The 143,320-nt window shown below is 45.9% G+C and overlaps 7 protein-coding genes across 8 annotated transcripts; 2 read left to right on the top strand and 5 right to left on the bottom strand.

Moving 5' to 3' along the window:
- The first annotated feature begins 9,641 nt into the window (after positions 1 to 9,641).
- Positions 9,642 to 24,571, top strand: serinc3 (serine incorporator 3). Its single transcript, XM_080495094.1, has 10 exons — positions 9,642 to 9,717; positions 14,781 to 14,942; positions 15,813 to 16,006; positions 16,926 to 17,005; positions 17,077 to 17,214; positions 17,302 to 17,471; positions 17,846 to 17,936; positions 18,414 to 18,615; positions 20,309 to 20,536; positions 23,547 to 24,571. Exons 1-10 carry the CDS (start codon positions 9,679 to 9,681, stop codon positions 23,680 to 23,682), a joined length of 1,440 nt encoding a protein of 479 aa, XP_080351220.1. The 5' UTR covers positions 9,642 to 9,678; the 3' UTR covers positions 23,683 to 24,571.
- Positions 24,572 to 35,655: 11,084 nt separating this feature from the next.
- tp53rk (TP53 regulating kinase) lies at positions 35,656 to 37,501 on the bottom strand. Its single transcript, XM_080494618.1, has 2 exons — positions 37,275 to 37,501; positions 35,656 to 36,143 (listed from the first exon to the last, which is right to left on the bottom strand). Exons 1-2 carry the CDS (start codon positions 37,495 to 37,497, stop codon positions 35,686 to 35,688), a joined length of 681 nt encoding a protein of 226 aa, XP_080350744.1. The 5' UTR covers positions 37,498 to 37,501; the 3' UTR covers positions 35,656 to 35,685.
- A 1,168-nt stretch (positions 37,502 to 38,669) lies between these two features.
- On the top strand, positions 38,670 to 46,434 carry slc2a10 (solute carrier family 2 member 10). 2 transcript variants are annotated; one of them, XM_080494701.1, is made up of 6 exons: positions 38,670 to 38,989; positions 41,276 to 41,331; positions 42,505 to 43,737; positions 44,437 to 44,559; positions 45,193 to 45,328; positions 45,401 to 46,434. In XM_080494701.1, the coding sequence occupies exons 2-6, from the start codon at positions 41,328 to 41,330 to the stop codon at positions 45,495 to 45,497; spliced, it is 1,593 nt and encodes a 530-aa protein (XP_080350827.1). In that variant the 5' UTR covers positions 38,670 to 38,989; positions 41,276 to 41,327; the 3' UTR covers positions 45,498 to 46,434. The 2 variants fall into 2 exon arrangements, with proteins under 2 accessions (XP_080350827.1, XP_080350828.1); XM_080494702.1 differs by having other exon boundaries at positions 38,961 to 39,061.
- Positions 46,435 to 49,443: 3,009 nt separating this feature from the next.
- On the bottom strand, positions 49,444 to 61,513 carry csnk2a4 (casein kinase 2, alpha 4 polypeptide). The gene is made up of 13 exons (XM_080495878.1): positions 61,210 to 61,513; positions 58,062 to 58,353; positions 57,856 to 57,967; positions 57,669 to 57,770; positions 54,063 to 54,113; positions 53,734 to 53,793; positions 52,490 to 52,573; positions 52,266 to 52,376; positions 52,058 to 52,159; positions 51,443 to 51,543; positions 51,221 to 51,369; positions 51,045 to 51,134; positions 49,444 to 50,788 (listed from the first exon to the last, which is right to left on the bottom strand). The coding sequence occupies exons 2-13, from the start codon at positions 58,160 to 58,162 to the stop codon at positions 50,670 to 50,672; spliced, it is 1,182 nt and encodes a 393-aa protein (XP_080352004.1). The 5' UTR covers positions 58,163 to 58,353; positions 61,210 to 61,513; the 3' UTR covers positions 49,444 to 50,669.
- Positions 61,514 to 99,437: 37,924 nt separating this feature from the next.
- Positions 99,438 to 101,716, bottom strand: LOC308128838 (transcription factor 15-like). The gene is made up of 2 exons (XM_080494518.1): positions 101,179 to 101,716; positions 99,438 to 100,134 (listed from the first exon to the last, which is right to left on the bottom strand). The coding sequence occupies exons 1-2, from the start codon at positions 101,638 to 101,640 to the stop codon at positions 100,069 to 100,071; spliced, it is 528 nt and encodes a 175-aa protein (XP_080350644.1). The 5' UTR covers positions 101,641 to 101,716; the 3' UTR covers positions 99,438 to 100,068.
- A 13,944-nt stretch (positions 101,717 to 115,660) lies between these two features.
- LOC308129686 (transcriptional repressor scratch 1-like) lies at positions 115,661 to 119,180 on the bottom strand (the record flags this gene model as incomplete). Its single annotated transcript, XM_080495708.1, has 2 exons — positions 115,661 to 116,466; positions 119,024 to 119,180. The coding sequence occupies 2 exons, from the start codon at positions 119,178 to 119,180 to the stop codon at positions 115,661 to 115,663; spliced, it is 963 nt and encodes a 320-aa protein (XP_080351834.1).
- Positions 119,181 to 131,232: 12,052 nt separating this feature from the next.
- ube2v1 (ubiquitin-conjugating enzyme E2 variant 1) lies at positions 131,233 to 140,495 on the bottom strand. Its single transcript, XM_080495712.1, has 4 exons — positions 140,391 to 140,495; positions 138,470 to 138,618; positions 132,497 to 132,622; positions 131,233 to 132,343 (listed from the first exon to the last, which is right to left on the bottom strand). Exons 1-4 carry the CDS (start codon positions 140,410 to 140,412, stop codon positions 132,197 to 132,199), a joined length of 444 nt encoding a protein of 147 aa, XP_080351838.1. The 5' UTR covers positions 140,413 to 140,495; the 3' UTR covers positions 131,233 to 132,196.
- Between the last annotated feature and the right edge of the window lie 2,825 nt (positions 140,496 to 143,320).

The following is a 143,320-nucleotide window of genomic DNA, read 5'->3' on the forward strand; positions in this document are numbered from 1 at the left end:
ATAAATCAACCCAGTAATTAGTCTGAACCTTTAACCTGACGGAACAGGTCATGTTCTGGAAGAGATCTAGCGGTGCAAAAGCTCCGCCTCCTGACCAATCAGATTTCTTGGGAAATGACCTGCCCATTCTTAGAAGATCCTGATTGGTGCAGGTATTATTAAAGGTGTGCTTTGGAGAATTTTTTTTTTTTTTTATAAATTATTATTCTAACATAAAGCCTCAAAACAACAACAAAATGTAAAGTAGAGGAAGGTCAGAGAGGAAGCTCTGAGTGAAACCTCTATGCTCTAATAAAGTGAGATGGAGTGGTCACAGTGAGATATACACACACACACACACACACACACACACACACACACACACACACACACATATATATATATATATATATATATATCTCCGATAAATCAATATCGTATATCTCTATATCTCTATATTTCCTCCCAGCAACTGTGGAGATTTTAGTTTGTATGATGGGTTTCATTTCTCCATAAGAAGAATTGTCTGCATCCCAATTACATTAGCTGCTCTGCAATTGGTCAGATGATGCAACTTAGAAGCACTGATGACCTTTATTGTAGAGGTCTGCAGGGTCCCATGATGACGCAAACCCTTTTCTTTGGAAGTTATTGACACAGAGCATTGACTCAACTGTATTCCAGTCAGCACATGAAACGTTCAGCTTCATGCAGAAGAAAAAGGTTCTGGTTTTCCTTGTGACTGTTGGAAGAAGCTGTTTCTAGGTTCAATCAGTCACACTGTCAGGGGTGTTTTATAGATCGTCTGGACTTGTCTGGTCCTGGTCTCTGAGGGGAGGTGGTGGTTCCCCCATTATACTATTGTATTGTTCTCTGAACATCAGGAGAAGCACCACAGGAGGAGAGCGGCAGCGGTGTCTGCTGGACCGTCTTCACCTGAAGGGAGACGAGCCCATCCCGTGCAGCATAGAGTATGAATTCCTTTGTGCTCCTCGAGTTGGTGTCCTGGTTGTTCTCAGAACATGTTGTGAGAGCTGAATATCTGGGGGGAAAAAACCAAACAAACAAACATTGGAATGACTGCATGTATTTTCTGATTCTCAAAGTCATGAAAATAAAAAAGATAAAGAAAGAGTGAGATCTACAGATATAACCGTGTTTCAAACAAATGCTCATTATTGGTCTTTTGGTGGACTGCCCACCTGGCTGGTGGCTCTGAGCAGGACCACGCAGGTGTTAAAGTGAACACGTGAAAACTGTGGCGCACAAGGAGAAAAGATGAGCGGCCGTCTGCTTCCAGTGGTTCCATGGAAGTGCTGGATGCTGGAGAGGCATCCTGCCCCTCCCAGTCCATTGAAACAGCATCACGAAGCAGGAAGCCCGGGCCGAGGCTCACGGACCGGCATCGACTAATGGAAGGTGAGGTCTGTGTTCCTGGGCAGCAGCCTGCCGGAGTGGTCTGAGCTGACAGGAACTGGCTGGCCGGCACAATGAGAACATAATTTCTCAGCCCAGTGTCGTCCTGGAACAATGAGCAGTCAGTGGAAGCAGAACCAGAATGAGTTAAGAGCCACTTCTTGAGCCTGTGTTGAGAAATTCTGTCCTTGCCGGTCTGCAGGGTCCTGTGATGACGCAAACCCTTTTCTTTGGAAGTTGTGAAATACTTTGTCCTTTTAAGGCACCAGTTCATAATGATGTTTTTATTCTGGTCTTGTGCCAGCCAGGTTGTTCTGGGTCTCTCTGACTTTTGACTAAATTCTGGTGAATTGTCTGTCATTGTGATGGAAAAACACTGCTGTGTTGCTCAGACAAGTGAGTGGTCAGACACACAGAGGGTCACAATCACCCCGGCTGACGATCTAAAATAAAAAAAAATTAAAAATCACAGATGTCACAGATTCTGTTTTTCTCTCTCGCGTCGTCCAAATGTTCTCGACATGAAACATCGTTCATCTCAGCACGTTGTCACCGAACACACACACACACACACACACACACACACACACACACACACACACACACACACACACACACACACACACACACACACACACACACACACACACACACACACACACACACACGCAGGATGCATTTCACTTGTATAAGGTTCACATCTAAACGTCAACATTCTATATTGGAAACAGATTTTACATGTTTCCTGAATCCTAATCTGTCGATCATCTGTGTGTTTTGGGTATAATATCGATCTGCTCGTCCCTCTGAACTCTTCCAGCACTGGGAAGCTGGTGTGTTGTCGTCATGTGGTGGAGCTTCACAGCAGCTTCACCTTCAGCGGGGTCAGACTGAGGGTGATGGGCGGGGCACAACTGAATCAGATGTAATCTCATTTTCTATCCTCGGATCTCAATAATGATCATCGTAGAGCATTTCCAGCCAGCTTCTGATCCGTACTGTGGAAAGGAAACACTTCAAACCACAAAGGACGACAAAGAAAGAATAAGGAAGAAAGCAGACTTTATGGACCCTAGTGGAAAATGTATTTCTCTGCATTTAACCAATCCTGTTCATAGTTAAACTGAAGTGTACATTATGGGAGCAGCTGGGGTTAAAGGTCAAAGGTCCTTCTCAGGAACTAACAGATTTAACTTTGAGGATATCTGTGTTGGTAAATCTGAAAGAAATGTCCCTCTGTTGCAAAAAGAACTCAAGTTCAAAATATTTATGAAGAAAAATTACTTAGTTCAAATAAATTCAGCCAACAAGGTTATTTTCACTAACTGATTTTTACTGGCTGCCCTTTACTATTTCTGCTGCTGCTGCCGTGCTTTCTCTGTGTGCGTCTGAATAGTCCCTCCTACCTCCTAATAGTCCCTCCTACCTCCTAATAGTCCCTCCTACCTCCCAATAGTCCCTCCTACCTCCTAATAGTCCCTCCTACCTCCCAATAGTCCCTCCTACCTCCTAATAGTCCGTCCTACCTCCTATTAGCCCCTCCTACCTCCTAATAGCCCCTCCTACCTCCTAATAGTCCCTCCTACCTCCTAATAGCCCCTCCTACCTCCTAATAGCCCCTCCTACCTCCTAATAGCCCCTCCTACCTCCTAATAGTCCCTCCTACCTCCTAATAACCCCTCCTACCTCCTAATAGTCCCTCCTACCTCCTAATAGTCCCTCCTACCTCCCAATAGTCCCTCCTACCTCCTAATAGTCCCTCCTACCTCATAATAGCCCCTCCTACCTCCTACTAGTCCCTCCTACCTCCTAATAGTCCCTCCTACCTCCTAATAGTCCTTCCTACCTCCTATTAGTCCCTCCTATCTCCTAATAGTCCCTCCTACCTCCTAATAGTCCCTCCTACCTCCTAGTAGTCCCTCTACCTCCTATTAGTCCCTCCTATCTCCTAATAGTCCCTCCTACCTCCTAATAGTCCCTCCTATCTCCTAATAGACCCTCCTACCTCCTAATAGTCCCTCCTATCTCCTAATAGTCCCTCCTACCTCCTAATAGTCCCTCCTACCTCCTAGTAGTCCCTCTACCTCCTATTAGTCCCTCCTATCTCCTAATAGTCCCTCCTACCTCCTAATAGTCCCTCCTATCTCCTAATAGTCCCTCCTACCTCCTAATAGTCCCTCCTACCTCCTAATAGCCCCTGCTACCTCCTAATAGTCCCTCTGTCTCCCAATAGTCCCTCTACCTCCTATTAGTCCCTCCTATCTCCTAATAGTCCCTCCTACCTCCTAATAGTCCCTCCTACCTCCTAATAGTCCCTCCTACCTCCTAATAGTCCCTCTGTCTCCCAATAGTCCCTCTACCTCCTATTAGTCCCTCCTATCTCCTAATAGTCCCTCCTACCTCCTAATAGTCCCTCCTATCTCCTAATAGACCCTCCTACCTCCTAATAGTCCCTCATATCTCCTAATAGTCCCTCCTACCTCCTAATAGTCCCTCCTACCTCCTAATAGCCCCTGCTACCTCCTAATAGTCCCTCCTACCTCCTAATTGTCCCTCCTATCTCCTTTCCTACCTACATCATCTTTAAACCACAGAAGTGTTTAAGTGGCGGCCATGATAAGGAGCGTGGGATTCTCACTAAGCTAAGGAAAGGTGGCTAAATGCTTCCTTTAGAGCCTCCTTTAGCCTAGGAAACACTGATGTTTCCTTTAGAGCCTCCCTTAGCCTAGGAAACACTGATGCTTCCTTTAGAACCTCCTTTAGCCTAGGAAACACTGATGCTTCCTTTACCAAAGGTAGGCTAAAGGCTCATGCTGCCCCACAATTCCTTGTAGAAACAACATTTAAAGGGCCGGTTCATCCAGATGTTCAGGGAAACTCAGGATGAGTGAAAAGCAGCAGATCATGTCAGTTACCAAAGAAATAATCTGCTGGAACAACTTGAAACACTCTAGAAACCAAACTAGGAATGTGATGCAGATGTTGTAACACAAACACTAACGTTTTAGTGCAGCCTATTTTCACTTTGATTGGTTCTTCATCCACCTGGCAGCGGTTCACCTCCTCCATAAAGATCATCCTGCACTCACTGCCAGATCATCTGTTTACCTGACGTGACCTTGTGCAGCTCCTCAGCTCTGAGGTCTCACTGTGAGTGTGACTCTCCTTTTTGCTACGAGCCACAAACACATAACGACTCTTTGCTCAGCGGCTCCTCTCTCTGAGGAATGACACTGAACTGTAACTGACAAACATGTGAAAGCAGGAAAATGAGATAAAGACCTTAAACACACACACACACACACACACACACACACACACACACACACACACACACACACACACACACACACACACACACACACACACACACACACGACTTCCTTCACACTCCTCCAGAACAAAGCGTGGAGATGTTGTGTACTTTGGTTTCTGGTCTTCACACATTCAGCAGCGTGTCGTTGCTCCTCGTCGTTTTCAGACCGACATGCAGAAACACAGACGAGAGTTCAGACATTCGTCAGGTAAACAGTGGAGACGCTCAGTGGAAGACCACAGTCTGTCACGTCACACAAGCTTAGAAGTAGATAAATGTAAAAGTTAAAACATGTTTCCTTGATAAAACTTTTATATATATATATTGGTCAGAGGTCCTTTAAGAGCAGAGTGAAAGAAAATGCACAAATGACTCTTATTATATGAGGACACAGACAAAGAGGATCCCCCATTGATAAGAGGTTTATCAGACTACAGTATATCCTCATTTGGAATCAAATAATTATTGAGATGCTAATTGTCTTCCTCGAGATGGCTGAGCCTGCTGCGTGGTATTTAGCTAATTTAATTAACTGAACCTCGTGCAACCATGATGAGATCCACATTTGTGCTGCTAATATGCTCAGTTACTTTATTTTCTCAGCTTTTGTTTTCTGTTTAGGATGATTTCTGTCACTTTGGATCGACTAGAAAATACTAAACACATATTTTCGGTAAGACGCTACAAGAAAGGAAGGTGATCTCTGAGCTGCAGACTGTGAAGGCCTGTCCTGAAGCAGCTGGACCTCAGGGCCACGAGGCAGCGGCACCGTTCAGGACAGACCGGAGGAAGCTTCTTGCTTTTGCAAGACAAATTGCATAAATGTAGATTATTTCTGTGGGTTTGTGGAGCGTGGAGTTTTAATCAGAGAGACTGAACAGCGGGATCACGGAAGCTTTTCACTGCAGCAAACACTGAGGATCACTTTATGGTCTTTATCACATCAAGCGATAACACCAACGGACTTTACACACAAGAAGTGTGACAATCTTTTCAAAACTAGGAAATACGAACTCGCAAATATTCATCGTGATGCCACTTTGTAGGAAGAATGACTTGCGCTGGCTCAATTGTTCTGCAAAGCATGATAAAGTTAATAAAGTTGATCTCATTCTACAAGGTAGACGATAAGAAGGGGGGGGTTTAAAGGGTTAACTTTGAGGGTGAGGTTCAATTGCCTGAGTGATTGAAGTGTCTGTAAAACAGCTTCCGTCTCACTCTTGTATTGAATCAAGAGACAGCAAATGTCCCAGCAGAAGAGTGTTTGTCACACGAGCCACCTGGGCTTTCTGGGCCTCTCAGGCAGAAAGTGATTTCCTCCGGCTCCCCATGTGCAGTTTCACTCGTATGATGAGTGAACGTGACGGATGCCCTTGATCTGAAACCAACGTGAGCACAAAGCGAGATGTGAGCTGTTGGTTGAGGGGTGATTTGCATACTCAGCAGAAAACCTTGTGTCTCTTCTTTTAGCGATTTCAATGAGGTTGGTGTGGTTTTGGTGTTCAGCCTGAACACTTTCTACAGGCTCAGGAAGTGACGTCAGCAAGTTAACTGGAAAGTCTCAACTGGATCATTCAGAGTCACGACAAATCCAAGACAATAATTTAGACGAGACGAGACGAGACACGGTGAGACAAGACATAAAAACGACTCTCATCTGGACAGTCTGGATCCTGATAGTTTCTGTTTGGTTATTTTGTTTCACACACACACACACACGCACACACACACACACGCACACACACACGCACACGCACACGCGCGCACACACACACACACACACACACTTTGCAATACTTATGGAAAAGTGTGGGGGAAACGATACTCATAGTAGTACTCATATTTACAATGTGCATTGACATTAAAATTCTCACAGTAAATTTCATTGAAATGTCGACCAAACTGCAGTTTCACTGTCATAAATAATGAAATTACGGTCGAACTCTCCAGCCAAACACAGTTTCCTCTCATATCAGACCCTCGTGACACAATTCAGAACTAATGTGTCCAAGAAACGGAGAAGATTCACTTTTGATGTTCAGAGGCTGTTGTCTGATGTGTGGCTCTGGATCTTCTCCTGGTTCACACCAGCTGGTTCTTTCAGAGATTCCACATTTCACATCAGCTCTGAAAGGCGAGAGCCTCACAGCGCCTCCTGCAGGCACAAAGAAGGAACTCCCTCCAGAGCCTGGACTAGAATCGGGTCTACTGAGATAAATCATCAGTCAGATTTCAGTTTAGTTGTCAGCCAGAGGCCTCGAGACCTGTGCGACTAATGAATAGTCTGGAGAGAAACACTGCAGGGTTGCTGTCTTTTAACTTTTGTGCAAGTTTTATGCTTAAGTTTGAGCTTGGGTCCTGCTGATTATTTAAATGTTCTCTTATTGTGATTAAATTGCAGGAATCAAACCTCAAAGCCTAAAATGTCGTTAGTCTGACCATGTTTACTGGTGAAAAGAATAAAGTTGTGAGAAATATGCAAAGAACCTGAAGAAACAGTATCAGATTAGTGAGTTCATCTGGTAACTTTTGCACCTCATTGGTTTCTTCTGAACAATAAACTGAATAAACAGTTTAAATTTCTTCTAATTGATGACAAAAGTTTTATTTTGATCATGGATCAGAGAACAGAGAATTTTGTTCCTGCTCTCTGGCTATATTTCTTTTTGATAGAATGTAAATGCAAAGAATTCCATTATTATTATTATTATTATTATTAGTAGTAGTAGTAGTAGTAGTAGTAGTAGTAGTAGTATTGTCGTTGTTGTTGTTGTTGCTGTTATTATTACTGTTGTTGTTGTCTGAGTGCCTGTATTAGTTTGCGAACATTAAACATGTTTGTTCTTTTCAACTTAAATAAGTATGTGGAAGAAGAAACAAATACCATATTGGAGGTTATTTATTTGCTCATTTATGTATGTATGTATGTATGTATGTATGTATGTATGTATGTATGTATTTATAGTGCTGTCAATCGAATAAAAAATATGTATAATTCTTTGCGGAATTTTTTTTAAATTAATTGCGTTTAATCACATTGTTTTTCTACTGAAGACTGAACCTTGTAATTGATATTTGTTGAGGGAAAAGCACGGAATTAATGTCGACTCAACACACAGAAACTATATTTAAATTTAAAGACTATTTTTATGATGTTCTTTTAGCTTTTGGTGAAACTGTTTCTCTCCAAGATCAGCAAAATAATAAAAACATAAATTAATTAATTAATAAAGATCTAACATAAGTCTGGGTTTAGTTAGAGTGCAGGTGCAACAGTGTGACAATTTGAATATTTGTAGAAACAAAGTTGTGAAATTATTACATGAACAAAGTGGCAATAATATACTGTAACACACACACACACACACACACACACACACACACACACACACACACACACACACACACACACACACACAGTATAGAGGAGAGCCATGGAAAGATAGACAGATGAGAAATATTTAATATTTTACCTGAAAGTCTTTCTTCCAGCTTTACCAGTTTGCCGGCTCCTGGTCAGCCAACATGGCAACCTGCTGTAGGGGAATCCAAGATGGCCGACAATATGTCTGCTTCCTTATGATCGCCGCCTTTCTGTTTTGCCATTTTGATACGAATCACCACCACAGTGACGCCACTGTCGGTGGGAAGCAGTAGTACATGATCTGCAACGCAACCGTGCTCCTCCAGAATTGAAACCCCGCAAGTGCCGTAGCAAAATGGCGGCGTACGGGCGCCGACATACTTGTTTGTGGGCGCGGACATAATTGCTCACGGTCAGCACCATACTACTCTCAAAACTGAAACCTCGCCAGTGAGGTATCAAATCATAGTGGCTTACGGGCGCCAACATACTTGTTTGTGTTCGCTGCCATACGTGTATGTGGTCGCCGCCACATTTAAAAGGCCAAATGATGCGCTGTGGTGGTGATTCATATCAAAATGGCAAAAAAAAATAAAAAAGGCAATCATAAGGAAGCAGACATATTGTCGGCCATCTTGGATTCCCCAATGACATCTCTCGCTAAATTCAGCTTTTCAAAGCTGATGACGTTCCCTTTCTCAATCAGGTAACTTTTCAAGTGAAACTTTTTGCCTTAATCTTATTATTAGGGTGTTGCTGCTCTGTGGTCACAGTGCTGCCTCCAGAGCACATGATGCTCAGGTAAGAGAGCAAAAAAAACAAATAAACCCGCAAGTAAACAAAACTACGTTAATTACCTAATTTCTTTTTTTTTTTTTAACGAATTAAACGTTCCAGATCAATTAATTAAATTAACGCGTTATTTTTGACAGCACTATTGATTCTACTTTCTCTGTGAATTATCATTGTTCTTCATTTCTACATTTAATACAATTTCTATGAAAAAATGAAAGACGACAAACTTCAGCTATTGAGGTCATGTGACTTCCGGTATAGAGTGGAGGTATGGCGGCGCCCTTCGTCTGCAGTTCTGTGATCTGCAGGCCAGGAGCCACTTGTGGCTCTTTAGCTCCTCTGTAGTGGCTCCATGAAGCTTTCACTAAATCATATGTGAATTAACATTTAAGTTATTTTTTTAATCTTATTTTCACACCAGGGTCATTTTCTAAAGGGCTCCTATCTCTTGGCCTAAAAAATATTTTAAAAAGGTGCAAGTGAAATGGGGAAAATTTGCTAAAACGTCCAAAACTGCTTAAAAATGGTCAACGCAGAGTGAAATTTCTAATATGAAGTGCAAAAACTGGTCAAATGTTTACTATCACGAATGTTATTGAAACTTAGTAAATACAACATAAGATGTATGAAAATGAACGTTGAGGGACTGCAGGTCACAGCGGGTCCAGCCGCCAGGGGTCGCTGTGGAGCCGGGGCAGCGGTGTGCAGGGGGCTGGAGGTGGAGCCCTCCGGGCCTCAGTCTTTCACTGCAGAAGCACCGGGGAGGCTCGGAGGAGACGGAGGACCTGCTGACAGACCGACCGGGGCCATGGGGGCTGTGCTGGGGGGCTTCTCCCTGGCTGGTTTGGTGAGTCTGAGAGTGTATTGTTGTTATTTACATACCACAATATTTATTGTTCTCATTTAATTTCATTAGAATGATAACAATAGAAACCTTTACATTTATTTATTTTTTTGTTATCCCTGTCCTGTCATTATTTATGTTTGAACCACGTTTATTAACATCTAGTCGTTGTTTATGCAGAACTTTGCACGTCTTTCTTTTCTTCTGCCGCAGTTCATTCATGTACACTGACACATGCATAGACTTTGAGAATACTTTATATTTTTCACAAATGTTTCCTGTAAGGTCCTGTTATTCCTCGTGTAAACTCTGCTTTATTCGACACGACGGTATTTGTTGTGTGTGTGTTTGTAACATGTGACTGGCTTCATAACGCTTCAGAACCGGGCAGCAGAGGGTTAAACACGACACACTGGGTCATCTGCTTACACGTGATTAATTGGATTACCGCAGCTTTGTTGTCTCGTTGTGAAGACCAAAACAAGCTTCATGTCCAGTATTAGACCTGTACACACACACACACACACACACACACACACACACACACACACACACACACACACACACACACACCACTTCAAATACATAAATGATTCGCATAAACGACTTAAAACTTTAACTATTAATCAAAATGTGTCTCCTACTTGTGGATAAACTGAATCCAACTCAGTTCTGTTCATGAAGCAACAACTAAAACATCGCAAAGAACGTTTAGAATGAAAAACACAATAATGTGATGTGAGCAAACAGGTGACAAAATGCTCCTTTTCTTGACAAAATCCACTTATGTAACCAAAGAACATCTCTCTATAACCAAAAACACAAATTCATATTGGAATTCTTCTCCCAGGTTGCCAAACATGATTTATTATGTTTAAAATATTGTCTTTTCAATAATCTTCCTGCTCCTTTTGAACATACAAATGTGAGCAAGTGGGATGTGATGTTTCATTGGGGGGTTTTTTTTGTTGTTGTTTTTGGTTTTACCAATTTACATTTAAACGTCTCTCTTTTCCTTTATTTTTATTTGTATGTTCGAAATAACGTTTCATTCATCAACGATAGTAAAACAACTCAAAAGTCTCTGGAAAGAAGTAACCATAGAAACACAACGGCGGCTCTCTTCTCAGGTGTTTTTGGACAATTAACAAAAGGAATGATATTGTGAACAAAGTGCAGTTATGTTTCTCTACGTGGCGACTGGAGTGACGAGATCAGTGCCAGTGTGTCAGCGAGCGGATTAGACCTTAGGTTGTGATGTGTTGTTGCCATCATAATCCTGCAGCTCCGGTTGGTGGTGCAATCACCAGGTGGCAGGTTCCATTCTCTTATCTGTCCCCGTGTTGAAGTGCCTTTGAGCAAGACGCCGAATCCCAAACGGCTCCCAGTGGATGGACCGAGCGCCTCGCATGGCGGCCGTTGGTGTGTGAATGTGTGTGTGTTAATGGGTGAATGTGAAGTTATAAGAACGTTCAGTCACTCGATCACACAACAACAACAACATCAACATCAACGCCACTGGTGAAGTGTGATATGAGCAGAAGAGCGTCTTTCCGACGGTAGAACCAGACGATGAGATCATGTGACTGCCCCGTCCCTCTCAGAGAGCCTCCGGGGGAAATGACGACGGCGTCTTTGTTCACGTCACACTGAGTTTCTCTCCCCGAGGTTCAGGTCGGGTCGAGGCCCCGCTGATCTGGCGCACGCTGCCATGGCCTGGTCAGGAGCACTAAGCCGACCTCGTCTGGCTGGCAGCCGCTTTAACTTGCCGACAGTCTTGTGAGCTTCCTTATCTCTTGACCTGCGTTCAGAGAGGAGAGGAGCTGCTGTGAACGGAGGCGCTCGTCCCGGTCGGTTCACGGCGTCGGGCTGCTTCACTGTGGTTCGCAATAAATGACTCATGCACACTGTGACCTGCAAAGTGGCGCTCACCACAAGGTTTTTACCCAGCTTCTATTAATACGGGGGATTTTGACAAAACAAGAGACACGTGAGGCAAACATTTTGAAGTTGTAATTATCAACATTAACAAACAAACCGACAGTTTTCCCACCATGACATTGTTCAAGTCAAACTTTTATCTTTTGTGGAATTTTTCACAAATGGAGAAAAGTAGAACACATCAGCTGCAAGACGTTCTTTAACATCCAGGGCAGGAAATCCAAAACTATAAGAATTAGTGCACTGGTTGGGCCAGTTGGTTGGCCATGTCTCCTGGCGGGACCATGTTTAAAAAGCAAGGGGCCTGAGATTGAGCCTTGGGGCGCGCTGTAAGGGAAATAACACATACGTGCAGATTTGCACGTCTGCACAGAGACCTTATGAAATCCTGCACAGTGGAAAAGCACTGAGGGCTGCCGCTTCATGCTTATATAAGATGTTTTGATAAGATGTTTTGTTCCTTATATAATTGGCTCCATGAGTAGTTTCGGCGAAGAACAGGGAGGCGCCGGTTTCGGAACATGTTTGCGAAGCCGACGATGGCTCCTCTTTGAACGGGAGGTTAGCTGTCCCGCTCCTGCGCGTCTGGAGACCTGGCCAGTCTCCAGTGATGCACGGGCGGTGCAGCTGCTCCTCCCTATAAAGATAGATGTAAGGGGGAGAATAGTTAGAGTCTTCCATCGGAGCCGTACACTCGCGTGGACCAGCACAGCATTTCTCATGCCCGATCTGTGGTAGTGATGATCAAATTTGAACGAATCGTTCAAAACCCGCGAGTCACTTTACTGAACGGTGACTCACGAGTTTTCACGTTCATTAACTCGTTCACTGAGTCATTTTTGCTACAGCCTCCTTGTAGCTGGGCCGCTAAGCACAGCAGCTTCCGGCTCCTGACATTCACATGAGGCTTTCAGCACATTCGAGTCAGCTTGTCGGTGTAGTTCAGCACGAATGACCGACTCACCTCCCCTGAATCGTTCAGCTCACATGCCCGAGTCAGCTCGCTCCAATCGTTCAGCTCACATGACCGACTCCCCTCGAAACTCGAAAGAGTCGTTCACTGAATCGGTCAGTAGCACTTCCGCTGTGTCGTTCACCTCATGAGCGGTGAGTCCTCCCCCCCTCCCTCACCTGAAAATCTCCGAGTGACGGCGGAGAAAAAAATAATACATTGTTTGTTTCACAAAGCTTGTAGAGATAAATACATGAATAATACATGGATAAATACACAGTAAACAATGTTAAAATACCACTGTAGCGTGTATTGTGTTACATTTAATATTGTCCCCTATAATTAGTTCTGCCCTATGAACGTCACATTATTTATTATTAGATTATTTATTAGATACTAGTAAAAAAAGAAAATCAGAATGTTGGAAGAAAAAAAAACTATAAAAACATATGTATACATTAATATATACTGTATATCTGCCATTCTGGATGCCAGGTATTTATTCAGTTTAATAATTTATCTAATTTATTTTCTGATTCAACTAAACCTCAAAAACAACACACATAATCTAGAATAAGGAGACCAGGATCACTAAAAACTAATGTGTACTTATTGTTTATTTTCCTCAGAAGTGTTTCATCATTTTACTATGAATACATGATTCTCCCCCTGGTTCATGTCGCAGTTCAGCTGAGCCTCCAGGTCCTGGAGCGGGTGGAAATAGTGCGCATGCGCAACTGAATCAAATGACTCAAATGACTCAAATGACCGATTCACTTGGGTGAACGACTCAAAAACCCGTGAGTCCGTTCGAGGAGTCGGGTTTCTCATCACTAATCTGTGGGCTCTCCAGATCAGCGTCACGGGCAGGCCCGCCCCTCCCTACACGCAGAACACGCGCTGTGCGTAGGGCCCCGCGATCCATGGGGGGCCCCATTTTGCGCAAGTGAATTGAATTTCCCTCGGGATCATTAAAGTATCATCATAATCTGTAAATGCGCAAAGGATGCGCGTGCATTTTGCCGAGAGGCGGCGTAGAACACCGCCACCAAGTCAGCCCGAGGCAGGAGAGAGAGAATAAAAAAAGAGACGAAAGCGCGAAGCATCACCATCTGACCAATCAGCGGTCAGATGGGCCGGCAGGCAGTTGTTTACAGGTGGAGAGTAGAGAGAGAGATGGCTTCCAAACGTCAATACAATAATAATAGTAATAATAATAATTAGTATTATTATTATGTTATTGGAAGGGGGCCCCCAAAATAAAATCCTGCTTAGGGCCCCCACTTGGCCAGGGGCGGCCCTGGTCACGGGTGAGGGAAGCGATTGATCTATCATTGCTGTGTGATGTATTGCTGTTCACTGATTGGTGGGGAATAAAAGACGCATTTATTCTAGCCAAGAAGTGTTTGTGTTTTGATTGTGCGCCTACTGAAAGCGATCCTGTATAAATATTCCACAAAACACACGCCGCAGAGTGGGTCGTCACTTCCCACAGTCGTCAGCGAACTGCGACAGGCGAAAAAACTCATGATAAACAAATATAGAATGTAGATAATAGTCTGAAAGTAGATCTGCTCATTGCACCTATGCTTTCATTATTTCAGCTCCATTAATGGAGAACCAGACTGTGTCCAAGTCCGTCTACCATGAGAACCTATGGGAATTACGGCATCTAATTTAATGCTAAAAACTAATTCTGTCTCTGTAGATTTGACCAAAAGTCATGCATTAGATATGTGTTACTTTGAATTAAACATGGAGAACACAGGAATTTGTCACGGAGAAGATGCCACGGAGAGGAAACACTGAACAGAGCTCGGTATTGAAGCCTGCCTGGGAAAAAGTCAGGCTGTCCTTGGGTCTTCATCCAAATATAATTAGTTATTCGGTTCCTCATCACATGATAAGGAGCGACTTTTGTTTGCGTGCGGCTGCTCCATTTCCTGTCAAGGCCGACGTCTCTTCTGTGCCACGAGCAAACCAAACACTCACACAATGATACCATGAAGCCCGGCCCATGAAAAGCCTGATTATGTGAGCATGAAGGTGAAAACAGCCTTAACAACCACCCCCACTCCCACACACACACACACACACACACGCTAGTTAATTCACTCCTAGCTGGTTGACTTGTGCTTGACCTGACCGACATGTCATGTCCTCTGTCCTGAAGTTGCCGTGCCTGTGCAGCAGCGCCACCTGCCTGATGTGCAGCTGCTGTCCCCACAGCAGGAACTCCACAGTGACCCGGATGGTCTACGCCTGCGTCCTGCTGCTGGGCACCATCGTGGCCTGCGTCATGCTGTCGCCCGGCGTGGATCAGCAGCTCAAACGGGTGAGACGCTGGGATCTGCAGAGGGATGATGACTTCCTTCACTTTATTCCTCGTCTGCTCTGATTTGTGGCTATTTCACACTTTATCTTTATATCTGTCTACGGTACTTATATAGAAATCCATGCAATTTAAAGACATGTAAAGCTAGAAAAGGTTGGAATATGTGTGTTTTTCAGCTCATCGTGTGTAAATTGCACATCTGTGCCTTTATGACTTCAAAGTATTTAGAAAAAACCTTTGTATCGTAGTATTCCAACCAAAAGTTACCACCAATTCTCACACTTAATGATCCAATTTATTTATTCCATTTCTCAGCAGCATATTTCACACAAAAACACTTTCTTAATAACTTCAGACTTTGCTCTCAGGTGATCATTATCAATAATGAATAACATAACTGCTCCTTCAAATGTTTACTCTTTGTTTAGTGCAAGGAAATACAAGCACACTATGAAAATCTACTCACATATTATTATTATTATTTTTTATTTCATTTAGTTTATATATGTGTTTATTTAGACGGGACAGTGCATATTAATGAACAAGCCAGGTTACTGGAAATATGCCAGATTTGGCACAAGACTCCTCTATTGTCCCACATAAATCCATATAAGTTTGCAAACATATAAAAAACAATACAGTAAAACAAAGATGATCAAATTGATTATTATAAGTGCATGACTATCCTAATGATCACACGTTTGGTTGTTAGTCAGTCATATCTTGGACTGTTTTATAAAACTGACAAAGTTCTCTGGGGTAACTGGAGATTCTTGTAAAATAGGCAGTGAAATGAAAAAAGACATTTGCTGTCATATTTTCTCTTTAAATGACTGGACTTGTCTTCAACCGTGTGACTCTGTGCTGCAGATCCCAGGTTTCTGTGAAGATGGCGCCGACTCCATGGTCCCTGAGCTGCAGGCTGACCTGAACTGCGACATGTTCGTGGGCTACAAAGCCGTGTACCGCGTGTGCTTCGCCATGAGCGTGTGGTTCCTGGGGTTCTCCGTCCTGATGATTAACATCAAGGACAGCAGAAATTGTCGAGCGGCCATCCACAACGGGTAAGGAGCCCGCGTCGGGGCCTCCGTCCTGACGGGTTCCTCTGTGATCTGAATTACCGAATGACCTTTGACCTGCACTGACGCTCACATCTTCAGACTCTGAATATCACTTCCATGAACAAACATCTGTCCTCCCCTGAACAGGCAAGGCAGGGGTGTGAGTGAGGGAGTGAGGGAGGGAAGTCAGTTGTGTTGAAAGAGTTGTTCGGCCGGTTCGCTCTCTGCTCCTTGAGCTGCTCGGTGATGACCTTCACCTCCTTCACCGTCCCACACCTCCTTCATGCCGAGTCTGAGCTCCTTATGAAGCTCCGGCTGATCAGTGAAAGCAGCGTTCAGTTCAAGTGTCCAAAGTGCAGCTGCCTCCGTGTCCTCGCTGTGGGACCCCTGCAGCACATGGCAGTCTGTGGGCTCAAAGCAGTCAGGTGACCACTTCCTGCATCTGCGTGTGGATGTGGGTTCTGCGTGCGGTGGGGCTGCAGCAGGACCAGGCTGGTTAATGGTTGGGTTTCCCCCGGCGTTGCAGCTCACATACCGGGAGAAAGCAGGGCGCGTGTTGAGAATTAATAGACATTAACACTATCGCCTCAGCGTGCTGTGTGTGTAACCTAGCAACCATCACACGCTACGTCTGCGTCGTCAACGATGAGAACAATTGCGTGTCCAAATCCACGGGCAAGTAAAAGTCAGGCCCAAGAGTTCCTCCAGCACATATAGATGTTAATGTGTACCTGCCCGGGGCGGCGGCGCACCACTTCCTGTTCACGTAGAGAGCGAGTCCTCCTCCTTTCTGCTTCCTGCAGACTCTCGCGTCTCCATCAGCTCGAACTGTGTCGCTTAAGTTTGGCTGTATTACAATCCATATAGGATAGGAGGCTAAAATGCATTAAAAAAAAAAATGTATGCTTGTCTTTGTTTTCAGGTTCTGGTTCTTTAAGATCGCCGCCCTGCTGGCAGTGACGGCCGGTGCCTTTTACATTCCTGACAGGCCTTTCACCTACGGTAAGCCGCTCAGACAGGAAGCGATCGTTGCGGTGCGGGAGGTGACCGCCGCTGTCTCCCTGTGCTCACAGTGTGGTTTGTGATGGGATCTGGCGGAGCCTTCTTCTTCATCGTGATCCAGCTGGTGCTGCTGGTGGACTTTGTCCACTCCTGGAACGAGTCCTGGGTGGACAAGATGGAGAAGGGCAACTCCAGAGGCTGGTACGCCGGTGAGTGACTATTATTACTGTTGCTGTGGGTCGGGGCCACCCAACAAAACACTTCAACTGAAAGGAGCCTCGTCTGCCTGTCCTCAGCTTTGCTGGCCGTCACGTCCCTCAACTACATCCTGTCCTTCACCGCCGTCGTTCTGTTCTTCATCTTCTACACCAAACCCGACGGCTGCTTCATCAACAAGTTCTTCATCAGCTTCAACACGCTGTTCTGCATCGCCACCTCGGTCGTGTCTGTGCTGCCGAGGGTCCAGGTACGCAGCCGCCGCACGCCGTTATCCAGGGGGGACAGAACCAAGACATCTGGAGCACAGCCGGGGAGGGTGATGTGTGACGTAAAGGGTGTAAACTTTCTCCTCCGAACTGACTGAGAAATTCTCCTCGTTTCACAAAGAACAACTGTGTTTACACACAGTTTAACCCACAATCCATACTATTTAGAATCATTCAAAACCAAGCTCCAATTATCAACTGAATCCTCTCTGGATATCGGTACAGATGTATGACGGAACAGAATATATCATTCTGTTGTGTTTCAGTCTCCCTTCTTCCTTCCACATAACAGACCTGTGACAGATCTGAGGCTGCAGGAGTGGTTTATTTCTGAAATGTTGGTGTGTCTCTGCAGGACTCCCAGCCTCGGTCGGGCCTCCTGCAGTCGTCCTTCATCACCCTGTACACCATGTTTCTGACCTGGTCGGCCATGAGCAACGAGCCCGGTGAGCCAACGTCGCCTCAGTCGCCCCCATTAGACCCACAAAAGGTTTTCAATGCTGGGAAAAAGTGTATTAATGTAGTCACAACAGTTCAAGACGCTTTACAAGAAATCAGAAACAACAGATGGAACCAACATATAGAAACAGTCCAGAAAGTGTCAGGGTCGACTCCACATGCAGAGAGACAGAGAACGACGCCTTCATCTCCTCCTCTGCTTGTTCAAACTCCCTGGAACGATCAGGTGGTGCCGGGTCAGTCCGCTGTGTTCACAGTGTTCTGTGTGAAGCCTTTTCCCACCAGGAAGCACAAACTACCATGGTTAATGGGTTTCTTTTGCAGAGAAAGGATCACGGATGATTCGTAAGGGTTGAAGTGGTGACTTCAAGCTGAATTCATGGCTCTCCTCACATGCATTTCATGGATTTTCTCGCAAAAGCCCCGGAGAGGAGTCGGTCTGTGAGCGTTTGTTCTCCCCACAGATGAAACCTGCAACCCCAGTCTGCTGAGCATCATCCAGAACATGGCGGTGCCCACGCTGGCCCCGCTGGAGGTGGAGAACCAGACCGCCGTGGTGATCGTCATGACGGACACGCCCGTCCCCACGTCTCCGTACCTGCAGTGGTGGGACGCCCAGAGCATCACCGGCCTCATCATATTCATCTTGTGCATCCTCTACTCCAGGTGAACCGCAGCGGACCGTCACTGCACACTGAAACTCAATTCTAAGGCCAAATGGTGAGCGTGTAATGACTGATGTTTTCACCGTCTCACTGGAGTGAGCTCAGAGTCGCAGAGGTTGAGGGAGGAGCTCAGATTTGACTGTGGTCAGGATACCGTGTTGGAACGACTATCACATCATGACTGCTGTCAGCAAGGACTCAGGGGTTCACTTTCTGTAGGGACGGCCACCGTTCACATTTGAACCGATACGGTACCTGGGAATCAATATCAGTACTCAACTGTTACAATTCTCTGTACTTCTGTGTGTGTTTATGTTGTTAATGAATGTTAATTTGTTTGATAATAGAATCTTAGAATTTTTTCAATTTAACATATTTTCTTCTTAATATATAAACTTTAACAATTATATCCAAACAACATGCTTGTATTGTAACATTGCAGTTGCTTCACACATTCCTGCAACACGAAAAGCCTTAACTACAACTACAAAGTGTTTTTTTTCTTAATAATACCCAAATTAAAACTCAATCCACGTCTTCCTATCACTTTCTTCACTGGAATCATTGTGTGACGAGGCTGCATGGAGGCAAATATAAGTTTAAAACAAATGAGAATCTCTTCAGCCTTGAGAAAAGTCTAGTGCTTCACCAGGAGCTTCCTCATTGTCAGGTTCAGGCTATAGACGTTTATTAAATCTGCAAGAAAGAACAAGACAACAAGGGTAAGTTTGTTTTCACTCGCAAGGAGAATGGATAGGGAGTGCTTCAGCCACAACCTCCAACCCATTCCGAAGACTCTCATCCAGTTCCTCTCTTTTTATGAGGGGTTCGAAGGTGGGGAGTGGAAGAAAGGTAAAAGGAAAGCACTGTAGTGGAAAATCACTAGACAAGCACAAGTCGGAACATTCAGTATGTGTGTGGCAGTTTCGACAGCACGTTGGTCTCCTGTTTATCAGTCTCGGTCAGCGTGTTCCTGCAAGAATTCAAAATACAAGATTAGACAGCAAGGGAGCCGTGCTTATTGCACGGCGACTGAAACACTTCAAATGATTTGGCATGAATGTGGATTAAGCATAAATGTGATAACTTATGTACAATTATTCCAACACTCATATTAGAAGTATTCCGGCCGCAGTGAGCAGAATCTGCATCACACTTTAAAAGTGGAGCCTCTCCAGCATTTTCTCTCCGCCATGCTCTGTTGTCTGAACAGTTACGCTCGTGTTCCGGCGATGCTACGTTCAAGTCCGGCTCGGAAAATCGCCTCCTCTTTCAACTCTCACAGCAACAAGGATGCGTTTTGTATTTTTGAACGGACTTTTTATTGCACAGTATTTTACCCTTTTTACAATTTTATGTGGCATTGATTGACTGATTGTTTTTTTTTTTTTGGGGGGGGGGGGTTTTCTTTATCATGAAATGTCTTTTAAACGTTGACACGTTGAGCTCCTTGCACATTTTTGTCCAATGTGGTTTCCATACTACAAATGGCTAATAAACGGAATCTGAATCGGAGGTACCGAAACCCGGTACCATTTGATTTTACGTGAAACGGTACTGGGTAGTACCGTCGGAATCCGGTCGGTACCTATAAAAGTAGAGAATTTGGTACCACCCTGCCTGCCTTACAGTGTGTTTACTGTGTTTAGTGGAAGTTGACTCTGTGTTTCCTCTCCCCTCGTCTTCCTCCCCAGCATCCGTTCGTCCAGCACCAGCCAGGTGAACAAGCTGACCATGGCGTCCAAAGACTCGGCCATCCTGGCAGAGGCGGGCAGCGGCTCGACGCCGTCGGAGACGGGGACGGGCCCCCAGCGGGTGGAGGACAACGAGCGGGACATGGTCCAGTACAGCTACTCCTTCTTCCACTTCATGCTCTTCCTGGCTTCACTCTACATCATGATGACTCTCACCAACTGGTACAGGTGAGCAGGCGCTGAGTCGGCAAAATTCCTGAATGAACCCTTCAAACTGATCTGAGTCTGAATAGTTCACATGTAAAAAGTAAAAAGTTTCAGAATGAGAATAAATTCCCACTGGATGTCTTTTAAAACTCAGATGTTAGTGTCGCACAGGAAATGTGCTCTCATCATGAAAAATAGATGTTTAGTAGTTCTTAATACCTTCTATTTACAAAAGCCCCATCTCCACCGCACACAAGTGCCGGGGCGGAGCGGAGCGGTACGGAACAGTTCGGAAGCACAACCCCGACCGAAATTTTGGGTCGTGTCTCCACTGCAGAGAGGAGCGTGAAAAGTGGGCGGGGCTTATGAGCTTCGCAGAAATGTGACATTATAACAGAAAAGAACGTCGTCAGATGTAGATCTTATGAATCCTCTGTTGTTGTTTAAATTCTCCACTTTGCACTTTAATTTTATTTAATTTTTTGCAGCGGAAAAAAAAAAAGTTACTTTTTGCAGCAGTCATTTTTTGCAGTGGAGAGCTGCAGCCGCAACTTCCGTGTTTGTTGTGAGAGAGCCAGTCGCTCGGCCACTTGCCGGCGACTTGCCCCGCACTCGAGCGCTCGGGTGCGGGGCAAGTGGCCGGAGCGTTCCCCCCAGTTGGCTGAGGCACAGACACGGGAGTCTGAGGAGGTTCTCCACTCCGGCGCCTCCGTGTTCCGGCAGCACAGCGCCGGAACACGGAGGCGCCGAGCTCCAAGCTCCTTTTCATCGCTTCCGCGGTCCGTCCCCGCGATAAAGCACCACTGACCGCGGCTGAACAGAACGCTGACCGCCTCTGGGAAGCGGAGCTGCCGGAGCCGGTCAGCACCGGAGACGAAAGCTCCAGACTCCGGTGTCCCGGACGCGCATCAGCGCCACGGCCAGCGCTATGCTGCAAACAGAAAACTCCAACGCGATGCAAAGTCCCTCCCCCCGGTCTCCCCCTGCCTCAAGTCGCTCTTTCACAACAAACACTAAAGTTGAGCAGCAAAGAAAAGAAAATGAAAATAAATACAACCAGTGCGCAGCTGACCACACTGACAGCAGAGGCTTCATCCAGCCAGCACATTAACATATTGAGGGCGTGTCGTAAATCACTGACCAATCAGCAGACAGCAGCTCAACCTCAGACCCGTTCCATGGTCCCCGGCACCCCAACGGAAGGGGAGCGGAAAAGCGGTCGCCTTTGGAGCGGTCTGGAGCGGTTTAGACTGCATTACATGTCGTGACACGTGAACCGGAGCGGTTTAGACCCGTCTAGGCTGGTACTTTTTGTGCGGTGGAGACGGGGCTTAATTTAGCTCTTTTTTTTTTAAATGCAGTCACCAGTGTCTGTGGTCATGTGGGACTTTATTATTTAACTCCTGACGTTCAGAGGACAATGCTAAAATGATCACTTGATCGACAGAACTAAAGGTATTAATCATTTATTAGGACCATATTTGGTAACTTTCTAACGTCTTCACGTGTCTTTCAAACAGACAATAACAGGTTAAAACCAGCCTGAATACACCATTAAAAAGTTGTCGTAAAAAAATGAGATATGTGTAGCTTGGGTATTTTTTTTTAAATAACAAATTTTATTAAAATGGAAGCATTTCTGCTTTTGAATTCTTATAACCACACAAACAGAAATATCTGTTACTTGATTTAAAATATGGATAGCAGTTAAATATAATAATTAAACATGTGCACAGCTGTGGAGGCTTTTCACCTCTATTGAGAAGCTCCTGAAGAATAAGAGTGCTTCGGTCTGGGTTGTCGAATATGACCTTTTATTGTGAAGGAGCAAAGACACAGTACAGCAAACTCCAAAGTGTGTCCTGAGAGTAAAGTCAGTGTATCAGGCAGATACACAAATATGTCCAGGGGATATGTGTACGTTCAGTTGAGAGACGTCGGTGTGGAGGACAAACACAAAGTCAAAGATCTCTAGTGACTGGAATGTGTTTGTCCCATGAATTTTCCACTAAAGTCTTCAATTGAGTCATATCAGCAAGCTTTATGATTTAAAACTGGTTTTATTATATAGTGACTAGTGACTAATTATCCTCAAGGATCATTTTTCCAAATTACATATATAGTTATTATAAAAAGTCGAGATAGACCAAACCAATGATGTGTATTGGCGTCAAAATTTTCAATTATGCAAACTCCAACACTTAACTTTGTTTAAATACCTTTAAGCATATGTTTATTGAACAGATTTTACAATTTACTATAGATGCTATAGTTTTTTGTTTTTTTTTAAACATTAAAAGACAATAAAATCATTGTTTTTAAATTCTAACAAGTGCAGAGAGCTCCCAGGCTCAGCAGCTTCTCTCCTCAAGTGAATGGACATTTTTAATAAATAAAAATAGCTTCCTGAAGTTTTATAAAGTAAAATAATATGTGGAATAAATGTAAATAAACAGAGTTTTACTATTTCCCTATCAATATTGTGGAGGTAGGAACTGTGACCGTTTTCCAATTCTTAGAACGCCAGCGCGTACTCGCATACGTGATGAGTAACTACTTGCAGGGCATCCTTGGGTAATTTGTCTTCCCAGAGGTCCGCTGTCGATTCACTGTCGATAAAGTTGGCGGAGTCAGAATACATCCAGGTATTCCATTTGGAACTCCCACCTCCCACACCTGTCCTTTACCTGTGTAACCAGCACCTTGAATCACTGAAACCCATGTGGAACCTCAGTAAATTACTCCCCCCAGTGGTCAGAAGATAATATTACACAAGACTAAATAAACCTTAAAGTGAGACGAAATGGCTCCAACAAATATTACCAGCAATCTTGTTTGAAGTAATTAAACCATTAAAAACACTGAATAGCCGACAGCATCTTCCCTTTAACGGCCAGCGGTTGTCACAGTGACAGGAGCGAGAAAACAAGCACTGATCAGAGCTTCAGTGTCTGAGCTGTTGTATATGTTGTATCACCACGTTGGTGATAAACAGGATGTCCACCCCCCCCCCCCCCCCCACCCCCCGCAGCCCCGATGCAGACTACACCATCACCAGCAAGTGGCCGACGGTGTGGGTGAAGATCTCCTCCAGCTGGCTGTGCCTGGCTCTGTACGGCTGGACGCTCGTCGCTCCCATGCTCCTCACCAACCGAGACTTCAGCTGAGCCGCCGCCCTCAACCTTCACACCGCCGCCACATTGCCTCCATCTCTCTGTGAGGACAGACTGGTGTTTTATACCTCCAGGACTTTGTGCCATGAGAGACGTTTCACAGCAACAATTCATATCCTACACTGAGAAACAAATAGAAGAATAAGAAGTTCAATAAATTCAGTCTAAATTCTCTTAGACAATCTCATATTAGTGTTTTTTTTATAAACTTTTTATTGGTAATAGTGAGAATTGCACTTTCCTTTGCACCTTTACAATCTGAATTCTCAGGAAATGATAGTTACTAGAATGTGGAGGTTTGACGGAGTCGTTCTCCGATGCCTTATTTGTATATGAGCTTTAACCCATTTGAAGAGTGTGTTGTAAGACTGACCTGGAGTCAGTCGACGTTTGTGCCAAATGTTTCTGGATCCAGCTATTTAGAGTGAAGAAGCATTTAACATGTCGCCTTGTCAGATGGTGAGAGATTCAGACACCAGATAGTTTGATGCTGAAACAGTGAGGATGATGTTATCACCTGAGCGATCCCTTCATCATTTATCATGGTTGTACTTGTTGAGGATTATCGTCGACACAAAAACAGGTTATTTTGTAGGAGTCATTGAAAAGTTTAATGCTGAGACTGAAATCTGGATTTTAACCCTGAACCTTGCAAGCTTAAAGCTGCTATAACCTAGTTAGTCAGTTTGTGCTGATCAGACGCTTCTGTAGCTTCACTTTAGCTGTTTACACACAACTTTATTTGCTTTTACTTCAATATGTTAACAGACCGAAAAAGAGAAGACTCTGGCCACCGTTACACTTGTTACCTGCACATTATCCATGTTTTGGTCAATCTCTAGGCTTTTTGATGAACTTTATGGACAATGAGACTGTCGTGATGTTTGATATCCAACATGTACTAAAAAGAAATAAAGTGACTCACTTCCTGGTGTGAGTCTCGGTCGGGGTCTTTCTGTGTGTGTGTGTGTGTGTGTGTGTGCGTGCGTGTGTGTGTGTGTGTGTGTGTGTGTGTAGCCAGTATTAAAGTCCTTGAGTCCACAGTGACGACACAATAATTCTGATGTGATAGAAAAGCTTCAAACAAAGAAAGTCCACATGTGGAGGATCCAGATGTGAATCTCACAGATTTGCTGAAAAAGATCTCAGAGGTCCGTTTGGAGGAAACTGTTTTTTCTTTTGAAGAACAATGGAGTATTTATTCCTCCTGCACGTTGTGCAGCTGTGCTCAGAAGCTACTGGAAGTGTCACCAGAGGGCATTGAACTGACACTCATAGCAGGGTCTTTGTGTTTAGGCCTTGTGTAAGCAGGTATTACCTGGGTGTTGCTTTCCTTTGGCCAAATGTCCCCTTGAATCAACAAGAGACCAACCGTAACTTATCGACCTTTGTACCTGGTTGGATTACAGTTGATCAAATGATGTTATTTGATGTGTCTCATGAAGAATCAATAATCAATATTTTAATTGTCAATACTAGAAAAGTCCCTGAACAAGTGAGGAGTGACCTCAGGGCTGTGCAGGTGACACCCAAGTGTGTTTTTCTACCCACAGCTGTCTACTGGACGGTGCAACATGAAGAAATACAGGCTCAGTCCAGGGTTGTGTTCAGGGTGTGAGAACCACAGACCACACAATTCTAAACTCCTCTCACAATGAAAAGTGATTATGGACCTTGTTTGCTAAGTGTTCACTTGAACTATTTCACCATGACATAGTGAAAATTGTACAATAACACAAAGTACAAATCAAATAAAAGCTGCACGTAGCCTTGAGGACCTCGCCTCCTGGCCCTTCAGGGTCAGCTCAGTCATGGACTCTGGTCCATTTAAATATTGTTCCAATATAACCACAAGCCTAACCCTAATTTTTCTGGTTTCCAGAGATAAGGATCAACTCTAGTGGGCCTGGACGGTTTTTAGATAAAGCAGAGCAAGCCACTTTCAGCTGGGATTGGTCCTGTGACCCTGATCCTAGGGTCCCCCCCCCCCCCCCCCCCCCCCCCCCCATTAGGCCGTCCCCTAAATATCAGCTCAATTAAACACACCTTGTTAGCATGCTAGGCTAGTACATGTTGTCTACCTGAAAAATCACACAGGTTACTCCCCAGGTGTCCCTGACCTAGAATCTGGTCTTATATCACATGCTAATCTGCTAAGCTAACTAGCCTAGCATTAGCAATTAAAAGCATTAGCATTAAACTAGCCGACTAACCTGTAATTTAGCTAATCCCTAACACACACACACACACACACACACACACACACACACACACACACACACACACACACACACACACACACACACACACACACACACACACACACACACACACCTGTTTTCCACACAGGTCTCACCAACAAGCCCTCCAACTCAAATGACCACATTGGTCATTTTTTCGAGCTCCAAAATATGACCTCTCAGGACGAAGGGTGCCAGAGAAAACTAATGGCTGAAAAAACAGCAGTATTCATAATAATATAATATATAAAACTTGTACTTGACAAGTATATATATAAAGTTTGTTATAGCATGTCTAATATGGGACCATTGAAGGGTTTTCTTGCACTGTTTTACCAGTGCTGCCCAGTCAAGGTGAAATTAGGTGGAACGTGGCCCCTGAACTAAATCGTGTTTAACTGCCCCGGTCCCGGCCTCCACTGGCCTAACGCCTAACGCTCACTTCAACATACTTCATGTGGGATATTAATAAATCAAGCCCAAAGGCACTACAGTATATTTCATAGTGACTTTCTTATTTCAGTTATGGTGGACCTGCAGATACATTTTGAAAAGTGAATAAATTGATATCTGGATAATCCTTCATTCCGCCTGGCAGCGCCGAGTCCAGCATCCATCAGAAATATGTCAATAAATGAAGAAGCAAAGGAGACGGGCCGTCGGCCAGATTCCAACATGACTGTTGGACAAACTAATGTGCTTGTCTCGGACCATGAAATAACCTTGACGTTCCAATCCACAGGAAAGCTTTGCCTTCATAAAGACCAGCAAGCAGACAGCAGCTCTTCAGGCTTCATAAGAGAAGAAGAGGGAGATGATTATCAGTATTTTTTTTTTCAATTTACATGTGTCATTACGTTAAAACCAAATTAATCTAAAATAAATGTTTTATTGTCATTGGAAGACAAAATTGTACTTGGATTGAGAGAATTAAAGGTAAAATATGTATTACTATTGCAAAAGGTAGAGTAAAGTCTCATTATCATGAAAGTAGTGTAGTGAATGTACATGCAAGCAGACACACGACCTTACAGTACTTGAGAGATCAAATTAGTCTGATATTGGAATACAGTTTCTTTGAGAGCGTTTCCTCCGGTGGCCTTCGTCACGTGGAGCCAAATGAAGGCTACATTTAGATGAGCTTCAGACGTGGCGGCGGCCTTGTCCACCTGGAACGATGCATTCGGCCTTGGATCGCAGACTCCGGCCAAGGCGGTCTCTGAGTGTGTGTGTCTGTGTGTGTGTGTGTGTGTGTGTGTGTGTGTGTGTGTGTGTGTGTGTGTCGGTGTGTGTGTGTGTGGTGTGTGTGTGTGCGCACCAGCAAAGTTTGATTCCTCCACTTAAAAAGCAGTCTAATGACGTATTGGAGTTTGCCCCTTTAAGGGGCACAAAAAGAAGTTGCAGCATTTTAGCGGATAACAATACGGATGAATCTCATTGAACTAATAACGGTGTCATAATTCATCGAGGACGACTCCGTATCGTCATGCACGGCATAGCAGAGGTGTGCAAATATTGAAATAGTTGAAAGAAAAAACAACAACTTCTACATCATATAAAAGACCATTAAGTGCTGCCATCAGGTGACGTTTCTGAAGAAATGGAAATACACTGGAAACAAAGTGTGTTTTAAAAACTGACATTCCTGAGAAGAAGAAAGATTGTGGACAAACTGAAGGCTTAATGGACTTAATGTAGGGTATCTGATAGTCCCTCGTCTCTCCTTTCCTAGCCACCTTTCCTTAACCCCCTGGAGGATGTCACGGGGTTAAGGAAAGGTGTTTGGACACTTCCTAAAGGAGTTAGGAAAGGCAATCATGTTTGTAAATTGTAAAATCAAAAAACAAAGAAGAAGAAAAAAGAGAGATGTGAAATACCACGGCCTTTTGGGCACCGTCCCTAATAAATCTTGTCTCTCTGTATTCGTCTACATCCTTTTCTCTACACGCTATCCCTTATGGAGAGGGAGATTTGATATTTTCACACAGATTTTGGCCTTTAACCTCTCTGCCAGGGACAATAAAAGTATATCCTAACTTACTCAGGATGGTGTGTCGTGACGTCCACTCATCTCTCCTTTACTCTCATTCTTTCCTTTCATTTTTTTAGGTTTTTTTTTAGGTTTTTTTTTATCGTAAAATATTAAAATAAATATGCAATTACTTACTGACAGTGTGTCCCTAAAGGAAGTACTAGCTCTTGTTTTCTTTCCACTTAAAGCACAGGTCTCAGGTCACTTATGTGGTCTTAACTGGAGTTCATGGCTGATATATTTTGACTTTGAAAAGCACAGATTCAATTTAGTTGATTTGACGGTTCTTGCAGAGAAATACAGAGGAGGATCAGGAGCTGCACTGCCTCCATGCATGCAAAAAAGAGAAGAATGAGGACATTGATGCAAATTGAACCTTTAAACATGTAATGCAAGAGTGACTCAGAGAGACGTGAGTTCATAGTATTCCCTTTTTAATTACTGCAAACACTTTTCTTTCTTATTCCTATCAAGCCAAGCTTATTTGATCGTTATTATTATTTCTCTCACTTTGTTTCAAAGACATTTACAAGAAATTCAGTTGTAAAAAAAAAAAGCGTGTTTCAGTTTGACCATCGACTACAAAACTCATGTCAGGAAAACACAGGCGTCCCTGTAGTGTCATTACAGTGCTCACTGGCGCCCCCCAGAGGAGTCCACCACACTCTTCAGGCCCTCGCTTGTACTCCCGACAATATGTGCAATGAAGACTTTTATAAATGATGTAACATGTGAGGTTACAGGACTATGAAGCTGTCAAGTAAAAAAAAAAAAAAAAAGTAACCCCCCCAAGTAATTATTAAGGCTGTTGTGTTTGTTGTGGTGGAAGAGCCTCTATTCTCACATGATTTCACAAACAGCCCTGCTTAAATCTTTAGTTTCCAAACAGGATCAGGCGACATGTCGTAGACACACGCCTACCAATGCTTCAGAATATATCTGCTCAACATTTCTGACCAGATATACACCCTGTGGACGAGAGTCGTTCCTAAACCACACAAGCTGCTGGTTGGTGGGAATCTGCATGAAAACCGTGAAACACGGGTCTGAGCTCAGAACTGATGACAGTGTGAGCAGGGCGACACTCCTCAGGTGATCGTATCAGCTAAAGTGTTCAGGGACAGTGTGACTTCAGTGCAGCACATTGAGAGTAGCCTCAGGAGACCCTCAACTATTTTCATACAAGTTAAATGAAGCTGGAACACAAAGCTGAAGAAAGTGAGGGAGAAGCACAGCAGTGGATGTCAGTGACTCAGTAGGTGGTGTGAGGCGTTCAGCTCAGGTGTGTGTGTGTGTGTGTGGGGGGGGGGGGGGGGGGGGGGGGGTGGTGGCAGGGTGAAGACCCTCTCCTCAGGCTCCCTCTGGGCGCTGTGCACCACCTGACAGCTGAACCTGGACCCCCCGTCCTGCTGGCCGGGGGTCACTTTGAGGAAGCTGAACATGGAGTAGAGGCCGTTGACGTTCAGGCTGGGGGGGGTGTTGAAGACGCCGGAGACGACCGCCTCTCCGTCTTTGGTCCACGTCACCGACACGTCCTGGGGACAGAAGTCTTTGATGCACAGGTGCAGCGTGCACTCCTGGTGCAGCAGAGGACACGGGGGGTCGCTGTCGACGAACATCACCTGAGGAGGAGTTCCTGTTGGAACCAACGTGTCGTCCTGTCAGACCACTGGGAGGTTCCACTGCTACAGTCACATGCCACTGACTCATTTTGACACAAGGACGCAGTGATAAATCAAGTCAAGTCCTGGTCAAACACACACTGTCAGTCTTCATTCAGTTGATGGGTGCCACATATAGCGTATCCATCCAGGTCGTGGTGCTTGGGAACGGAGAAGTGTAATTTTGGGATGAAATAAGTTTATCCTTTGACCCAATCTGGACGTACACAACATGTTAAGCTTCGCTCTCTTTCTCTGTTTATTTGCTGGAATAAATTCCATTGATTTGCTTGCAATTGAATCATATTGTTCAGAAGTGCATAAGGGCAGGCTGCGGTCCAATATGTCCACGTCGTTGTGTCTGCATCAGTTTGTGTGTGTGGAGGGTGGCAGGGTGGGAGGCTACCTTGCGTGTTGATGTGATACAGGACGTCCTTGTAGCCCGGGGTGGAGAAGCTGCAGTGGTAGACGCGGCAGGTGTACTCGGCACGCTCGTCCTCCCGGGCCATGAGCAGCTGGATCTTACTCCACACGCTGTACAGCCGGCTGTGGTCGGAGAAAGGCCCGAAGTGTGTGACGGTGCGGATCTCCTCGCCGTCGTTCCTGGACCACTCCAGGTGGATGTCGGAGGGGTAGAAGTTCTCCACCCTGCAGCAGAGGACCAGCAGCCTCTCCACCTTCGGGATCTGAGGGATGCTGGTGATCTGGAGGAAGGACGGCTTCACTGGACGTGAGGAGGAGACGGGGAGGAATTGACAGTTCATACAGGAGGTGAAGATAAAGAACCTCCACTGAAAATACAACATTTCACACGCTTTCAGATGAAGTGTGTCTTAGTAGCACGAACAAGTTTACAACCAGAGGAAAATGAGGATGAAAGAAGAAAAGAGGGGTAAAGGCTACCTGACAATCATTACATCTAACAAAACAGAGTGTTGGTGCTTCTAAAAAGAAATGCAAAGCAGGAATGATTGTTGCACTTTAACTGTAATGATTTGCAAGAATCTGTGCCGATGATTTAAAGGGGCCATATTATTTTAACACTTTACTATTTTAACACTTCCACATGTCGTTGGTCCAGAAACCTTGTATTTAAAGTTTCCAGCTCCTCCCTGATTCTCCTCCATTAGAATATTGCATCCTAGGAGCTACATTCAGAATCTGCTGTGTCTGTGTGAGCTGGACTGGCTCCGCCCACACATGTCCATCTATGGGAAGAGGAGGTAGTACTTCCTCTCGTGGTGCCATGTGCCAGAGCAGAGCTGCCTGATTGTGGGAGGAGTCAAAGGGGGAGGAGCCTACCTTGATTGTGATTGGCTAAACCCCCTGATGACACTATATAGGGTTTGATTTCTGATTGGCTGGTTGGAGCAAAGCACTTTTTAAAACCTGGAACAAGCCAGGGAGAGAGAGGACACACTGTTTCCACTTCTGGGGCGTCGTTTTTTTTTTTTTTTTTTAATGCAACACAATTTTTTATTGATTGGTTCAAGAACAATGGGGTTTGTCATTCTGGTTACTTTCTCTGTGCGGTTGCTTCCAGGCCGATGGCGGTACTGACCTTTGACCCTGACGGTGGTCTCTCTGCTGAAGCTGCCGCCCCTGTAGAGCACCTCACACTGGAACCTGCTCAGGTCTTCAGCCAGTGGCAGACACACGCTCAGCACGGCGGCGTGATGTCTGCCGTCGGACAGCAGGCCGGCCTGGTGGCTCACGTCCTGCCTCAGCAGCGGGGAAACACTGTCGGCCTGCGGCGGCGAGCCGCCACTGGTTCTGAACCATCTCACTTTCAGCCTCCGTACAGACGCTCCCTGAATGGTGCATCTCAGCTCCGTCGGGACGTCGGCGTATACGATGTCTGGTTGGCTGATCTGAGAAACGCTCACGGCAGCTGCAAAGGGTTTTCAGATCAGTCTGATAATATCACACTTCATTTAGATGACTCAGGTAACCCTGTGTCCTCCCTCAGCTGCAGCAGGGACAGCAGAAAGTCTGAGGCTGTTTCTGCGGGTTTCTTCCCGTTAAAACAGAGTTTGTCCTTCTGTCTATAATCTAGATCTATAAATGGACGTCTCAGACGTGTGTTGTTCCTCATCAGTCGGAGTACAGATTCTTTGGTCCTCACTATTCAACCAGTCACGATACTGCAACTGAATAACCTGATACCACCATTGGTGCAGTGGTTGGCCCTGCAGGCTCACAACATGAATACAAAGGACTGAATCCAGGGTGTGCTTGTTCTCCCTGAGCCTTGAGATCTCTCTCTAAACTGTCCAGCTGTAACGTTAACTCTGGTTTACTCACAGTCCAAATTTGCGACGATGTGTAGTGTAGATGTTAAAAGGGAGATACAATCATCTTAAATTATTAATAAATGTACGTTTTATTCACAATTATTGCCAAAGGTTAAGAATAGTGTCACGGGGTGCTGGAGGCAATCCCAGCTAAATATGGCTGAGGGCAGGTACACCTGGACAGGTGAGGGCAGGTACACCTGGACAGGTGAGGGCAGGTACACCTGGACAGGTGAGGGCAGGTACACCTGGACAGGTGAGGGCAGGTACACCTGGACAGGTGAGGGCAGGTACACCTGGACAGGTGAGGGCAGGTACACCTGGACAGGTGAGGTCAGGTTCGCCTGGACAGGTGAGGGCAGGTTCACCTGGACAGGTGAGGGCAGGTTCACCTGGACAGGTGAGGGCAGGTTCACCTGGACAGGTGAGGGCAGGTACATCTCCAGTCCATTACAGAACAAATACCCTCCCAGAATCACAATCACAGCTCAGGGAAAGTGAGATTCACCAGTTAACGTCACAGACGTGTGTTTGGACTGTGGGAGAACCTGGAGAAAGTCAGGGAGAACATGCAAACCCCACACAGAAAGAGCTGGTCAGTATTTGAACCCATGAACTTGTGGTTGTGAGGGGAGAGAGCTAACCACTGCTGCCCTGCAGAAGGTTCTACCAACGACTGAAACGGACCTCAAACAATGAATTTTCTGTCCAGCAGCTGCAGCGGCCTGCATTGGTATGTTGTTTGTCTTCCCTGGGAATTAATTACATCCTCATGATGTGACTATAATATTTCCATAAACACATTGTTCAAACCTTTTTACAGTAAATGTCTGCTGACGCTGATACACACCTCTGCAAACCTGCCAGTAGAGGAGGAAGACGAGTCCCATCAGGAAGGTGACGAGCAGCAAACTGACAACAGAGACAAGCACCAGAGTGCCGGCGCCGTAGGCTGGATGTGACAGAGCTGCAGGGGAAACACACCACAAGTCAGCGTCCACCTGGAGCCCATGTGGATCCAGTTAGACCCAACCAGGATCCATCTGATTCTACCTGGACCCATCCTGAACCCAGCCTGGATCCACCTGATCATATCCTGGATCAACAGAGATCCACCTGGACCCATCCTGGATGTATCTGGATCCATCATGGATCCACATGGTCCCATCCTGGAGCCACCTGGAGCCAAAGTGGATCCTACCTGGATCCAGTTAGACCCAACCAGGATCCTACCATGATCTACCTGGATCCAACCTTGATCAACCAGATTCCAACTTGGATCCAGGTGGACCCAGGTAAGATCCAGGTGGATCCAGGTAAGATCCAGGTGGACCCAGGTAAGATCCAGGTAAGATCCAGGTGGACCCAGGTGAGATCCAGGTGGACCCAGGTGAGATCCAGGTGGACCCAGGTGAGAGTAATGTGTGAGCCCACCTCGGACTGTGAGTGTCACAGACTTGTTGTACAGCTGGTTGTAGCTCTGGTGCTCCACCTGGCAGGTGACGAGGATCCCCCCGTGTGTCACGGTGGAGGAGTGCAGCGTGATGCCACTGCGGATGCTGAAGGTCCCGTCAGGATTGCTGCTAGCTAACTCTGTGCACACGCGGGCCAACTGGCTGAAAGCGCCGTGCGGCGCGTGGGAGCCGCTGGCGAGGCGCCACATGACGTCCACCTTCTCGGGGTAGTACCCTGTGACGTCACACTGGATGGTCTTCTCCTCCCCCTCCGTCACCTCCACTTTCTCTGGGAGAGACACTGAAGGCCGAGCTGCAGGCGGAGCCACAAACATCCTTTAGTGACTCAGTAAACATCCACAACAAGAGGAGCTCCACTAAAATAACATGGATTAAACAACATTAACATTAGACCACATTCAAAGATATATTCAGTATTCTTTAACACCATATGGAGCACTTCCTCAAGTACAGTGGAAAACTAATTAACACGAGACTTTTAAATGCTATTATGAGCCATTTATATACAGTGGTGGTTGGTATAAGAAAGAAAAGAGAAAAGAAAAGGATAGGAAAGGAAAGGAAACGAAATAAAACAAACTACAATAAATCTAAATGAAACGAAATCAAATCAAATAAAACAAAACAAAACACAATAAATCGAAATGAAACTAAACTAGATTAAATTAAATTAAAAATAAAATGACAAAAATCATACATTTCAAGATTTACAAAATACAAATTTCTCTCAATTAGATATTTTCTTAGTGGAGGTAAGGAGGTAATGTTTCATTAACAAGAAATGTTGTTAGACATTATCCTTGTCACGTATTTGTTGTAATACTGATTAAAAAAAAACCAACAAGCCAAAAAAACCACTGCACAAGCCAAGAGCATTAAAATGACATTAATTGAAATAAAACCCCGATGAAGATGCTGCATGTCTCCTGCTGATATGAGATGACATGCTATAGTGGAAACACTGGAAAGTATTTGGCACACACGATTTAAAATCTTATTTGGAGACATGATAGATGAAGTTTGCAATTCCTCCACTTTACTGTATAATCTCAAATCTCGATTTCAAAATCTCATTTCAAGATTTCTAATCAAGTAAAATGTTCTACGGACAACTTCACAGCCTAAAAGCAATTTTATTCTCAACTTTTATACACCTTTATTTGGGCGAGCCGTTTTTGCAGTGCAGACGCGTTGGTAAAAAATACTTCCTAATCCTGTTTCTACATCTGGTCGCGGTAACCTTTCAACGTACCCAGCACCTCCAGGGCCGTGGCCTCGGTGTGGACCACCGGGGTGATGACCCTACAGGTGTACAGGCCCTCGCTCGCCACCGTCACGTTGCGCAGCAGCAGGGACGCGTCGCCCCGGAGCAGCCGCCCGCCGTCCACCGCGGCGTCTCCCCTCCCCTCGCGGGCCCGCCCGTCCTCGAACGTGTACACCACGCTCTTCCCTCCACGCCGGTCCACCACGTTCCACTGCACGGTCAGCGCGCCGGGCTTCAGCGGCTCGGGCCCCCGGTAGAACAGGCAGCCCAGCGTCGCCCGGGAGCCCAGCCGGGCGCTGAGCCGGCCCGTGGGCTCCGACCAGGAGCCTGGAGGCGAGGCGGAAGGAGCAGAGGTCAGGCGGAGGTGGAGGGGGGGGGGGGGGGGGTCACCATCGGGAAACCCATGGACCCGCCCGACACTCACCTCCGCAGTGCAGGGCGGCGAGCAGGCCCGGGATCAAGACTTTCACAAGGTCGCCCATGGAGCCTCAATGGTCATGGTGTCCGAACGCGGCCCCGGGGGCGAGACGTGTGAAAGGTTTCAAACCGATTTCCCCCCCTCCCTGGAGTGTGAGCGCGTGACGGCGAGGCGGTAACGGGTAAACACTCACCTGTGTTCTAACCGCCGCGGCTCCTCCTGGACTTTCAACCCGCAAAGTCCGCCCTCCTGACGGAAACCACACGAGCCTTCAGCTTTTACAACCGAGGTTAACAGTCTGCTGGAACACACACACACACACACACACACGCAAACACACACGCAAGTGTGTGTGTGTGTGTGCTCTCTTCCAGCAAAACTGCCCACCACAGTATGAAAAGTGCAGGAGTTTCTCACACTGCCGAGACTCTGTGTTTTATTCTGACGCGATGAGCAGAAATCACAAAAAGTGTAATGACGGCAGCGTGATACATGAAACTGTAACGGCTGCTTCAAGAAAGCACAGGAAGCCTCGTCACTTTATTAGAAAATCTTTATTGTTTTACATATGAACCATCTTTGACCTCCCCCCCCAACAAATGTCCTTCCTGAATCATCCCACCATGGACCTCTTCCTCCCTCTGAGCCGAACCTCGTCCAGCTTGGCGATCACGGCGGGGGCCTTCCCGGACGCGGCGGCGTAGCTCTTCAGCAGCGCGCGGAACAGCGCCTCCGTGTTGGGGTGGGTGCTGAGGAAGGCCTTCTCCAGCACGTACAGGTCCACGCCCTTGTCCTCCGCCAGGGCCGAGATGTAGCTCAGGCCGAAGTCGATGAGGACCAGGTCCGTGCCGCCGGCTCTCAGCAGCATGTTGGAGGTGGTCAGGTCTCCGTGGATCACGTCCTCGTCGTGCATCTTGGCCAGGGTGCGGCCCACGCGCCCCGCCAGCTGGTCCAGCGCTGCGTCCGGACGGGAGGCGATGTAGTCGCGCACCGTCGAGGCGCCGACGATCTCCTCCAGGAAGATGCAGTGGGACGTGTGGTCCACGAAGTAGACCACCGGAGCAGGTATGCCTGAGGAGGACAGGCTGACCTCAGTCTCTGCTGAAATCAAGGCCTGGAAATCCACACACTCATATTTATGGGTTTATATGATAGCTTGACGGAGTGTCCTCTTGTTTTGATTTGGGGTTTTTTCTATTGGGGAAATACGGATGAACAGAATAAAACTGAAATATAGAATTATCTCCCAATGTTGAGCTTCGTGTGATTGAACAACCCAATATTAAGGTACAGAACAAATCAAACTGGAAAACATTACAGTAGGAAACGAGGCTCCATCAGTCCACGCCCACTAACTGTATGTATAAATATGTAAATATATATACAGCGCTGGGATATACAGATGAACTGATGCTACATGTCATCACACAGCAGAGAATGTGAGGGAAGAACTATTTTCCTCCGTCACCCCCGCTGTGAAAAACAAACACAAACAATAAAAACAACACTCACAGAAAGAGAAAGAGTGTCGTACATGTCAAAACACTGATATCAAACATGGAGCTGCCCAGTGGAAGGTAATATAAGAACAGTGATGGAATACAGCCATTGTGACGTCATCACACTTGGCTTTGCGGGTTTATTTTAGCCAGTTTTGCCAGAGAAGTGAACTTGATGTAGAACTTTGCATTAGATGATGCTGAATTTTACACATAAGACGCCATTGTTTACTCTTCCAGTCTGCTTTAATCTTTTTTAGTTTTAGATTAAGCTTCTTGAATTAAGAGGGATTTAGTTGTGGTATATTATCGAGATCAGGGGTTAATTACATGTGAGGAAAGTTGGGGACTTGGTACGGAAAAGAGTGTTGAATTTGAAAGTAATGGACTATTGAGAAGAGACGTTGAAGTACATGACGCAGTCTGTCGACAGCACCAGTCCCTATATTACTTGTTTTTGTATCTGCAGTCCAGTAATAACGACAAAGATCTAGGAAGGATAAACTCTGTAGTTTGTGTCTCTGCAGTGGCCCAGTTAAATTAAACAATAGATTCATCAATCATTTATAAAATATATAAATGTTTGGGTAGGTAAACATGTCTACACTGGAACAACCCAAGACATTTGGGAGGATATTTTATGTCATTAATTACAGACATGAGGCATGTCGATTTGAAGTGTCGCGTGCGTGTGTGTGTGTACCAGCCCTCCGGCAGCGCAGTATGGACCGGACCTCCTGCACGGTGCGTCGCTGGCTCAGCTTCTCGTCCAGCAGCGGGTGTCGGTACCGCTTCGGGAACCTCTGCTTCACGATGGCCGGCTTCCCCACGAACTGTGTCCGGTACACGCGAGCCTCCGCGCCCTGTTTCAGTAACTCAGCGCCCGCGAGGAGCGGAGCCGCCGCCATGACACCGTCCTGCGCCATGTTTACATCCGCCTGCAAAGAGGACTTCCGTGTTCTGTGTCGTGTAGAGCTCCCCCTGGTGGCCACAGCCCGCCCTGCAGACAACAGCTCCTCCTGAAGGCCACAGCTCCACCTAGTGGCCAAACCGCAGAGTCACAGGCCGACACATGAAGCGTTCAGTGGTTTGAATGGAAAACAAACAGTCCTTACAGGATAATCCATATTCTGTCTTTTATTTGGCCCCTTGGTTGTTCAACTGAGATTATTCAATGAAACCAGTATTTTTTTACCTCGTGTTTTAGTTTTTTGTTCAGAAAACTTCTCAACTCTTACAGTAATTTTGATATTTTTGGTCTTGATGATTTCTTTTAACAACACGTGTGTAAACTGTCTGACTGGGTTCATTTAATTTATGATGACAATGACTAATGGCGGCTGTCCTACAGCGGGCCGCGCGCCAAAGTCACTGACTGTAGTCAGTTCTTGCTTCTACTGTTTCTATGGGCTGAAGCAATGGTGATTATTAACACTGTTACTTACATCTCTACTCATTTACCCATTCAAAAGATTACATTTTTGCTGAAATGCTGCAGGACGGGTTAAACTTGCTATATTATTGTTATTTTTGGGGAAAAGGGGGGAAAAAAGCACACAATCATCCAGAAATGTGTTAAAAGTTTTGCAACCATGTACAGGTTAGTTAATGGTTTATACATGTTTATAGAAGCCGAAGCACATAGAGTTCACGGCTCATTGTTAGTCTGTTGGCATGAATATATTGGACATTATTACAGTTTATTAATTTATTTAGCAACTTTATTCTGTTTCTGTGTGGATGAGGGGGGGGGGGGGGGGGGGGGGGCTCTATTGACCAGCCACCACTGCCCTCCAGTCTCGAGAAAACCAACATGTGATTGTTGGTGTTGATATATTGTCAACATGCGTCATCATCCCACATATTAATATGTTGGGAGATGATGATGGTCGTCACAGGACCGCTTCTGAGCCGCGGGCTCTTTGTCGACCCCTGCTGTCCGAGCAGGGGATTGAAGGAATGAAGGAATGAAGGAGTAAGAGAGGGAGAGGGAGAGGGAGAGAGGGAGAGAGGGAGTCCTCCTGTAACTCGACACGGCGCCACGTCGCAGAACTTCCTGCAGGATGTAAAGTTTAGTTTCCCGGCTGCTCGTCCAGGATCAGGCTCACTGACACTCAACCAGGTCTCCTGCTGCTGTTTTCCACGGAACCTTCAGAGATGACATTAGTTCCACTTTTATTTTTAATTCCTCTGTAGGGAAATCCTGAGCTGCCGATGCCTTTGTGCTTTTGCACTCCTAAACCTTTTTTTTAATTCTTGCTCTCTTTTGTTACTTTCCTTTTTTAATCACGTGCACGTCTTCACTCCCCTGCACTGCTCGGTTGTTTTCCAGTTTGACGTGAAGGTGAACTGAGCAGCAGGATCGTGGTTAAACTGCAGAGCAGGAATGTACAGAACAACGTGGAAACATGAGTGCAGGTCAGTCAAGTCTTGTACATGATGCACAGTGATGTCATGGAGAATCCGCAGCCCTCTGAACACGTACAACAGGTTGGGACCATGTTTTCAACAGTGAAGTGTAAATTATTCCTTTGTTTACAACCTCGAACATGAGCTGGGGGAGTTGTTCATCCCTCCTGCAAAAACACAGTGGAATGGGAAAAATGATATATATATATATATATATATATATATACACACACAGTGGCTTGCAAAAGTATTCATACCCCTTGAAGTTTTCCACATTTTGTCACATTACACGCCACAAACATAAATATATTTTATTGAAATTTTATGTGAAAAACCAACACAAAGTGTCACACAATTGTGAAGTACAAAGAAAATTATACATGACTTTACATTTTTTTCACAAATAAAACACTGAAAAGTGCAGCGGGCATGTGTATTCCGCCCACCTGAGTCAACACTTTGTGGAACCGCCTTTTGCTGCAATTACAGCTGCAAGTCTTTTGGGGTCTGTCTCTACCAGCTTTGCACATCTAGAGACTGAGAGTTTTTCCCATTCTTCTTTGCAAAACAGCTCAAGCTCAGTCAAATTAGATGGAGAGCGTTTGTGAACAGCGGTTTTCAGATCTTGCCACAGATTCTCGATGGGATTTAGGTCGGGACTTTGACTGGGCCATTCTAACACATGAATGTGTTTTGTTTTAAACCATTCAATTGTAGCCCTGGCTTTATGTTTAGGATGGCGGTCCTGCTGGATGGTGAACCTCCGCCCCAGTCTTTTGCAGACTCCAACAGGTTTTCTTCCAAGATTGTCCTGTATTAGGCTCCATCCATCCTCCCATCAACTCTGACCAACTTCCCTGTCCCTGCTGAAGAGAAGCACCCAGAGCATGATGGTTCCACCACCATGTTGGACAGTGGGGACGGTGTGTTCAGGGTGATGTGCAGTGTTAGGTTTCCGCCACACATAACATTTTGCATTTAGGCCAAAAAGTTCAATTTTGGTCTCATCTGACCAGAGCACCTTCTTCCACATGTTTGCTGTGCCCCCCCCCCCCATGGTTTCTGGCAAACTGCCAACGGGACTTCTTATGGCTTTCTTTTAACAATGGCTTTCTTCTTGCCACTCTTCCATAAAGGCCAGATTTGTGGAGTGCAGCCCAATAGTTGTCCTGTGGACAGATTCCCCCACCTGAGCTGTGGATCTCTGCAGTTGGTCCAGAGTCACCATGGGCCTCTTGGCTGCATCTCTGGTCAGTGCTCTCCTTGTTCGTCCTGGAACTTTAGCTGGACGGCCGTGTCTTGGTAGGTTTGCAGTCATACTCTTTCCATTTCTGGATAATGGATTGAACAGTGCTCCGTGAGATGTTCAAAGCTTGGGAAATCTTTTTATAGCCTAACGCTGCTTTAAACTTCTCCACAACTTTATCTCTGACCTGTCTGGTGTGCTCCTTGGACTTCATGGTCCTGTTTGCTCCCCAATATTCTCTTAACAAACCTCTGAGGCGTCACAGAACAGCTGGATTTGTACTGAGATTACATTACACACAGGTGGACTCTATTTAGTCATTAGGTCAACATTCAGTCATTCAGCAGTCATCAGGAAACTTCTGAAGGTAATTGGTTGCAATCAGAGAAAAGGGGGCTGGATACTTTTGCACGCTGCACTTTTCAGTGTTTTATTTGTGAAAAAAAATGTAAAGTCATGTATAATTGTCTTTGTACTTCACAATTGTGTGACACTTTGTGTTGGTCTTTCACATAAAATAAAATTCCAATAAAATATATTTATGTTTGTGGCGTGTAATGTGACAAAATGTGGAAAAGTTCAAGGAGTATGAATACTTTTGCAAGCCACTGTATACATATATATATATATATATATATATATATGTTATTCAAACCGATTTCTCAGGTTTCAGGATTTCTGCAGCATGTCATGTACTTTCACAATGTGTCTCCTCCAGGAATCTATGGAGTCAAAACGACAGTTAAAAACTCAGCTTGTTGTATAAAGACGTGGTTTTCACGACCCGCTCGCAGTAAAACAGAGGAAAACATCAGCTGTTGTGTGTCGCCAGGTTTCCTCTGCTCAGACTCCCCACCGCTCCGTCACCCCCAGCTGCTTGACATTATCATCAGCCGCACATTTATTCCTTCCCCATCTCAAGTGGACGTCCTAATGAAATCAGGGCCGTCAACAAGAGGGTTGTCATGGCGACCGCGCTGCATCAGACTCGTCTTTTTGTGAAGCAGGTTATCGCTGTAACTCTTGTTTCTGTGCTCGTCTGGCCGCAGGTGCATCCAAACCAGGACCTGACTGCTGTGCTCACGTAGCGCGACACAAGCCATGGGTACGTTTTTAACTCTGACTTTCAGGTTGTTTCCACTTTGAAGCCAACTCGTGTAGATATTTCACCTAGAAGTCACTCACTTTTAGTTTGACGTGAGGAGACGGGCCTCTCTGTGAAGCTCTGCAGGATGGTACATGTTGCGTCTCACCATTGAAGCTGCAGCTTCGGTTCTGAATCTACATTTAAAACCTGAGAAGTCATGAAGGTACATGTCTCGTGTGCCTATAGAGCCTGTGTCCACTGCAACTTTACATGAGTCTTTCCACATAAAGACCAAAACAATGACGATCTGCACGTTGTGATTTAAAACGCCGGCCTCGCTTTGCATTCGGTCATTGAAGGTTTGCACATCAAAGTAGATGTGAAGAGCAGCTGCAGAGAGAGGACAGTGCTCAGGATACTGGTTCAGACAGAAATACTGATGAAACGTGAGGACGTGCAGGCTGAACAGCCCTGGGCTGCTCCTGAACAAAGCTCAACAAACTGCATTGTGTGTATTCCAGGTCTCCACATAAACATGCAAGCAAAACGCTTTCAACCAGCGTTTTATACAACTAAACGGTGCAATGTGTAATAAATGTTGACTTCATGATGTATTATGTATTTGCTGCATATTATGACAAAATATGGATGTTCCACTTTTTGTTTAGAAAATGTCATAATTTGTTGCATTATGGGATAAATGTTGCCCTTTAACTGTAGACATGTTTAATAATGAAAAACATTAAGATTCAGTTGGAGCAGAATTATATGTCTTTGTTTCGCTCATGTCCTGCCAACATAGTGACGGTAGAATGAAGGGATTTTACGTCAGGTTGAACTTCTTAGATCTGCTGCCGTTGTGGCTGGCAGGTTTTTAAAGTTACAAGCCAACCAGTATTTCCAGCAGCCTTTTCTTTTTCTCTTGAAGAACTGAGACCAGGTTGTAACTGTCACTGCGTGCATTTAATCAATGAACCCGCATCATTTGTAGTAACTATGGCAACAGGAAACAACTTACTAGAAAATGTGGCACATTTGATTACAAAATGCAGCGTTATTACATAATGAACTGAACATGTCTTCCATTATTACATAATGCGGCGCTGCGGACCTTCCCGCCTAAAAAGTGCAGAACCAGGAGAAGTGGTGTTTCAGGACCAGTGCCAGGTTTTCTCTGTGTTTCCCTCCCAGGCTGCTCCGTGGTGCTGTTGGCCGGCGTGGCGTCGGCGCTGGGCGGCCTGGTCTTCGGCTACGAGCTGGGAATCATCTCCGGCGCTCTGCTGCAGCTGAAGCGGGAGTTCAACCTCTCGTGCGTGCAGCAGGAGGCGCTGGTCAGCTCCTTGTTGATGGGGGCGCTGCTGGCCTCCCTGGTTGGCGGCGGCCTGATCGACCGTCACGGACGCAGGAACTGCATCCTCCTCAGCAACGTCCTGGTCCTGGGCGGCAGCGGCGTCCTGCTCCTCGCCTCCTACCCGGCCCTCCTGGTGGGCAGGGCCACGGTGGGCTTTGCCGTCTGCGTCTCCTCCATGTCCTGCTGCATCTACGTGTCGGAGGTGGTGGCGTCGGAGCACAGAGGCCGCCTGGTGACGCTGTACGAGGCCGGAATCACCGTGGGGATCCTGGCCGCCTACGCCGTCAACTACGTCCTGTCTGACCGCGCCGGAGGGTGGAAGTGGATGTTTGGATTCGCCGTGGCTCCGGCGCTGCTGCAGCTGGTCTCCGTCTGGTTTCTGCCCCCCGGCACCGAGGAGTCCCCCGGCCGACGGGAGCCGACGGGCGCCGTGGAAACCCAAGGACCGGGCGACTCCGCCGAGGTTCCGTTCAGCGTTCTGGATCTGTGTCGGAGTCGAGACAACATGAGGAGTCGGACCGCTATCGGCCTGGGACTGGTTCTCTTCCAGCAGTTCACCGGCCAGCCCAACATCCTCTTCTACGCCTCCACCATCTTCCACTCGGTGGGGTTCCACAGCGACGCCTCGGCAGTGCTGGCCTCGGTGGGCTTGGGTTTGGTCAAGGTGGTGGCGACGCTGGCGTCCATGTTGTTCTCGGACCGAGTGGGCCGGAGGCCCCTGCTCATCGGCGGCTGCTCCGCCATGGCCGTGTGTCTGGTGGCCATCGGGCTGCTCAGCGGGAACTCTCTGACCGGCAGCCTGAGGCCTTGCGGCTCTCAGACTTTCGGCGTGAACCAAAGTGTCACGCCTCACTTACCCGCCAGCAATATGACCGCTTTCACTTCTCCTCCTGATGACGAGCCGCCGCCTTTTAGAAACGCCTCCCAGGGTGAAGACGGGGCGCTGGGTGAAGCCCGGCGGGGTTCGCTGGGCGGAGCCGGACAGTCTTCTCCACGCAGCACTTTGAGGAACTGGATCATTCTCGCCAGCATGATGGCCGTCGTCAGCGCCTTCGCCGTTGGATTCGGACCAAGTTTGTACAAACGAATGATTTTAGAAGATGAGCTAGAGATTCTGTCACTTTTGCCACGGTGCAACAAGTTACAACTCATCTGGAGCCACAAAACGCATTTTAGCACCGATATTTAGAAGAAGAGAATTGCTTTTAAACGAGTGTGCAAAGCTCAGGCTTGTTTCATGGACCTGAGCCGAGTGAAGACATTTCGTTATTCAGCCTTTTGCAGTTCTTTCACCTGTTTTTCTAACATTACTTGTTTTTCTATATAAAATGTGGCAAATAACTCAACATCCATTTGGAGCGTCAGGAATCAGAATTAAGATTAATTGACTAAATAAAACAATTTTCCTCTATTTATTGTATTAATCCTGGTTAACTTACCAAGAGGAGACATTGGAAGCTCAACAGGACACAGGTTAGGATGTAACACACGGTTTTAGATCACGAGCTACTGAACTATTTATGACTGAAGTGTCACATCTATGGTTTCAAACTGTAAGGTGAGGTTTGTCTGAAGGCTTTCCTGCTGTGCAAAAGACTAAACCTCCCCAGCTGGCACACCTTTGGTGTTGTAGCCTCGTTTAAAGCTGCAATAGATGCATCATCACGTATTTGGCGTCGTCTCACACTGATAACGTGCTTGAACTTCTACAACCGTCCTGTCGGCCCAATATCAAAGTCAGTGTGACGCTTGGGCGTTCTGTGTGATTTCAGTGACGTGGCTCCTCCTCAGTGAGATCTTCCCGGCGGCGGTCCGAGGAAGGGCGTTCGCCTTCACAAACTGCTTCAACTGGGGCGCTCACCTGCTGGTCACCTTCACCTTTTTAAACGTCATTGGTGAGTTTCAACCCTCTCCGCTCCTGCGTTGTGGAGAAGGAGTCCAGAGGAGCCGCAGACACGGCAGGACGAGGCTCCCCGAGGACAAGCAGCCCATTTCAGTCGCGCAATAATTCCTACGGTGTGTTTCAGGGTCAGAAGTGGAGGCCACCATCAGGGTAGAGGTACACTCGGTAGAGCGCAGACCTTCGCCAACGCCACCTTGCAATGTGGAGGTTAAATGACGTTCTGGTGGTTCTTAGTCTTTTGTCCCCTCGGTGAGGTGTCCTTCACGGGACATTGTTAGGGACATTATTCACTAGCTTTTTTTGTGAATTACTTGGAAACGGTGAGCCGCTAATATACTCAACGGTCCTGAGGATTTCATGCTATTCAGGCTAATAGCTTTTGCGAAAAGTTGGTAAAATATATACCAATACAGAAATACATGCAAAAACATAACCTTCCCCCCAACTTCCCTTGGCGAAGATAACAATAATAAACAGCAGGGCCAATAACCAGAAGTGATGTTGGTTCAGCTGCTTTTATTAGAGCTGAAACGTACGATGCAATCATGTACAAGCGTGTGGGCCGTGTTTCATTTTCCTGTCCTCCTCATTGTGTGTATTCCTGTGCACGTTGTGTGTTGGTCAGATGCGATCGGTCTGGCGGGGGTGTTTCTTGTGTACGGGCTCACGGCGGTGGCAGCCACACTCTTCTTCTACTTCCTGCTGCCGGAGACCAAGGGGAAGAGTCTGGAGAGCATCGACCGGGAGCTGCGTCTGAACAGGTGCAGCCTGCACTGGACCAATCATGTCTCTGTGGGCTCACACCTGAGACCCCTGTGTGTGTGTGTGTGCAGGTTTTACCACAGCAGGAAGTGCTGGAGCTTCTGTCGCGATGACAACACTCCCCCACAGTACCAGAGGGTTCAGTACAGAGAGAGCCTCTCAGAGTGAACGTCCTCAACGGGAGTGGACACGAGACACGACCTGGGCGGCGGCTCATCCGGGGTCCGAGCTACTGAAGGTCTACGTTTATAAAACCCGTGCAGACGCATAGTGAGGCTGTTCCACTGACAGGAGGCACCGAAGACTGACACACATCACTGAATCATGAACACTGAATACTGGGCTCCAGAGATCAATGCAGTGTGATTTAACCAAAGGTGTTCATGATGGTGTTTTTACTGAGTCTTAAAACGAGGCGTAGTCTGCTCAGCGAAGTGATGGTCGTTGGTCAAACATATCCACCCAATCAGATTAGCTCCCTCCTGCCCAGTAATTTGATTGACAGTATGTGAAAGGTTTCTCTTCACCCCAACAGAAAGTCTGTCTTAATAAATGACGTCACATGGATCAACATTTGATGCTTTCCTTGCATAGACAGATGTTTCCAAAGTATTTATTTCATTCATGTTAATAAACAGTGAATTGTATAGTCTTTGATAAGGAAGTGAGAAATGACAGCTCTCTGATGGTGAGATCTTTACAGGAAAGTGAAGAATAAAGGAACAACTGTGTGAACAATTTAATCTTCTTTTTAATGGTTTACGAAGGGTTAAACTGTGTATGTCAGTGTTCTGCTCTGCTGAAGCAGTGACCTGTTTGATGTGTGGAGTTAAATGAACACCTGTTTTGGAGGATCCAACCAAACCGACACACACATTTCTGTTCCGTCCTGTGGATCCTCTGTGGTGCTGAAGGTCTCCGGTCTGATCTACAGGGAAGTTCCGTCTGGGTGTTTGGACGCTTCACACAATCTGTCCGTGTCTGCGGTGCCGTGGCTGCATTCTCAGAGCACTTTGCTAATTAACTCCTTGGTGGTTAAAAAAATGTCGAATTACAGCTTAGACCTTGAATAAGAGACATTGCTTGTACACTTTGTCCCAATAAAGTGTGTTGGTGCAACATAAAAGTACCTTGAACCTCCCACTACTGTAATAAGGCGGCCGGTGGATCCACACGCTGCACAAGGTGTCTTTATTTTACACTGACCGCCTGCCGTAAAAAATGTCTGTACGCCACTGAATAGTCTGGTTTTGTCCCATGTTTGTATGAGACTGACAGCATGTTACCAAGGGAAGTAGTGGCACTGATTATTTTCCAGTTAAAGCACTGTTTTTAGCAATATATCACAACCTTCTAATCACTCAAACGTAATGACTGAGCTTTCAACATAAACTCACTTTTTAAACCTGCCATTAGCTCAGTTGGTTAGACTGTGGTGCTAATGACGCTAATGTCATCCAGCAAATATTTAAAGTAAAGTGATGGGACTTGTTAAAGCGCGAGAATCATAGTTATTGAAGTGCAAGGCTTTATCGACGGCTTCCCTTTTCTTTAGATTCACGTGTCAATAATGGGCACAGTGACACGTTAGACCTATGAATCGATCCTGGTCTTTATTATTGAGGTGCTTTTAGAAAAATGAATGTGTTTTGGGGCTGGTTTACTTTGAAATGACAGTTAGTCTGAGTTTAGGGAAAACAACAGGTGTCTTTTCAAACAGCAACACATCAATACATCTTTCCAAGCATTTTAGAATGTTTTGATAGAAACCTCAAAAAAAAAGAAGTGCAAAGTAAGCTGCTTGTTTCAGTCATTAATGAATATGAGCATATCTAAACTTTTATAAACATGAACAAACCTGAAACATTTTCAAGATTCTGAACACATTTCTGTTTGTGTGAATTTAAAAATATCAGTGATGGAGAAAGTTGAACCTGCAGCTTTTCAGCCAAATGTCTCCTTTCAAATGGTGAATTAGAGGTGACAAGTTAATAAGCAGAGACTCAGCGCCCTCTATTGACCAGCGCCACTGGTGGTGAGAATAAAACTGAACCCATCAGACACACCAGCTCACTTTATCAAACACAAAATGGACCTTTAAACCACATTTCCACTGATCAAGAGAAGAAATCGTGAATTTTTAAGATTTCAAAGCTTTATTTGAGCTTTGAAACACTTTTAAAACCTTGTGTTCTGTCGTCTCTCAGTCGCAGGTCTCTCTCTCTCTCTCTCTCTCTCTCTCTCTCTCTCTCTCTCTCTCTATCTGCTCTCTCTCTCTGCTGCCTCTCAAAACTCTTTCAGTCATTGCTCTTGCTCCTCTTTCTCGCTCTGTTCTTTCAACTGCTGCCTTGCTCTGTCCACTCTCTCTCGCTGCCCTTTCTCTCTACTCTCTCTGCTCTCCACCGTCTCTCTCTCTGCTCTCTCTCTTTCCACTCTCTCTCTCTCTATGTATTTGCTCTCTCTCCCTCTGCTCTATCCCCCTCTCCTCTCTCTTCTTCTGCTCTCTCTCTCTCAACCATCAGTGGGGGTTTTGCTCTGGGTGAAGTGGGCAGAAAACCATCCAGGTCCTCCACTGGATGAAACCCTCAGTGTTTTGTATTATTGCAGTAATTCACTCGCCCTCCCTCCATCTCTCTCTCCCTCCAGTCCAATACATCGCCCCGCCACGGAAGCAATGTTTAAAACTTGTTTTTTCTTTAAAAAAGGAGAAAAAACCCACAATCCCACAGTGAAATTCTTGCCCTGTTACAATGTGGACACTTATAGACAAGTGTTTGTACTGTATATGTACAAACATTTGTTTTCTTTTAAAATATGGTGGGTGCAGCTCATGTTAATTTTTTTTAAATAGTGCACACTGTACTGCCTGTAGTCCATATTGACGTCATCATCGACAACCTCAACATTTTTTCACAATCACACACTAAAGTCACACCTAATTGAAATATTAGTCAATGAAGATTTTTTAAAAACTGCCTAAAAATTGTAATTGTTTTCAGTAAACTTCACCACATTCTTTTTCTACATGACCCCAAGGTTCCTCTGGGTCAACTGACAAATAGACTCACTGCAGCTTTTTTCCACTATTACACGCTTAAATTATACCCAATACATGTAATGCTTGTAGTGAATGAATAATATGAACTTATTCAGGATGGTGACATCCACTCCTCTATCGCTCCCTTATTTACTACCTTTATTGTTTTGGGGGCGGAATTGTTAAAAGTCTGCCAATATTTAAATAAATATGCAATTACTTACATGTACTTGTTTTTGTTTTTTAATGAAGAGAACAGCCTTGAAACAGTCCTGTGGTCGACTGTACTTTAAATGTGAACGAAAGCTGCGATTTTGCTGGGACCTTGAAACTCAACAAGAAACCTCTCGAGTCACATCATTTGGCCTCATAGTGGGAGGTGTTTTTTTTTGAAGATTATCTGGTGTGCAACATTTTAATAAGAGAAATACAACTTTCCTTGAGTGAAAGAACCAATTTGTCAAACGTTAAAAACTAGAGCTACACTCGGTAGAGCGCAGGCCTTCGCCAACGCCACATTTGCTTGTGGAATGGAGTTGGTATTGTTAACATGATGGCCAACTCTGTCAGGGAGCCTTATCACTGTGTGAAAGGCTGAGCAGGTAGCGTCTCCATGGCAACAGATGCTGATCTCCACGAGGAGCCTCTCATCCGTTTCTATGGGAATTTTTTACAGGTTTTTTTTTTAGGATTTATTCTTAAAACGGTTTGCCCTGAGTGTCCCAAAAATCTAATCGATTAGTCCTTGGATGACAAATCATCCTTGAAAATTGTATGCAATTCAGGTGGTAATGGTATAATAGTTTTAGTGAAAAGTTTGGAAAATACAAACCAATAGCTATATAAATACAGACAAAAACAACCTTCTTGGGCAGCACTCGTGGCAAAGGTGACAAAATGTCAATGTTGACGGTGCAAACTGAACCAAGCATGAAGCAAAGAGTTATTTTCTCCTCTGAATTTGCCCCAATTGCAACACGGTGAATAAGCCAGTGTTTTCCTGAACAGCTGCTTTTCTTCTCCTTGGTGCCACGAAGTCGCTGTGAAAGTGTGAGTGCGAGAGAAATCAGTCACATGTGCCCCATAAATAAAACACGCGTTTATTTACACAAATATCCTCAAATACTAGTCTTCTACAGGACATAAAAATATATACAGTGATGTAGGGACTCAAACTGCTCCGTTCTCAGGTCAATGTATACACGTGGGGGTTTATTTGCATTTTCAGGTTTTTGAACTGAAAAGAGATGCGCTATGTACAGCAGGGCCTAAAGTCTGGCACTAAAACACTCCTAGTGCTACTGAGCGTCAGCCGCTTCCCTCCGTGTGTCGGTGGATGACTTGTCGAAAGCTTACTTGTGTTCACGAGGCTTCAGGGGGAAGCACTAACAGTCACCTGCAGATGGTGATCGGATGGAGTCGACACGTCGTCGGCCTGCGTTACAGCATCTCTCGGGAGGAACTCGCTAAATTGAACTGGGTTTGGTCAGTCTCTCCGTCCATCCTACTGAGTAAACTTTGGTTATGTCTTGAAGTCGGTCAAGAAAAGCCACTTGAAGTAAATCAAGGAAGTGGAAAGCAGCACGTTTGAGAAACCATTTCTTTGAGAACCTGAATAAACCTTACCTGGCTTCTTAAAGAGATCAGAGCACAACACTGGAGCTGATCACACCTTCACCCGGCACTCCTCAACATTTCCATTAGCGAGCGAGAGGGGGAGGGGAGGGGGGGGGGGGTAGACAGGGTGACAGGCAGGGGTCCCGTATAAAAGAAATCTGGCGATCTGGTTTGGTCAGAAAGGCAAGGCAGCACCAAACATGGGAGGCGAGAGAAGAGTGGTCCTCTCTTCAGGTCTGCAGGAGGAAAACTCTACAGGATGTGCTCCTTTTGGTCCTGCTGGCCAACTCTCTCCCTCTTCCACCTCCTGCCTGTGCTAGTGACCACAACCTTCTCAATCCAAACTAAAACACACAAGGGAGGGCTTGCTGAGACGCCCGCGGTGACACACACACACACACACACACACACACACACCACACACACACCCATATGTATTCATTGCTGCTTGTACAGTGAATGAAATCAATACCTGTATACTTCATTTACACAGAACATTCATTTCCTATGTCAGGTTAAATACGTTCATTCCGTGTGGAAAAGGGAGGGTGGGGGTGGGGGGTGGGGCAGCCTCGGATGTGGCGAGGGCTGGCTGAGTGGCAGCCGTCTCGTTCCACTCCCCCCCCCCCCCCCATCCCGACTGGTGGCCGTGGCTGGACAGAGGAGGGTGAGGGTGGGTGGGGGTGTCACTGCGGGGCTCCAGCAGCAGTGGGCACCGGGGGGCTCAGGGCGTTGGTGGCAGCAGACAGGACCGGGGAGCCGGTGAGGGGGCCCAGGGCAGTGGAGGCTGACAAGGCAGAGATACCTGGATGGGGGGGGGGGGGGGGGGGGGGGGGGGCAGCAACACATCAGAACAGAGCCTGACAACAACACCCGCAGCTCAAACCCGACGCTCTAATTATGAATCTTCACCTTCGGTAATGAACAGCTGGAACGACGACGACAACCCCCCCTCCCAGTTTCAAATAAGTGGATATGATGGAGACTTTTTAATCACGTTAGAAATGAGAGTAAAGAGTTGTGGTGAGTATGTTTGGAGGAGCGGTGCAGTGTGTTCTCACCAGTGATCATGCTGGCTGTGCTGACAGCCGGGTTCCCACCGGGCAGGCTGGCCGGTCCCGACACACGAGACTGATCCTTCACGATGGGGACTGTGGGCAGAACAACACCGAGTCACCTCCTGCCTGCAGGGTGCCGCACCTCTCCACAGAGTGACGGGGGGGGGGGGGGGGCTTACAGAAGTAGGGGTGGTCCATGGCCTCCCGGGCGGTCAGCCGGGCCTGGTGGTCGTAGCGCAGCAGCTTGTCCAGGAAGTCCAGGGCCTCCGGACTGACCAGGTGCTGGTTCTCACTGTGGACGAAGCGCTCCCACCGCTTCCGGGAGTGCCTGCAGACACCACAGCGTTATTCCCCGCCGCCCCACGGAGCCCTCCATCACTGGCTGACGGAGCGGCCCTCACCTTCCCAGGATGTCATTGAAGCGAGGCTCCAGTTCGATGTTGTATTTGTCGATGTAGTCGTAGAGGTCTTCAGTCCCCAGAACCTTGGCTATTCTCACCAACTGCAGCAGAGAAACAGGTCCATCAGTGACGCTGAGACGGAGCGGCGCTTCTCCGAGCAGCCGACGACCAACTGGTCTAATTATCTGAGCACGCTTCAGCGGAGACACACTTCCTTATATGAAGATCAATGATTGTGCTCATCTTTGAACAAGCTAACCAGCGTAGCATCTGATCCCCATAACAAAAATGTAGTGACGACTGGAAGAAAACATATACCATGTAAACTTCATGTTTAACCCCTTGAGGACCATTCTTTCTACGGTGTGTTGTTGCCAACACAGTGTTCAAGAGGCTTTCATACTTTTCACTATTTGTTAGTTTTAATCACACACTCCATACACACGCCACCAGAAAATAGACGATCTTCGCTTTAATCTCATACACGTCACAACTAATCTTCACTCAGAATTAATGACTTCCAGAAAGTCTCTTTCTCCATATTTCAGCTTCAACACCCCCAGAAGGATGGAAACAATTAAAGTTGCTCAGTCTGGACACCGGCGCTGGGTTTACCTGGTCGTAGTTGTCGTGACCATGGAAGAAAGGCTCCTTTCTGAAGATCATACTGGCCAACATGCAGCCCAGACTCCACATATCCAGACTGTAGTCGTACATCTGAAACACGACAGGGACGGCGGATTGGGAGCCGGGAAGAGAAGCTCGGCGCCAAAAGCCTCAGGCTGAACAGAAAGACACTCCATGGGAGGAACCAGAGGGTTACCTGATAGTCCACCAGGAGCTCGGGTCCTTTGAAGTAGCGCGAGGCCACTCGGACGTTGTACTCCTGCCCCGGGTGGTAAAACTCAGCCAGGCCCCAGTCGATAAGGCGCAACTGCAGGCGGTGCAGAGAGCAGAAAGGATTGGTGTACGCAGGTCATGAGGAGCAGAACGAAAAGACACACAACAGCAAATCAGATCTGGAAGGAAGAACAATGAACTGCTCACCTTGCGGTGCTCGTGGTCGATCATGACGTTGTGTGGCTTCACGTCTCTGTGCATGATCCCCATGCTGTGGCAGTAATCCAGGGCCTGGGGTGAAGAGCACAGCTGGATTATCACCGCGTGTCTTCTCAGGAACAGACGACAAACCTCACTGTGGGAGTGATCCATTCACTAAATACTGAAGGCTTCATTTCTACCTCCTTTAAACTGTTAATGCTTCGCCAACAACACATTAACCCCTTAAATCCAAAAGATTTAATCCCAGGAGAAACCACTTCATTTACTCCTCCAGCATTTAAAGCACAACAACAATAATAAAACACAAAGTGATGACAAACAAAATGATGTTCGATATTGAAAACTTTGTGTAAGAAGAACAAAATGGCAGTTTGCATTTCCACCAAATGTTCAGTCAGCGGAGGGAAGGGGACGTCGACGAGAACACATTATTCACGCTCGCTTTCAGATTGAATGGAATACTGAGACGTTAACACAAAGCCTGACTTGTGTTGATGCACGTTTGATGGCAGAAGGGAGCCGGAGAGCTCAAGTGGACCTGTGCTCTGAACCGCTTGCCAAGTTTCATAACACCATAAAGTTTCATAACGGTCCACAAGGAGCCGGCAGTAAAGCCGCTGTTCCACCGCAGTATGTGGTGGAGTGGGAGGTTCCAGTACGGCAAAGTGCACCCAGGACCAACTCTGTCTCTGGTCCCTCCACAGGAAGTAGGGTAGAAATGTAGGCGGGGTTGTGAACGACTGAGACGCTCCAGTGAAGAACACAAGTGGACTCAGGTTAAACTTTGTCACTGAACAGCAGCGTCCAGCTCCTGCTGAATCTCCTGTTCCTGAGAGGAGCGACGCAACGTCACGGTCTTTTAACAACGTACACCTCGTTAACAGACCACGATGTTGTGTTGCATCTCAATAAACCCAGTTAACAAATCAACCAGTGAGCCAAGCGGTGCATGTAAACAACAACAGGAGGGTTAGGACCGATGAAATAATTAAATATTGCAGGCAAGTCAAGAGTGACGACCGTCACTACCAATGAGCAGACGGCGGCGGCGTGGCTCCTCCTCACAGACCCGTTCCCCCGTGCTGGGTACCTCAACGGAGGGCTAGCGGAACACCGTACCCGGTGGTCGCGGGTTCTTTCCGTACCATCCACAACTTTAACTTTCAGACCACGTGAAAACCCGTCCTGCTCCGCGACAAAGTGCAATGGAACTGCGCCTTAAGACTCACCTTGAGGATCTCGTACATGTAGAAACGGATGTCGTAGTCGGTGAGGGTCTGGTACAGTTGCTGGAGACCAAAAGACAAAGACGTTATGTTTTCTGTAGTAGCATGCGGGAGTGAACCGACAGTGCATACTGAGCGGTGAGCTGTGCCAGCGAGTGAGGATAGAACCAGAAGATGGTGGACGTTCTGGCACCGAAGACGTAGCACTGGACTTTGATATCCCTCCATCACATACACACACATGTATGGGTAAACAACGAGTATGCCAAGAAAGGAGGTTTGCGTCATCGGTCTCAACAAGACCGTCGAGAGTGGAAGAGCACGAGTCCTACCTTAAAGTCCGTGTTGTTCACGTGTTCAAACACCAAGGCAGGAGTCCGGGACTGGAAAACAGAGGTGGAACATTTAATGTGCTGCAGTCACAATTCAGGACGGCGAGGCTGAGAAGCTGAGGGGTCTCTGCAGAGTGAAGCTGCCGGGAGGAAGACTGAGCAGTGCTGATCATCCACATCACACCCAACTCTACACATTTCTACGGATGCTCACATTTCTAATAGACAAAGAGGCACAGAACAAGGTTTTCAGCGAGCCAAGAGACTCCCACCAACTCCTGCCCTCAGAATCTGTCAGTGCCTTCGACACTCACTGACTGCCAAGCACGGCCGCCATCTTGGATGAGGACCGACTTCAAATCCAACTTCAAGTGCATTCACTAATACAGAAGGAGGTCTTCATGCATTTAAAATAATATGAACGCAATGAATTGACAACACATTTTCACCAAAAAGGCAGACATGGAGTCACAATCCAGGAAGATTTGTTAAATCACAAAGTACCACTAAGAGGAATTGAATGCATTTGCCGAGTTTTATTAAAAATAATATTGTGATGTCTCATCAAAGGTTTATGACTGATGGACAACGTGAAACCACTTCCGTGGCCCTCACAGGCAGCATGGACCATGCTGAAGACACCCTGCCATCGTTCTGTCAAATCTCCAGAGTGAGTCTTTTCCCTGGCGGTGTCGTCACTCCCATGGAGGGTGTCCCGCCCACACTCGGCCCGTCACACCAACGACTGGCCCTTTACAGCTTTCACAACATGATGTGCAATGATGCTTCTTACCACATTTATTAGTGCTGCACTCGTCTCGCACTGAGGTAACAAATGTGACGGTTGCATAAGAAAATAGTTTCAAAAAGGCATTGCATGCCGACATGTCGCCAAACAACATCGTGCAGTTAGGAAATGGCTGAAAGAGGTCAAATGGTTCAAAATGATTGCACTGCCAGAATATAGAAACAGTTCAAACTGTTCCAATATCAGCAGTTCTCAATTGAAGTTTTTAAATTCCAGTAATATTTGGGTGAAACACCTTTGTTTTGAAAAATAAACTTACACGAAAAGTTTTTGTGTGTGTGTTAAGGGGAAAGTCTGAAAGTGGCTGATTGGTTTGGAACGGTTGCAAACTTTGAGTATCGATAGAAAAGAAATTCAATACTTTCTGCAAAGACCGGACAACCCTCGTTATGGGACGACAGAAAACACAGGAGGAGGTTCTAGAAACATCCTTTGAACAGTTTCCCTGGTTGGCGAATGAATGAATAAAATGATTTGTCTGATATTTGTGCTGGTGGACTCTGCAGGGGGCAGCAGGGCAGGAGGATCCATTCACCAACAGTCACACTGTGGTTTCCACAAATACAGTGAACTGTGTTCTGGAGGGATTCTCGGTTTCTATCTATGCCTCAATCCTTTGAATGCATCTATATTATTAACAAACAGCATGTTGCCAATTCAGATTAGTGCTTTGGGGCCAACAAACTAACAATACCACAATGTTCAAATAAATGTAGAGATTACGCTTACAAAACCAGAGCTTCACAAAACAGTACATCTTCTCAATCTTAAAGGTTTGGCCTGTTTCCATCAATTATTTCATGTAAAAAAATCACAGACATTGGAGTTATCTCAAGACGAGCTAGGTATTGATGCCTATAACCACCACCGTGTCCACATAGTGTTTTCTTCAGGGTGACGGTGTCTTTGATCAAATAAACGTATGTGGCTGATTACAGACACAGGGAAGCCTCAGTTTATTTTTCACACAACGACAAATCTAGAGGAAAAAGGTCAAATCTTTTCAGAAAGCTCTCCTGATCCTTGCTGCTGGAGGGCACACGTCATCACATCCAGGAGACGACTTGAGGATTCACCACCGGATGCAGTTACTGACCTCACAGTGTCCTCTCTGGTCGGACAAATCAAATGCCTCACCGCAGTGATTCCAAGCACCGACATGAAAAAAACTGGTACGTGGACACGGGGGCCTACAACTAATTAAACTCACTGACTAACGTACTTACAGATACAAACATCCCAAGACCAAGTGACATGGACAAGCTGGCACAGCTGGTCGGCTCGTCACGCTAGTGATACAGAACCCAAACATACAGTTTATGTTCATATGAAAAGCCGACGGGATCATCAGGAAAATACCAGACACAGACTAGAGTTGGACGATCTCAACCAGACACCCTGGAGGATCTCCAAGACCCAACGTCCTCTTGGGCAGCAAACCTCTGGCCGCCACACGAATAGCAGCTGCTGCAAGTTGCACGACGTTGCAGTGAAGTACACAGTGACACCACGTAGATAAATAAAACACCTGCTCCATCTGAGGCTTGCTCAATTACAAGCAATCTGCCGGTAATCTAATTATATTCTACAATTCTTCTCATTTTAACTAGGAGTGGCATGTGGGGGGCTTTAAAATCAAACAGGAATTGTGATATTTGTTTACATACATGGTGTCTCTACGCCTCAAATGAGGTTTGTTGCTGCGTTTTCTTTTGCGATCCACAACTGGAAGCAGTTGGATGCAATTTCTCCGTGCGCTGCCATCATTTCACCCAGAAGAAATTCAAAAAGTCTGAAGGATGAATTCTTGAACATTTGGTTTAAATGTTCTTTGAACACGAACAAACTAAATTTCCTGTCAGCTTCAGCCTCTCTAAGCTTTAGCAGGCCCCATTAGCAACACAACACAGTAGGAAGTTACTGTTCGCATCAGGTGCTACGAAAGCCAGCATCAGCTTTGTTTTTAGGGAAGCACCGATCCAGTGTTTAACTTCTGATCCAATCCCAATACCCGAATTTGGAGATCTGCCGACACCGATATCATTCGGATATCAGAGCTTGGTTTGCTTTAATATTATTGTTGTCATTATTGTTGATTGTACATGAGGCAGTAATAAACTCCTCTCTACAGGCAAGTCTGAAAAGTACACATTTTTGCATGTATTCTCTCAAAAGGCAACTTGAGGTTAGTGTGAGGAAGAAAAGGAAATGGTACACACTATTTTCGTTCAATTCATAGCCAGGATTCTGCTACGCTAGCCTGCAAACTGTGGGATGGATTTCCTGACTCATTACCTCACGTCTCATTGAGACCCGCCTTCCTTCAGGAAATCCAGTCCACATTTAGCAGCCAGCGAGCAGAGCAGCCGGCGGGGAAACACTTGAGGAGTCGTTTCATCAGAGTAACTCACAGCCGTGGCTTCGTGGATCAAAAATCTCCGCAGGTTGGTTCAGAATCCATAAATCACATTGGGATTGGAACCAGATACCGATACTGGATCAGATTAGCCCCACCCAGATTTGTTTTAGTTCTTCTTGCTGCTGTTTCAGTGTGGCGGTGGCAACATGCTCACTGAGCCACAGTCTGATGCACATATTTCTACTTAGTCATTGACAATGTCAGGGAATTAATAGCACTACTCAATATTCAAAACTCTGATATTATGAAGTATTTCTGTGAACCTGCAGCCACATGTCTTGATTGTCTAATTGCCAATGAGTACAAGTCTAATACAAACACGTGAAATATTGTCGCCGACATCCTCACAAGCCACCACGAGTGAAAACTCAATACTTACTACGGGGTCTTTGACGATATCGATGAGGGAAATTATGTTGGGACCGCCGCGCAAGTTTTCCAAAATCTTGATCTCTCGTTTGATCTTCTTTTTCTTCACCGGCTGAGTTAAAACAATGACGGAGTTTGAGGCAAGAAGGAACTGAATACTATAAACAGTCCGATATTGTGCCTTTGAGTAGATTTACCTTGAGTATCTTCACGACCACCTTCTCGTTGTTGGTGATGTTGATCGCTTCAAAGACCTCGCTGTACTTGCCACGTCCCAGTTTACGCACCAACTGAAAGTCATCCTGATTTCTGGCAGAAAAATGGCCAAGGAGTAGGATTTTAGGAGCAGATTTCACAGCGAACATGTTGAAACTGTTGTGTGATGTCCAGCAGTGTGGTTTACCCCCATTCCACCACGTGGGACTCGTAGTCCCAGTACTCTCTGGGCCGGTGAGTGTTGACCTCGGTGTACACTCGGGCCCGGCTCGGCACGGGTCCTGACATGTCCGACAGCTTGGCAGAGATGGTGGAGAGGGCTCAGTGCAGCAGAGGACTGTTCCAACGCCGGGACGACAGGTGGGAGGGAGGGAGGGAGGAAGGGAGGAGGTGGGGGGCAGATCCAAACAGGGACAGGGGTTCGGGGGAGGCTTTGCCTGAGGGCGGGGGGAGGGGCCACCGGGGGCACAGCGGGACAGCTGACGAAGAAGACAGAAGAGGAAATGAGTGAGAAGAAGTGAAGTCCGGTGGACTGAGTGATCCTGCAGACGAGAGCCGCACCATATTAGTCAAACACATAACAATGCTGAGAAGAACGAGGCGCTTTGATCTGGGATGAACAAATACTGAGGTCATGTTTACGCCACAACGTTACAAGTGACAGCGCCTCGTGTGCTTCACAAAGTTTTCCTGTTTACATGCCAGACACTAAAAACAATGAAATTCGTAAGCCACAAGGCGGCATCGGTGGTGGTTTGTGTAATGAAACCATTGACTGTCAAAGAAGAGTTCCACCTTGGGAGCCACTCTGAAAAAGTCATGGTTGCAGTGGCTCCGACATAAATGGCCTCTCGAAATGTGACACATTTTGGGGGGGATTCACTTGTTTACCTGTAAAGAAGCCCTTAGGATTCATTCATCCAAGGAACAGTTCTTCCTCTTGGTACAACCAATTTCAATCAGTTGCAACGGTTTCTTTAATTGTGCTTTTTTAAAATCACGTGACTGCAGTCTGCACCTGATTTTTGTGCTTCTGATTTCTGGTCTCTGAAATTAGAAGCACAACAGTGATCTGGTATCCGTAAGACTTTACCTGATTGGCAGATAAGTGGGCATGTGGAACATGAACCCACTGAAATGTTCAGTTTATTGCCATTCGGTGTTTGGGGATCTGCATGGTACAGGTCCAAGCAAGTTCCCCATTTAGCTCTGCGGATAAAAAGCGGATTGTTGATGCACAATGATGATAATGATCCATGCCATGATAATCTCACCTCACAATAGAGGAGGGGATTTCAATACACGAGCTTTTTAAAAACAACAAATCCTAACAAGTATGCGAAACCAACAGCTTAACATCTCGGTTTCAAGAAACAGCCCGCCGACAATGGAAATGAAACACAGCCACCCGTCATCCTTATGGCTTCCTTCAGACCGTTGGTTCTATTCAGGCTGTGTGATCAGTCTTACTCTACGGTTTGGTGAAGATGAGTGGTTGGGGCTTTTCATTGTGTGGAACCAAATTCAGCTGGTTGTGAGTAAAGGCAGGTTGCCAGTCCATCATAAGGCAAACACAGTCACTCACATACATTTACATGGAGTGAAGTCAGACTACCAGGAGGGAAGCACAAAGAGAGCATGCAAACTCCACCTGCCCCCCCCCCCCCCCCCTCCAGCCCAAAATCAACACGGGGATATCTCTGTTCCAACCACGACTCCACCATAGTACACGTGTCAACTCTGTTCATGGTTAACTTTATGCAGTAATAATGTCTCTGCATTCCTTTGAAGAGTATATGAAAGATCTGCCCCGTGCTTTGTCATTATGTTATCCCCAATCATTTAGTTATTCATCTAATATCCTCTCTAATCCAGTGTGAATGAAAACTCCTTACGAGAATGACACTGACCAGAGGGAGCCAAATAGCATTCCTATTTAATGAGCATGAGCAGTAAATAATTCTCTTGGGTCCAGTCAGGTTCAGTGCACAAAAAAAAACAGAAGGTCAAAGGAGAAAGAGTTGTGCAATGTGAAGACACATTGACCAAGAGAGAAGCCCCAGATTAACTTTCGACCTGTAAATGACAACCATCTCTAGCAAATTCAGCTGAGATCTCTTATTTCACATAATTATGTGCCCAAATCACATGAGTTAAGAGAAATTGGTTGATTGATTTACTTATTGGTCTCTGGGGAAAAATTAAAACATCACAGCAGCAAGGTGCAAATACTATAACAGGACAAAAGCTCATGAGAAACTACAGCTAAGTCATAAATATATCTTAAAAACAAACAATGCACAATGCAGATAAAGAACGAACACATCACATATATAACCATACACATATAGAAATGGTCTGTGCATATTTTGCAGTGCAGGAGGCTGGAATTTCATACACCTTCATTTAGACTCTTGGAGCTCATAAAGCACTTTTAACATTCTGGAGACTTTCTCTAGATAAAACTCACAAATGTGAACTGGACAACGTCGGGTTGTTGGTTGCCCCACACAAGTTTACAACACGTTTAAGGGGAAACACGAGACAGTGGCCAAGTGTGTGAGCTAAAAGAACCCAGGTTCAAATCTGGACTTGTTGGCTTTTGATCGTGGAGTCTGCATGTTCCTTACTGTGTTGCTGGGCTGGGAGAAAATGGGCCTCTACAAATAAATTCCCTCATATATCCCCTTCATACTTCTTCAGTACTCGTGGGTCCTGCAGGTACACTGTTGGCAAACCAACTGCACTTGGCTGGTATTGATTACTGGCTGGCAGCTCAGTTATCAGCTCGTTATCGTGACCCGACATGACTGAATCAAGCTGGAGGTGATCAGCAGAGGGACTTTATCTCCACGGACACGGCGGCTTCAACTCCCAGCCTTTCGGAACCAGAACAACCTGCAATGTCGGAGGCTCAGTCTCTGGAATCCTGCGACACTGGCGGAGCCTTTAGCGTCACTGGACTGACAACAGTGACCGACCGTGGTCTGTGCTCCAGCGGTGTGGACACCTCACAGTGACTGACCGTGGTCTGTGCTCCAGCGGTGTGGACACCTCACAGTGACCGACCGTGGTCTGTGCTCCAGCGGTGTGGACACCTCACAGTGACTGACCGTGGTCTGTGCTCCAGCGGTGTGGACACCACACAGTGACCGACCGTGGTCTGTGCTCCAGCGGTGAGGACACCTCACCACTTCTCTGGAGCTGCAGGGACTTCAGTGAGCCCAGTAATCAAACAGGACCGTTTCCTAGGAGATGCTCGCAGGCTAACGTTAGCTCTGCTGACAGGAGGAGCATGTGGAGCCTCACGAGGAGGAAGAGGAGCGGATATTTACCCCCTTCGTCAGTACGACGCCCGGAATGCTTCTTCCCGGTGAGCAGACCGTTCAGGCCGCCGGTCTTCGCCTCCCTCCACCGGAGCCTCTCTTGGCGGCGTCAGGCCGGTCCTCGCCTCCCTCCACCCGAGCCTCTCTGGGCGTCTTCAGGCCGGTCCTGGCCTCCCTCCTCCTCGGTAGGAAGCAGACTGTCCTCGCCTCCCTCCGCGGCCGGCGGGGTTCGGATCAGGTCGCGTCAGTTGTGGTTAGTTAGCGTTAGTTAGTCGCACCTCGGAGGGAAATTTCTGCTGTCTCAGAGACAATATGGCCGCCACTGCCGCCTACGTCCCGGACACCGCCACGGGAGCCGCCGAGGGACAAACCTCTGTGACGATGCGGGACAAGAACGCGAAGTGACATGACCTGCGGGGCTCGAGTTTCCAAAGTGCAGGAGAAGGAGCCCAACTCGCTCAGAGATGGACTCTTAACGATGTCTTAATTAAAAAACAAAAACAGAAACAGTCCCCTTGTGCTACTTCCGGGTTTTTAAATGTATAATCTGGTCGGTTTAAAATATAAGTAGCCCGTAACAGCTGTCACACTGGTACCACCAAGGCTTACTATATTATTTTAAAATGGTTCCATCACATTAATTCTTAAATTCCTTTGTCCCACGTGACTGGACTCTAATTCTTCTGGCTGGAGGAGAGAGGATGAGGAGGAGCGAGGATGAAGAGTCTTTCTGTACTTCATCTGGTTGGAGAGAGGACAAGGAGAGCTGTTGTTTTTTTTAATTATTATTTCAATGGTTAATTTTACTTTACTATGCTCTATGTGTTATCGAGGGCACTATTTTTAACAAACAATGAACAAACTATTTTCATTATTTCACTGAGCGGCTGAAACTGGATCAAACTGGCCTGAGGAAAGACAAAAACCCTCATAGATAGGATAAGGAACACAGTCCCAACTCAAGAAGTATCACTAACAAATATGTATTTATTTCATTTAGTTATGTGAACTCTTACATCCGGACTCCATACAGCCTGTGGACCAGCAGCAACATGCTTGGTGTCAAATTTAGAACGTAATTTTTTAAATGGCATTGAATGCTATTACTAAGGTGTCCTGTTGTAGAGAGGAGATCATACAGAACACTGAAACACAGACATGCCCAGCAGGCGGCAAAGACCATCTCAGATAAATGGCAAAATAGCATTGCAAGTGCCAGAGAGGGTGAGTTTGTGAAAACACATGGAAAGCTGTGTGCACGAGTCTGCAAACGGATAGTAAATAGGACTTCAGGTCATACTTATTTTTCACGAGTTATTTCATGTGGTTCATATTAAGTTTTGTAAAAAAAGAAAAATAATTTTGTTCAAATGTTTTTTTATTTTATTCAATTTCATCCCTTTTTATTCATTATATTCACAGAAAGATCTCATGTTATCTTTTCCACATGATGGCGTCGCCACATTCAGACTCATGCTGTCTGGTCAGTGTCCTCAACGCATCAAGCTAACGTCCCTCTCTGATGGTGAAAATAAATAGATTTGATATGAATAAATGACTCAAATAGAGGTGATTTTCTAGGTTTTACCACCTTTTAATTAAAGGTGTTTGTTACATCAGTGTTACCATAGGTACCTTGAAAAGGTAATCTGATCACTGATCACTAGTTACTTCTTTAAAAAATTACTTCGATAGTTCACTGATTACTTGTCTTTAAAAGGAACTAAGTTAGAATACGTGTAACTTTTTAGTTACTTTCAGCCTAATAAATAAATAGTGCAACAACAGACTACAACTGAATCTCAGGGTAAATAAATACCAGTAACAGTAAAAATGTGATAATAAAACCACGAGTCAGCTACAAATACAACAAAGAATGAAGGCCAAAGGTTAAATATGTATCAGCAGGTGCAGGAGTCGGAGATCAGCTGAGTTTTCAATGTCAATCTGGATCCAGTACCAAACTCTCTCCATAACCTCAATTAAAGTGTTGTTTTTCTTGTACTTTTGTCTTTATAATCTCATTTTGCTCTTTTCCTCCTCATTTCTCTGATTCTGAAACACACCATTCCATATAAGGTATTTTTTCCTCCTCCGGGACTCAGATTTCTTCGCTGTAAGACTCCGATCTGTTTGATCATTTTGTTTTCAGGAGGCTTTACTCTCCATCCAAACACTTCATGACAAACGTGAGCAGTAAGGCGGAAAAACTCATCTGAACACGAGATGTAACTCATCGTGTTATTCTCTCCTCCACACATGAAAAAATATAACGCAATCTACTTCAACCTTTTTAGCGTGAGCATCCAGTTTACCATGTTTTACTGTAGATAAGCGTTGCTGACGCCGTTACAAGTCTCTCTTCTCTTTCACATCCCGACGACTTCCACACTCTTTGGCTTTTGTTCATTTCAATCTTGTCAAGCAGTTGGAACATGAATTCACTCTCATCCTCAGAGGCTCCAGCATCACAGAAAACACTTCAGCGCCTCGAGAATGTCTTTCAACAAGAAAACACTTTAATTTGAACAGTTTCCACGCTTTGGTTTTCTACACACCTCCTCTTTCCAGTGTTCCCCGTATCTACATATCCAGATAGATTGATCTAGATACGTAGATATAAATATATTTATTATGAATTCGATATGTTTTGACATGCACATAGAATTAATGTATCTATATCTGTATATATTCATTGATCCAGCTATCTGTAGGTAAATCTCACAGGAAAACATTCTCACCAGTTCTCAGGGCTGATCTGGGGCCAGCACTACGACCCCAGATAAGCATATCCAGGATATCACAATGTTTCCTTGAGAAACTTATCCAGTGCATGTCTGGTTGACTTATCCAGACACACACGACTCTGATCAGCACTGACATGAAGCAGGTTACCAACTCTACTTCAACCCAGAGTTTCCCTCCAGGATCAGTGTTCACGTGCAAGGGGCGGAGCTTGCAGCGTGTGACCAATCACCGAGGGAGAAACCCTGCAGAGCAGCTGACTTTACCATAGAGGAGCAGTGATTCTCTGAGATTGTGAACAATTCAAACACGTCCAGCAGCTCAGAGCAACACTGCTTCTGCAGCCGAAGCCTGACTTGTTAATGCTGAGTTGGTGAGATTAGAACACTTTAATTCATGGGACAATATAAACTTACGGCACTGTGGTCACTCAGTTTCACTTGATTCCAGCAGAACGTTTCAGGATGAACTTCCTCACTGCTCTTCTTTTAGTCAGATTTCACATCCAGTTGTTTTGAGGCTGAGTTTCCTCCGTGTGAGTGTGTTTCATGTTGGAATATTAGTTCATCGCCGTGACGACAGGAGGAGTTCTGCTTCCATAACTTCCTGTTTCAACATCATTATTAAGCTTAATGTTCCAGATCAACCCTCGTGGAGCGAAACAGACTTGGAACAAGTCCAGAACCAGAACATCCATAGTTCAGTGACCAGGATGTATTTGATTATGTCAAAAAGATTGTTCTAGATACTTTCTCCTCTTCTCTCCGCTGCAGCTCAGCGCTGAACCCGACCACCAACCACCACCATTTAAGAACGGGCAGGTCATTGCACAAATTAAAAAGTTATATTTCAAATGTCATGTGTGGGGCTTTGGACAAATCGGCTGTTGTAAAAGTTTATTTTCCCACAAGTTTTGTCTTTGAAAAGCCAGTCAATGTCCCAAGTTGTAAAAGTTTTCTAAATATCTTGTGGAGAAACATGTAACAGGTGGTTTATACTTTTAAAACTATCATGCATCCACAGAATATATGTACTCATTCTATTACTTTGTGCACCTGTTACACATGCACACCTTCTATTTAAGTGTTATGCTGACCTCTAGTGGTAACATGTGGAAACACATTCCAGTGAAGCCACACGGAAATTAGAGGGATTTCCTCAGGCGTTTTCTTTACTTTGAATCAAAACCTCCTTCATGCGCATCAAACTGTGTTTATTGTTTAATTACTGTTTTTATGCTTCTTTGTGATCCTTTTGGGAAATTATACACTTAAAGTTTGGTCAATGCTTTTGATTAATCAAAAATTCAATGTTTCACTCCTTTACCCTATAAAACAAAAAGTATATGATGCATTTTTTTAAACACCGGTCCATGTTACAGATTCAAACTGTTTATTTTTCACTTTTATTCATCTCAAACTGGGCCTTTGAATCTTTGAATTGTTGGTTTTTGCAGCAGAATAACCATTTTTACTTGTTTTCAGATTGTAAATATGTGCAGTTTCCATGTTCTCCATGTCCATGTGTTTTATTTTCCCCTTTATTCCTCCCAGTCTAAAATCATGCAAACAGGGTTGATCAGTGATTCTGAAATTGCTGAAATTCATCTTTTCTGCTCATCTTCAGTTGTAAAGGAATATTATTTACATTAAAACATTATATGTTGGACCCCAACCTGACAAGCTCTAAGCTTCCATTTTTCTTACGATTTTGCAAGTTCTTTGCACACATCAAAATCATGTGTTGTATATGTGACATGGCGGGAAATGAAATGAAATGTAAAGTATTCAGTGTGATTTATGTGACATAAATAAAAAAACACAAAGAGTTTCAGTCCAGAAAAACAAAAAGTGTTTAAACTGTGCAGATGGACAGTCAGGAATACAACCAGGTTCAGACCAAGTCTCGTTTAAAGGCTCATCTAAATGTTGTTAACAGGAATTACAACACAAGGACGAGTAAACAGCTTGAGTTCATGTTAAAACAAAAAAAAACCATAAAAACTAAGCAGGTCGTCATGTTTGCTCCTTTTGACACGACGGGTGGAAAGTAAGTCTGATAAGTCACAACAACAATAAATATCATTTTTTTTAAAGTCTCCCATTGAAGTAAAAATAGGAGTTTAGGATGTTCATCACTCTTTGGTTGTATTGATCCCAAACGAGACGTTAGGAAGGTAAAGAAGGTCCAGAATCCAAAGAAGTGATGCTGAAGGGGAAGAAATAAAAATGAAACCTGGATGATCGGATAATGAGGAAGTCGGATTCTCCAGAAAATCAATGTAAAAGCACAAAGGAGTCCACCTCACAAAACCGCATCACTTCTAATGGATTGAGGGAAGAGCTTCAGCAGAAATATCCAATTGAAGCATAAATATGCTTATTATAAGTTCAGACGCTAAATTTAATCATATGTAATATACAGTATAATCTTATGTATATTTCTGAATAGAAAGCCACAATTGACAGGAAACAGTTTGGTTTGTAAATATCATGTTAGCGTTCAACTAGCAGAAAAGGCTTCAGGTGACTCCAAACTGAACCACAGAGAAAAATCCACACTAAGAACAACCTGAGAACTTTTTGTCAAATCCAGTCATTTCCCATCAAGGTCATGTCAATTTGAACTGTTTAAATACTGGAATGGAGAGACGTTCAGCAGTTTGACTCTACTCTCTCATGTCTACGACAGATGTCTCTACGTCTTCTGGCATCTGGTGTTTTGTTGGAAGCTGCTCTCCCAGACTCGGAGCCTCGGGCCAAGACGCTCCGCCGGCCGAGGCTCCGGGTCCCGGGCGTCTCAATCCAAGTAATAGGTCTGCACAAAGATGTGGTCTGGGCCCCGGTAGACGGGGGACGAGTTGTAAATGAGGGCCACGTCCTCCTCCTCGGGACTGGAGAAGCGGTGCTGGCTCTTCATGGTGCAGGAGGGAAATGGTGAGATGGAGCTTCAATGTTTCTTTGACCAGCGTTTAAGAGTTGAGCGTGCCAAAAACAACATGGATACCATGGAGAATTTAAAAGAGGGCTGTGAAACATGAGACCTTTGGGCCAAAACCGGCCTGAAAGAGGCTCCAATACAGACTAAATGCAAAGAAAACTGATTTTATTTTTGAACCCTATCAGGTCGACCGTCATTGTGCGAACATCTTATTCTTCATTCTGTAGCAACAAGAATCCTCCTCGCTGAAACATCATTCCCCCAACGCCTGGAAGGTCGGATTTTAAGCTTTTTAACAGTTTTAATTGGCCAAGTAAAACCAGAGTTAAAAAAGATAAAGGTCACATGTTGGGCTGGGTTTGGTTGGAGCTGTTAATCTAAAAAAATTTGATATTCTAAATATTCCTTAAAAATCATAGAAACACTAAAGATACCGACTGAACCTCTTAAAATGTAATGTGGAATATAAAAAAATGTGACACAGAAATACATTTGCATGACTTTTAAAGTCACAAAAATCATCATTACTAAAGACTTTGATATGAGGCATTTGCATAATTTTTGTTGTTTTTAATACAAAATTTATTTAAAAAAACCAATAAAAAACATACAGATTTTGAAAAAATGCAAATGCGCAACGCCCTACCCGCTCCCGAGACGGAACGCCTACTAAAACGTGTGCGAGAGACGTGACGAGCCCAGTTCTCCTCGTGCACGCTCTGTTGACAAGTCACAAGTCGGCATTAGGAAATGTTAGCAGACCTGTGGTCACCGTAATAACTACTGACGATGCAAATTACAAAACAAACTAATCAACCCTGGAAAGTTACAATATAGACGTAGATCACTTTTACTGGAAGTGATTTGAAATGGATTTCTCCAAATAGAATGCCAAACTTTCCCTGTGGAGTAGAAACTTGGCGACTGAAGCATCAGTGGGAAGCCCAACCTGGGCTTTCAGCGCCATGGTGTGAAAGAATCTCCCAAAAACACTCTGGTCTTGTTTCTCTCTTCCGAATCCTTTCTCTTCTTCTCATACACTTCGAAGACACTTGTTCTCTTGCGACCCTCTGCCATTTTCAAACTATCCGGTGAGAACTGCGAGCTAGCGGAAGCGTAGCTCACCATATACACCTGAAAGCGCGCATGCGCAGAAAGTGAAAACTAATAGATCCACGCTACCTGGGGACGAGCACGTACGACGGCCTTACGTAATATATCACCAGAATGATTGACAATTGGGAGGACCAATAGTCTTGATGATCCACCCGGAAAAAGAACATCCTCCTGTACACCTTTAACTAAAAAAATGCAAGCTTTACACTGAGTAGAGTTTTTTTCTTAACCACTTACAAGCCGACTTAAACATATATGTTCGACAGCACAGTAAACATCGAGTGTAATGACATTAATTTACATTGAAAGTTGTACTTTTCATTGTCACTGGTGGTAAAAAAACGAATTCCAAAAATTTAACCAGTAGTGTTTTAAACACCGTTAAAATGGCTGCCGGAATGTAGCCTGAGCGCCGTGGTCGAAGCCAGTTATTTCTCGGCCATAGCCTGCTTTGAACGTCACGGGCACATCTACAAACAAGGTTGCTGATATTGGCTGCTGTTCAGGCTTCTGTGTGCTAACCATGGTGCTATCCTGACTTTAATTGTTATGTTATGTGGACCACTGCGGCAGAGGTTACAGAGGACTTCGGTAATTAATTATTTCATGATAACACACACAGTCGGCTCTACAACTGTTAATAGCGTCCGAAGTTATTTCTCATTTTAGTGTCTGCCTACTTGCTGTGCTTGTGTGAGGAGAGAGTGGAGCGCTCTAATGCCACCTCCTCTTAGCCGCGTTCTTTAACTGTTTTAGTTAACCTACAATTATAAGACGGGGGAAGAACGCAGATAGGAGGTGCGGGCATTAGAGCACAATACATCGGACCGGTGTTGTATTTATTTGTCTCTTTGTCTCCGTGTTGTATTTATTCCTGGCTAGCCGCGGACATGTGGGCGCACGCACGCACAAGCATGACTAGGTGGACTTGGACCATAACGTTATTCAGCGGTTTTCAATAGCTCCCAATAGATTTAAAGTATAATACATAGAACAGGGGTCGGCAACCCGCGGCTCTTTGGTCCCTCCACTGCGGCTCCTTGAGCCTCCGTCCCACTGCAGTTCATCCTGGAGGGACGTAAGGAGGCAAGGCCACCCAGAGCGCAGTCCCTCTACAAAGAGTGGTAAAATGTAGGCGGGTTGTGAACGACGCAGCGATGTAACGTCATTACAACAATAATGGCATGAAGATCGTAGAATCGCGGCTGCAGGTCATGACAGCCGGAGCCGCAGCTCCACGGCTCAACTGGTATCTGAAGCTGGGAGCTTCCTGTACCTTTCAGAGTAAAAGCGCTGCGCTGCGGAGCGCCGACAATTCCGGGAGGTTCGTCGCAGACTTGTTGAGAGTGACTGTAAATTATAGTGAATTACACAACAACTACAGGACATTAAAGACACACCATCACACTCATGGTTCTAACAATCCAGATCTCCCACATTTATCTCCCATTTTAATAATGCGTAGCAATAAAGGAGCCGATAGCTGCAATGCATTGTGGGAGTTTCTGTTTGTCGTGTTTTAAATGTAATTATTGGGGGTTATGTTAGGTTTGTAGTGTCGGTAATAATTGTGTTGTGTTGTGTTTCTGTTGCTTAGTTCATGTAGTTTAGTTTATTAGTTGTAAGTTGGCAACCAGTAGTGAAGAAGGTTTTGTGTGTAGTGTCGTCCTGGCATGGTCTTCCTGCAGGAGTTTCAACATAAAATGCGTGCTGGGCTTTGGGTGTTGTGTTTAGTGAGAAACGGGACCAAATGGCTCTTTGAGCATTAACGGTTGCCGACCCCGACCGGTGCACTGTAAACTGCCCCTTTGAATAGAAATGAATTATTTTTGTTAAGAATTTCCCTGGCTTTTGGAGAAAAATGAGAAAAAGATATCAGCTTAACTGTCTTCTACACTCAACTTTTAAACTTATAATGGAAATATGTGTACTGTTGTATGTAAATAGGAAATGGTTATTTAACTACCAAGTCATATATCTGTCCTAATTCTCTTTTTTTTCTCCCCTTCTGTTTCCAGCATTACATGCTGAAAATACAAATGTTGGTTTTTTTATTCTGTAAATTGCTTTGATGAATATATAAAATGCTTATTAAAGTTTTTAATTAATTAATTTATTTGTTCATGTTATTTCATGCCATTTCACTATATATATATATATATATATATATATATATATATATATATATATAATAATAATTTGTCATTCATACATGAACAAAGGGGAACAGAGAGAAGATTAATCTTGCGTTATCTGTTCCTATTTGCGCTTTTCAACAAAATCAAATCAATTCGATTCCCCATCGTCCCCCCCCCAGGTCACAAAACATAACAACAACAGCCTCCTTTTTCTTACAGTTCAACAGTTACAGTCAATTTTTTTTTTCAATTCTTTTCATAGTCTCTCAAAATTTTCTGTTTGTACATTTTCTTAAATTTGTAAACATTTAAACAACATTTAAATTCCACACTTAAAGAGTTCCACAGTTTTACTCCATACACCGATGGGCATTTATGTTTCAACGATGTCCATGCAAACATGTTCTGAAAATGATGTTTTCTCCTCTGGCAAACGGTTTGTGCAACAAAATTACTTTGAACATCATTTGGCAATTTTTTTTGTTTTGCTTTCCACATAATAATCAACATTTTTAAGTCGACAAGGTCCTTTACTTTAAGAAGTTTATTTCCAATAAATAAAGGATTGGTGTGTTCTCTATAACCTTTCTTATGATGATTCTAATTGCTCTTTTTTGTAACAGGACTAAGGGCTTAGTGGTCCTGGTAGAAGTATGACCCCAGACTTCAGCACAATAACTGAAATATGGGAGAATCATTGAGGAATAAAGCAGATTCAACAGGCTACAATCAAACAAATCTCTAACTTTATATAAAATGCCGATACTTTTGCTGATTTTTCTTTTTACATAATCAATTTGAGCTTTCCAATTTAATTTTTCGTCTACAACACCTAGAAACTTAACTTCCTTGACTCTTTTTATGCTAACTCCATCAATTGCGAGTTTCACATTATCAATTTTGCTGTGATTACTGAAAATCATGTAGTTTGTTTTGTCCCAATTTAAGGACAACTTATTTTCGATAAACCAATTTCTCACTTTTAGCATTTCTTCTTCAATTATTTCCGAAAGTTCCAACAAATTACTTCCCGATTGAAATATACTGGTGTCATCAGCAAACAACAAAAAATTTAACCTGTTTGTTGAGTCACAAATGTCATTAATAAACAAAACGAAAAGCAATGGCCCTAAAACAGACCCTTGCGGAACTCCACATATGACCTCTCTACATTTAGAATTTAGTCCATTGAAATGTACATACTGCTTACGGTTTGTGATATAACTTTGAAGCCACTGGTGTGATATTCCCCTAATTCCATAGTTGGATACTTTTGACATTAGTAACTCATGATTTATGGTGTCAAATACTTTGCGTAGGTCAATAAACACACCGACGGTGTGCTCTTTTCTTTCAATTGCAGTTGTTATATTTTCTACTAATGTAGAAAGTGCTCAGCTTGTGGATCTTTGTGAACGGAATCCGTACTGTTTTTCAGTGATTAATTTATGTTTATCTAAAAAGTTTGTTAATTTTTGAGCAAACCATTTCTCAAGGACTTTAGAAAACTGTGAGAGCAGCGACACTGGTCTGTAATTGTTAAATGTGTACTTGTGCCCATCTTTGAACAGGGGAATTACTTTAGCAAGTTTCATATGTTCAGGGAAAACACCAGTCTGTATGGAAAGATTGCAAATGAAAGTCAGTGGTTTAACAATGCAATCAATAGTTCTTTTAATAATTGTCATATCAAGCCCATCACTGTCTATGGAGGTTTTATTTTTACATTTGTTTACAATAGATAGGATGTCATATTCACTAATATCTCCAACAAACAGGGACTGCATGATTCTGTTCCCCATTTTGTATGTTTTGTTTCCATTAGTTGCATTCATAGAGTTCGCAATACTGGCTCCAATATTTGTAAAAACAGATTAAATTCATTGGCAATATTTTTGCTGTTGTTATGCACAACATCCTTCTCAATGAAATGATCTGGTATGTTTTTTTGTTTTGAGTTTGGTCTTATTACTTTATTCAATACATTCCATGTTGCTTTCATGTTTCCATGATTATCTCTCAGTTTTCTATTATAATAGTCCTTCTCTGCATTTCTTATAATGGTCGTTAATTTATTTTTATATGTTTTGTATTTGATCTCACTATCTGAGGTCCGTTTTTTTAAATAGTTTTTATACAGTTTGTTTTTCTTTTGGCATGCTCTTATTATTCCTTTAGTAAACCAAGGTTTGTCACTTTTAGAGATTTTTTTTAGAAAGCTTCATTGGGCACCATTTGTTATAAAGTGACAAATACGTGTTTAAAAAAGATCCATAAGCCTCATTCACATCAGACAAAGTCAAATATCTTTCCTAATTCTGTTTTCTTTATTTTTCCAGGTCTACGTGTTTTGAATGCAAACGTAAATGTGGTGGATTTGTAAGTGTTGTACCTATTTCTCAGAGAACCGTAGAAGACTAATTGAACATTATAGAGCCATGGACATTTTGGAAGAAACTGTCCATTGCCCTGTATCTACAGTGACTGTCATCTAGTTTTCCGATCACAACAATCTCTGTAAAACCACTTGAGACAACATGGAGTTTCACAGCATGGACCTATTGGACATTTAACCTTTAAAATTAACTGTCAGTTATGCGATTTCAATGATCCAGTGACTATAAAACAGTATTTCTCTCATCTTGGGAAACATCTTAAAAGCAAAGAGACTGTCACCTGCCCCTTAAATCATTGTTCTTTCAAATCAAGTGTTTACTCTACCTTTACTTCACACAAAAGTCGTTTTCATAACAACGTCACACTGCAAGACTTGAAATCTGAGCTTGTTATTCAAACAAATGTAAATCAGGAGCACCTGGTTGATCAAGTGCAGTCAGATATCAGTGATGCTGAATTTTCTGTGGGTGAGAATATAACCGAGCAGGAGCTTAACACTACAGTTCAGGCAAGACTTGCATCTTTATTTCTGCGATTGCAAACAGTTTTGCATGTCTCAAAGACAGCGGTTCAGCAAATAGTTACAGAATTGAGGGATATTGGTGTTTTAGTTGGTGAGCTAAACAAAAACACTCTTGATAAAGCATTGAGGCAGCATGGTTGTACCATTGATGAAAACACTTTTAATATAGTTAAAGATACTTTGTGCCAGGCTAATAATTTTAGCTGTCTTTCTGAAGGTGGGTCTTTGGGAACTGACAAAAGAAGGTTATCATTTTTCAAAGAGAACTTCAGTGTTATTAACCCAATTGAATTTGTTTTAGATTTGTCATCAAAACAAACATTTGTTTATGTGTCAATCGTGGGTGTTCTTCAAGTATTGTTTAATAGGGGTGATGTACTTAACAGAGTTTTAGAAGAAAGCCAGAAATCACAATCTGGCCATTATACATCATTTTCTGATGCATCATACTGTAAAGAAAACCCACTTATTTCTGGTGAAAATCTGAGTATTTCTCTGGGCTTGTATATTGATGATTTCGAAGTTTGTAATCCTTTAGGGACATCAAGAAAAAAACAAATTGTCTGCCATCTATTGGATAATTGCTCATTTACCTGTAAAAGACAGATCATCATTATCTACTATATATCTGGCTGCCCTATGCAAAAGTCAAGATGTTAAAACATTTGGTTACAGTCCAATTGTTCAACCATTACTAAGAGACCTAAAATTGCTTGAAAATCAAGGAATTTACATCAACAGATTGGGAACTAGTGTCAGAGGCACAGTACTATACATTTCATCAGATAATTTGGGGGCACATTCTTTTGCTGGCTTTCAAGAATCATTTAATGTGGACAAGTTTTGCAAATTTTGCCTTGCAAGTCGTAAAGATATTCAAACTTGTTCTGTAAGAAGTGGTGCATTTGTATTGAGAACAAGAGAGTCGCATAACCTAGACCTCTCTGAGCTTAAAGAAAATGTGACTTTGAAAAGTGTGAATGGGGTAAAAGGGGACTGTGTTCTAAATGAGCTACAGTACTTTCATTGCATCACAGGGTTTCCACCTGACTTTTTGCACAATCTGTTGGAAGGCATTGTACCTTTTGAGCTGTGTTTGTGTTTGAAAAAATTAATTGATAAGAAATATTTCACTTTAGATAATTTCAATACTTGCATACAGCACTTCCCTTATAAGTTCTCAGACAAAACCAATTGCCCTCAGAAAATTCCAGTAAATTTTCATTTGGTTGGGACAATAGGAGGGAATGGCCATGAGAATTGGACTCTGTTAAGGTTGTTGCCATTAATTATTGGTGATGTTGTTCCTGAAAATAACGCTTGGTCTGGGATTCTCGAACTGAAAGACATTGTTGAAATCTTGGTATCGTCCACTATCACAGAAGAAAGCCTCTCTTACTTGGAAGCAAAGATCTTTGAACATAGGACACTTTTAATAGAAGTGTTTCCTGATGTAAAACTCAAACCCAAACATCATTTCCTTGAACATTATCCCTGTCTATTTCCATGCTTTGGACCTGTGGTTGACTTCTGGACATTTCGCTTTGAAGCTAAACATAGCTTTTTCAAGAAAGCTGTCCGTGATCTAAATAACTTCAAGAACATTGTTTTATCCTTGGCCAACAGACACCAACTTATGTTGTCATACTTGTTTGACATGCCGTGCCTGTTCAAGCCAGCAGTGGAAGTGGAAAGAGCAACATACCGTTCACTTGAAAATCTGTCAACCTCAGTCAGACAAGCTATTCAGCACAAATTCAGTCATCTGACCAGTGCATCACTTGCAACAACAGCCTTTATACATGGGACACAATATGTAAAGGGAATGTACGTATCATTTGGAAGCACAAGTGGACTTCCTGACTTCTGTCAAATTCTGTACATTGTGGTAGTGGACAATAAGGCATTCTTTATTCTTCAACCTTTCTCTGCCTGGTACCTGGACCACTTCAGATGTTTTGAAGTTTGCAGCGCTGATGATCTCCAACTGGTTGTGGTTGAACCTGCAAGATCTGAACCACTACGCCCCTCTGTCAGCCTGCACCGTGCAAGGAAGACACCTGATTTCTCCCAAGGCATCCCGACTGCACTGAGGTGATCATTTTGCTGATTGTCATGTGAATACTTATAATTGTGCACTAACCCTGACCCTTGTTGTTGTTTTGTCAGTGAATATCTACTCATGATCTACTACATGTCCTTACTTTGTGAGCAATAGTAAAATCCAATGGTAATACATAGCCTAGGTTCTGTAAACTGGAATGTAAACAAAGGCGCCACCATCGTTAGCAACATGCCACCTTACAGAGTCTAGGCTCTGTATTCCCACTGCATTTTTTTGCAGCACACAGAGTAAGGACAGGTAGCAGATCGTGAGGAGAAATTCACTGATTATGATAAGCATTCTACCCTAAGCTTTACTGCCAAAATATACAACATTTGAAAATCAATTTTCAGGTATTTCATAGGGTTTAATTTAAGGCATTCAATTTAAGAAATTTGGTGGAGGAAATGATTTTAGGATTGATATCTAAATGAAATGCATTAAAATAACAAGTATTTGGCAAATATGTGTGCATAATATAATTGGTAACAAAATAATATATGCAGGGCTGTAAAAATCCTCAACAGTACAGATTTGTTATTTTGATGACGTGTGTCGGTACAGTTGTAACTTGTTAATGTTTTTTTTATATGTGAAGAGTTCATCTTCAGTAAAAAAAAAAGAAAAAAGTTGGCCTACAATAAAACTGTTGGTCTGTGACTGCCAAAATCTCGAGTGTAAATGCTCGTCATTTACTCTTTTGAAAAAAAAATCCTTAGACGTAAATGAAATGAATGTACGCAGATAATATGTAGTGAGCAATGTATTTACAGGTTAGAAAGAGAAATCATATCCACTTAGAAATGTAAGTAGCTATTAACAGAGTATTTAAGATATTGTTAAGTGCAAATAACTAGTATATCAGTTAAATTACCTTATACATTTATGTAAACTTGATTAAGGTTTATATTCAATAAGTTCATGAATGTAAGTACAACTCACTAGTATTGCAGTTAAATCAACTTATAAATGTATTTCATCTTGATTGGGGGTTGTTTTCAATCAGTTCATAAATGTAAGTACATCTCACTAGTTTTGTAGTTACATCAACAAGAAAATCTATGTTACTTATGATGCTATTTAAGTTTAATCAACTATTGAATTTAAGTAGTTTTGACTCAAGGTAAAGTTATGTCAACTAAAGGTTTCAAGTAATATGGACTGAAGATGGAGTTGAGTCAACTAGTAATATCTATTTAGGTTAACTTATTGTCTTAGTTGTCTTGACACAAAATTTCAAGGCAGCATGGACACACATTTTTTTAAGTTGAAACAACAAGTTCGGTTTTACACTGCAGCGGGGAGCAGATCAGTCCCGGTGTGGCTGAAGTGTGAGAGTGGTGTGGTCATGACTGGGTGGATGCAGCCGAAGTTGTCAATAAAGAAACAGCAAAGAGGCACCGCTGCGGTCGCCGGCGGGTTTTGAGTGATTTTTCGCTCAGCGCCTCTCCTCCGGGGTCGTTTTTTCCGCTAAAAACAGAAAATACGATTAATCACTCAGTTGATTAAAACAAACTAAATCTTTTTAGCAGTTTTCTTGACGTCTTGTGAACATTTATGAGTTTTAGGTGAGGAGAGAGTTCCTACATAGTTGCAGGCGCTCGACCAGCCCGGGTGCCTCTCGCTGTGGAGCTGCGCCTCCAGTTGGGCGAAGTTGAATTAGCTCTGCTGCTCTTCCTTTGACATTGACTTCCACTGTGGAGACACGACAACACGTCGTCAGCACACACAACGACAAGCCAGCTTCTAAACACCAGTAATGAATTTGTATCTCCAACATGCAGGAGCCGACAACTCACCCTCTTTCCAACCTCGGCATTGACGGCCGCACTGCCCTTCAAGCCAAGCTCCGCACCAACTGTTGCCCTCTGCTCTCTGAGGTAGAGCATGAAGGCGTTGGGCGGCTTCTTGATGTGCGGCTCGTCATTGCCTACGTTGGAGCGCTTTCGTTTCCTGCAGGGGCCAAAAACAAATGTTCAGAGCAGCATTCAGGAAGACTTCAGACACAAATGGACGTGTAATAGGATGTGTGGTGTTCCACTCCAACATGTGATTCACATTCAGGCCTCACTGACACTTCATAAACGGAGGTTTTGTCGCTGTGCAGTGACTCAGAGCTTGAAGTAAAGCTCTGGTTAATAAACTGAGTGTAATGATGTTCATGGAGGTACAAACAGCCAGAAGTGTATTTAGAGCCAGAAGTGGACAGTGGGACTCACCTGGAGCTGGAGGGGACGGGAGGACGAGGAGCAGCAGGGGGGGCGGGACTCAAGCCCTGTACGAGAAATGTTACTTTTCACACTCTCTTAGTTAAAACTTGAATGTATTTGGAGTTCTTCAGTATTTTCAAACTAAAAAGTTTCTCATCAGTTTAACTGTGTCCAACTAGCTAAACATCTCACAGATCTGGAGCCAATAAACTGACGGTAACTTAAAGAATACAGAATGACTTTAAAACAACAGAATGTGTAACATACTCAGCCAGAGGATCTGACGCTCTCTCCACCGGGTCCGGGGAGAAATCCTCCTCCGATATCTCCGCCAACATTGTGAAAAAATCCACTCCAGAGATGGAAAAAGCGTTGAATATTAGAATGAGGCTCACAGTCACTTTAAAGCCAAACATGTTAGAAGAATAATGATATAAACACTGGCACTAATAGTTCTTAACATCAGAAACGACTGGATTTATTTAATGAACATCAACCACAGTTCAATAGTTGCAGCAACAACCAATACTTCACACTCGGCCATACTGCAGCACAGAACCTTCAAAGAAGACTTCCACCATATTTAAACACAGATAACAAAGGAGACTAAACGCATATATGTGTGTGATGCATAAATGTGTGTAATAACAATAATAATAGTGAAAAAGTATCAACAAAGTACCAGTAATAGTGATAAAATAGAACTAAAATGTCAGGTGTTTATTTCCGTTGTCAAGGAGACGGCCTCCAGGTCATCAGGTTAGCTTTAGCAGCTAGCTGTCAGGTCTTGATGGATTTGTAGTCCTCAAACAAATGATTGTTATTCCATAGCCAAGTGACCAATTTGAAGGATTTCTGAACTTACAGCATCAGTTTTACAGTGTGAAATGTTACTTTTCATGCTCTCTTAGTTAAAACTTGGATGTACTTGGCATCAGACTTTAACCATCCAAACCTCTCAGAGATATGGACAATAAACTTAAAGAAGCAACTTAAAGAATCCAGCATGATGTAAAAACAACAGAATGTGTAATCACATACTCGGTCTGTGTTTCTCCTGTCTCCGGAGGAGGCTCAACCAGGACTGGTGGGGGGTTTTGTCCCTGAAGAGCCTCCCAGTCCGTCCTGAACATTCGGACCATTCGGGAGAAGGAAAAAGCATTGCATATTGTTTGTACGAGTGTGTTTGATAGACAGCTATGATACATTTATATATATAGGTATAATTCAATAACAACACAATCTCGTAGCAACATTAGCAACGTTAGCAACATTATCATTAAGTGACAGGAGTTGATCAGACTTACTTTGATTATTGATGCCTCCGGTGTTTTTGTAAATTCTCAAGGAGTGGCTCACTGTTCACTGCTGCTCAGGTGAAAGCTGGTGACCGACTGAAGTCGAGTGTCAATTGAGGTCTAACTGTCCGTCAAATGCCAACGGCTATTGGCGGCTTTCTATTGGCTGCCACTTAAGCTACGTCACCGCTGATTGGTTACTACTGGAGCCACCCCTGATTGGCTGTGACTTCCAACTTATTTCAGGAAAAATCAAACTTTGAATTTCTTAATATTTCTACCATTTTAATGTTAGGGTTAGGGTTAGTAGATGTAACCAATTTTTTAAAATGTAAAATTTTCCCAAGCTTGTAGATGTATATGTATATATTGATATTTATGCTTAATAAATAATTAATTAGTAAATATAACATATTAGTGGATATATTGATATTTATGTTTAATAAACAATTAGTTAGATTTCAATCATGTCATCGTTGACATTCTGTTATTGCATTTTAGCTTTTTAAACTGCATAAAAGTAATTTTGTCAAATGTGTTTGTGCTGAAACAAAGCAATTTTGTGCAAAGGGGCTATAAAATGCTATTCTGTGTTAGTCCATCATATTTTAAATTCCAAGGAGGTTTAAAGCCTCCTAAGGCATTTAGGACGACTGGTGTAGACGTCAACTCTTCATAGGTTTACGCACAGATACTCTTGTTGACCCAGAATCTGTATTTTCCAAAGTGAATCATCCCCCTCAAAATAACCCAAAGTGGAGTGTAGTATTTCCTTTACATTTCCAGCTGCATTTGGTTTATAATAAAAAACTCTTCTCCATGATTTAATTCAATGAACCTTGCAAAATTCACCACAAACGATCCAGCGCGTTCATCAAAACAATACATCTCATATATTATTCTATGTGACCATATATCTAGAATTTTATTCAGTCAAGATCATAATCAAATGACCAACATAGCGGCCCGGACACAAACTGTTCATGTTCCTCTTTTTGTTTACATACTTGGTTTACTTGAACTGACAGTTAGTCTGAGTTGAGGGAAAACAACAGGCATATTTTCAAACAACACATCAAGACATCTTTCCAAGCATTTTGGAATGTTTTGATAGAAACCTCAAAAAAAGAAGTGCAAAATAAGCTGCTTGTTTCAGTCATTAACGAATATGAGCATATCTAAACTTTTATAAACATGAACAAACCTGAAACATTTTCAAGATTCTGAACACATTTCTGTTTGTGTGAATTTAAAAAATATCAGTGATGGAGAAAGTTGAACCTGCAGCTTTTCAGCCAAATGTCTCCTTTCAAATGGTGAATTAGAGGTGACAAGTTAATAAGCAGAGACTCAGCGCCCTCTATTGACCAGCGCCACTGGTGGTGAGAATAAAACTGAACCCATCAGAAACACCAGCTCACTTTATCAAACACAAAATGGACCTTTAAACCACATTTCCACTGATCAAGAGAAGAAATCGTGAATTTTTAAGACATTAAAACTTTATTTAAGCTTTCCAATTTACAATTTTTCAAGTGGTATTAAAGAGCTCGATCTTCTCTCATTCGCTGGTCTCTCAGCTCTCACTCTCTCCTCTCTCTCCCTCTGTTCTCTCAGTCTTTCTCTACTGGAGAAGAGCTGCTGACGAGTCTTTTCCAGGCTCTCCTCCTCCTCCAGCCTGGTTGTGGACGTCTTTCAGTGTTCTGGTCCTGGTCAGTCCTGCCGGAGACCCAGTTGTTCGGAGAAAAACAATGATTTTGATGAGTGTGAATCAACGAGATGTGTCGTTTTCTGCAGTTTAAATTAGATACCAAAGCACATTCAGCTCATGTTGGTCAGACTTCAGGGGCTTCCAGGTGTTGGACAGCACAGATGTTTCTATTGAAATCATACATTTGTGTTCTAAAGACTGAAAATGTTCCCAGATTTTCAATATTTGTCAATATTTCTAACTGTAATATCCTTCAGAGACTGAGGGAACAAAGAAAACGGACATGGAGCATCGTGGACAAGGCTCGTCGTATGTCCTTCAAGTGGTGGTGAGTAGGTCTGTAGTGCTTCATATTGAAACTGTTTGTTGGTGCCAGTTTGACTAACCTTTATAACTCTTGATGCAGCCTGCTGAGCTCTCATTGGTTGAACCAGTTAAAGTGGGTGTCAAAGTGATGTGGTCGCTCTCCGTGGTGCTGAACTGACGTCACTTGGTCTTGTTTTATTATTAGAGGCCATGTCGCCTCATGTGTTTGTTGTTCTCTTGGTTTCTTATACTTCATGTCCGTTTGATGGACTTCAACATGACATAGTTGCTCTTTGTGCTGCTGAAGCTTGTAAGATGTGTAAGTACAACACGTGTATGTTGTAAAATGACGTTATGATGATGCCTTATTATTTGGGTTTAAAGGACAAGGTCATGACTGCTTTATTTCCTTCTGTGTCTCCAAGGTTCCTGAAGGAACAAGTCTTGAAGACTCCCAGGCTGAACTGCTTGACCGAAGGTGCTTTCTTGATGGAACCACCAAAATGCTCCATGTTGATCCTAATCAAAGAATAAAGGCCCCAGAGATCCTCAGTCATCCTCTTCTAACCCAGCTGGAAAACTTTGACAGCCAGTAAGTGTCTCTCTCTGATGTTTGGTGCTTCATCAGCCTGTAAATGAAAATGTTTCCCTCAATGACTGATTGTCTGACAGCCCACCAGAGTCCATCAGTCTCATGAGAAACTGCCCCTCCTGCAGCGCCGATGAGACCTGCTCCTCCACGACCGTGGGACAGACCAAGATTATTTTTGTTTAGAATATTTTATTTTTGGGGTTTAATTCAACAAAATAAACATGAAAACACAAACAAACAGCTCCAGACCCCTCCCCCAAAACCCACCCACCCACAACGTGAGAGAAAGAGAGGACAAAAGTAACAGTAATGATAATAATAAAATGTATAAATATATAAAAGTGGTCGAGAGGAGACAGAGACAAACAATAAGCACTGACAGCAGAGGACCTACAACTAGGGATGCTCGATATTGGCTTTTCTACCGATATCCGATATTGTCCAACTCTTAATTTCCGATACCGATATCACCGATACCGATATATGCTGGCTTTTTACATCAAAACTGTTAGGTAACAACAACATAGAATATCTCCTACTGTGGAATTAACACATTATGCCTAATTTTATTGTGATGCCCCACTGGATGCATATGTGAATCAAACATGGCTTTCCAAATGTACACACTGAGAAAAATAAGAGTGTTCAGCACTGGTACCAAATTAACCTAAATTATGGAAAAAAGTGCCATATTTATTTAGTGTTAGAGAGAAACCTCAACAACAAACTCAACAACACCACAGACAATATTAAAAAAAGGAAGAGGCATATCTTCAGTCCATTAGTTGTAAACAGTCAATGAATGAATAACTGGACATAACTTGTCAAATAATAGACTCAAACTGGGCTCAATCTCTTTTAAGAGTAACAAAATAGTGCAAATATAAACAAGAAAGGCACAGAAATGCTCACAAAATTAAAACAGCCCTCCTTTAAAGTGCAACAAAAACAAAGACTGAAGTTGACTCGTCCATATAACTGGTCTATTTCTTTTCCCATGTCCTCGTGTGTAAGAGGGAGATTTCCCTGTATGAATACAAGCATCTCAGCATCTCAGCAATGTCTGTGATTTCTCTTCTCATGAATGATGTGGGCAACAGTGCTGAACACTGGTTCACTGTCAACACTGGTGCAGGGTGCAGTCAGGTACTGGTACCAGTGCTGAACAGTGGTTCACTGTCAACACTGGTGCAGGGTTCAGTCAGGTACTGGTACCAGTGCCGAACACTGGTTCACTGTCAACACTGGTGCAGGGTGCAGTCAGGTACTGGTACCAGTGCTGAACACTGGTTCACTGTCAACACTGGTGCAGGGTGCAGTCAGGTACTGGCCCAGCAGGGAAGAGGGCCTGGTTGAGCCTCCAGTCCTCCACGGACATTTCATTCACCGGGCTTCTCCTTCTTAGCCACGAGTCTAGCATGTTGTATTTGTTTTTGTTAAACGTCATCAAGCGCGCGCCCATAAACGTCCCATGCTGCGTTCAAGGAGACTCGGAAATTCCAATATCGGTTGTAAAAATCCGATACCGATATTTCCAAATATTACATTTTTAAGTCAATATCGGCCGATAATATCGGCCCTCCGATATTATCGGACATCCCTACCTACAACCCATCCATCATACAAGTGGACATTATGACCATATGCAACAAATAAGGCTGCTGATCTCTATGAAAGTATCCTAGTCTTTCCTGAGTGTATATGTCATTTTGTCAAGTGGAACACAGCTATTCATTTCTGAGACAAGACTTCCAGGTGACGGCTATGACTTCCTGGCGACACACAAGGCCAGTGAGAGAAATTTCTTCTGAGCCCTTCTTCGTCGTGTATCAATATTTGAAGTGTCTCCTAATAAGTAGGTTTGAGGATCTAATGGGAGATGATCTCCTAGAAGTCTTGTCATGGTGTCAGAAACATCCTGCCAGAATGTCTTCAGTGTTGTTCTGAACCAGGCGCAGTGCAGGAAAGAGCCTCTTCTACACCACATCTAAAACACAAGTTGGGCATCAGGATTGTATTTATGCAATTGTTGTAGCATAAGATAGGTTTGATGGAGAAAGTTGTTATTGGTTATCCTGAATCTGGAGTTAAAAGTGGCAGTTGGACTTTTTCGACACAATGCAGACCGTAGCTCTGTAGCGAGGGTCACGCCCAAGTCGGACTCCCATTTCTCCCTTGATTTATGAAAACCTGGTTTTGAAGCATCGTCCATCAAGAGAGAAAACATTATTGAGAGAAGACGAGGTGCGTTACCCTCATGGAGCAGTCTTTCTGGATTGTGAAGCTTGGGTAAACTCGTTTCAGATCCCAAAGCAGATTTAAGAAATGATCTTAACTGGAGGTAACAAAAACAGTTCCTGCTACAGATCAGACTTCCTCCTGAGGTCTTCAAAAGAAAAATCATTTTTCTTCTTTTTTTTTCATAATTAAAACGTCATTCTGAAATCTGTGTCTGGAATCAATTAGTGACTTAATCAACTTTATCCAGAAGACGACTGGTTATATGTTCATGCTACATTTTGATGATATGACTCAAGACGGGGTTCTCAGTTCTTCTGCAGATAATTGTAGGAGTCCACTTATAGATAAAGTCTGATGACTGGTCGCTCAGCTTCTGTTTGCAGTATCTGCTCAGTGTTACAAGGCAGATCCACTGATCCTTTGTGACATCATCAGATGCTTTTTATTTAAAAAAACAAACATTTGCAGGCACACCTCATCAGTCTATCTTTTCCCCTGCTGAGGCATTCTGTAAAAGTATTAAAATCAAGAAAGTTGTATAAGTTGTATGTAAGGGGATGGTGGTAAGACTTTTAAAAGATGTGTTACGACCCATTGTTTAGCTAGCTGTGTTAGCATAGTGGTTTGGAATAAGCAGGGGAAACATGCAGCACATCTTGCCTGAGAAATTACAATTTAATCTAATGTAAAACGTATAGTTTGATGTGCAATAGCATAAGTACTAAACAAAATATAGTCTTGGTCAAAAAAAAATTACTTTCATACCTCAAAATTAGTTTTTTCTGTGTAGAATCTGCATGCAGCCGTTTCCTACCTTGACCATCACCATGTGGGATCGGAGAGGAAGTGGGTCAACTCTGATGTCATCAAATAACTCCTATCTTATCCCTGATTGGTGGAAGTGATGGTGTAGCAACTCTCCCCATGTTACTACCACACCCAGTCTCCCCTAAATATAAAACAAGCAATATCAACTCTATCATTTCTTTATTTTACATGTAGCTCATTGGTAAATCATCTCAATTGCAGTTGTTTATTGCATGAGACTTTCCCAGAGACTGACTTTGTTCCCGTGTTCATACAGTTCACTATATTTACGTTATAGCTGAAAATCCTAACAAAAGCAGCTGGAACAGAGCAGACGGTCAGTGTTGCTCCCGACACTGCAGCTTTACACATCAAATAAACCGGGAGGAAAAAAAGGAGAATTGAAGCCAGGTTCATCTCACACATTTAATGTCTTCAAATATCAGACTTATAGATCCACATAATAATAAACAACCAGGCTGCAGTGGTATAGATGTTTCTATAGTGAAACATTACTACTACAATCAGTGTCATTTCAGATCAAGTGTGGAAAAACTGATTCCCGTCTTCGGCAGCACACACTGACTGTCTGTCGCTGTTCTGTTCCAGCTGCTTTTATGAGGATTTACAGCTTTAACGTACAAATATACTGAACTGTATGAACACAATAAGTACTAAAGTGAGTCTCTGAGAGAGTCTCGTGCAAAAAAACCAAACTGCAATTGAGATGATTTACTGATAAAAGACGCTCGTCCACTGCTGGACAACCTCCTCGTCACCCTCCGCCTCCAACTCTCCACTGACGGGAGGAAACTGTCTGTTGTATTGTGGCAGAAATGCTCCTTGTCAACCACCCAGCAGGAACTTCTACATTCAGAAAGGTTTGTACCCCCCCTCCTTTTATTTTTACTGACTCTTCCCGTCACCGTAGCAACCTCTGAGCTCATTCTCCAAGTTAAAAGTTATTAAAAATCACGGTCCTTCCTTTCCAAAGCCTCGCCTACTGAGTGTCTGTGTGCTTAGAAGTCATTGAACAGCTTTTATTTGGTTGTACATGAGTAAACAAATCATTATTAAAGCTCTGTGCTGTATGTGGTTGCCTTTAATTTAGTCACATTCACTTTGCATGGATTGCATTGACACACACACACACACACACACACACACACACACACACACACACACACACACACACACACACACAGCTGGATATGCATCTGGAGGAAAACAGCTAAGATATGACTTCTTATCATACAAAATGTTCTTTGAATTAAAAAAAAATGCTTTTGCCATTCAGTGGAGCAGTTTTCGGTTCATGGTGAGACAGAGGGGATGTTTTTCCCTTCCTTATCAGACAAGTAACTGTTTAGTCTTTTGAGCAATTCAACTGTTTTGCCGTTTGTTTCTCTTCGTGCTTCACAGCTGGAGCAGCTGGAACCCAGACTGGAGTGTCGGGTGAGTTACTGGCAGGATTAAACTCAAAATACCATTCAGGTCCTCTATCAAAACAAGAAGTCATAAATCATTGACCACGGTCAGACAAGTCAAGATGTGTATTTATTTATCTTGACATTTTGCAGAATAACATCAGGTGGGAAGTTTCACAACTTTCCTTTTCCGTGGGGTAAAGCACTGATCCTAATGTAGGGTTTAATTTCTCTTCAGGTAAAAATACATTTTACAGCATTTTATTGTAGCGTACATCATCAAGAAAACCATATAACTCTTGTGAACAACTTGTCATCGCCTCTCTGAGCTGCCTGGAGAAGGATGGATGTGTGTTAGTAGCTGGAAACACAGATTTCTCTTCCACAGACCAGCCTGCAGCCAGGAAGCTGCTATCAGAGAGTGCTGTGTCTGCACTGGTCGGAGCCTTGGTTAAACGAGAATCGGGCTTCCAGATGTGACTGAGGTGTTGTGTTTGGAGTGAGACACACTCACTCCTGTCCAATGGCGAGCACACGGGTGGAGTAGGTCGCCAAGGGCGGCGGGTTTCTGTCAGCCAGACAATTCATGGTGCTCTCTGGGGGCCCTGATTGAGGATATCCTCCAAACAATCACCGTGGCTGTTGAAACTAGTTCAGAAGTTTTCAGACATACAGTATGTTCTTCCGCCCATCCATCTCCACGCCACCGAGCCTCGAACACACAGTCTTTCCTTTTACCGCCCCACAGATCGTCCCCCTGTCTTGTTGAAATACCGCGGTGCAAGTCTTCCTCATGACGGAGTGTCCACTGTGATCCTGCGGTTCACGACAGGCTCCCTGGTCTGTCTGGGTTTGTGTGGATCACCGTGACGCGGGACACTAAAACCTTTGCCAAACAGGTTATGTGTAATTATGTTGTTACAGTATCAAGGGTCAAGAGGAAGTCAACAGCACACTTTAATTATCTGTCAGGAAAAAGTGCACAGGAGCGTATTTGTCTTTGGAAAGTCCTCGACATTGTTTAGATCCCCCCCCCCAAAATAAAAAAAAAACAAAACAACTATCACATGTAAACAAGTACAAATGTGAAATAGAGCTTTTAAATGACTGGTTTCATGGAAATGATGGACAAGGAGTTGCCGTAGAAGTCCGCCTCTTTCCCTCTTTAGCGCTGCTCCAGCGTGTACATTGTTGTACTATTTTGACAGCGGCAGAAATCAGGTCACAAATGATTGACCTCTGACCTCCACGTACAGTACCACCGCCCTGCGAGTGAGGAGCGGGAGCCAAGCCCAGAGCAATCAGACCCAGTGGACAGATAGCGTCTCAGGTCGGTTCCACCACTTCCTCCCACCGTCCCCAGAGTGTGTCCACACAATCAGAACACACCCACTGCTCTGCTACACTGACGTGACCCGGCCGGAGCAAAGTCTTCCATGCAGCAGGAAGGTGTCCTCACACCATCTTTAGTCTTATGAAATGTTGTTGTTCACAGCAGCAGAGGAATCAAGCAGCAGCATGTTTGAGGAGGCAGCTTTGTGGTGTGGGAAAGTGAGATACCTCAGTGCAGACGTGGCACCACTTAACTTCTTTACAATATCACACAAGGTTAAAATTGTAAAACAAAATGCTTTGTGGGGTAGGAGCAATCAGACGTCTGCTTTCTAGTTCACTTAACCTATAGCCATTGAGGGAACTCATGTTAAATTAGCGGCTTCATTTCAGACAGAGTTACATAATCTCCTATCATTTGGTCCTTTAGTAGAAACGATGACATTTTGTGAGCCTACAACAAAGATTAAAGCTGGTTTTCCCTGCTTTAGTGCAAAGGGACTTCACCGGGGAACACAGTAGGATTTCAACACTGTTAAAGTAAGAACTAGTATCTGTTACGTAACGTCACCAAGTGACGCCTCACAATGCTGTTCAGAGGAAAATGTGTCTGCCAAAGTTTCTCTGTTTCACTTTCTGAAGAAACACAACAAGCCAACAAATCATCTTCAGTACTTGGATCATGTGACCACGTGGCAAAGCATCGTGGGATTGCTCCTCTGACTGAAAGGGAGGATGTTGAACCTCATCACTTCACTCAGTCCTCATGAGACAGTCTGACCTCTCAGTGTTTAATCACTCAGACAGAGAAAAGTTCATCCAAACAGAGTCTCGCCATGAGAGACACCAAGTGTCACGCCCAAAGTGAAAGAAACAAACAAAACAAAGCAGAAAAACAGACCAATGATGTTTGGCTGTGCAGAGCTCATGTCAGCCATGGGGGGCCTCTGGCCCCTACTATCGTCAGACCACAACACTGGAAACGTCTGGAGCCACAGGTAGAGAAAGAGCTTCATCCACATGAGCCCAAAACATGTAACTCCTTATTATGCAACCATCATATCTGATAGAACACATTACATTATGTTTACATGATGAGTTCATAATCTGATACCAACAGAACTCCCAAAATGACTGGATGTGCATGTAAGCAAGCAAATTGATTGATGATCTCAGTTAATAACCATTTTTTCTCATTGATTTCCCCCCAGGAGCTTCTGCGGAAATTTAGGAGCCTGCTGAACAAGCTCACTCCCGAAAAGTCCGCCTCTCTCATGGCGCAGGTGACCGCTCTGCCATCACCAGCCCGGGGAGGATGGAAGGAGTGGTGGAGCTGGTGCAACACAAGGCCGTCGCCGAGCCCAGCTTCACCACCACCTATGCCCGGATGTGCGCCAGCCTTGCTGCTGTAAGTAGGATTTATTCTTTTTTGACTCAGATGAAATGTATATGTCCCAGTTGGTCTGCTCACTTTCTTTGTCCTGTATGAAAGACAAAATACAGTTTTAGACCTTGTAAGAAACGTGTTAAACTGCCAGGATGAAGTGAATTAATCCATAATGAAAGCCCTGATTGTGTGAATGTGATGCTTTAACCAACCAATGTGAAGAATCCTCTCAGACAAACTTTTGTCTTAAGAGTAATAAAAAAAAAAAAAAGAAGCTGGACGACTGAAACAGTTGTCTAAATGTCGAAATGCTTTGTTCCCGCCTGCAGAGAGCAGCACTCTAAACACCAGTGTGGTGGGCTCTTCTATATTAAATGCTATTAGCGGTCTGCTTCTTCTCCTAACCTCCACCTCTGTCTGTGGTTCACAGATTACCGTCCCAACAAACGATGGTAGCGGCAGTGTGGTGAGGTTCCGCTCATTGATCCTGAGACGCTGCAGGGAGCTGTTTCAGGGGAAACGCTGTGACCCTGCTGCATCGGTATGCATCCATTAAACTTTGGATTTTTAGTACAACTCTTGCAAAGATATGTCTGAATAAGTTACCAAGGCTAATATCAATATTTAATTAATATTAATTTTCGTTTGTCTTGTTTTCTTCAGTCCAGCGAGCCTGAGGCGGCTCAGGCCAAGGCCAGGAGACGAGCGCTGGGGAACATGGTTTTCATTGGAGAACTCTTCAAAGTTCAATTCCTGGGTGAGGCAGTTGTGATCGGCTGCATAGACCAGCTCCTCAAAGACGCCACAGAGGAGTCTCTTGAAGGTCTATGCAGGCTGATCGCAACTGCCGGTCAGCACATCTCCGAGAAAGCCAAGGTGAGACTGAAAAAGTTGATTTATGGATTCAGCACGGTTTGCAGACACATTAATGACCATTGACATTTGTTGTTATGAAACTAAACTAAACTAGTCTCAACTGGACAAGGCATTTGAAGGGATAAAGAACATCATTAATGATAAAAGTTCCTCCTCCAGAATCCGGTTCCTGCTCCAGGACGTCCTCGACCTGAGAAAGGTGAATGTTTGTTTACATGTTTGCTGTCTGAAATCCTGCAAAGCTCGTGCTTTACGCTACATTGATTGATTTTCTCGTTTTGATTGTCCATCTACTTGAAGTCTAAGTCGTGTTTAATTCATTATGAAATAAAGTGTGATTGGAATCAATGCAATGTCAAACACAAAGAAACCCAAACTGTGTTTTTGTGATATTACAGTTAGAAATATTGACAAATATTGAAAAGCTGGGAACATTTTCAGTCTTTAGAACACAAATGTATGATTTCAATAGAAACATCTGTGCTGTCCAACACCTGGAAGCCCCTGAAGTCTGACCAACATGAGCTGAATGTGCTTTGGTATCTAATTTAAACTGCAGAAAACAACACATCTCATTGATTCACACTCATCAAAATCATTGTTTTTCTCAGAACAACTGGGTCTCCAGCAGGACTGACCAGGACCAGAACACTGAAAGACGTCCACAACCAGGCTGGAGGAGGAGGAGAGCAGCTCTTCTCCTGTAGAGAAAGACTGAGAGAACAGAGGGAGAGAGAGGAGAGGAGAGAGAGAGATAGAGAGAGAGGAGAGGGAGAGAGAGAGGAGAGGGAGAGAGAGGAGAGGAGAGGAGAGGGAGAGAGGAGAGGAGAGAGAGAGAGGGAGAGAGAGGAGAGGAGAGGGAGAGAGAGGAGAGAGAGAGGAGAAGAGGGAGGAGAGGGAGAGAGAACAGAGGGAGGAGAGCCTGGAAAAGACTCATCAGCAGCTCTTCTCCTGTAGAGAAAGACTGAGAGAACAGAGGGAGAGGAGAGGGAGAGAGAGGAGAGAGAGTGGAGCGAGAGAGAGTGGAGAGAGAGAGAGAACAGAGAGAGTGCAGAGAGAGCGGAGAGAGAGAGAGAACAGAGAGAGTGCAGAGAGAGAGAGAGTAGAGAGAGAGAGCGAGAGCAGAGAGAGAGAGTGGAGAGAGAGAGCAGAGAGAGAGAGGGCAGCACTAGATGGAGCTGACAGAGCGAGAGCAGAAGTGAGAAGAACAGAAAGAGAGAAGGGAGCTTGAAGCAGAGCTCTAATGGAGAGCGTGGTGAGAGGCAGCCGGGACAGAGGGCTGAAGGACCGGCAAGCCAGAGAACAACCAGACCAGCCATTCACAGAACACACAGCTTTTCCAGAGCGCTTTAAAAATGTTGCCTGAAGGCTTCAAATAAAGCTCTGATGTCTTAAAAATTCCCGATTTCTTCTCTTGATCAGTGGAAATGTGGTTTGAAAGGTACATTTTGTGTTTGATAAAGTGAGCTGGTGTTTCTGATGGGACCTTCTCGTCCAGCGTCCAGGGCTCGTTCTAAAATGCTTTGAAAGATATTTTGATGTGTTGTTTGAAAATATACCTGATGTAGCGTTTGTTTTCCCTAATCTCAGACTAACGGTCAAGTAAACCAGAAAACATAAATCTTTCTAAAAGCATCTTTGGAGTCACTAGACTGTCCTGTTGAGTTTGCGCCCTGGGCAGGGGTGTCTCCAGACCCCCTGGGGGCCCCAGGCCAGGACTATGGGTTCTCCCGGCCCCACACTGATGAGGAATGAAGTCCAGGATGGCAGATATAAAACAATGTATGAAGAAACTTCACCATATCTAACTACACTGTAATGCACATTTTGGTACTTCATGAGGAAAACCACTTTTTTTTTTTAAAAGAGTACTAAAGTTTAGTAACCTGCACAAAATCACGAGACAAACTTTGGGTTGATGCGTTTATGAGAAGTCAGAAGATGTGACTATAAAGGGCCACAAGCAGCCGCCTCCCCTCATTTCACCTCCTTTCTTCTGACTCTCCTTTTGCCTCCTCCATACATATTTTCAGTCATTTCTCCCCTCTTCCGATTCTCCCTTTCTCACTGGTGCTTCCTCACTTCATCACCACCATCATCATCGGTCCAATTCAGTTGAGTGTACAGAAAGTCTGTGCAGCAGGTGGTCAGAGTAAAATAAAGGCACCTTGTGCAGCGTGTGGATCCACTGGTTGCTTTATTAGAGTAGTGGGAGATAAAACAAACAAAACCCACAAGTACATGTTGTAAGTAATTTCATATTTATTTAAATATTGGCAGACTTTTAATAATTCCAGCCCCAAAACAATGAAAGGAAAGAAAAATACAGCAATAGTGTGTGATTGTTAAAACCAGTGCTGCAGTGAATCCAGTGGACAGGATCATGGTGCAGTTTGCTGGAAACAACTTGATTTGAGTTTTTAGGAAACGTTCTAAATGATTTAAGTGTGGAATTGTGAAAAATGTTAATGTTGTTGATGATCACGTCAATATGGACCACAGACAGTACAGTCTACACTATTTATTAAAAAAATGAACATGAGCTGCACCCACCATATTTAAAAAGAAAACAAGATATTTGTACATGTGTCCACATTGTAACAGGGCGAGAATTTCACTGTGGGATTGTGGGTTTTTTCTCCTTTTTTAAAGAAAAAACAAGTTTTAAACACTGCTTCCACTGCACACACACACACACACACACACACACACACACAGATCGTGTTGCTCCCTGCTCCACCCCTCGTTGGAAAACGATGATCCACATGGGAAGCTGTCGGTCCAAGTCGTTGTTCCATGAAAAGGCCAACAGGTCAGGACCAGAGGAGACCCAGTACAGACTGGAACAGAGCCAGGTCAGGACCAGGGGAGACCCAGTACAGACTGGAACAGAGCCAGGTCAGGACCAGAGGAGGCCCAGTACAGACTGGAACAGAGCCAGGTCAGGACCAGAGGAGACCCAGTACAGACTGGAACAGAGCCAGGTCAGGACCAGAGGAGACCCAGTACAGACTGGAACAGAGCCAGGTCAGGACCAGAGTAGACCCAGTACAGACTGGAACAGAGCCAGGTCAGGACCAGAGGAGACCCAGTACAGACTGGAACAGAGCCAGGTCAGGACCAGAGGAGACCCAGTACAGACTGGAACAGAGCCAGGTCAGGACCAGAGGAGGCCCAGTACAGACTGGAACAGAGCCAGGTCAGGACCAGGGGAGGCCCAGTACAGACTGGAACAGAGCCAGGTCAGGACCAGAGGAGACCCAGTACAGACTGGAACAGAGCCAGGTCAGGACCAGAGGAGGCCCAGTACAGACTGGAACAGAGCCAGGTCAGGACCAGGGGAGACCCAGTACAGACTGGAACAGAGCCAGGTCAGGACCAGGGGAGACCCAGTACAGACTGGAACAGAGCCAGGTCAGGACCAGGGGAGGCCCAGTACAGACTGGAACAGAGCCAGGTCAGGACCAGAGGAGACCCAGTACAGACTGGAACAGAGCCAGGTCAGGACCAGAGGAGACCCAGTACAGACTGGAACAGAGCCAGGTCAGGACCAGGGGAGACCCAGTACAGACTGGAACAGAGCCAGGTCAGGACCAGAGGAGACCCAGTACAGACTGGAACAGAGCCAGGTCAGGACCAGAGGAGGCCCAGTACAGACTGGAACAGAGCCAGGTCAGGACCAGGGGAGACCCAGTACAGACTGGAACAGAGCCAGGTCAGGACCAGAGGAGGCCCAGTACAGACTGGAACAGAGCCAGGTCAGGACCAGAGGAGACCCAGTACAGACTGGAACAGAGCCAGGTCAGGACCAGAGGAGACCCAGTACAGACTGGAACAGAGCCAGGTCAGGACCAGAGTAGACCCAGTACAGACTGGAACAGAGCCAGGTCAGGACCAGAGGAGACCCAGTACAGACTGGAACAGAGCCAGGTCAGGACCAGAGGAGGCCCAGTACAGACTGGAACAGAGCCAGGTCAGGACCAGGGGAGACCCAGTACAGACTGGAACAGAGCCAGGTCAGGACCAGGGGAGACCCAGTACAGACTGGAACAGAGCCAGGTCAGGACCAGGGGAGGCCCAGTACAGACTGGAACAGAGCCAGGTCAGGACCAGAGGAGACCCAGTACAGACTGGAACAGAGCCAGGTCAGGACCAGAGGAGACCCAGTACAGACTGGAACAGAGCCAGGTCAGGACCAGAGGAGGCCCAGTACAGACTGGAACAGAGCCAGGTCAGGACCAGAGGAGGCCCAGTACAGGCTGGAACAGAGCCAGGTCAGGACCAGAGGAGACCCAGTACAGACTGGAACAGAGCCAGGTCAGGACCAGAGGAGACCCAGTACAGACTGGAACAGAGCCAGGTCAGGACCAGGGGAGACCCAGTACAGACTGGAACAGAGCCAGGTCAGGACCAGAGGAGACCCAGTACAGACTGGAACAGAGCCAGGTCAGGACCAGAGGAGACCCAGTACAGACTGGAACAGAGCCAGGTCAGGACCAGAGGAGGCCCAGTACAGACTGGAACAGAGCCAGGTCAGGACCAGGGGAGACCCAGTACAGACTGGAACAGAGCCAGGTCAGGACCAGGGGAGGCCCAGTACAGACTGGAACAGAGCCAGGTCAGGACCAGAGGAGGCCCAGTACAGACTGGAACAGAGCCAGGTCAGGACCAGGGGAGGCCCAGTACAGACTGGAACAGAGTCAGGTCAGGACCAGAGGAGGCCCAGTACAGACTGGAACAGAGCCAGGTCAGGACCAGGGGAGACCCAGTACAGGCTGGAACAGAGCCAGGTCAGGACCAGGGGAGACCCAGTACAGACTGGAACAGAGCCAGGTCAGGACCAGAGGAGACCCAGTACAGACTGGAACAGAGCCAGGTCAGGACCAGAGGAGGCCCAGTACAGACTGGAACAGAGCCAGGTCAGGACCAGAGGAGACCCAGTACAGGCTGGAACAGAGCCAGGTCAGGACCAGAGGAGACCCAGTACAGACTGGAACAGAGCCAGGTCAGGACCAGAGGAGACCCAGTACAGGCTGGAACAGAGCCAGGTCAGGACCAGAGGAGACCCAGTACAGGCTGGAACAGAGCCAGGTCAGGACCAGAGGAGACCCAGTACAGACTGGAACAGAGCCAGGTCAGGACCAGAGGAGGCCCAGTACAGACTGGAACAGAGCCAGGTCAGGACCAGGGGAGACCCAGTACAGACTGGAACAGAGCCAGGTCAGGACCAGGGGAGACCCAGTACAGACTGGAACAGAGCCAGGTCAGGACCAGGGGAGGCCCAGTACAGACTGGAACAGAGCCAGGTCAGGACCAGAGGAGACCCAGTACAGACTGGAACAGAGCCAGGTCAGGACCAGAGGAGACCCAGTACAGACTGGAACAGAGCCAGGTCAGGACCAGGGGAGACCCAGTACAGACTGGAACAGAGCCAGGTCAGGACCAGAGGAGACCCAGTACAGACTGGAACAGAGCCAGGTCAGGACCAGAGGAGGCCCAGTACAGACTGGAACAGAGCCAGGTCAGGACCAGGGGAGACCCAGTACAGACTGGAACAGAGCCAGGTCAGGACCAGAGGAGGCCCAGTACAGACTGGAACAGAGCCAGGTCAGGACCAGAGGAGACCCAGTACAGACTGGAACAGAGCCAGGTCAGGACCAGAGGAGACCCAGTACAGACTGGAACAGAGCCAGGTCAGGACCAGAGTAGACCCAGTACAGACTGGAACAGAGCCAGGTCAGGACCAGAGGAGACCCAGTACAGACTGGAACAGAGCCAGGTCAGGACCAGAGGAGGCCCAGTACAGACTGGAACAGAGCCAGGTCAGGACCAGGGGAGACCCAGTACAGACTGGAACAGAGCCAGGTCAGGACCAGGGGAGACCCAGTACAGACTGGAACAGAGCCAGGTCAGGACCAGGGGAGGCCCAGTACAGACTGGAACAGAGCCAGGTCAGGACCAGAGGAGACCCAGTACAGACTGGAACAGAGCCAGGTCAGGACCAGAGGAGACCCAGTACAGACTGGAACAGAGCCAGGTCAGGACCAGAGGAGGCCCAGTACAGACTGGAACAGAGCCAGGTCAGGACCAGAGGAGGCCCAGTACAGGCTGGAACAGAGCCAGGTCAGGACCAGAGGAGACCCAGTACAGACTGGAACAGAGCCAGGTCAGGACCAGAGGAGACCCAGTACAGACTGGAACAGAGCCAGGTCAGGACCAGGGGAGACCCAGTACAGACTGGAACAGAGCCAGGTCAGGACCAGAGGAGACCCAGTACAGACTGGAACAGAGCCAGGTCAGGACCAGAGGAGACCCAGTACAGACTGGAACAGAGCCAGGTCAGGACCAGAGGAGGCCCAGTACAGACTGGAACAGAGCCAGGTCAGGACCAGGGGAGACCCAGTACAGACTGGAACAGAGCCAGGTCAGGACCAGGGGAGGCCCAGTACAGACTGGAACAGAGCCAGGTCAGGACCAGAGGAGGCCCAGTACAGACTGGAACAGAGCCAGGTCAGGACCAGGGGAGGCCCAGTACAGACTGGAACAGAGTCAGGTCAGGACCAGAGGAGGCCCAGTACAGACTGGAACAGAGCCAGGTCAGGACCAGGGGAGACCCAGTACAGGCTGGAACAGAGCCAGGTCAGGACCAGGGGAGACCCAGTACAGACTGGAACAGAGCCAGGTCAGGACCAGAGGAGACCCAGTACAGACTGGAACAGAGCCAGGTCAGGACCAGAGGAGGCCCAGTACAGACTGGAACAGAGCCAGGTCAGGACCAGAGGAGACCCAGTACAGGCTGGAACAGAGCCAGGTCAGGACCAGAGGAGACCCAGTACAGACTGGAACAGAGCCAGGTCAGGACCAGAGGAGACCCAGTACAGGCTGGAACAGAGCCAGGTCAGGACCAGAGGAGACCCAGTACAGGCTGGAACAGAGCCAGGTCAGGACCAGAGGAGACCCAGTACAGGCTGGAACAGAGCCAGGTCAGGACCCCTTTGCCATTGACCTTGACCTTAGATCTTGACCTTGACCTTTAAATAAATAAATAAATTCTGCATATCAAATAGGAATGTATTGTAAATGTGTATCACGTTTGTACGCTGCGCTATTGCAGTTTTACATTTTCACAGTTTGTCATCTTTTTTCCCACAATTTGCCGAGCTGTCATTTCTAAAAGCCGCCAAGTTGAAAAGGTCATCATGACACCTGAGACTGTTGGCTTTCAGAACATACGTGGTGGCCTTTGCCCACCCAGCTGGTACCATGCTGGCCTCTGGCCCTCTGGCGTTGCTGTATTTCACCACACATATCGTAATGTTTCATTCATCCCATGGCTTCTCCGCCAGGTGATTCATGACCACAGATATTCTACGAGGAGGTGAATTCACAGTGAAGCTCATCACTGCCTCTGACTCACAGTGGTTTTTTTCCCACCCAGGAATTAAAATAAGCCTCAGCTGAGCTCTTGACGGCCATCTGGGCTCCCATTGAAGTCCACTGGCACCGACCCAGGGCCCCGGGCCCCACGGGGAGGGCCTCGGCCCGGTCCGGCACTCGCGCCTTTTCCTTCCTGTTCCTTCCTGTGACATGGTCCTGCCCGGCCATGGGCGGGCGGTCAGAGGGGCCTCTGGGAGCCGTTGAACGGGGGCCCCTAGAGCTGCAGGAGAAACTCTCACAGCAGCTTCTAATTGGGCTTCAGCACTGACAGGTGGAGAGAACAAGCTTCCACTTCCATTTGGATCGGCCCCCAAGGACCGCCGGGGCAGTAAGTTTCTTCCAGAGGTGGGGAGGCTCCAGCTTGAGATCAGGTGTGATTTGAAGGATCCAGTTCAATGAATAAATCAAACTCTGTCTGAAAGAATGTGAACAGAATAAATGAGAATTTGCCTCGGCGTGAACACAGTGTGAATGGAAGAACCACTCACCCCTGGCAGTTTTGCATAATCTTATTTAATTGTTCATTTTCAGTCCTGCTAAAGGTTTGGAAGTGTTTTGCTCCTGGTGACTGAATCAAACCACATTTGACAAGTTTCATGAGTGGAAATCTGGAAGGAAGCTGATGGTGTTTCACCCAATGATGATGATGATGAGTCACTTTACTTTACAAGTTAAAGATGCCAGCCTGCTTCAGGTTTGATAGATATATTCTGTCTTTATTGTTGTTCAATCTGAAACCTTTTATAAATCCTGCTGCGCTTTATTTCAACCAGCTGTGCTGCATTGCTGATTCTTCAGCTACTTTCACAAATTGTTACGTCTACTAATCCTAATAGAACTGCTTTTGTGGGAGAACCTTTGTTTATTGGTATTTTTCAGACTCTGCAGCTTCATGCCGCGGGCCCTGTTTAAAAAGGACTCGTGTGCAGTTGTGCATATCCACTGCTTTAATTCCTCAGCAGCTGTATTATCGGCACACAGGGTGCGAACTGATATTAGCTGTGACTGATCAACACCACATGTGGATCCCCACTGCACAGATTTACTACCAGAGCACAAATGTCCCAAAAAAAAAGAATCAACCCTCACATTTCTGTATTTCCCTGGAATCCCAAGCACACACGGCTCCGGAGGACGTTTTGGACCATAAAAACCAGAAGATCCCGCAGAATCAAGTAGAGCAAATAAACTGCTTTTTTTTGGTTTTGTTTTTCTTTCCCCAGCAGGAGATTCTGAAGCAAAGTCAGACCAAACTCTGAAGGTCTTCCTCTGCTGGCTTGGCTCCAGTAATGTGCTTCACTCCCTGATGAGTAATCATCAGTCACCACAATAGATCCAACAGCACTCGTTGGTGTTTTTCCTGTTTTGCTTTGACTTTTTTTTTTTTTCCCAGAGCGAGCTGACACTGATCCATGCCTTCCTCACTGGCTCAGCACCCTGCCGGAGCCACGCCGCTGGACACCGCCGCTCACAAAACCACCCATTACTTCCCCTTTGTCACATTTCTGAGCTCAGTCGCAATCGAACAGTGAAACTCCAGTCGGATCCACAGGCAGGTTTCCAGTGACACGGAGAAAGCAGCAGGAACAGGGACACAGTCTGAATCACCACAGTGTGTTTCCTTATGGAAAAATACATTTAATTTACAAGTAGATTAAAACATGTACAAATGGTGTAAAACATACACGCTCAGAGATCTTCATGACTGAAAGCTGTGGGTTTTTTTCCACTTTCCACCAAATGAAATTCACAATCAGCCGCGGAACAGCTTCAACCTTCACAATGAGAACGCAGTCGTGTGTTATTTCTAACATTTTAACATTGTCAACTGTTTGAACTCTTTTCACGTTGAAGAACTTTTAGATGTCATAAGTTTCATGTTGTATTTTATATCTGATGCCGTTTAACAGTTATACTATTACTGGTTTTAGTTATGCTTGTCATTCATTACATTGATCAAAGAAATGTAGTCGTTGACTTCTCTCCCATTATGAAATATACAGGGAAACTTGTTACTTGACTTATTGTTTTTCTTCAGTCATTTAAAATAAATGTAGTCTGGGTTTCCTTTCAGAGAGGTGAGATTGTAAAGCAGCCGGCTCACTCAGATTTTAAACAAGAATTGACTGAATTTTCTAAATACAGTTGCAGATTGTTCCTTTTGGGGTGTGAGATCGGAGTCCCTTCACACCAGGGGTGTCAAACATGCGGCCCAGGGCCAGAACCGGCCCACCAGACGATCTAATCCGGTCCGCCATGTGACTTTTGAAGTGGGAAGTATTAAAAATGAAAACTGACAGAGGCTGATCTAAAAACACTCGATTGGCAAAAAATGACATTTCAAAACCTCCCTTGGTCAGAATTTGACCCTCAGCATATTAATGCACCTGTGGAGGTCACATGACGCAACGCCTTTCACAATAAAACAATGAGTCCAACTTGTGTGAAATGATACTTTAGACACGTAAACTCAAAACAATTTCCAGATGATGACAAATTGTTTTAATCCCGAATACGACATCCAGATACAGGTGACTGAGGGTTTTTTTTTGTAAATATAATAATATCTGATTTCAGAATAGACTAGCAAATTCTTGCAGTTATAAAAGAATCAAAAGAAGGAAAGACTTTGCATTTGTCCATATCTGCAGTTTAATATGTTACGTTTGACTTGTTGGGCCTCCAGAGGTCAGATCAGGTTGATGTGGCCCCTGCTTTACACTGACTGTGCAAGAATGTAAATCCATTTGTAATTCAACATTGTATTGACTGACATATTAGGTTTTGGACTCATGCCTCACACACAATACCAGCTCGTTCTCTCCTGCCACACATGGTGAAGCAGCAGCATGAACACCAGAGCAATCACAGCCCGTCTCCAAGAAAATCTGCTCTGCTCTGTTATTTCACTGATCCCGTTCACCAGAGTACCGATGCAGAAATGCATGCGATGAAGCGTCAGACACATCGCAGGCCACATAAGGAGTCTCGCTGCGGTGCAGAACGTGCCAGCTTGGTGACGTTGCACCACCTTCCAGCGGTTTTGCTGCAACGCCAAACTTTGAATCAGAGGAGAGCCTGCGGGAACGACGATGGCAGACCGTTGCGACTGACTTCCAGAAAGGTTGATTGTCTGGGCCACACTGAGTGAAGTGAGGAAAACCCCCGACAGGCTCAGGACAGCTCTGTTGAGACGGTTCGGCCTCCGAGACTCTTGAAGCCCGGAGGAGCGGCTGCTCCACAGTGAGGGATAAATCCATCCTACTCCCCGTCAGGACCTCTCACCGCCGGCTGATTTGTCTCACGCTGCTCCCGTGCATCTTCACGCAGTCTCTTCTGTCCTTGACCTGTGGACAGAGAAGCAAACTGGCATCAGCACAGTGTACGTGAGGAAAAGACCTGCACTCATCAACACAACCTCTCAGCCAGCGTGGGACAGTGGGCCACATTCTTTAGTAAAATAAACCTGCCATTCATCCATTTCCTATGTTCTAGTTGTCGCAGAAGGGATTCCCCTGACCCCATAGCATAGCCTGTTGCCCCCCCCCCCCCCATGTAAAAGTTCAGTACCATTACATAACACACTCCAATGAATGAAAGCCATGTTTTCCTTTAAAGGATATGATCATGCACCAAATGATAGGGCTCCTGAAAATAAACCCAATCCCAAGAGATTGGAGTTTGATTATTATATTATATAATATCATTTCACTGGGTCACAGATGGTATCAGGTCAAACACAGCGGTCGCAACACAACATTACACAATACAGTCCAACAGATTCAGAAGCCCCAGCTATTTAGCCTCATCCACACTAACCCAAATCAACATTAGCCCTAAAATTGCATCCATCCGTCTTTCTTCAGCATGCACACTTGATCCAGATGTCTGGTTGTGAAGGCTGAAGCTTATCACAACACCAGATTTATTTGGGTCCTTATGATGATGTGAGCATATAAACAGATTCAGGTCTCAACAAAAACCATAGATTACTGGGAACTATGATAAGAAATAAACAATTAAAAATAATTTAAACTACTTTGTGTGTAGTTTTGTCAATTATTGGTCGTTCTATCACCAGCAGTGTGCCGTTTAATATACTAGATTACACTTTAGAAGCTGAGGTGAGCTTGGTGAAGACAGTTTGGTGACGTGTGTGTGTGAGAGAGAGAGAGAGAGAGAGAGAGAGAGAGAGAGAGAGAGAGAGAGAGAGAGAGAGAGAGAGAGAGAGAGAGAGAGAGAGAGAGAGAGAGAGAGAGAGAGAGAGAGAGAGAGAGAGAGAAGCATTGTCGCTTGGAGGAGTGATGGAGCAGTGACGGAGATGGGGTGGAGGAGTGACGGAGTCCAACTCAGTGTGCAGACTGAAGGCCAGGTCCGGTTGAGGCTCTCACCGCTCTGCGCTGGTTGCTCAGACAGAATGTGCAGATGGCCCGGGGCGGTTTGCCCCCTCCAGCCCCCGTCACCTCCTTGTAGACCGCCGTCAGACACGGCTGGCCGTCCTCTCGTCCGTCCCCGACCACGAGCACGTTGGCCAAGTGCGAGATGTAGCTGGACGCCAGGCGCAGCGTCTCGATCTTGGAGAGCTTTCTGTCCACCGGCTCGGTGGGGATGAGCGTCCGCAGAGCCGTGAAGGCCGTGTTCACGTTCTGGGTCCGGTGTCTCTCCCGGGCGTTCGCGGCGTTCCGCTGCCGGACCACCACGCCGCCGCCGGAGACCCCGCAGCAGCCGTAGCCCTGGTCGGTGCTGCCGTCGCTCCCGCTGCGGTCCCCCTCCTCGTCGTCCGACACCAAGGTCAGATCCGCAGGGTAGGAGAAGAGATGCGTGGACACCGGCCGGAGCATGGCGAACGCCATCACGGAGGGAAAGCGCCTTTACGCACACGGAGCAACCGGAGCCGTGCGTAAAAGTGAGGACGGTATGCGCGCACCGCTCCCCACTGTGTCCCTCACTGAGGACGGGCCAGTGGGAGATCGCTCACCCAGACTCTTATAAAGGGAGGGGGGAGTGGAGCAGATACTGAGACTCCCACTTTTCTGGGGCTGGGAGAGGGCAGGGGACAACCCAGACCTTTTACACAGCCTTTTGGAATATGTCATGTCAAAAGCTCTTCAGGACAAGCTGGAAAAGATATGAAATGAAACGTCATGATTCACACATACGTTGTCTATCATAGATTTAAATATGCTTTTATTACTTATTTACTGTGTGCATATTGGACTGACACGAAACCTCCTGAATCTATTGATCAGTCTGTCTTCCTGCTTCACTTCAACACATTTTAAGTAGCAGACATACTGTCAGGATGTGTTTTCTTAAGTTGACTCCCAGCAGATCCCTGGTCTTCAGCTGGACTGATTAACATTGGAAGGTTCTGTTTTCCCACATAAGTTGTCTCAGAATGTAATCTGATCTACAGCTGAGCTGCAAGTATCCACAAACACAATGTGCTTAAATTCCTCTCACAAAACCAGTTCATAAACATACGTCTACTGAAGTACAGAGATGAATATTTACCTGAAAATTGAAGCTGATGACTCCATAAGAGCCAGTTAGTGAGTTTGCAAAGAGGACTGAGCTGGATGTTAAGCTATTATTGATCCATTTCTTGTTGAGATAGTTTGTTGAACACTATTCATCAAAACCTATGACACTGGCTATTTCCTCATACCTCATGTGGGTAAATTGACATCACAATGATGTTGGTTAAATACTTGGAGGACTACAGAATCTGAATGTGAATTGTTTTGAAGAACAAGCAGCAGCAGCACATGTGAACTCGGCATATCCACAGACACAGAGTGATGTATGGTGGAGGCACCATCATGCTTTAGGGCTGCCTTGATGGCTCGGGAGCTGAGCTGTGACAGAAGTGTTTTCACACGTATGGTATTGGAGACGTCTTCAGGTGGACGTCAGCTGATGCACCGGGAAAATCCGCCTGAATATGGTAGTAAAACATCCATTCATCTTTTAAACCCCGAATCCTGTGTAGAAACTTATAAATTCAGAGATTCCTTTTGTTTCTTTTCTAAATTCAGACCTTCCAATGAATCCAGAATGGGACTGAAATGCACAAGTCCGTCTCTGAAAAAGCTGCGTTGAATACAACGCATATTGATCTTTATGTGCACAAACAATCAGTGCCTGTTGTGCTTCACATGTAACAAAACACCACGTTAAGCTATTAGCTTCACAAATGTGAAATACTCTATGTGTACTTAATGTATGTACTCAGAATAACTGTCTAAACCCAAAAGCGGTATAAAACCAGAATGAAGAATACAAAAGTACAGGAAATATTCTGTAAATCAAGATGTTTCAGTTCAAAAGTCTTTCAAATGGTCTTTAGCTGATTTAGCGAAGTCTTGTAAAGAGATGGTGTACAGGTCATTTCTCTTCAGTGATATGTAGTGTAGGTGTCAGACGGGGGCGAGGTTCTCTGTACTGCCCTGTGTACTCTACCCTTCATACCACACCTCGTATTATCTTCTGCAGCAGCCTGAGCTTCAGGACCTCGTCACACAGAACCACCAGCCCATGATCAGCGGCGAGTCAATGTTTCTCTGTGTGACTGAGGTGCTTGATCTGGTGGGTGTGACAGCGGCTCTGCAGTCGCCCTGCTTCAGTTTCTCTAATGGGTTAAGTGCTGTGGGTAAATAAACACTCAGCAGATGCTGGAGGTGATCAAGCCTGAACTTTTCCCTCTGGAAACGAGGCAAATGGCTTCCAGATTGGCCGGTGCTGTTGGGGAGGAGGAGGAGGAGGAGGAGGAGAAGGAGGGGGGAGGAGGAGAAGGAGGGGGAGGAGGGGTGTCTAACGCTGGAAAGAGGAGAGGGTGTCATCAAAGGGTCTGTGCTTTTCCAAACACAACCCCTCAACGCATCAAACCTGGGCACCGGCGACCCCTGCCCTCCTGCCGCTCAGCTGCACCAACAAGAGTGCGACCGGCTATTAAAGCGGGACACAGTTTGACCACAGCGACCCGGGGCTACCCCCCACTGTCGAACCCTTCACCTCCCGCAGCAACCTGAAGGAATGCCATTAAAGGCCTGCTGAGGTGATTAAAGTCTTAATGAAGTGTGTGGTGGGCGGGGCCAGTGTCCCCGCAGACGTGAAACAGAAACCCTGTCGTCCAGTTCCAGGAGGTTTGGAATTTGATTCAAGTGTCATTTCAACTATGCAGACAATAATCCATACTCCAAGAGACTGACGAAACTTTGATTTTCGCTGTTTGTCTGAAGGTAGAAGGTGGTGCCAGTGTCTGACAACAGCTTCCACACTACATTTTCACTGTCCACACATCTATTCTGAAACATGGGAAGTCTCTCTGCCAGTGTGGGAGTTAATGGACAACAAGAATGCAGGAGTGGCGGTTAGGATTTATTATTTACAACACCATCATCTGCATATGTGGAGAACATTTCTTCATACAGGTACTGAGTGGACCTGTGCCAAGAAGGATAGAGGAAGCGAGCTGACAGATTTATACTGTTGTGTGGATGGATCACTAAAACATCAACTATTGTCCTGACAGGCAAACTAGTGTCGGCCTGTGTAACTTCTTTAAATGAAAATATTTCCATGTAATTGTGGTCAGAGCCTGAGTAGAACTGGGAGAGACCTTATTACTAGAATATAGAATAGAATAGAACTTCATTTATGTAGCACCTTTCACAGACCTGAGTCACAAGGTGATTAATATCACTAAAAACATTATAAATAAATAAATACATTTACAAATTAAAATAAAAAAGAATTATGTATATTATTGTTGTTATTATTATATATAATAATAACAACAACAATAATAATAATAATAATAAAAATGATGATGATGATGATGATGATGATGATGATGATGATGATGATGATGATAATAATAATTTACTTTTTGGTACTGCACAAATATCTACATTTTGTAACGATCTAAACATGCTCAAACTCAAAATGTACACACGTCAGAACTGGTGAACTATCTTATAGTTTATGGTCAAATGGGTTTGACCTTTGTCCAAGAAATTAGGTGGACACATGCAGCATATTGAGCTGCACAAAAATGTTCCATTTGGCGTTAACTGTGAAATTCTCGTGCTGAACTCCTACAGGGGAGGTCCAGGAGACGTCAAATTTGACCGGTACATACAACAGTCCTTCTCGATGAAAATGGTGTCAAAATGTATTTTCAAATCAGCCCAGAGCACTGAGGGCCAAGTCTCCAGCTGGAGAACCGGTGTGAAAAGACGTCACTGACCCAGACCAACCTGGAGAGTCTGGCCAAGGTAGGATATCAAGGTCGGCACCCAGCTTCATCCCTTTGTTTGAGTTTAAGTCCAACATTTCACACAACCTCAGCTCTGTTCATTTTGTCTGGATAAGTCCTGTTTGAAACGCCAAGCTGCAGATGAAAGTTTGTGGTTTTAAAATTCCTTCAAACGTTCATTCCAGGAAGGAAAGAAGCTGAAGGAAGGAGCAGAGTGGAGGAGGAGGTCAGAGCTTCAACGGGCCGTGGGAGCAGAGGAGCCGAGCCGACTGGACACCAAGGTCCTCCAGGACAAGACCCTCAGGCGGAGCTCCACCACGAGCCTGCGAGCCATTCACAGCCCAGTTCCACCTCGGCTGAGCTGGATAGAGGAGAACAAGGTTGCTGCCTGAATGACATATAATGCTTATGATATTCAAGATGCAAAGATTCAAAACACTTTATTGTCATTGTCATAAATACAACAAAATTCTGTTAGAGCATCACAACCCAACACACCATGTTGTAGGAATATATTGTGAAAAAAAACCTGTCAACATTTCTCATGAAAATTAGTTTTCTATCATTGTGAACTGTGTTGTTCCTGCTTAAAATCAGTTAAATCAGTAAATTCTACATAATGAGCAACTGAACGACATAAGTCATCCAACAATCTAACCAGAATCTCCTGGAGTTCCATCAGCAAGATAAATGAGCCTGCTGTTGGTTTGAGAAGGTGTCTGTGGAGGTGAAGACTCTTCAGTCTCTAACAGACGTTGGAAGAGCCCCGACAGTCAAAGCAGCTTATTAATATAAACCAGTTTACACTAGTGATTTCTAGACGAGCTTGGGACAGACGTGTTCTGGACACACTGAATGAGTTAGTTGTGGGACAGGTTAGTTCTCACACTCCGACCACTGACAGCATGCAGGCTTTTATTCTGGCTTCTTCACAACAAAGTCTACATGAAAGCAGACTGTGAAGGATTCCACACTATCAACATGCATTAACTCTCCGACTATCACTACAAACGTATCAGATGGCCCTCGTTTGCATGATTTGCATCATCTTTCTCCCTAAATCTTCACCAAAGAAAACGTCTTCTCTTGACATGCAGGAGCGAGGAGACGATTAATGCTGCAGTGTCTCCCGGGAGAGGATCTGCTGGGAAACGTCGCAGTCAGATAACTTGACTCATCGGAAACAGCTGCAGCGGACTCGGAACAGCCAGCGTCAGCCTGCTGCGGACGGCCGTCACTCCTCATTTATGTCTCCGTGTGTGCGATGGAAGGCAAAAATGAACCGGAGTGACAGGAGGGGCTGGGCTCAGTCCCACTTTCTTTACGCTGCGAGGACGGGAGAGGAAATCATTTCTGCTCAACTCAGAAGAAGGTCACATAAAAAACTGTACTGGAATCCCCTAAATCTTCATTCACGGAAGTTCAAATAGATTCACAACTTATTTAGAGAGAGTCTAAACAGTGAATATGTTTATGTTTGGAGCCTCCACATCTGTGTGCAACATGCATCTGTGGGATGAGCAGCAGAGGGACTATGAGGGCTGCAGCCCCCCCCCCCCTCCCCCCCCCCCTGCATGCGGGTCACCAGCCTGCTCACTCTGTCAGGAAGCAGCCAACACTCTGGAACAAACAGGGTTTTCTTGACAAATTCCAGATTCAGACCCTCAGAAAACAGGTGATATCAGGTGGTACAGAGAGGTCAGACTGTGTCGTTTACATGAAGACTGAATGAAGGGATCAGGTTGGACATCCTCCCTTTCAGTCAGAGGATCAATCCCATGATGCTTTGTGACGTGATCACACGATCCAGCTGGAGCAGGAAGTATCGGAGATGATTTGTTGGCTGCTTGCGTTTCTTTCTGTCTGAATGGGAGCAGCTGAACCAGATCTGGAAGACGTTTTGCCCCTTGTTATGTCATCAGTTCATGCTGCTCATGAATCACCGAAAAAGAGTTTAAATACCTGAACATTTATTGTTAAATCATTATTATTATTCAACTATCGTTATACGATTAGTCAGCACATCTCATGCATGGAAACGCAACAGTTCCCCGCTAATACCGCAGCGACCGAACCTTTTCTGTGAGTCCACGGTGAGACGCCACCTCCTGCTCTCATGTTCCCTCTCTTTTTCCTCCTGATCGTCTTTCACGGCCTCTGACATCCTGACAATGTGAGACAGGTGGTGCAGTGAGTCAGTGAGAGTTCAACAAATGGCCACTGTGACCAACATAAAAGTCCACACATCTCCATCCAGAGAGGCCACACTCTCCTTCCTCTGGGGACGACAAGCTGGAGCTTCCAAACAAGAAATGGCACTTTTATAGACCCCCCCACCCCCTCCCCCCATGTCTCACTTTGAACTTCTAATTTCCATTTTACAATCGTGCAATGTGAAGTGTACACGTGTATCTTAAACCAGATCCTCCGTCAGGTCAGTGTGTCAATAGATCATCCCTTCAAACAGAGGTTGGCAACTTTTAATACTGACAGAGACCCTTTAACACTTTCCACTAAATCAAACTGATCCGCAGCCCCGGAACATGTTTAAAAGAAGACAACACAGCCCACATAGCTGTACATGCAGTTTTGCTGTTATTTACAATTCAACAAGCTTCAAAAATAAAATGTAGGATAGTGTTATCAGTTTAGCTACTAAACATTTGTTCTTGACTCTTTTGTACATTTCCACTTTTTATTTTTTACACGTTTTAGTTACTGTATAGTTCCCAACAGAAGAGCACCGCCTAATAGAAGAGCATCCCCCCTTTTCCAATGACGTGGAGCACACAAAGAAAGACCAAACCTCACTAATTGGGGGTCTGCCCCCAAAAAAACGTTTAAAAAAAAACACCTAAAGAGGTGCGTTCTAATGTATTCTGTACTAAATACTAGTTTGTGACGTGATAAATTGTGGGACCAGTTGATATTGGAGGAACCAAACACCAAAGATGTTACAGATGAAACATAAAAGCACATAACTGACACAATATAAAGTTTTATACAATATATATGCATATATACACATGTACATGATATATGCAAAGATGTATAGAAAATTAATACTACGACGTAATTAAAGTGTCACTGCAGGGGCCACAGACAGACCAGTTTCAACCTGAGTGTGCCAGACCAGTAAAATATTGCTATAATAACCTTGAAATTTACACGAGAAAGTTTTTTCTTTGTTGTGTTGCACAGTGTACGTGACGAAACTGTCAATAATTCTATAATGCAAAATCCAACAGTTAGTACTGAAAATGATTACAATCTCAACATAAAGTGCATTTTAATGAAACATCCTGGTGCAAAATACAGTGAAACATAAAAAAAAAATCCCTATAAATCCAATATAAGTAAATATATTAGTAGTCAGTTTTGGCCTACTGGTCTTATGTTGGACTCCCTGGTGTACAGCGCAACACAGCGTTGCATTAAAATGTTCATCCATCCATCCATCCATCTTCCTCCAGTTCTTCTGAGAGGACCCCCAGCCACTCCCAGGCCCAGCAAGAGATAGAATCTCTCCAGTGAGACCTGGGCCGACCTCGGGGCCTCCTCCCAGTCAGACGTGCCTGGTAGGCCTCTAAAGGGAGGCCACTAGGTGGCGTCCTGATCAGATCTTAACCACTTCAACTGGCTCCTCAATGTGGGGGAGCAGCAGCCCCACTTTGTCTCTCCCTGATGGCTGAGCTCCTCACCCTGTCATGAAGAGTGACGCCCGCCAAAACTCATTTCGGCCGCTTGTATCCACAATGTCATTCTTTCAGTCATGACCCAAAGTTCGTGACCACAGGTGAGGGTGGAGATGTAGACCGACCGGTAAACAGAGAGCTTTGCTTTGTAGCTCAGTTCCTTTTCACCATAACGGTCCCGTACCGTGACCACATTACTGCAGCTGCCCGTTCGATCCTCACGATCCCTCCTCCCATCACTCCTGAATAAGACCCCAAGATACTTAAACTCCTCCACCTAGGGAACCCCCCCCCCCCCCCCCCCCCCCCCCCAGCCCCCCTGGAGAGGGCATGTAATCCCCCACAGCCAGGTCGGAATCCTCCTTGTTCCTCTTGTATCTGAGGTTCGACTATCGGTCAGAGTTACCTTTCCTGTTCCCCCGCATAGACTTTACCAGGGAGGCTGGGAAGTATGACGCCCCGATAATAGGCACACACTCTCTGGTCCCCCTTTTTGAAGCTGGTGACCACCACCCCGGTCTGCCAGTACTGTACCTGAGGTCCGTGTGATACTGTAGAGCAGTGATTTTCAACCTTTTTGAGCCAAGGCACACTTTTTTCTTTGGAAAAAAGTGCCCTGCAGCGACCAACTCCGTGATGCTACAATACTCTTCACCACTAGATGGCAGCACAGAACGTTGCCGGTAAAAATGGGGTTTTACACCTTTGTCACTACGCAAGAACGTGGTACGAAAGCAGGTTAAAGCCTTGAAAAAAGAACTGAATTTCTCTATTGGGGGCAAAAAATTGTGTGGTCCGTACCGGGCTCAAACCTGCGACCTTGGGTTTATTAGCACTGCGTCCTAACCCACTGAGCTTTTTTTGTCTAGTTTGGTTTGGTTTGTTGGATGTTGGTGTGCAACCATGAGTGAGAATTGTGTTGTGTGGAGTGTGATCCTTTTAGGAAGTTCCGGTTAAGTGTTTTCATATCAAAATAAAAGCCACTGATGTTCAGCTGGCAGAATAGAATTTCGACTCAGAGCAATTCTTCCGCGGTGCTCGCCACAGTATTTATACACGATTACTCTGCACACTGCTCTCACAGTTTACAGTGGTTGTGAGAGTAAATAGTTTTATAGAAAAAATTTGAAATTGGATAATTTCCCACAGCACACCTGACTAGATCTCGCGGAGGCAGTGGTTGAAAAACACCACTGTAGAGGACGTCCCTCGTCCACTAATGGGGCCACCAAGGAGCTTTTTCTAACCACCTTGGTGACCTCCACCAGGGAGATGGAGGCCACACCAGAAGCCTCAGGCCCCACCTCTTGTAAGGAAGGCATGTCCCCCTGGTTCAGGAGGTCCTCAAAGTGTTCCTTCCACCTCCGGAGGATATCCTCATTGGAGGTCAGAGGATGTCCAGTCTTGCTAAGCACAGCTTGAGATAGACCCCACCGACCCCCCCTGAGCCTCCGGGTGGTGCCCCAGAACCTCTTTGAGGCCAACAGAACGTCCCTCTTCATGGCCTCACCGAACCCCTCCCATGCTGCAGCTTTTGCTTCTACAACCAGTCCAGCTGCAGGCCTCTTATACACCATTACTCTAAAATGTGTTAACAGTTGAATTCTCCCGGTGCACGACGATTTGTCTGCAACTCTGCACATATTCGAGATGGCTTTTTAAAAGGCGTACACTATTTTTTTGGGTTGTCTTTTTCAAGAATGGACCATCCAAATGACGGCTGGATGGCTCGCTGCCTAAAACTATGCATGTTCCCAAAAGACGCGCTCCGACTTTTGCCCTCGTGCACTGAGTCTATTAGAACCATGTGGAATTTGAGCTTTTTCAGCCATGTTTGCTATTCAAGGCATTTTAGTTTTAGTGTTACTCTTTTATCAGTGTTTCCATTTTATGTGTTTATATCTTCATCATACACACCAGAAGTCTATGTTCACATCTCAAGGCTCCCAAAGTCAAGCGGCAGGATGTCAGTAAAACTCTCTATTTTCCTCTGAGACTTTTCTAAATCTGGATTTAATCCTGGTTAACAAGAGGAAACCCAACATTTCGCACCAGAAGTCAAAGGCAGCAAACTCAGGTGACTAAGATTTTACTGGATCAACGATTCAACCTTCTTTAAAAAAAAAAAAAAAAAATTTATACATTAAATCTCCTTCAACTGGGAGATCAGAGTCATGAAAGATAGTCTGGTGTGTGAATTAAATGAAAGATGTTTATTTTTTCCATGTCATCTTGCGGAAGCTTCATGGAGCCTCTACACTGGGGCCACATGTGGCTGCAGTACTTTAGGATCCTTCAACCAAACATTGGAGTCAGAGGCCTGCTGCCACACAGGAAGTGGACTCTTGTGGAGAAGTCTGGTACTGCATGTAATGTCCACAGGACGGGGCTCCAGCCACTGTCTGTCAGCTTCCTCCACGGTCCCCTGGGACCACCGAGCTGAGGCCCCTGTGGGTCACAACGTGTTCTACATAATGTCAGCGACGTGGCTTCAGATCAGATAACAGACACTATAAAAAGCCACATCCTCCATGAGACTGACAGACGAGCTCATTCAGGATTATTTCCCTACGTCTGCAGATCGATGGCGACTTGAGTGAGCTCAACTTTCCTTTCTTCAGCTTGTACTGGTTTGTTATTTGTCCTCTGTGTTTCAGTTTCAACTCAGGATTTTGATGGAATAAATTTCATCTCAGAAAACCCATGAAACCCAAGTTGGAGTTGAAATAGAAATGTTGTTAACCGGCTGTTCAAGCGATTTGGAGGTTGTGTGTGAGTTCAGCAATGAGCTTTAAAACATTCAACTGGTAATAACAATGTATTTTATGTCATGTATTCACATCTTACACAAGATTTCAAGTTTGGCGGTTTTGTGGTGACACATAGTATTTGGTTGGGGGTTTTTTTATGAACAAAATGTTCAAGCCGAGAAGGTGTGAAATGTGGTTTTGACCAGATACAGTCACATCTGTGTGACAATTTTTATGATAATATCAATTTTATTTTCCAATTAAAGTAACTGCTGTTTAAAATACAGTGAAGATTTAGCATGAGAAACATGGTAATTAGTAAGAAAATAAAAAATCTGTGACCTGCACGCTGACGTGCAGTTTGTGCGCTGTATGTGCAGCGTGCAGACATGAGTCCATGTTTTCAGTGGTGGTCATTGTGTCTGAGAATAGCCGTCCATTCAGAGGCATACTTCAGTTCTCCCGAGGGTCCGGTGGCTGGAGGCCATGGGTGGTGGTGGTGGTGGTGGAGGGGGGGTTCTCGGCCCTGTCTGTCTGGTCCAGCATTGCGGTTCTCATGACACCTGACCCAGAGCACTTCCTGTGGTGGTGGCGGGCCGCGGTCTGCTCCTGCACAGGGTGGGGGGGGTTGTGGACCCTGATGACACACCTTGCTCTTTCTCTGACACGTGCCTCCCCTGATGATGCTGCACATGTGGAGGACTGTCTGTACTCTAGCTCCCTCTGCTGGACATCGAAGACCTCTGATGGAATCCAGTGTCTTTTTCAGGGAAATGCCACTCGACAACTCATTTGTCTACAACTCCTCTAGTGACTCTACAACTCCTCTAGTGACTCTACAGCTCCTCTAGTGACTCTACAGCTCCTCTGTAATGACACTCCAGCTCCTCTTGTGACTCTACAGCTCCTCTAGTGACTCTACAGCTCCTCTGTAATGACACTCCAGCTCCTCTTGTGACTCTACAGCTCCTCTAGTGACGCTACAGCTCCTCTAGTGACTCTTCAGCACCTCTGTAATGACACTCCAGCTCCTCTTGTGACTCTACAGCTCCTCTAGTGACTCTACAGCTCCTCTAGTGACTCTTCAGCACCTCTGTAATGACACTCCAGCTCCTCTTGTGACTCTACAGCTCCTCTACTGACTCTACAGCTCCTCTAGTGACTCTACAGCTCCTCTAGTGACTCTACAGCTCCTCTGTAATGACACTCCAGCTCCTCTTGTGACTCTACAGCTCCTCTACTGACTCTACAGCTCCTCTAGTGACTCTACAGCTCCTCTGTAATGACACTCCAGCTCCTCTTGTGACTCTACAGCTCCTCTACTGACTCTACAGCTCCTCTAGTGACTCTACAGCTCCTCTGTAATGACACTCCAGCTCCTCTAGTGACTCTACAGCTCCTCTGTAATTATGCTCCAGCTCCTCTCGTAGCTCTACAGCTCCTCTGTAATGACTCTTCTGCTTCTCTAGTGACTATACAGCTTCTCGAGTGACTGTTCAGCCCTTCTAGTGGCTCTACAGCTCCCCTATAATGACTCTAGAGCTCCTTTGTAATGACTCTTCGGCTTCTCTAGTGACTATACAGCTTCTCTAGTGGCTCTAGAGCTCCTCTGTAATGAGTCTTCAGCTTCTCTAGTGACTCTACAAATCCTCTCGTCTCGTGACTCCACGGCTCCCCTAGTGACTCTTCAGCTCCTCTAGTGACTCTACAGCTACTCTGTATTGACTCTATAGCTCCTTTAGTGACTACACAGCTCCTCTAGTGACTCTTCAGCTCCTCTTGTGGCTCTTCAGCTACTCTAGTGGCTCTTCGGCTCCTCTAGTGGCTCTACGGCACCACTCGTAGCTCTACAGCTCCCCTGTAATGACTCTTCAGCTCCTTTAGTGACCCCACAGCTCCTCTGGGGACTCGACAGCTACTCTGTATTGACTGTATAGCTCCTTTGGTGACTACACAGCTCCTCTAGTGGCTCAACAGCTCCTCTCGTGACTCGTCAGCTCCTCTAGTGACGCTTCAGCTCCTCTAGTGACTGTTCTGCTCCTCTAGTGACTCTTCAGCTCCTCTAGTGACTGTTCTGCTCCTCTAGTGACTCTTCAGTTCCTCTAGTGACTCTTCAGCTCCTCTAGTGACTCCACAGCTCCTCTAGTGACTCTTCAGCTCCTCTAGTGACTGTTCTGCTCCTCTAGTGACTCTTCAGCTCCTCTAGTGACTCCACAGCTCCTCTAGTGACTCTTCAGCGCCTCTAGTGACTCTTCAGCTCCTCTAGTGACTGTTCTGCTCCTCTAGTGACTCTTAAGCTCCTCTAGTGACTCCACAGCTCCTCTAGTGACGCTTCAGCTCCTCTAGTGACGCTTCAACTCCTCTAGTGACTCCACAGCTCCTCTAGTGACTCTTCAGCTCCTCTAATGACTCCACAGCTCCTCTAGTGACTCTTCAGCTCCTCTAGTGACTCCACAGCTCCTCTAGTGACTCTTCAGCTCCTCTAGTGACTCCACAGCTCCTCTAGTGACCCTTCAGCTCCTCTAGTGACTCTTCAGCTCCTCTAGTGACTCCACAGCTCCTCTAGTGACTCTTCAGCTCCTCTAGTGACTGTTCTGCTCCTCTAGTGACTCTTCAGCTCCTCTAGTGACTCTTCAGCTCCTCTAGTGACTCTTCAGCTCCACTAATGACTCTTCAGCTCCTCTAGTGACTCTTCAGCTCCTCTAGTGACTCTTCAGCTCCACTAGTGACTGTTCTGCTCCTCTAGTGACTCTCCAGCTCCTCTAGTGACTCCACAGCTCCTCTAGTGACTCTTCAGCTCCTCTAGTGACTGTTCTGCTCCTCTAGTGACTCTCCAGCTCCTCTAGTGACTCCACAGCTCCTCTAGTGACTCTTCAGCTTCTCTAGTGACTCTTCAGCTCCTCTAGTGACTCTTCAGCTCCTCTAGTGACTCCACAGCTCCTCTAGTGACTCTTCAGCTCCTCTAGTGACTCCACAGCTCCTCTGGGGACTCTACAGCTCCCCTGTAGTGGCTCATTCACCAAGACTTCCGTAAATAAACAGAAATAACTTTTTACTTTGTTTTGTTTGGTTTGGTGTTTTTTTCTTCTTCTTCTTCTTCTTCTTCTTCTTCTTCTTTTTTTACAGTTTTTTGAAAACTAAAGAGATATATTTTAGAATTCAGTGGTGAGTTTTTGCCACATTACTCAGGTAGAAATCTGTGATTAAATCGAAAAAGAGAAATGACTCAGTGTACGTGAGTTTCATTGAACGAGGACAGACTCATTTTGCTTTCACTGTCAACCATGTAGAACTGAACCAGTGAAATGGCTACAATCATGTGAAACATAAAAACTCCCTAAATGGCACAAAAAAAAAAATATTAAAAGATAAATCTGCTAAATTGAAACGTGTGGAACAGCTGGACTTGTGTGGCCATAAGGTGCTGCTGTGTGTGATACAGTAAAACATGTGAAAAGTTGAAGGTTCAAACGGCTCAAAATATCCATTAAATTCCTGTTTTCAACTGAATGACGACCTTGAAAAACCCTGAAAAAGTCCAAACAGAAACACCTGCACCGTGAACAGACTTGTTTACTTTCACTAACAGTGCCGGTTTGTCTGGAGAAGCACTTGTTCCTCAATGGGGATCGATAAAAGTCTACAAGATCCCCCAAAGTGGTGCGTGGGAGGAAGTGACCAGCGCCTCAGAAGAGCTCCATGGACCTCTCAACACCTTGTGTGGCTTCACAAGCACAAACGACGGAACAGTTTAGGGTCTTTTCATTTTATTTCATCAACATCATCATCATCATCATCATCGCCAAAACTAATCAGACAGCGAAATATAGCGCGTCATCTTCTGTCCTCAACAAATCCAATTCATGGCTTCTTATAGTTCACAAATACTTTAACCAATAATAAATAAATAATCTTCAAGTTGGCAAATAAATAGTTCATAAATTATTAAATACAGGAATACATTGATAAATAACCACCAGCGGGCATAGAAAAGAATACTGACGTGTGGATTATTGCAATTCAATTGGTAAAAAAAGAATATAAAAAAGTGTAGATTTGGATGCCCCGGACGGGATTCCTGAAGAATTTGCAGTGCGGTTATTGCTCGTATCAAAAGGCCGGGTTACGATGCATGCATGCGGCGAGCCGGAGAGGACGCCGGCCGCCTCTAGTCTTCGGAGCTGCAGTCCTCCTCCACCGCCTGCCCCTTGAAGCAGGCCGACTCGTAGTGCTTGTTCAGGTACGACTTGAGCGCGAAGCTCTTTTGGCAGCGTTTGCAGGAGTAGTGCTTGAAGGCCGAGTGCGTCTGCATGTGCGCCCGCAGGTTGGAGCGGTCGGCGAAGGCTTTGCCGCAGTGGGCGCAGGCGAAGGGCTTCTCCCCCGTGTGGGACCTCATGTGGCCCTGCAGCAGCCAGGGCCGGCTGAACGCCTTGCCGCACACGCTGCACTCGTGCTTCAGGTCGTGGGTCAGCATGTGCATGGCGAGCGCCGGCATGGACACGTACACCTTGTGGCAGGTGGGACACTTGCGGGCCTGCTGGCTGTCCAGGCTGCGGTGAGTCTGCTTGTGCCTGCTCAGGTTGGAGGACGTGGCGTAGGACTTGCCGCACTCGCCGCACACGTGGCGTCCTTTGGATTTGACCGGGCTGCTGTCGGCCGAGCTGTGGCCCTCGCTGTCCCCCGACTGGCTGCCTCCTTTGCGGGGGCACCTCTGGTTGGGCCGGCGGCGGGAGCGCCCGTCCGAAATGACGAAGGCGCCGATGGCCGAGGCCTCCGACTCGGGGCCGCTGCCGTCCGACTCCAGCGTGGCGCTGGAGGCGGGGCTGTCCGGACGCTCCATGTCGTGGTCAGAGAACTCCTCGCCGCTGCTGGCGCCGGAGGAGTACAGGGGCCGGGAGGGGAGCCCGGCGAGACCATGACCTGAATCTTTGGTGCTCGGTAACATCGAGGGGATGACGTAGTCATGGATGTAGCCTGGCGGGGAAACAGAGACCATTAGAAGAAAGATTTGAACTTCTGCAGCTACGGTCACACAAACGCCACGAAAGCCCCAAACGTTCACCTTTGTTTCAGAGCAAATACGTCCAAGGAAATGATGAAAACATTTCCACACTGGATGTGAAAAACCTCTTGACAAAACCTGAACAAGGAAAGATTTTTCAAGAGGATTCCATCTGATGTAAATCTGAAAATACTGTCTGTTTGCAGCCCCTGTTTGTTCTTCCAACCATTTTTTGCAGCCAAGAAAAAACAAACAAATGACTGTTTGAATGTCACAGATGTTCCTGGTATTAAAACAAGCCGTGTTCCACCGTCTCGCTGACTTGCTGATGGATGTTGGTATTGAGACAGAGTCGGCCCAGGAGCACTTCACTGCTCCTTCTCTCACAGTCACTTTACAGAGCAGGGATGTAGTTTGTGTGTCAGCAGGCCTGATGTAAACAATAGAATACACATGAAGGGAAAGTGTCGGGACTCATTTCTGCTCCTCAGACCCATCGTGAAAAGACGTCTTCACTCTCTTTGGCTCTGAACTCAACAGGTGACCTCCTGTCGTTTGTTTACCATCACTGAACTTTGCTTTTCACCGTGACAGTGTGTGGATCTTCAAACAGCGACTCTGTCATTAAAAGCTTGAATCTGGAGAAGGTTTATGAGAAGTCTAGGGGTTGTATGTGGCTGGATGTGGACCAGAGTGAAGACAGCTCAGTGGTCATAATGTCCAAGCAGTTGTATTTTTCCATCAGTGATTTTGTTTCCTTTAATTCTGTATTTCTGCTCCATTCACCAAAAGAAAACATTCCACAGCAAGAGTCTGTGGACTGGACGGATGTGAAGTCCAATCCCTGACAGACAGCACCGCTACAATCAATGAGAAACCTACACAGGAAGCTATTTTGTAAGTGCAAGGTCCAGCGAGCTCCAGGAATGAAATATTAATGAGTCTTTGGTGCACCGTTCGACCCCAATCAATAGCTCCACTGGCTCCAACAAGTGCAAGGCTGAATATAAGTCAAGCACAATGTGCTGACACCGGCAAAACAGTCACACAGCACTAGTGCCACCTACAGCCATTGATCCACCTGTCCACGCCTCAGGAAGACCCCCCCCCCCCCCCCCTCCCCTCCCTCCCTCCCCTTCAGTGGAGGAGAGAGAGAGGGGGGGGGGTCTTCTCAGCAGTGAAATCCCCTCAATCACTAAATCATTTTAATCAGATCATTCCCCATCTGTGCTGTTTTGGAGAGTGTTCATGAGTATGGTAATGGGGAGATTGAGTGACAGCTGGGGGTTCTGCGATTTGGCAAAGAGGGAGAGGGCGGGCCGGGGAGAGAGAGAGAGAGTGTGTGTGTGTGTGTGTGTGTGTGTGTGTGTGTAGGGGGGGGGGGATGTCTGATCTTGACAGCAGGCAATGGTACGTTTCTCCCCCCCACCTGTCTCTCTCTCTCTCACACACACACACACACACACACACACACACACACACACACACACACACACACACACACACACACACACACACACACACACACACACACACACACACACACACACACACACACACACACACACACACAAAGGGAGGCAGACAGCTGGCATCCTAAATCTGGAGGACAAATGATTGAACTCAAACACAGGCTGTGATGCTGCTGGGAGCAACGTGTCTGTTCAAAGCATACATTTCTCTGGATCTTTGTCAAAGCCCAACAGACTCCCTCACTGCTCAGAGCTGGCATCGCGGGCCCCTCTTCTCACACCCACCCTCTCCAGAAGTCCACTGGATGGAAGCACTACTGTCTCCCAGTGTCCTGCTCATGTTGCACTTTATTGAATTACCTGCAGCACTCTCTATTTTCCAGTCAATACCCATCCTCTAAAAACCCCGGACCATAACCTCTCCCTGCTCCACATATGGATTGTGTTGCTGCAATCCTACTCCCTGTGGCTATCTGACATCCTGCAGGATCAGATGGAGAGATGAATGAAGGGGTGGGGGTGGGGGGGTGGATGATAAGAGGGGAGACTCAAGGGCAAAGGCACCATCTAAGGACAAAACAGTCCCACGTGAATATCTTCTTTCTCTGAGTTCCCCCCCACCCCCTTCTTCTTCTTCTTCTTCTTCTTCTATGTATCTGGACATTTGACGCCTGCAGGAGGTTTTCATGCTTCTCTGCACAAGCACGTCTCATCTGTCATGTACACAACAGTATTAAAGCTGAAGCCACAGTGTGATCTGTTTCTGAGGAGTAAGCTGATTGAGCCGGTGTGACCTGAATACTGTTCAGCATCCGCACAGTTAGAAAACAAAAGTCCTGTGCGTGTGTGTGTTTGTGTGTGTGTGTGTGTGTGTTGGGGCAGGGGTGGGGGGGGTTGTTCCAAAAGCGATTAGGTAGCAAAAACAACAACACAGCCCCCCCTCCCCTCCCCAGCATGAATCATAAATCTCTGGCTGTTGATGTCGAGTGTAGACGGTGTGGAAGACACACAAAGACATCAAAAAAACAAACAAAACCTCACAATCACTTCTACTCACCATTTTCAGTCAGACGCACGGCCAAGTTGGTGGCTGACTCAGTGATGGCATGTGTCACAGAGTAAGGGTCGTCCCAGTGCTGCTGCTGCTGCTGGTAGTAGCTGGAAGATGAGAAATCGTGAACCTTCGGCTGCTTCACCAAAAACGAGCGTGGCATTTTCCCCACCTGATAGAGAAAGTGATGCTAAAGCCTCATAGAAAAAAAAAAAAAAAAAAAAAAAAATTGGAGCACAAGTGATGGTTCAATCAGAGGAAGACGGAGCGTCCAGGCGGCCTTCCCTTGAACTGGGCCACCCAACTGAGAAACTGGAGGGGGGAAATAAAAGAGCTGGAATAAAAGCTCTCCTGTGAATAGTTCCTACAGGCAGACTGGGAGCGAAAGAGAAAAGGCAGCCAAGAGAGAGGAGTGGGACAGAGAGGCAGAGAGAGAGAGAGAGAGAGAGAGAGAGAGAGAGAGAGAGAGAGAGAGAGAGAGAGAGAGAGAGAGAGAGAGAGAGAGAGAGAGAGAGATGTCTGGACGAGCTGAGCTCAGCACTACTGCAGCCTTTTATATGTGGGGCACGAGCCCCAAAGATCAGGTGGTGCTGTGGAAGAGAGAGCTGCTTAGCATTAATCCATCAAACATCCCCAGGGACACACATCAAATTACCACAAACCGTCTGTGCTTCTACACACACACACACACACACACACACACACACACACACACACACACACACACACACACACACACACACACTTCCTCCTCCTCCTCCTCCTCCTCCTCCTCCTCCTCCTCCTCCTCCTCCTCCTCCTCCGTTCACCCCTCTGTCTTCCCTCTCCCAGACAATAGTGGTGCAGAAGCACGTGGGTGACACTATACACAACATCTTGTCCTCCATTGTCTTTCAATGAAGTCGCTAACACAATTTATGCTGCCCCCAAACACACACACTCACACCCATCCCGCCACCACCACCTCCACTATTTCATCATCATCATCGTCATCGTCGTCATGAAAAATGTCGGGAGATAAAATGACCTCATCTAGGAAATGTGGTCACGTGGAGGTAAAAACAATGATTGTACGTCTTCATGTTCTGTTTACTGTTTTGATCGTCAGTGAGCAACATTAAATCACGACAATCGTTCTGTTTGCTCCAAAGCCCGAGAGCAAACCTTCAGAGTGGAGTACCTTGAACCACCCGGACCTCAGCAGTGTCGGCAGGCAGCCTGCTGGCAGGGCGCCGGGCTGCAGCTGCTCTCCTCCTCAATGTCTGCAGTCACTTTCACATGGTCGCAGTGGAGCTTCCTCCTGCACCCTGCCAGAGGGTTCTACTCCACCACATCCACCGCCGGGAGGACGCTTTCTTTATGGAGGATTCTCCATCAGCAGTGTGAGAGAAGCAGGACGAGCTGCAGAGGAGCAACCTCCAGAGGAGCAACCTCCAGAGGAACAATATGCAGAGGAACAACCTCCACAGGAACAACCTCCAGAGGAACAACCTCCACAGGAACAACCTCCAGAGGAACGATATGCAGAGGAGCAACCTCCAGAGGAGCAACCTCCAGAGGAACAACCTCCAGAGGAACGATATGCAGAGGAGCAACCTCCAGAGGAGCAACTTCCAGAGGAGCAACCTCCCGAGGAGCAACTTCCAGAGGAGCAACTTCCAGAGGAACAATATGCAGAGGAGCAACCTCCAGAGGAGCAACCTCCAGAGGAACAATATGCAGAGGAGCAACCTCCAAAGGAACGATATGCAGAGGAGCAACCTCCAGAGGAGCAACCTCCAGAGGAACAATATGCAGAGGAGCAACTTCCAGAGGAGCAATCTCCAGAGGAACAATATGCAGAGGAGCAACCTCCAGAGGAACGATATGCAGAGGAGCAACCTCCAGAGGAACAATATGCAGAGGAGCAACCTCCAGAGGAACGATATGCAGAGGAGCAACCTCCAGAGGAACAATATGCAGAGGAGCAACCTCCAGAGGAACGATATGCAGAGGAGCAACCTCAAGAGGAACAATATGCAGAGGAGCAACCTCCAGAGGAACGATATGCAGAGGAGCAACCTCCAGAGGAACAATATGCAGAGGAGCAACCTCCAGAGGAACGATATGCAGAGGAGCAACCTCAAGAGGAACAATATGCAGAGGAGCAACCTCCAGAGGAACAATATGCAGAGGAGCAACCTCCAGAGGAACGATATGCAGAGGAGCAACCTCCAGAGGAACAATATGCAGAGGAGCAACCTCCAGAGGAACAATATGCAGAGGAGCAACCTCCAGAGGAACAATATGCAGAGGAGCAACCTCCAGAGGAACGATATGCAGAGGAGCAACCTCCAGGTAGCAATAAGCAGATGATCAATCTGCCGAGGAGCAACCTTCCAGTAGCATTATGCAGTTGATATGCTGAGGAGCAACATGCAAAGCTACATAATGAAGATGTAGAATTTGCAGAGAAAGCAACATGCACAGGAACAACATTTGGAGCAACAACCTCCAGAGGAGCAACATGTGGGATAACAACCTGCAGAGGGGCAACCTCTCGAAGAGCAACATGCAGAGGAGCAACACATGGGATAACAACCTGCAGAGGGGCAACCTCTCGAAGAGCAACATGCAGAGGAGCAACCTGGAGAGGAGCAACATGCAGAGGAGCAACCTGCATAGGAGCAACATGTGGGCTTGAAGCTACAGTCACCTGCAGGGTCACATCTGGACTGACCAGAGACCAGCGGCTTGAACACACCCAGACCACTCACACACTCACTGACTGATCCACAACCAGCTAGACTGGCTGGAAGAAATGTAAAATCATAATCTCACAGACAGCTGTGGATGAGGGGATTTCTACCCAGGAGCTCTCACACACACACACACACACACACACACACACACACACACACACACACACACACACACACACACACACACACACACACACACACACACACACACACACACACACACAGACACACACCTATAACTGTCACCAACTGCCTCAAACGAAGGTGGAACATGCAAACTATCCACAGAAAGATCTGGCCTGAACTCGAAACCAACAACAGCACGTGTGTGTGTGTGTGTGTGTGTGTGTGTGTGTGTGTGTGTGTGTGTGTGTGTGTGTGTGTGTGTGTGTGTGTGTGTGTGTGTGTGTGTGTGTGTGTGTGTGTGTGTGTGTGTGTGTGTGTGTGTGTGTGTGTGTGTGCGTGCGTGCACATGCTGAGTCTGATGAGATGCATGCTACGTCGCGCTGCACAGAAAGCTGCGCGAGTGTTGGTGTTAGCCTGTTGAGCTGCGATAAGTGAGATAATTTGTGTTAATCACATCCAGTCATTAGAGAGCCATCTGAAAAACAAACGCAGGTTCTTTCACTGAGGCGTCTTTTCAGCACCTCCATCCAACAATGAGGCAGCTGCACGCCTGTGAATGAGAGTGATTGTCTCTTTTCTTTTAATCAGCGCTCGGTGAGCGAGGAAGAGGGAGAATTTCCCCTCTCGCGTGTTTTTTCAACCATTGATTGTGGTTCTCTGTGGAGTGCGACTTGTGATGCAGTTAATTCCTTTGTGCAGATGGTGCGAGGAGCGCTTCACCGAGATTTCTTCTGGCGCACTCCTCTAAAGCAATTGACAAAACACAAAGTCAATTTTGGAAGCGACTGGTTAAAGTCTCACGCCAGGTCAGGGGAGGGTGGATGGGGGGGGGTGTAACTCTGAGGGGGCCGTCAGTATCGGCTGACACGGGGTGGAGTATTGACGACGAGAAGGGCAACAGAGATGCCAAAAAGGAGGGGGAGGAGGTGGTGTACAAGTGCATTTTAATCTAGTCAGACCTCAATCCAGATAAAAGGAATCTGTCCGTCTCTCTCTGCTCCATTCTGGGGTCATCAATCACACGTGTCACTGGTCTCGCTCGGCCTGAAGTCAGAGTCTCCAGGGAGAACCGACGCTGAGCTGCAGATGCTGCCTCAAGCCGGAACACAAGAAGCGCCAAGGGGAAACGTGGAATAAGCACATCTGAAGATATGTGAGCCTGTTTTTGCACGATTCATCCATGTCAAATATTTGAAATGACACGAATGATATATGACACAGCAATCGCTTACCGCACCAGTGGCCTCGTCTCGTTTTTGACCAAAATGGATTTTTTTCCATTATACTTAAACCTGGCTGCTAAAATGACAAGATGTCTTCTTGAAGGCCTTTGGATTAAGAGGATTTCATTTTGGATTCAACTCCAGAACAGAAATAGACCGTAAAGTCCTGAACTGGTTCCAGTCTGCCATCAAAGAACTCAAAATCTCCTGGAAACTCTTGTTTTTCCATCTTTGTTTCATAAAAGGTCGACGTGCACAAAACTATGACCGTCGTACACACGACAACATGACAAATCTTCAAGCTCTTGTTGTTTGGATGTCAGGCCAGAAGTAGGCGCTGTGTTTCTGTAACAACAACCACAAACATGTATGTGAGGAATACAAACCGTCCTTTCTCTGTCCGTCTTCACGCCACAGACCCACTCTGTATGGACGTCTCCATGTATGCAGATGATGTGTAGGAATTGGTAGGAAATGTTCACTCTGGCAAATTCCCCAAAACACTCTGAATCCTCCATTGTTATGCTTCATCTACTCAGAGGTGAAGAGAAAAACTCCAGACTTCAGTGGTAGAGACGTTTCACATTTCACTATAAAAAACACTCCATGCCATTTTCCAGAAGCTCTATTGAAGCTCAGTCATCATCTGAACAGCTGGAACATATAAACATTTACCACTTTCATCTGAAGGCTTTGTTATCGAAGCAGCTTCAGTTTGTCTTTCATCTGATCAGTACGGCTGTGTTCTAACATCCTGGCTCTACGTCTTGTTGTTGGTTCTTGCTGTTTCAAGTTCTTATTGTTGGTTCTTGTTGGTTCTTGGTCTTTTTTTAGTTCTAGTTGTTGTTGTTGTTGTTGTTGTTGTTGTTGTTGTTGTCTTGTTCTTGGTTCCACTTCTTGTTGGTTCTACTTCTTGTTGTTGGTTCCAGGTTTTGTTGTTGGTTCTAGGTTTTGGTGTTTGTAGGTCTTATTGTTGGTTCTACTTCTTGTTGTTGGTTCTCAGTCTTGTTGTTGGTTCTAGGTCTTGTTGCTGGTTCTCGGTCTTGTTGTTGGTTCTAGGTCTTTTTGTTGGTTCTAGGTCTTTTTGTTGGTTCTAGGTCTTGCTGGTAGATCTTGATCTTGCTGTTTGGAATTGAGATGCATAAGTTCAGTGTTTTGATCTGTTCTCCCTCTTCTATACAGGACGAGGCCCTTGAGCCAATGGTGTCTTTAATTGCAGATAAAGTGAAGGGAACCGACAACATGCTGACTTTGCGCATTGTGAAGCTGAAGTTCCTCTATTTGATTCAAACATCCTTTATCCATCCAGATTGCCTGAGTAGCTCAGGTGTTCCTGTTGCATGCTGATTGGTCCAACATGACGGTCAGTCCTCACAGCAGGAGGCTCTGTGGTTACTTTTTTTAATGACAAACTCTTGCAGCTCTTTTGGTATTTTGTTTTGTTTTTCCAGTAGATCTTTCCTCCAGGACGATTCTCTTTCCTGGAAAGTGTACAGGTGATCCCAGAACCCCATGATGATGCTGGAGGACATTTCTCAAACTCTACTACCTGAGTCAGCGAAACGTTGGGTTTTTTTTTTTTAACCTGTGCCTCTGTTTTGTGTGAGTCCACAATGTTTTTAGTGTGATACTGCAATTCCTAGAAAATGTCCTTGTTGCTTGTGTAGTTTTGGACATTCTTTTCAGTCCTGGGCGTGTGTGCCAGGACCCTGTGAGCCTGCAGGGAGTGTTTCAGTGAGGCTGTCGTGCTCCTCTGCAGCCTCTAACAGATGATCATGCAGCACACATTAGTGAAATAAGCCACTTTATGGCTGCACGCTCTCTGTCCCCGTGTCCTTGGCACCTGATATTGACAGAGACCCCCCTACTCGTCCGTCAATTCATTCCTCCCTGCCCGGAGGTCTGCGTGTCTCTACCATTCCTGCTCAATACACAATCAAGTGATGGTGTCACTGGGGGTGACATTGTCTCTACAAGTGTCACCCGCGGCCTTAAGAGCACTTACACTAAATGGCTCTCCGCCAAATAGCCCTTCAGCACTGGCCAGTTCAAATGCACTGTCAAACAGAGAATTACCTGCTGCAAGGTCCCAAATGAGACTCTCATCAGAGAGAGGGCCGCCACAATTCTCCAGGCTAACAACGTCCTCGCAGGCTGGAAGTGAAGAATTGAGGTGAAATCCTCACATGTGAGACGGGAAACGAGCCTGCTACGTTTAACTGGGAGGCACACGAGTGTGTGTGTGTGTGTGTGTGTGTGTGTGTGTGTGTGTGTGTGTGTGTGTGTGTTTTGGTAATGCCATGGTTGGACTTGGTGGGGTGAGGGGGTGGCGGGGTCTCACTGGGAAACATGGCGGGGGGGTCGGGGGGATCGGGGGCCTCTCACCCTCACACGTCCTTTGTCTCCGAGCCATCTGCTGGTCTTTCATAATGACCGTGAGTGCAAGTGTGTGAGGGGGGGGGGTTGGGGCAAGAGGGGGTGGGGAGGGGGGGGGGGGGGGGGGGGGGGGTACCGCCGGATGAGGGGGGACGGATGCATTCCGTCACCTCACATCCATGCAGGCCGGGCGGGGTGGGCCCGGGGCAGAGGGCACCCCGTTTATAGCCCCAGTGACCCCACTCCGTCTCCCAAACACACACTGGACGAGCTCATTCAGTGCAGGAGGAGAACTCCGGGGACTCTTATGAAGAATTCCTCAGCCAAAGGACCGCATCCAATCACTTCTGCAGTCAAACTAAGAATTTTGCATTGGTGGTAAATAAAAAGGATTCTGTTCTGCATTGTGTGTTTTACTGCCCCAGCTCTGGAAAACTTCCGTAATTCATGAAAAAGGAGTGCAAGAAACGACTAGCCATTTGAGTCATTCATATTTCAGAGACTGTATAGAAAAGAAGACATTGTGTCGTGGTTGCTCAGAAGCATTTAGTCATGTCCAATCGACACCACGGTCCACCTCCTGAGGGGACCGATGGCACCGTGCCGAGACCAGATCAGCCTGTCTCATCCTCTCTCCAGGGCTGCTCTGTGCCCCCCCCCCCAGAGGAAGCTTCTTCTCTTTCTCTGGGTGTTTGTCTGGGCACCTTGAGAGGGAGTTAGAAGACCCTCGGGCCCCCGAGGTGGTGGAAACACTGTGGAGCTTCTTCACCAGGTGTTGGTGTGAAGTTCTCCACTTTCCCCACAACGCATGTGAAAGGTGCAGACTGCAAACATGTTTCTCCTCACCACAGCCAATTTCACTTAATGAAGTGGCAAATCTAAAAAAAAAAAAATTCCAATTAAGACTAGTGATGCTTCTGTGTATGAATGGAGCAAAGGTGGGTGGGTTTTTAAATATTTTGCCAAGTTCAGGGTTGATGAAGATGATACAGCTCTGTGTGTGAAGGCAGGTTCACCTGGACAGGTGATCAGTCCACCACATCACACACACACACACACACACACACACACACACACACACACACACACACACACACACACACACACACACACACACACACACACACACACACACACACACGCGAGCAGTTAACTTCAGTCATGTTTTGGGACTGCTGGAGGAAACTTTAGTACTGAGATAGAACCCATGCACACACAGGAAGGACATGCAAACCCCACACACACCCACACAGCAGCACCTTGTACAGGAGACCCACGTTCACATTAGTGACACAGCGTCAGAAAACTGACTGAAGTTCAACACACACGGAACCCGTAGAGATAACGAAGCTTGTGGATGGAGGGCGAGGTCTTTTCTCCCAGCTGTTTAGCGTGTGCCATTTTCTTTATCAAGGTCAAACTGAAATAAACACTGACAGTAAGACTTTTATATCACTGGGTAAAAACACAACCTTTGTTTGAGGCCACTTGGTGGCTGTGAAAGGTGTGTGTGTGTGTGTGTGTGTGTGTGTGTGTGTGTGTGTGTGTGTGTGTGTGTGTGTGTGTGTGTGTGTGTGTGTGTGTTCAGGTGGAGCCTTCAGGTGGATGAACACCACGCCTAAGATGGATGAATGTTCCCCGTGGAAACATGTCGACTGTGCACAGAATCCATTTAGAAGTTGAGAATCAACCACAGGATCCAGAAATTAATTCAGCTTCATTTGGTTTCAGCTCATTAACGTCCATATTGGAATCATGTGCTTGGCATAAAAATGTAAATCACACCAGCCGAAATCTGTCTCATTTAGCTAATTGGCATTGTGTGTGTGTGTGTGTGTGTGTGTGTGTGTGTGTGTGTGTGTGTGTGTGTGTGTGTGTGTGTGTGTGTGTGTGTGTGTGTGTGTGTGTGTGTGTGTGTGTGTGTGTGTGTGTTCTGACCCTGGAAGCAGATGGGCTCCTCCACACTGTGTTGAACACACACCAGGTTGTGTAGTAGAATGAGTGTGTGTGTGTGTGTGTGTGTGTGTGTGTGTGTGTGTGTGTGTGTGTGTGTGTGTGTGTGTGTGTGTGTGTGTGTGTGTGTGTGTGTGTGTGTGTGTGTGTGTGTGTGTTCCATGTGAATGTCACCAACGGAGTTCAACCAGGCCAATGCAGTTGAAGATGTGGAGTGTGAGTCCAAACATCCTCCTGCTGATCAGAGAGGTGGAGTCGCTCCACCTGAGGAGGAGGAGAGAGGAAACACGGTTCGCCTGCAGATTTTACACTGCAACATGTCCACTTATTGCAAATAACCTGAAGCTCATCTGCCTTCAAACTGGCCACATGAAGGTTATATTTTCTTTTTCACAAAGTTTAAAGTTGTAATATCTTAATTCCTCATCACAGTAAAAAGAAACCATAGAAGCCTGAGTTGAGCCTGGGCTGAGCCTGGGTTGAGCCTGAGCTGAGCCTGGGTTGAGCCTGAGCTGAGCCTGGGCTGAGCCTGGGCTGAGCCTGGGTTGAGAGTAGGCTGAGCCTGGGTTGAGAGTGGGCTGAGCCTGGGCTGAGCCTGGGTTGAGCCTGGGTTGAGAGTGGGCTGAGCCTGGGCTGAGCCTGGGTTGAGAGTAGGCTGAGCCTGGGTTGAGCCTGGGTTGAGCCTGGGTTGAGACTGGGTTGAGAGTAGGCTGAGCCTGGGTTGAGCCTGGGTTGAGCCTGGGTTGAGAGTGGGCTGAGCCTGGGTTGAGAGTGGGCTGAGCCTGGGCTGAGCCTGGGTTGAGCCTGGGTTGAGAGTGGGCTGAGCCTGGGCTGAGCCTGGGTTGAGAGTAGGCTGAGCCTGGGTTGAGCCTGGGTTGAGCCTGGGTTGAGAGTAGGCTGAGCCTGGGTTGAGCCTGGGTTGAGCCTGGGTTGAGCCTGGGTTGAGAGTAGGCTGAGCCTGGGTTGAGAGTGGGCTGAGCCTGGGCTGAGCCTGGGTTGAGCCTGGGTTGAGAGTGGGCTGAGCCTGGGCTGAGCCTGGGTTGAGAGTAGGCTGAGCCTGGGTTGAGCCTGGGTTGAGCCTGGGTTGAGAGTAGGCTGAGCCTGGGTTGAGCCTGGGTTGAGCCTGGGCTGAGAGTGGGTTGAGCCTGGGTTGAGCCTGGGTTGAGAGTGGGCTGAGCCTGGGCTGAGCCTGGGTTGAGAGTGGGCTGAGCCTGGGCTGAGCCTGGGTTGAGCCTGGGTTGAGCATGGGTTGAGAGTAGGCTGAGCCTGGGTTGAGAGTAGGCTGAGCCTGGGTTGAGCCTGGGCTGAGCCTGGGTTGAGCCTGGGTTGAGCCTGGGTTGAGAGTGGGTTGAGCCTGGGTTGAGCCTGGGTTGAGAGTGGGCTGAGCCTGGGTTGAGCCTGGGTTGAGCCTGGGTTGAGCCTGGGTTGAGAGTGGGCTGAGCCTGGGCTGAGCCTGGGTTGAGCCTGGGTTGAGCCTGGGTTGAGAGTGGGTTGAGAGTAGGCTGAGCCTGGGTTGAGCCTGGGCTGAGCCTGGGTTGAGAGTGGGCTGAGCCTGGGTTGAGCCTGGGTTGAGCCTGAGCTGAGCCTGGGTTGAGAGTAGGCTGAGCCTGGGTTGAGCCTGGGCTGAGCCTGGGTTGAGAGTGGGTTGAGCCTGGGTTGAGCCTGGGCTGAGCCTGGGTTGAGCCTGAGCTGAGCCTGGGTTGAGAGTAGGCTGAGCCTGGGTTGAGCCTGGGTTGAGCCTGAGCTGAGCCTGAGCTGAGCCTGAGCTGAGCCTGGGCTGAGCCTGGGTTGAGCCTGAGCTGAGCCTGAGCTGAGCCTGGGCTGAGCCTGGGTTGAGCCTGAGCTGAGCCTGAGCTGAGCCTGGGCTGAGCCTGGGTTGAGCCTGGGTTGAGCCTGAGCTGAGCCTGGGTTGAGAGTAGGCTGAGCCTGGGTTGAGCCTGGGTTGAGCCTGAGCTGAGCCTGAGCTGAGCCTGAGCTGAGCCTGGGCTGAGCCTGGGTTGAGCCTGAGCTGAGCCTGAGCTGAGCCTGGGCTGAGCCTGGGTTGAGCCTGAGCTGAGCCTGGGCTGAGCCTGGGTTGAGCCTGGGTTGAGCCTGGGTTGAGCCTGCCACCAACACATTCACTTTAGTTCAGGACCCACAGACGTCTCAACATGGCACCTGGAGCCCGACCAGGGCAAAGACAGCAAATCAACGTCAACTGTGTTTTAGTAAAAGACACAAATGGTTTGCATATTAGATCATTGGACGGTCCAGGTTTGGCCCGCAGGCCATATGTTTGACACCACTCCTCGAAATGCTTTGTCTTTGTCTTGGGTGTTTTCTGTTCCTCTTTGTTTTGTCTTCTCGCTGCAGTGTGTGACACACTCTGAATGGTGCCAGCGTGTACTTGACGTGTGAATATAACCAGCCCTGCACTGGAGAAAGCAGTTGGATTACCGTCGAGCAAGAAAATGTGGCACTTTGAGAATCAGGAATACGACAAGAACAACAACGCCAAAGGAAAACCTGGTGAAGGAGTGAATACTCCAGTCTGTCCTGCAGCCGTGCTGGAGCCTCCAGATAGATACCAGCTTTACCGGCTCACAGGAATGCAGCGAGGCCGCAGCCCAGCCAGCAGCGCAGGCTGTGAATACACACGGCGATGATCAATGGGATCGATATGTACACAAGACAGGGAGGTTTCCTCTCTTCACTCCGTCCAGCCTTGATCTAACAAGTGACTGTTCAGGAACTTTATGAGCCTACAGTTTATACTGTCTTTTAATTAAAACACTTTTAGGTTGACCAGTGTGACTCAGAGTCAAACACATTCATAGTTCATGTATATATGAACTATGTTCATATTCGTATACATGTATTAGACTATATATATATATTATACTTATACAAGCATAAGGACCACTAGTATTAGCACCACTTCTACTGATCTTTTTCTAACTTATTTTCATCATAACAATTGTTACCTTAAATCTCCACCCTTCCCAGAACATGTGATGGAGCATGTTAGCAGGTTCTGCTTCATATTAACATACGTCGCCCGTGACATGTCCTCTGTTGGACTGAGATGTGTGACTGTGGAGGTCTCTGGAGTCCAAAAACTAGTTTGCTCTCTGCAAGCTGGAAGCCCATCAGACGTCCCACTGCGGTCATGAAGAGGTGGACGTCCTCAGGGAGACTGTGGAGTTTCAACCTGCTCAGTCGGTACCAACAATAAATGTCCTCCCGGCAGCCGAACCGTCCATACCAGGAGGATGGAGCCAAACTTTCATGGTGTTTACACCAAGTTCTGAACAAAAGAGACTGGTCAGTCCTGGTGGTCCAGTCGGACCTGGAGCCTGGTTCCTGCCGGGACTCAGTCATCCTGCTGGAGAAGCCGCCGGAGGCCCTTCTGCACACTGCAGTCGTCTGTCCATCCCTTTGTCCCTGCTCACCACAGATCTTGTTTCTCAACATACCCTGGGAACCCTGGAGGTGTTAAAAATCTGGCACGTCGTCAGTTTGTCAACAGCCACGAAGGTTCCCCTTCCCTCATCACATCTACATGAAGAAACAGGAGCTATGTGTGTTGCTGGTAAAATTAGTTCATCATTTTAATGCAAGTACAGCCCAACATCTTTGTCTTCGAATTACATGAAGTCACTTGAGTCAATAATAAAGCACCAGTTTATTTGTTTTTCATAATCAGAACTGGATGTGATATTCAAGCCATCATTGAATGTGACAGTGAATAAACATTAAAAAAAAGAAAAAGAAAAGCTCGTACTTTCAGACCAGTGAGAAGACTGACGACACAAACTTGTGCAAAAGTAATAACGTTTAATTCAAATAAACCATGCAATAGGTCACCATCACCCTGATTAGATTCAACCCCTGCTATAAAATAAACATCCAAAGCCGTACATTGTGTTCAGTGGGCGCTCAATGTTTGAGAGGACAGAGGACTGGAGAGAGAGAAAACACAGACTGAAGAAGAAATAAACGGAATCACAGCTCCTCCTGGTCACCAGGCCACATGGGGGGGGGGGCACACACACACAAAGACACACCCCATGTTCTCAGAAAGCCCCGCCCCCACCCCCTCTATCAATGGATCCCCACCACGGAGCACTGTGGGCCGCCTGGCACACGGAACACGACTGCCGACAGGAGTGAGGGCCTGCTGGTGGACACGTGGCTCCCAGGTGGACGTTGTCCCCGTGTGCCGGCCGCATGCAGCTGTCTGAGGACGGCCCTTCAAATTCACATCGTCGGGATATTGCAGAAGCCGGGGGAATTTGGGACCAAGCAATGGGGGGGTGGGTGGGGGGGGGGTATACAATTTCTCTCTTTGTGTGGGGGAATCAGTCAGAATACTGCACAATGTGGGGGGGCTGTTGTGAGCCAAAGAAAAGCCTGAATTATACCAAACGCTTCCTGGACGTCTCTCACTAGGCGGCTGCCGAAGTGACTCCGCTTCCCCAAGAGGTCTACATGAGAACCCACGACACACGGAACGGTACACTCAATCAGGTCATTAGTTCATTTACAATCTGAACGCAGAACACAAAGAGAATAAAAAAATAACATTAGTAAAATGTACAGTATTCTAGTTTGGTGAACTTGAATCGATAACTGGGCACTGCTTGACGAGGCGGCTTCACCGGCTACCACCCCCCCACCCCCACCCCCACCCCCACCCCGGCGGTCTCCAGTCTCTCTCTGTGTGTGTGTGTGTGTGTGCGTGTGTGTGTGTGTGTGTGCGTGTGTGTGTGTGTGTGGCCTCAGTTGCAGTACACCTGGCCTTCAGGCGGCTGGGACATCCTGCTGTTCTCTTTAGTCATCATGTGATGTCGGAGCTCCTGCAGAACGTGCCGGATGTTGTAGGCGGACTTCCAGCGATGCAGAGCTGGAATCGCCTTGAAATCCACCTGCAGGAGAGGAGAGGAGAGGAGAGGAGAGGAGAGGAGAGGAGAGGAGAGGAGAGGAGAGGAGAGGAGAGGAGAGGAGAGGAGAGTCTTTAATCGGCGCATTCATTGGTGATGCTTGTGGCCCAGAAGCCATCGAGAAGCAGTCGTCCTCACCACGCCGGTATTAGGGTTCACCCCGCTCATGTTGATCTTGTTGACGAAGCGGATCTTGGGGGAGTGGTCCGGGTACATGGAGCCACACTCCATCTTCAGACTGTATATCCTGCCTTCGTAAGGAGTCTGTGAAGAGGAGCAGACGGCGGGTTACAGCTCTGACAATGTGGAGTCACAACAACATGTCACACGTCCTCTCTGCTTCACACACACTGCAAATACCGGAGACGCTCCTGAGCTCTCAGGTGGTTTGAGATCCACTGTCCAGAAAATGTTGATTCTTGCATTGCGACAATAGCAAATCCTAATTGCTAAAAAAAAAAATTCCCACTGATGTTCCACATTGTCGACTTAATTACCAAGAGGTAGCAAACAGCTGGCCAATCGCTTTTTAAAATCAAATCACATGAAAAGCCTTTGGCGCATGAGGGGTGCCCGAGCTCCGGCCCGGGTCCAGTGGGGCGACATGATGAGTTGTGGAAAAGTAACTTGATTTACAAGATGAGGGCTGCAGCAGTTGACGGCACATGGCTGACGAAGCAGCGTGGGCCCGGAGGCCACACAGTGCAGCAGAGCTCAGGAACACCGGACAATGGCGCATGCAGGCGGGACGTTTGGCCTCGGGATGGGGGCCGAATACGGTACTGTAAAGCCCCGTTTCCACAGCAACAAAAAGTGCGGGAATGGAGTGGTAGAGTCGGGGACGGTTCGGGTTTCCACCTCAAGAGTTTGGGGTTTTCTGGAAATAACCAGTGCAAAGGTGGACGCTTTCCCACCAGCCTTCCGCCGGGGGACTCAGGACAACAGAACTTTGAGGAGCCGTCTGCTGATTGGTCAGTGATTTACTACACGCCCTCAACATTTTGATATGAATCCTCTGCTGTTAACATATTCAGCTTTGCACTGGTTGTTTTTTTTTGCTGGGCAACTTTCATGTTGGTCCCAAAAGAGCAGACACGAGGCAGGGGCGGAGACCGGGGCTCGGGAGCGGACGCTACAGCTAGAACCGATGCTCTACCGAGTCTACGTCACGTCGCTGGCCGGTGCTAGATTGCGTGGGCCGCTGAGTGCCGCCCCCGGAGCTCCGGTTCTTGCTGGTGTGTGTGACGTGATGCGACGTGATGATTGGAGTCAGGCCACGTCCATACACGCTGCACCAGGACACCGGAGCTGCTCCAAGTCCCAGTGTCTGTCCTCGCAGGGCGTCCGCTAACTCTGCACCAACGTGGAAGTTGCAGCTGCAGCTCTGTAGCTGCAAACAAAAAGTTAACTAAACAACTAGTGCAAAGCAGAGGTTGTAAACAACAACAGAGGATTCATGAGGTCCAGATCTGCCGCCAGGCTGAGACGACTGTTGTAACGTCACATATCTGCAGAGCTCTAAGCCCCACCTACTTTTTAACCTACTTTCTGCGGAGGAAACGCAAACCAGATGAGGCTGATTACTAGGGATGGAGCGTATGAGCGATATGAACGTAATTCACGGACCAGAAATTTCCGATCCAACCTGCAGAGATTTCAGCCTCGTCTGGTTTACTGTTGCTGAAATCACTCCACAGGTGTTTCCACGCCGCTGCTCTGCTCGCTGCTCTGCTCGCTGCTCTGCTCGCTGCTCTGCAAAACGTGGACTGGGTTTCCTGAACGGAGGCGGGTCTCACTGAGACGTGGAGGAATGAGTCAGGAAATCCATTCCACAGTTGGCAGCCAGTGAGCAGAGCAGTGTAGTAGCACTGTGCTGTCCAACTGTTCATGACAACATGTTGCTGTTTGGACATATTTTACACTCAAAACACCAGAAAAGCATTGATGTGGATGTTTACAAAGCCGCTGTACAGCCAGGTGGCGCTCTGCTGCCAGACGTCACCGTTTTAAAACTCCAGCTCTCCAGGAGAACGACTCTGACATCTAAACAATGAACAGCAGCTCCTCCAGGCTGTAGCAGGAGATTCACACCTCGGTGAAGTCCTGCTCCACCCTAAACTCCCTGAAAATAGTCCCAATCATTTGTGTTGCTTTAGAGCTGGAAACACTGCAGTTTGTGCTGCTTTGATAAATCATTTCTCCAGGAATTAATAAAGTGATTATGAGGTTTTAAAGATAGAACTAGTCCATTATGAGATGATGACGTAACAGACCCAAACATTTTCCTAACATAAAAACAGTTTGTACCTAAAATTGGGTATCGGGACAGGAAGTGAAAAAACATGGTTTGGTGCTTCCCTACTGGTTACGCTTTGCCGTACTGCTCCGTACCATCCCTGTACTTTTTGTGCTTTAGCTTTACCACCAAATTCTATCTCTCCTACCAAGTACAGATTCACAGTCGAACGATACCATGTTTCTGTACCTAAATGCATCCTTGTGACTGTAAGAGTGAAAAAGGAGGCGATTTTCCGAGCCGGACTTGAACGCAGCATCGCCGGCACACGAGCGTAACGACTCCAGGAGCATGGCGGAGAGAAAATGCTGGAGAGGCTCCACTTTTTAAAGTGTGATGCAGATTCTGCTCACTGCAACATCTGGGATGTGAAGAGCGAGGTCAGCGGCCGGAATACTTCTAATATGAGGAAGCGCCTGGTGAGGCACTAGATTATTCTCAAGGCTGAAGAGATTCTCAATTTGACAGCCTCAGATCTACCATCACAGATCTATCTATGGCTCGACCATCACAATATTTCCAGAGGGGAAAGGAGCAGCAGGACGTGCAGCTGGTTTTATAATTTGTGCATTATTAAGAAAAAGCCCCAAGTTTAACATATACATTGATTATGTGCTGTTCATACTGTACTTCACAACTCGTTTTACATTCTAATTTGAGTGAACCAAGTTGTTTCTGCATACTTAGTTGTTCCTGAGAGGTAAAACTGTTTTGACAGTGGAGACATGAGAGAGAAACGTTCCTCAGAGTGCACGATGAGAGTGAGGTGTTGCGTAACTCAGAGACGATGGCAGAAGCTCTGCGATGCCCAAGGTCACTGTACGTACACGCCCCTGCTGCTCAGGAAGCTCACACACAACCCTGAAGCATGCAGGGTCACACGGGGCAGCGCAACTCCTCGTGTTTGTTTCAGGACATTCAAACCATTCACAAGGCGGAACCACAAACATTCACAACATGCATCTGCTGTGCGCGCTGATAGACGCTGTACCGACATTCCACGACACAGTTGATGAAGCTGTGGCTACAAAAAAAACAAACAAAACTTCGACCTTAAAAGGGGCTCAAATGTAAAACAGTTCGCACTGGCTTCCATATTTAGACGTATTATTTTCAGTGGTATTGCAGTGGATTTTTATCTCCTTGTGGGTTAATTAACATTTTAAATTGAAGTTTTGTCCCCGAACCATTTGCGCCAGGCCGCAGGGCCGCGACAGCGTCACGCACTGCACAGGCCTGCTCCCACCACACAGGGGCCGACGCAGGGCTGACCGTGTGCACGGGCGTTCTCTACTGGGTGAGAGCCGCCGGAAACACACGCTCACAGTCACGCCAATATTCACACCGAGAATCAAAAACGGCAGCGCTGCACTGCCAGCCAAACGTCCGGACACGCCTCCTCATTCAACGCTGTTTCTGCATTTTCTTGACGCCTGTGGACGCGGGGAAATATGAGGCGACTTTATTTCTTTATTCTTCACACACTTGAGAGTGGACGTGTCAAGCATTTACCTCCACCATGCATCGCCCCGTAACGCTCTTCTACTTCCTCTTTGTCACCTCACCTTAGTATTATTAAATACATCCTGCCTTATTTGATAGCTCACTTTCTTTTCTATTCACTGTGTTCTGCGTGGAGCAACACTGTAGAGGAATGTCCCTCTGGGATGAGTGAAGTATTTGCATTCTCTCCCACAGCATTTCACAGTTGGTGGAGAATAGAAACAACTGCTTGTAAACATGGGGAGTCAAAGTCAGATTTGGTGCCTTTGAGCGGTTTGGTCGGACGCAGCTATCCACAAGACACAAATAATGAAGTGTTGGGTTCAGGTGAGCGTGATGCCGTGTGACGTCACAAAAACATAGAAAACTATGACACGCAGAAACAACAAGCAAGACGATACAGAAGAAGAATGCATGAATTAATCTGTAGTTGGTCCTGTACTTTTACAATATTCACACATATTTTGAATCCTTAACATCCCGTCTGCGCTCTGTCAAATTATAGTTGTAATGTGTTTGTTTGTTACTGAACCGAATTAAAGGGCTCATATCATGCAAACTTGAACTTCTAAAGGTTTCCCAACAGTGCTAATCGTCTCCACACCTGGACCGACGCCCCAGAAGTGAAGACAGTGTGTCCTCTCTCTCCCTGGCTTGTTCCAGGTTACAAAAGTGTGTTGCTCCAACCAGCCAATCAGAAATCAAACCCTATATAGTGTCATCGGGGGGGTTAGCCAATCACAATCAAGGTAGGCTCCTCCCACAATTAGGCAGCTCTGCTCTGGCACATGGCACCACGAGAGGAAGTACTTCCTCTGAGGCTTCTCCAGCAGAAAGAACCAGGTTCTAGTTCTGGTTTAGGATCAGACTTGGCAGCAGTTCTTTGTCTTTCCACCACCAAAGCCTATCAGGGCTAAACGGGTGCTAAACTGGCGTCACGTCGTTACAGAGCCAGAGCGGAGTGTGACACGTCATCAGCTGGGGGCGGAGTTATCTCTGGAGTGATTGTTACCTGCAAGGTGGAAGAGAGGCTGAACCAGCTTTCTGAAACCGACAGTGAACACGGAGCCCCGGAGTGGTTATAGAGAAAATAATAATAACGCCTGGGACCATTTAATAAGTTGCTCCTTGAAGTTAATAAGACGGGAACAAGATCATTTAATCCGCGGCTCTGGAGCTGCAGAGCTCCTCTAGTTTGCTGCGTCGGATAAATAATCTAGAAGCAGTTTCCCATTGTTGTTTTTTTTTACAGTTTTCATGGTAACATGATTGTGACTAACTTCACTTCCAGGTCTTGTTTCACATTCTGACCACAGGCTGAGGTCTGCATGAGGCTGCGTAGTGAAAAGCTCCACTATTATTTTCTACGCTACAGAACTTTATAATGAAGCGACACTTTTAGTTCATCAGCAACTAAAAAACAAACTACATACTGCAGTAAATGAAAGCTGGATATTTTAACCATAAAATGAGTCTTTTAATGGCTTCATGTGAAAGAGAACTTGAATCAGTGTGTTTATGTAGGTTTCCATTCTAAACGGCTGTAGAGCTGCGTTCTATCATTCTACACCTCCATTCCTCCTGATGATGAAACATCTGATTCAGACAATCTAGAAATAAAGTGAAAGGAGCAGAAATTCACTATGTAAGGCCCAAATGTTGAAAAATAAGACCCAAGCTCATTCTGGCAGTTTGTTTCTCTCTCTGGCCACTAGGGGCTCCGGACTGAAACAAGACCAATAGAGCGATGAGGAGACTCAATGTTTTCTGTCTCTTTGGTCTGAATCCGAGGTTCAGGACAGACTAGATGACGAGACCTGGACCAGACCATGAATACAGTCCGTCTCCTGGTTCCTGTCAGTTACGTATGATGTTTTAGAATGATGCAATGACATGGCTCTCACTTGACAACGGAAAAAGAACCGGTTCTCTGGCCCTAAACGAGCTCCTGGTTGTTTTTGGTTGAAAAGCCCCCCGAGGAAGTACTTCCTCTTCTTCCCATAGATGGGCATGTGTGGGCGGAGCCAGTCCAACTCACACAGACACAGCAGATTCTGAATGCGGCTCATGCGATGCAATATTCACACGGAGGAAAATCAACTACATGCTGGATTTGTAGCAATAAACTTTGAATAGGATGTTTTTGGACCAACGAGACCATGTGAAAGTGTTGTAAAGCTGTAGAACATGACTGCTTTAAGTGAGGAGCCTGGAGCAGTGTGACGTGGTGAGCCGGCCCCTCCAGCCTCCATCAGGAGTGAGATCTGAGAGTGAGCAGGGCAGTGTCGGTGTAGAAAGCAGGAGCGTCTCACCCTGGGGGGGCCGATGATCATGCCGTTCCAGTTAGTGAGCGACATGTCGTCGTCGTCCGCGAGACCCCAGCTCACCGTCCCGTCTCCGCCTCCCTTCTGACCATCGTCCAGCTCCTCCAGCAGCCGGAAGTTTCTGGGAACTACGACGGCTTCAGGCACAGAGAAGAAGGTCCTTTAGTGTCCGAACTGACGTTTCCTTCACGCTTTCCACCAATTAACATCAGTCAGGAGTCAAACTTTTAACAAGATTCTTTAGCCATTTGACACTTTTGAATGTTTTTTCAGCCATGCATACCCATTTGAGTGATTTCTGTTAAGCTATTTGTCCAGATTTGGACATTTTTGCTATTTAAAGTACCATTTTTCCACCGTTCAACTGTTAAAACAGTTTTCTTTATTTCAATTCATTCAGTTGACCGACAGGTGCAGTTGAAAACACATTTTAGGATGTTGATATAATTACTGAACCAATCTTGATATAAGTGTCAGATTGTCACATAAAATTACTCAAATTAAGAATCATTGTTGAAGATTATCTAAGTCAACAAATGGCTCTCGCTCTAATCAGACGTACGTCATTTTATTGTGAATAGTCTTAAAGATTACAAGTTGCTTTCAGACGTTTTAAGGGAAGCTTGTGCAAAATGAGAACTATCTATTTCTGAGCACAACAAATGTAATATAAATACATGTATTTTTCCCCTTTCACAATAAAGCAGCAGACTAATAAACAGTTTTATTAGCCAGTTTTGGATCCATAACGTGAAAACAACACAAAGTTTTCTTGCACCCGTCACTGTATTCAGTGTGTATGAGAGCAGACATAATTCTTAAAACATGATCAATGAACACAGAAAAAAAAAAGCTGTGCTTTACATTGCAAATGTCTCTGTTGTCTTCAGTCATTCACATTTTGTGACGAAGTGCACCATCGAGAGTAACCTGCCGAATGCTAGGAGCATTAATCAGACCTGTTGGGCAGGGTTTTTACACACAAAGGAGTCCAGTTGTTGTGTTTACTGCTCACAAATGTCACACAAAAGCTGTTAATTCACAGAAACCTTCAGTGAGCAGAAATGCTCTTTGGGCTTCAGCTGCTGTGTCTTCACAGCTCTACAAATTCAACTGCACACAGATGGAGACGATGGCAGGAGGACAGAGGACAGGGCAGCTTCTTCTCCTTCGCATCATGTTGGCTTCAGGGCATCACAGTCCTGGAGCAGTGAAGTCACCAGACCCGAGACTGAAACCCCCTGATCCCAGACTGAAGCCACAAGATCCCATTCAGAAGACCCATTACTGTGGCCCGAGGCCACCAGATCCCGGCCTGAAGCCACCAGATCCCGACCCGAGGCCACCAGATCCCGGCCTAACCTCCTGACTACCAGGAGGAAAGAAAACTGTCCAAACACATTTTTTTTCTGCAAGGTAATTAGGATAGTGAAAACATTTGTGGTATCATTGAAAAGCCTTAAATAGCCTCTGTGGACACCAATATGAGTTATTTCAGTAAGATGCAGTGGGTGGGAGACAGCCAGGTTTACAAATGTCCACCACAGAGGACACATTTGAACTGCTGCTAGTCTGGAGGACAAAGCCACGAAGACCCTGGCCTGAGGCCACCAGATCCCGGGCCGGCCCGATCTGCGATGTGGCCCGGAGACCCGCTGAGACCGCAGGATGGCCGAGAGCCGCTCGGCTCGCGGGACTGCTAGCTCCGTGTAGCGAGCTAGCTGCGCTAGTGACAGCGCTTCCTCTCTGGTCGCTGTACCGTCAAACCTCCACTGCTGCCGGACTCCACTGCCGCCGGGCCCCGCCACGGGAGCTCCGCTGCGGTGGAGTGCATACTCTGTGTTCAGGATCTCGCACCAAGAGGGGAGCAGCGGCAATGTTTAGCTCAGAGTGTGTGCAGTGGGCTTACCCGATCCCACGGTGCCCGCCATCTTTGTCACTGTTTCACGGAAGCGCGCACGTAACGACGTCCACGCTGCCCTGCGCGCACCCGACGTGTTTGGAAACCGGCTTCCGTCGTGGTGTGGTGCCGCTGGTTTCGTAATGTCTGTCACCTGGCACACTGGTCACAACGTGCAGCTCGTGACTGCTGCTTCGTGGAAGCGAGCGAGACTGTAAGAAGTCACACTCCCAACAAATCAAGCAACTTCGAGCTGAAATTACGTTTGATTTCTGTGACGTCAGCGAGCTGAAGGCTTAGGCGACAGCGCCCTCTACTGGCCAGTAGCAGACTAGTACCGGAGATTTCATAAAGCTTTTCTCCTGTCTGGAACAAAACATTACAGTTGAAATTATGAGGAGAAAAATGTCGTTCAGTTTACCACCGTGAGAAGAGAAACAGTGAAAGAAAAGAGACAAACGACCATTTCAGAGTCTGTCAGGCCACAATACTGGAAGCACACACACACACACACACGCACGCACGCACGCACACGCACGCACACACACACACACACACACACACACACACACACACACACACACACACACACACACACACTGAACAGAATGTTAGAAATGTTAGAAATTATATATATTGCTACAACCGAGATTAACTTAGTTAGATCTGATTGACGAGTCATTATGTCATTATTTTACCAGGGTGGAGGTACTGAGAGTCACGAGTTCTGTTTCCCTTGATCTGGACTGCTGGTTACTGCTGCTAGTCACTGCTAGTTACAGATGACTACTGCTGGCGCTGGTTAGTGCTGCTGGTTGCTTAAATACGTACTTATGTACGTATATACGTTACGTTACTTATATACTAATGTATATCTTATATATCTTATATATCTTAGACCCCCCCCCCCCCCACACACACACACACACACACACACACACACCCAGAGGCATTTATAATAAAGTTAACACAAACAAACTACACACAGGGCCTTCTTGAGCTGCTATATACTGTCCAGCCCCTATATTGGTTCATTCCTGTCCTCTCCAACACGATGATAGTGTCAAAACATTCACAGCCTATATGCAGTCATTTTCTCTTTTCTTCAAAGCTAAAAAAAAAAAAAAGGTGAATGGAAGAATTTACAAGAAAATCATTCAATAGTTCTGCCAAGGTGGCATGATGAAGTCCAGTAATTAAGGGGGGAAGTATAACAACTGCAGACTGGTAAATGTTCATTTTACACATATTATAGTGAGTCATGGATAAAAGATTAAACAGAGAGTAGAAGAGCAACACGCAGATTTTGAAGCAGTAGAGATGCAAGTGGTCGACAGGTGGCGCTGCAGCACCATCAACAACCACTCCTCACAACTTCCTGGGCGTGGATGGAGGAGCGAAATGCTTATTTTGACCACAACCCGGGTTATTTTTGAAACCTGAGCAACTCATTTGGGCTTTTCACCCTGTCCTCTGTCCACCCGCCACTTTCATTCACCACTTCATGTTACACTACTGAAGAGAAGGGATTGGTCTGGACACAATATCCACATTCAATGCTCATCCAGGGACAATTATGATGGATTGTTTCGTGAACAAATGGAAGATTTAAAGCAGGAATTGTATCTATTTAAAAATAATGCTACAACAATTTGAATATTAAAGAGTGAAGTTTGATACGTAGTGTAAAAGTAATTAAATATGAAGCAAAACTCATGAAAGAAAACATGGTATTCTGAGTATTTGTGGGTTTCTGCTCTCAGTTCCGGCTGCTTTCTGGCAGCGTGTGAAAGGGTGAAACTCAATTGAACCGAAGGTTGGGTAACAGTACCTGGAGTTTGTCCTCGCAATGTTTCACTGTAAAAAGACTCCTGCAACAACCTGGCCTGAAAACCCCAGCGGAGTGTGACTGCTGGAGCCGCTTGACGTGGGTCCTGGGGTCCTGACCTCTGCTCCCACTCTAAACTCTTCTCAGCCAAGTGATAATGAACAGGCAACGTGAGGGGGAGGCCTGCCACACCTCCCCCACTGTGTGTGTGTGTGTGTGCGTGTGTGTGCGTGTGTGTGTGTGTGTGTGTGTGTGTGTGTGTGTGTGTGTGATCACAGGCCTGTATTCATATCGTGGTGAGATGGAAACGTGGGAGAGCAGAGTGTGAATGAGTGCAGTGTGTCAGAGCGGCACACTGCACTCACAACACTGTGCCATTCATTTTCAGATATTACACACACACACACACACACACACACACACACACATACACAGAGGCTCCGGACTGTGGTACTACTTCCTTGGTTGGAAGGTGTGCCACTCAGAGTGAGAAGTGAGCCGGTGTGTTCAGACTTGTCCCCGGTGTTGTGGCGTGGTGGGTGGGGAAGAGCCATCTTTCAAGTGAACGTAGCTTATCTGGCTTTACTCTTCATTACAAATGATTTGTGAAGGAGGAGATAAAAAGCTTCTCTTCACAAGAGATCCAGAGGGACACCCCCCCCCCCCCCCAGAGCTCTGTGTGGTCTCTGCTGATCTCCATCTGATGCGTTTGAGCATCAGACACCACCTCAATGAAGCTGCAGTGAGTGGAAATGCGAACAACGGCATCCATCATCCAGCTCAGAGAAACAAACACATTTCAGTTTGACGCACCACTTCTCCTTAATCTACTTCATTATGTCACATCGGATAATTCTCCATGACTGGAGAAAGTCAAAGGTATGACGGTTCTGAGGACAAAGTTGGTTTCAGAAAGGTTTAAGCTCATGACATCTACGAATCCTTACAAATGCCACACTCCCTTCAGAAAAAACACAATATTTATTAAGTGTTACAACATGAGTCTAATGACACTAATCTGAATGTAAAAGAAAAGCAAACACAATAATAACAGAAGTGCAATAGTAAGAATCATAAAACCACAAATTATGAACCAAATAAAAAAAGGAAA

Source organism: Blennius ocellaris (assembly GCF_963422515.1).
Source record: "Blennius ocellaris genome assembly, chromosome: 4".
Classification (NCBI taxonomy): domain Eukaryota; kingdom Metazoa; phylum Chordata; class Actinopteri; order Blenniiformes; family Blenniidae; genus Blennius; species Blennius ocellaris.

What these genes read in the sequence shown, in the direction of transcription:
- LOC308128838 (XM_080494518.1), bottom strand. Translation starts at nt 101,640, where the DNA reads ATGGCGTTCGCCATGCTCCGGCCGGTGTCCACGCATCTCTTCTCCTAC. An exon ending in TGAGCAACCAGCGCAGAGCG is followed by an intron (nt 100,135 to 101,178) that starts GTGAGAGCCTCA and finishes CTCTGTCCACAG; the next exon opens with GTCAAGGACAGAAGAGACTG.
- serinc3 (XM_080495094.1), top strand. Translation starts at nt 9,679, where the DNA reads ATGGGGGCTGTGCTGGGGGGCTTCTCCCTGGCTGGTTTG. An exon ending in TGACAGGCCTTTCACCTACG is followed by an intron (nt 17,006 to 17,076) that starts GTAAGCCGCTCA and finishes CTGTGCTCACAG; the next exon opens with TGTGGTTTGTGATGGGATCT. An exon ending in CTGTGCTGCCGAGGGTCCAG is followed by an intron (nt 17,472 to 17,845) that starts GTACGCAGCCGC and finishes GTGTCTCTGCAG; the next exon opens with GACTCCCAGCCTCGGTCGGG.
- csnk2a4 (XM_080495878.1), bottom strand. Translation starts at nt 58,162, where the DNA reads ATGTCAGGACCCGTGCCGAGCCGGGCCCGAGTGTACACCGAGGTCAAC. An exon ending in ATATCGTCAAAGACCCCGTA is followed by an intron (nt 54,114 to 57,668) that starts GTAAGTATTGAG and finishes TCTGTTTTCCAG; the next exon opens with TCCCGGACTCCTGCCTTGGT. An exon ending in GTCACGACAACTACGACCAG is followed by an intron (nt 51,544 to 52,057) that starts GTAAACCCAGCG and finishes TCTCTGCTGCAG; the next exon opens with TTGGTGAGAATAGCCAAGGT.
- ube2v1 (XM_080495712.1), bottom strand. Translation starts at nt 140,412, where the DNA reads ATGGCGGGCACCGTGGGATCGG. An exon ending in GGCGGGCACCGTGGGATCGG is followed by an intron (nt 138,619 to 140,390) that starts GTAAGCCCACTG and finishes CTGTGCCTGAAG; the next exon opens with CCGTCGTAGTTCCCAGAAAC. An exon ending in TGATCATCGGCCCCCCCAGG is followed by an intron (nt 132,623 to 138,469) that starts GTGAGACGCTCC and finishes TCCTCTTCACAG; the next exon opens with ACTCCTTACGAAGGCAGGAT.
- tp53rk (XM_080494618.1), bottom strand. Translation starts at nt 37,497, where the DNA reads ATGGCGCAGGACGGTGTCATGGCGGCGGCTCCGCTCCTCGCGGGCGCT. An exon ending in ACTGCGCTGCCGGAGGGCTG is followed by an intron (nt 36,144 to 37,274) that starts GTACACACACAC and finishes TGTCCTCCTCAG; the next exon opens with GCATACCTGCTCCGGTGGTC.
- slc2a10 (XM_080494701.1), top strand. An exon ending in CGCCGTTGGATTCGGACCAA is followed by an intron (nt 43,738 to 44,436) that starts GTTTGTACAAAC and finishes GTGTGATTTCAG; the next exon opens with TGACGTGGCTCCTCCTCAGT. An exon ending in CACCTTTTTAAACGTCATTG is followed by an intron (nt 44,560 to 45,192) that starts GTGAGTTTCAAC and finishes TGTGTTGGTCAG; the next exon opens with ATGCGATCGGTCTGGCGGGG.